Here is a 144,179-nt window from a genome sequence, read left to right as displayed (position 1 = left end):
AAAATACCTTAATTTTATGTAACTAGGATTGTGCATAAATTCTGAAATGCTTTACCGTGCATTCACGGATAATTGATACTCCTAATACATTTTAAAATTCTTTCCAAAATGCACTATCAAGTTCAAATATATTGTCGATTATTTTTAAATATACAATTATATTTATAGAAATACCACTCTTGACCATCTTATAATTACGGATAAAATTAGTCTGCATAATACTCTCTCTCTCTCTCTCTCTCTCTCTCTCTCTATATATATATATATATATATATATATATATATATATATATATATATATATGGAAGGAATCAGGTGCATTTGTTGCTTCCCGTGCTGTTGTGCGGTGGATTAATGTGCGTGAGGTTTATACTTAATGTGCGTGAGTGTTGTTCTTAATGTGCGTGAGCTTTGTGCTTAATGTGCGTGATGTTAATATGCGTGAGTTTTGTACTTAATGTGCCTGAGTGTTGTGCTTAATATGCCTGAGATTTGTGCTTAATGTGCGTGAGTAGTTCAGAATTACGAACTCAGAAAGAAGCAGAACAGAAAATCACCATATAACTATGCTACTAAAAAGAGAAGCACCCATATAGTCATGATAAAATGTTTGCACCAGCACCCTTTTCGCACCTTCATTCTTAAGAATCTGAGCTATGCTACTGAAAAGAGAAGCACCCATATAGTCATGATAAAATGTTTGCACCAGCACCCTTTTCACACCTTCATTCTTAAGAATCTGAGCAAAAGCATCAAGAGAGCTCTTGTACTTGACGGCTTCACCGGATGTCATCATCATTGGGTAAGAAGCAATACCAGCACCATTTGTGATAACCCATCCGAGAACAAAGCTAGCGAAGAAATTATACTGTAGGTCTCCACTTTTCTGCTGCATTTTACACATTCACGCACATTAAGTACAAATCTCAGGCACATTAGATACAACACTCACGCACATTGAGTACAAATCTCACGCACATTAATAACCGCACAACCGCACGGGAAGTATTCACCCGCACGGGAACCTGAGTCTATATATATATATATATATATATATATATATATATATATATATATATATATATATATATATATATATAATAATAATAATAATAATAATAGTAATAAGAAGAGCTAGAAACATCGAGAAACCCTCTAACTAGGAAGTAAACGCCAGCAAGAACAATCCATTTCTCTTACTCAGCTCTCTCATTACATCACTACTGAATATGATTGATGATATCGAGTATATTTACATTATCTAATCCTTCCTTTGTCAACCGTCGACCAGTATTATATATATTTAAAGTGAAAAGTAGATGTTTCTGGTTTCCTGAGCTGCCACGTTCCACTTCTATCTAACTTTTATGCAAGCTAAGCTAAGCTATCTTTCTTATTATTTCTTAAAATGGGCATTTCTTGGGATTGTGAACGCTGGCTGGCGGTCATGCATGCATGAGGATGAGGGTGAGGCATGGCTATATATGATGCCAATTAAGAATTGAATACATATATATATATTCTTGAAGCTAGGTAGATACATGCTGATGTGGATGTTTATTCTCAGTGATCAATTGCAGGATCGATGACACTACAAACAGGGGGAATTAAAAAGCTCTCTTAATCATAATTTTTTAAAATCATAACACTTTTAACATATCATATACTCATATTATAAAACTTGAAGCATACATGTCCAATAAAAACAAAGTAATAAATCACTGTCAAGATACTTAAAAACACAAACTTATAATCACAATGTCAAGAGTTTGAATTTCAGTCTTTTTCTTGGCTTGAGTCAGTCGGATCGCCATAGACATTTTTAGGCTGATTTTGTCTTTTGCCGGGTATTAGGACCATAAAACTGAATTTATCCAATACACACCTTGAAATAATAATTGCGAATTCCTCTCATCACAAAAAAAAAAAAAAAAAAAAAAAAAAAAAAAAAAAAAAGTAATAAATAGGTCAATTTTAATTCTGCTGGTTGAAATGTTTGATTTGATATATTATTAACTCAAAACTGATAATGAATAAAGTAAATTTGTAGAATTTTTTGCACTTTTGGTCCCACAACTATGGTGTCACTAACAATTTTGATTCACGACTTTCAAAACTTGCAGAATTGGTCTATGATTATTACTTTCTTAGCGAATTTGGTCATTCCGGTGGGTAATATTGTCGTGGACCAATTCTGCAAGTTTTGAAAATCGTGGGTCAAAGTTGTTCGTGATACTATAATCATGGGACCAAAAGTGCAAAAAATTCTAAATTTGTATTAGTATATATAAATACATTTCAACTTTTTAAAGAATTTGAAATTTCTGGGTGAATAAGTTTTATTCTGTCCTATTTATCGCTCATTTAATTTGTTCCGTAAACACTGCCAACTTCTCTCTAAAAAACACCCCAGGAATTCATCTTAGCTTTAATTATGGTTTGCTTATGATTTATTTGAGCAGCTTTTGAGGAATCTCCTCACCCAAAAAAAAAAAAGCTTTTGATTTTCGAGTAAAAAAATCCCAGGAATGTTCTAGACCTTTGCACACAAATTATGGTATATTTCTACCTTCTTCTATGATCTTTATTTAAATAATAATTAATTAAAAAAATGGTGAATCAGAATTCAGAACCCTCAGCCTCTACTGTACGACGTACGTGTGTTTCTTTGTGACGCAGGTTTTACGCGTAACCATGAGTTGTGAGAGCAAAAATCCATTTCCCATGCATGCACCAATAAACAAAACCATTACACATACACATATATTCAAAATTAGAGGATCAGATCAGATATGATGCTGCTGGCCTGCCAAACGTCTTCAGCTCATTCTTCTTCACTTACTAACTTTTTTGTATCTTTCGAGAATCATACTCCGTATTTAATTATAATATATATTTGAGTAAAAAAAATTAATTTAATTGTCTTGAAATAAAGTTCTACTTCATTTGTGGTCCAAACAATAATTTAATTTGCCATTTGAACTAGCCTGGACGAATCTCGTCCAAACAATAATGTCCTTCAATTTAACAAATTTCAATGATTTTGTTGATAAATGATCAAAATTGGTCATGTTACCATAATATTAGGATCAAAAGATGATGTTTTGATAAAAAAAATAAAAGATTAAAAGTGGACTGTATTTATAAATCTAGGATCAAAAATGAAATTAACTCATATATTAAATGTTTGTTCTTTGTGTTATTTTTGTTGTTTCTTTATACTTTATTTTCAATTTTACCATTCACATTTTTTATAATCTTGCTTTATTTTAGCATTAATCCTTAACTGAAATTAAAACGCTATTATATTATAGTAATATAAGTGCCATTAAACAATGTTTCTGATGTTTTTAATTTTGTACTCTTTGTATTGTACATTTATAATTCAATTCCTTACAAAATTTATCCACAATAATTTTTTTTTTTCTTTTACCGGTTCTACACATAGAAAGTAAAATAAAACTCATGCATACATGTGTGAATATGTAGTTTCAATAGATGTAGTTTTTTTTTTAAATAATAATTTTTAATTAATGAATAATGTTTATATATTTTAGTATGATTTTCTTATCTGAAAATTTAACAATAAATTGGGAAAAAATAAATTGAACTCGGGATTTTTATTTTTATTTTTTAACGTGAAAACTGTAAGTGAAAATCACTAGTTTTTTTAGCAGTGTCAAACCAAATTCGTCACTATATTTAAAGAATTTTGTACATGTACATTTTGTATAGAGAGTTATCGGGCTTGGAATATGTAAGAAATTTTGGGGGAAGATATATAGGATATATTTTGGTAGAATTTGAGTCTGATCTTGATGAAAATATAGATAGATCCTCTCATGCTCTTGTATTTCATATTTTCACCATGATCATTCATAGTAGAGTAGGTGGTGCATATGGTAATGACGTGTGATTAATGGGATGAGGACCTTGATTGGTGAGATGTCATAATTAGTGGAACGAGAAAGTAATGCTGAGATTATGGCAATAAAGATTGCATTGGCAAGATGATGTGAAAATTCAAAAAAAAAAAAAAACATTGTTTATTTTGGTGGGTTGTTTATGTGACTAGCAAATTTGATAGACAACTTTTTGATGTTAAAAAGGCAATAAAAGTTGCCGCCACCGTACTTTTAAAAAAAATTCTTTGATTATTATTATATTTATACTTCCTCCGACTCAATTTATGTGTTTGGTTCGGTTAACGAGGTTTGACTGAAATTATTTTTAATTTTATTTTTCATAATATTAAGTTTAGTATTAGTATACAAAATTTATATATTTAGAAATTACACTAAAAATACTATTAAACACAAAAATTAAATTAAAAATAAGTAAAATGGAATAATAAGAAAAATAAACAAAGAAGAAAGAGTTGATTTGACCAATGAATAGTGATAAAATGGGACAAAGGCAGTAATATAATATGAAATTGTGACTCATTTTTGAAAATGAGAGAGATTTACAGTGATGTAGAACAAATATTGAAGAATTTACAAATTTAATTTGATGATGTGAAAGTGAGACCCATTTTTTAAATTGAGATGGATTTGTAGAAACAATAATAGCCTAATTATATTGAAGAATAATATTGATTGGTGAGAGGAGGAGATAATTGAGGCGGAACGATTGACTTTCCATAATTGCAAGATCGTCATTGTTGAGCATATAGCTATTAATGTGCAATCTAACTATTAGTTTAGGTTTTTAGTTGAGATGGAGGACATGCTTCAATTTGGTATCAAAGCTTTTAGTTGAGATGTAGCACATGCTTCAATTATTTTGGGGCTAGCTATTCTTTTTGTAAGGCAATAATTTATTTCCAAGAATACTATACTCATAAAAAAAATTTTTTTAAAAATACAATTTTAGTTCCTCAATTATTTATTGTTAGCTATTTTAGTTTCTAACTTTTTCCTTGATAATATATACCTTTAACTCTTTAAAAAAGTTGTATTTTTAACTCATAGAACAACAAAAGTATTAAACTCTATTTAAAATTTTACTTTTTTTTTTTTTAAAACCAAAAGCGATACTTTATTAAATTTTACTTAGTATATAGATATTTTAAAAATTTATTATCTCCGTTATTACAAAAACTTGTATGAGACCGTCTCATGAGTTTCAATCCGTGAGACGGATCGATTTTTTTTTTTTTTTAAAAAAAATTAATGAGGTCAAAGATTCGACCATTAATTAAAGATTTGACTCATTGGTCAAATATCAGACTCGCGAGACGGTCTTACACAAGTATTACCCTTATAAAATTTTCAGTTTTGATATTTCATGTGCAAAATAGGAATTTGACAGCATTCTTCTCTAAATTTTACCTTTTCAATTGAGGCACATCGTCCATATTTTTCCTACATGATCCTATTAAAATCATGTTTAAAAAAAAAGTTGCAATTGAAATATTGAGACTAAACAAGATTATAATTAAAGATGAAACATTAAAAAGTAATAAAATACCTATGTTCTAAGTAAAATTTTAATAGAGTTCAATAGTTTTGTTGCTCCAAGTTAAGAGTTAAAACTATAATTTTTTAGAAGAATTAGGGGTGTATATTGTAACAACAAAATGTTAGGGACTAAAATCTTTAGCAAAGAACAATTGAAGAACTAAAATTATATTTTTCCCAGAATAAAATGACTTACTTTATAACATAGAAGAAATATTTACAAAAAGAGCAAATACCAATTTTGGTCCTACGAGTATTAGCAAAATGACAGTTTTGGTCCACATGTTTAATTCCTACCAATTTTCGTTCACGACTATTGTTTTAGTACCAATTTTCATCCACAACTATTGTTTTAGTGTCAAAATTCATTACGGCGGTCACTCATTCGTTTAAGACACGTCGAAATATGAAATTATTAAGGGTAGTTTCGTGCTTTTCAAATTAGGATCCCTATTTGAGCATGAATAAAGGGATTTAAACTCTAAAATCTATCCCAATTCGCAGTTTTCTTCCTCAAATTAAGGTAGGATGAGGAGGAGAACTGCGAAGTGAGATCGATCTTAGGGCTTAAATTCATTTATTTATGCTCTTTACAAAAATGTTGTTTCATTCTAAATTATTCTGTAAATCAAATATACTGTTAGAGCTTTGTGAATTCAATTTTTAAAAATCAAGTCAATCTTCAAATTTCGATTATTCAAATTCAATTAAACTTGATTACGCGTCTAATCTAGCCTAAGTATAAAAAAGTCACAAGTATTCATTTTCCTGCTTAATGCTTTATCCACCTCCTCTACAAATTTCTCATGATCACTTGATGGAAATAAACATCTTTACTCATAAAATTCTAAGTTCGACTCAATGAGAAAATTGTTTATTAATCTTTTTGCTTGACGCAATCATTTATGGTCAACCTAAATTGATTTACCTCATTATAGTCTTTTGTCAACTAAAACATGAAACAAACTTTACTCAAAACACATCACACTTTCAAATAATTGCTGCTCACTTTTTCATAAACCAAAGGAAATAGACTTTTAGCCATTTTCTAAGAAAAGGATGTGTAACGTCTTTCGTTTTGACCAAAACTGTATAGTATTCACCCGTATCTATGTGTATTCTTCAGGCTAACTGTCCCACCTAAAAGAAGTGCCTACAATCTAGCGACGGGATTAATTACTATGTCGAAAATCTTGGATATATCCAAAAATAATCTATTTGTATTCTTCTTCTCTCCAAAAGGTCTTACTAGGAGCCCTCCTCCCTTTGAAACTCAATTGAACATGAACCACAGAGACTAGACCTCCTCACTTTGAACCACAAAGGCTAGACCTTTGCTTACTGGGAGCCCCCTCACTTTGAAATTCAATTGAACATGAACCACAGAGCCTAGACCTTTGCTTACTGGGAGCCCCCTCACTTTGAGAGGTTGCTCCTGCACTGCCGCTGGTAAGACTCGATCCCTGGACATTCTTTCCAACTTTCACCCCTAGTTGAGCTGTCCATGCAGACATCTATTTGTATTATTGGTTTGAACTGATAAGGTGATCAGCTATGACAATTTAGATTAATTTTACTTTCTTGTGATGGTTTGATAACTAAAGTTACAATACAAAATTTATCAAATTTATATATTCGAGTAGTGAATATTGACAACTAATTTCTCTAGTCATTTCACCTTAGGGGGTCGTTTGGTTCACGGAATGTCAGATTACCTTAGGGAATGTTAGATTGCTGGGAATGTTAGATTACCGGGAATGTTAGATTCCTGTGTTTGGTTAAAATTGGGGTATGTAATATAATCATGTTTGGTTTAGGGTTATCTTTTATTCACACACTATAATATCCTTAACATATTTTTATATATTTTAATAAATTTAAAAATTAAAATAAATAAATAAACAGTATCATATATAATTACATGATTTTAAAATATTAACTAAAATATTGAACTTGAGAAACAAAATTTTTTTTATATGCTAACCTAAAATAAAAAATATATAATTACAAAAATAATTATATATATATATATATATATATATATATATAATATATATATATATATATATATATATATATATATATATGTGTGTGTGTGTGTGTGTGTGTGTGTGTGTGTGTGTGTGTGTGTGTGTGTGATAAACTAAAATAACCAAGGTTATCTTACATAACCTTATAAATTGAAGGGAATCACATTCCCTTCAAAATCGTATGTGGAGGGAATGTGACATTCCTGGGGAATGTTAGATTCCCTGAGATAATGTGAACCAAACATAGGAATGTGAGCTTTGGAATGTCACATTCCCTTGGTTATGTTATATAACCTGAACCAAACGCCCCCTAGGTGTTATGTCAGACCTTGCACATATGGTGAAGAAGCAGAAGCATATGTAACAACCAGCTGAGCTCTAATCCTAATTATATCCAATAAGCTGCAAGCTGGTACCTATTAAAACAAAACAAAACAAAACAAAAAATCTAAATTATACAACTCCCAAAAAAAAGGAGATTCCGGGCCGGATTGTTCACCGATCTTCGCTCTAAGCTTGGGAGGACAGGTCGTCGGCGTTGATGAATGTGCCATGGAAGCCATAGGGAACTCTTGAAGGCAACTTAACAGAGGCCTCAAGCTCTAATGTCTGTGCGTTCACAATTTGAAGCTCTGATTTCCCTGCCTTTTCGTCGTGCACAAAGGCTAAGATATACCCATCATCTTCTTCTTCATCTTCTTGGGAATTCACATTTCTGGGTAAAAACAGGGGCTCTCCGCCGTACTTTTCATCTCCATAGATGAACTTCTTGACTTCGCCGGTAAAAAGGTCCACTTTTGCAAAGCCGGAAACTTTCGGCCACGGCTCTGCTATTGCCAAATATGCGTATTGTGTTTTTCTCCCTAATTTGTTTCTGTTCACCATTCCGGCCTCCAAATTGACCTGATTTTCTGGGTTTTGTATGATCGGCTTTCTGGTAGACTCTCCGGTGACCGGATTTAGTCGGATTTCGGATAGAGTGCTCTTTAGCCCCTCGTCGCATTCGTTGAAAATGGAGTCCGGCGGGGTCATGCAGGACCCGATCACCACAATTTCATTGGTCTCTGTGTCTTCCCAGGCGTTCCAGAGATGGAAGCAGAAGCAGTCGGGGACTGGGACCCAGTTTATCTCCGAGGAATCTTCGGCGTATTTGTTTAGGATTCCGAATCTTGAAACCTTGTTCTTGTCGTAGACCACCGGCGAGCCGCCGTGGATCATCTGGGACATCTTGAACACCACTTGCTGGTCTGGGACGATCACGAATCTGTCCGTGATTGCGAAGTCGTGGATCATTGTCGGCTCCGGGACTGGGATTTCGATGTCTCGAGATTTCTCGCCGGTTTTGGAGAATCGGAAGAATTTGAGGTACGGCTTTTGTATGACGTCGTAGCTGAGCGCGAAGAGCTCGCCGGAGACTGGGTCGAGCTTGGGGTGAGCGATCATGGTGGATTTCAATTGCCCGCCAAAATCGTATCTTCCCGCCGTTTTCAGGTCGCCGGAGGGCGTTATGCGGACGTGGTACGGTAAATCGTCTTCCGACATGGCTAAGAGGCGGTTGTTGAAGTAGACCAGACCGGCGTTGGCTACTCCGGTGCCGGAGCTCTGATCGACGAGCCCGAAAAGCCCGCGGGCGTAGAAAAGCAGCAGCCTTGCAATCCCCGAGTGGCCGTGAAGTTCCCCAATGGCCTTGGGAAAAACCGGGCGGCCCAAGGCCCGTTCTTGGACGAACCGTTGGGTCTCCGTGAACCGGCAGGCGTAGCTCGCCTCGCCGTTCTTGAACTGCACGGCGTGGATCATCCCGTCGCCGTCGAAGAAGTGGTGTCCGGCCACCGGCTCGAAGAGCGGGTTGGCCCCGTTGCGGACGTAAACCCCCCGAACGCATTCCGGTATCCTTCCGACCACCGGAAGCGAGTGCCGGACGGGCTGCTCCGGCACCGGAGCAAAATTCCCGGCAATCTGAACGCGAGGGTCGGCCGTTTTCGGCAAAGGGTGCTCGAGTTCGCGCGCAGTTATCTTATCCTCCACCGCGTCCAAGGCCATTGCCGCCGCTCTTTGCAGTAAATTCCATTTCGGAGCCGCCGGGGACGACGACGAGGGTACAACTGCGGTTGTTTCTTGATTCGGCGGTGAAATGGCAGTGGATATTGAAGTGGGAATAGTCGATTGCTTTGGAAAATGGAGAATGGATGGAGTTTGCAGAGAACAATGAATGCGCAACTCTTGTCTACTAGATTTGTAATGAAGGTTATTAACCAAAGAAGTAGAAATGGTGTTGGCCATGGGTATGTAGATACCAATTCAAGATTGGAGCTTTAGGTAGTTTAAGCAATTTTTGGGAGGATTTTGGCTATGGGTAGATTCCAAGATTGGAACTTTAGGTAGTTTAAGCACTTTTTGGGAGGATTTTGGCTATGGGTAGATACCAAGATTGGAGCTTTATGTAGTTTAAGCACTTTTTGGGAGGATTTTGGTTATAGGATGGAGTGTGTATGTGACTATGTGTGGGTTTAGGGGTTAGGTGTGGAGGGAGTAAGGAGAGTGAAGTGTGTGGGTTTGTGGGAGAAGGGGTTTGGGGAAAGTATATATAGAGGAGATGGTGAGGGAGAAGAGCACTTGTAAGGAAATGGGAGAAGACTACGTGTACGGTAAATTAGAAAAAGAGAGTGAGCGTTGAAGGTGGGATCAATGGATCATCCTTCCTCGCATCAAACTTTGTCACAGCACATACATCCACTCCCATATCTCACCTTTTTTTCAATAATTTTTTTAAAAATAATATTTTATCACTATGTCATTCACATGTGTGGACTGATTACTTTTGTTTTTTTATTAGGTGATATATGTTTGGCTACATGTAATATATAGTTCATTTTTATTGGGTGGTATATCTTTTGCTACATGCAACACGTGAATATATAGTCATTTTTATTAGGTGATGTGAAGTTTCAGACCTTTAATTTGTATGAGTTTGGTGATATCAAATTAAAATAGGTAGTATGTTTTTTCCCTAACTCTTTTACTAAAATGCTAAACTAATAGTTATATTATATTACATACATTTATATTTTATGTATTATATTATTATATATCGAACGACGGATATAAACATTATATTATTGATCCTTCAATATTTTATAATAATAAGGTGACAACTATAGTTGCTCGACAACATAAGGGGATTTTGATAAGACTTTCCAGGTGGGGGCGGGGGGAGGGGGATTTTGATAAGACTTTCCAGGTACTTATTAAACATTTTTATAGTACATATTGAGTACATAAATGTGCAATCTATTTATCTTAGATTTTTAAATAACATAAAACATATCATTTAATTTGATATAAAAAAATTAATAAAATTCTGAAACAACCCTAACCAAGTTATTTAAACTGTTAACTTGATAATCACAATATTACAAGTTCATTTTCAATAGCGGACACCCTAATCTTGTTTTCCTACCCTCGAGTAACATTCTCATAAATAAATTATAAAAAATTCCAAGCCGTATCCTCTCACATAATTTATTATTGTGATAATAAATTCCAAATTGTTTAAAAAAAATAAAATTCCAAATTGTTGTATTTGGGATATGTAGGTCAGACCTGGCAAAGAAATAAGTTGATGATATATCTTGGTAACACATTTACCAAACAAATTTAATTGGATCTTTTTTTTTTTTTTTTTTTTTTTTTTAAACCACGAGGTGTTCTGAGCAAACCTTAATTGTAGGAGACACCTTCTGAGCTAACCCAATTAAGGGACAACGTGCTTACCAGATTGATTTTTCCATACAAGTGTGAGTTCGAACTCTTAACCTCTCTTAAGGGACAAGAGTAGACGGCCACTCACACCAACAAAACTGCTTTATTTGGATCTTGTTATTAGTTAATAATAAAATGGATATCGGTATTACATCAATATAATTGTAGCCAAAGAGAAAATTATCATTTATGCCCCTCACAAATTATCAATGTCACCCCTGAATTATTAGTGGTGTAAATGTTGCCTCTTAATTTTCAAAACGTGACATATATTGTCACTTTCCTGAATTATTAGTGGTTTGAATGTAGTTACTTATCATTTTCCCTGTTTGAATACTATATTTTTTCCTCCATTTATTTTTCTTCATTTGTTCTTCTTCCGCGGACAACAATGTTTCTCCTTCTTACTATTAGGGGAGGGACAATATATATAACATTTTGAAAATTGATAGACAACATTTAAACTACCAATAATTCAAAGGTGACATTGATTATTGACATATTTGTAAGGAGTATAAATTACAATTTTTCCTATACCAAAATAGTACTCAATTTTAAGAGGGGTGTAAAGACGTTAAAATCAACAATTAGCAATGTTGGTATTATTTAATTTTTTTTATTATTATTTAATGCTTCCAAGGATTAAGGTTTTTGAGACACGCAGGACGCATGTGCTGATACCGGTTGAAATTAGTTGGTCTAAATTTATATTATATTATATTTTATATTATATTATATTCTTCCTTCCCATGAATGTAAAATAAGAAATAAAAATAAAGAACAAAAAAAAGTAGACCTTCAAGTTGGAAGTAAAAATGCCAAAATAACTAAAAATAAAAATCATGACTGCAGCTTGTGCAGAAAAAATGCAGTGAGTTTTAAAAGAAGCAATTATAACAGATTGCATGAAACAGCTAAAGGAACCAACCCAATATAATTCTCCCTCGGATTAAAAAAAAAAATTAACACCACGTTAAAATTCGCAGTCGAAATCATGTACAGAACAAATTAAAAATTGAAGTCAAATACAAAATATTAAATACCAAATGCACCAATAATTAATACAATTAAAAATTTTATGAAGAAGACGTTCTCCTATTTATCAGTATTTGAATTATTTGCTCAACCAAATAGTTCCCAACCTCTCAATTATCATTATTGGAATGTTCAAGGGTCATTGAACATTTTGAGTTGAGAGAGATTTAGAGGAAGTGCAATTTGAGAATAAAAATTAGTGCGATATTTTGAGTTGAGAGATTTATTTAAAATTATTTTTAAAAAATTATTTTTAAATCTGGTAATCACCATGTCAGCATATGTTCAGGTAAACAAGTATTTTGGGTCGAATTGTATGAGTTTGTGTTGTTCAGGGATTCAATTGCATTTTTTTTTTTTTTTTTGGAGTTTGATGGCTTAATTGAAGTTTGGTGTGCAGTTGAGTGGTTTATTTGACCATTATTCTTAAATTTTAATATGTAAACAAAATTATTTAAATTTAAAACTATTTAATTTTTATGAAGATGTCATTTTTAGTATTTTTTACATTTATCAGTTTATCAAAAAAACTAATTTTACCAAATACTTTTAAGCATAGTGAATTAACTTAACAACTCTTCAGTTTTCAGCTTCAACTACTTTTCAGCTAGGTTTGCCAAACATAGCCAGTAACGATAGCAAATTATGAGCATGCACTCAATAAATATAATTAGACTCACCTTTTATTTTAATTCCTAGTTTTTCATTCCATATTCTCTATATTCAAATTGGAGAATTGTACAAGTACATTTTTTTATATTTACCTTTCTTAAAAAAAGGAATGTTTTCATTTAATAAGCACGCCCAATATGTTTTATTTTGACATTAGAAGATAAATCCAGTGAAAATAACCTTATACAAGGTTTTCAAAAAAAAAAAAAAAAAAAACCTTATACAAGAAAATTGTTATCATGTATGTTACATTCTCCTACTAAAATTATTTCATAATATTCACTGTTAAAATGCAATTTTTATACTGAATTCTTGATGTATTTGATTATTGCGTAGACTCTATCAATTATTGATGGCATCGTGGTGAGATGTACCAATTTATGAATATCAATAAAAGTAAAGATTTTTTCTTGTGTTACACCGAAATTGAATATGAAAATGCAATTTTAAAATAATTAAATATAGACTAACATTATTTTCAAAAAAAAAAAAAAATATAGACTAACATTTTTTGTAACGAATGTGAATGTCATTAAATTAAAAAAAAAAAAATCACTCTATAATATTTGTTTTGTTTTGTTTTTTTGTTTTGTTTTGTTTGTTTGTTTGTTTTTTTTTTTTTTTTTTGTTTTTTTTTGTTTTTTTTTTGTTTTTTTGGGATTGAAAATGAATAATTAGCTGAGCAACTCGGCATGAGATAGTTTACGTAGCCAAGCCCCAGTCTATGGGTGGGGTTTACCCAAATTTCTTCCGTGGAGGAAAGCAATATAATTAATTATGCAAAGCATGCAGAATTGAAGTTTTGATGAGTTATGTATAGAACTCGCAAATTATTTTGTGAAGTGACCGGGTTTAAATATTCACAATTTATCTTTTAAAAATTTACAATTTGTATATTACAAATACAGAATGTTGATATATATGTAATTGATTATCTTATTTTGTATTCACAAATTCCTTTCAAATACTGCAGTCACAATCAAGTGGCTTGTGGTCCACTGATATCCGGTTGGTCCCTTATGTGGGAGGTCTGAGGTTTAAGCCTCATGGTAGGCGTAGATTGTATATGTGTGTATCCCTTTCCTTTGTAATAAAAAAATACTGCTTCCACACATGTTGTAGGCGTAGATTGTATATGTGTGTATCCCTTTCCTTTGTAATAAAAAAATACTGCTTCCACACATGTTGTTTTGACTTAGAAACACAATTTATATTCTAAAAGTTTACAATTTCAATACTAAAAATATAAAATTTATACATTCTTTAGGACTAGGGTTACCTTGCAATGTGGACCCTGGTCCATGGTATATATAACAACTCTATATAGAACTTCTAATAACTTCAAATTAAATAGAAAAATGTTATGTGTACTCTCATTTTCTACCCTCAACTTTTACTCCCACACACAAAACTTTGATGTAGACACTTGTATTGGATCCCACATGATAAAACTAGCTTATCAGAACCCACTACATCAAAGAGGCCGACAAATTATATCGTGCACCGCGGTGCATAATTGATTGTGCATAATTGATTATGCACCGCGCGTCAGACACTACAATGTGTCTAAACCGACACTGTCAAAACGACGTTGTTTTATTTAATGAAAAGAAACAGAATCTTCGCAAAAAATAACTCTGTTCTTCAGTTTCATTTTGTATACACTGCAGTTTCAGTTCAACACAACTACAGTTTTATTTCGATATAACTACAGTTTCATTCAATATTTATACACTCAAATATGTGAAAATGTTATTTAATTTTATTTTATATACACTATAATTTCATTAAAACACAACTACATGATCATTTAAATATAATTACAGCTTCATTGTATAATATGCACTCAAATATGTGAAATGTTATTCAGTTTCATTTTATGTATACTGTAGTTTCATTTCACCACAACTATAGTATCATTTTGATATAACTATAGTTTCATTTGATAATATAAAAATAATACGTGAGGCAATGTCGGTTTAGACACACTGTAGTGTTTAACGGGCGATGCACGAACGATCCATCAAAGAGTAAAATTGAAAAAGTAATATTTGAGAATAGATGTAATAAAACTCAATTAAATATTACTCCCCAAAAAAAGAACTCAATTAAATATTCATTCAATTTTTGTTGGACCAAAATGGTAAGTTTTGTCGGCGGGGCAAATTGACGGTAAAGGAAAGAAACCAAAACATTTGTTAAAGGGAAAATGACACTTTTTCCCCCTGAGTTATATACCTATAGCATTTTTTCCCCCTAAGTTATTGAAGTGGCTGTTTTTCCCCCTGAAATGTTAAATGGACATATTTACCCTTAAACTAAATATTTAATTTATTTTTTTCTCCAACAAATTATGAACATAATTTGGTTCAAACTAAACAAACACTATAGCAACCAAACCGAAATATTCCAATTACAATTTAGAATCAAAATTTGATATTTAGAGTTTATTAAAATCGTGAACCGGAACGGACGGTTCATGTTCCGAAAAAAAATAAAATACATTTATTGTTGAATTTAGACTATTTTAAAATAAAAAATAAAATTTTAAAATAAAGACGGTTCAAAACCGCGAATCAGATCCGGAACCACAGGTTCACGGTTCAAGATTCAATTTTTTGATACATAATTTTAATAAATTGACATTTAAATATTGGGTTCTAGATATGAATTATAACCGTAAACTATTAATTCGATTGCTTTAGTATCCGGTTCAATTCAAATCGAACCGTAATCATCCCTACATATACGCAATAATTTGTTGGAGTAGTAAAATAAATAAAATGTTTACTTTAAGGGTATAAATGTCAATTTAATATATCAGGGGGGAAAAAGCACAACTTTTAGAATAATTGAGGGGGCTAATGTGCTTACCTAAATAATTGAGGGGGAAAAAGTGCTATAAGTATATAACTCAGGGGTAAAAAGTGTCATTTTCCCTTTGTTAAAAGCATGTGATTGACCCATTTTTTGTTTTTTTACTTGGTCGGTTAAAACCCGCGTTCGGCGGGTCACTGCTCAGTAGCCCTCCACGTGCAACATATTTAAACCTAACCTACGTCATTGTCAATTACCCCATACCTTTACTTTCCATGAACCCTGATTTGGGTTAATTGCTTTACAACCACAACGTGTTGTTGCGGTGGTTGATAATATTGTTTTCATGTAATTCTCTCATTTAGCGTATTTTCTTTAGTCTTTTTTGAATGTTACTGGCTCTAATTCAGCGTATTTTCTTTAGTGTGATCACAAATTTTTTGATTAATATATTAAAATTATACACTGAAATTAAAACTTTATTCACTTATTCTACAAAGGACTAATATAGTTCTAAAATTAAGGGGTACGGTGCTAACCTGACATTGGCTGATGTTGAGGATGAGGACCACGCTGTAAGTGTTCCTTACGTACCGGACGAGAACGAGCCGGCGGAGACGGGGTTTCTTGCGGTGGGAAGGGTGCTCACAAACCGGGCTGTTCGCTTTGCATACTTTCAGGACACTATGGCGGGGGTGTGGCAGGCAGCCATGGGTGTGAATATGCGTGAGCTTCAACCGCGACGTTTTCTTTTTCGGTTTTATCATGAAGCTGATCTTCTGCGTATATTAAGTGAGGGTCCGTGGGCATATGAGCAGAGTTTGTTGGTGATGAAGAGGCTGGAGTTGGGGGAGGATCCGGAAACTGTTCAATTGGATCATGCGGAATTCTGGGTTCAAATACATGCGTTGCCGGTTGGTTTCCATTCGGAGTCGGTCGTTAATGCAATCGGCTCGTTTTTGGGGAGGGTGGTGCAGGCTGATGAGAGGAACTTTGACGGGTCCTTGAGAACGTATTACCGTATTCGGGTGTTGCTGGACATCACCAAGGCACTCAAGAAGCAGATGAAGTTAAAACAGGGTGTCGGGAGTTGGACTGTTATTGATTTCAGGTATGAACGTTTACCTACCTTTTGTTTTTTGTGCGGGTTGATTGGGCATGGGGACAGGCATTGCAGGCTCGCGTTGGAACGACATGATCCAAAAGCTAAGAAACCATATGGGGCTTGGTTGCGGGCGGCGTCTCGTCGGGGAGACCGCCATTGGTGAATTTGGGGTGGATTCCTCCAGAAAATGCTGCTGACCGGAAAGCTTGGAAATCACCTGCTATGGGGGGGGGGGGGGGGAACTGTGTCCAGTGGTAATGTTGGGGGAGTTTTGGGCAGTGAGGGGGTTACGGGAAAGGGCAGTGGGGGTGGTGTGGGATGTGGCAGAGAGGGTGACGTGAGGATGTGTGGAGGGGGTGTTGTGAGGCATGGCAGTGAGGGTGTGGAGGGGGTTTGCGTTGGGGGAAATATGGGTTTGTGTTGTGAGAGGGTGGAAGGGGTAGAGAGGGAAGTGGGTGTTTTGCCGAGAGTTGTTGTGGGGGAACAAAAAAGAAGGAGGGTGGAGGAGGATGGTGTGGAGGAGAGTGTGGATGGAGGGGAGATGGAGTGTGATGTGGCAATCTCAAAAAACGGATTGGGGGCGGGTCTTGCGGAGCAAGCCCGCCGAGAATTATGAGTTTAATTTCTTAGAATTGCCGGGGGCTTGGCAACCAGACGGCAGTTCGTGTGTTAGCGGACCTGGTTCGCACTAAGAGGCCGAGTGTGGTGTTTTTGATTGAGACTTTTGTTGGCAAGCAGCGTATGGAAGATATTAGAGTACAATTGGGTTTTGATAGTGTTTTTACTGTGGAGGCGGATGGACGGAGTGGGGGTTTAGCGATGTTATGGATGAACAGTGTGGACTTGACAGTTTCGGGGTTCTCTGCTAATCATGTTGATTGTGAGCTACGTATGGATGTTGGTGCTCCCCTATGGCGTTTTACTGGTTTTTATGGGTATCCAGAGAGGAACTGAAGGCGGGAGGTATGACAGTTGTTGCGCACCTTGTCATCTCGGTCATCTCTACCGTGGGTAGTGATGGGGGATTTTAATGACCTCCTTGATCAGTCAGAAAAGAATGGACGGGCCCCACATCCTCCTTGGTGTATAAATGGTTTAAGGGAGGCTATTGCGGACTGTGATTTGCAGGATTTACCGTTTGATGGGCCACAGTATACTTGGGTAAAGTCACAGGGCACGAGCGGTATGATCGAGGAGAAATTGGATCGCATTTTAGCTAATGAGGAGTGGTTGAGTTTGTTTCAAGGCGCACGGGCACAGTCTCTGGTTGTGCCCTATAGTGATCATTTACCCCTGGTTCTTATACCGGTTATTCTCCCACAAGTACGCAAGCATGCCAGGTTCTGTTTTGATAATTTGTGGTTGCGGGAAGATTCATGTAGAGAAATTGTTGCGCAAAGTTGGGATAGAACGGTTGGCCTGGATACGTTAGCAAGGGTGGAGGCATGTGCTCTTGACTTGAAGAGGTGGGGGCGGAGTTATAATAGAGATTTCCAACGTAAGATTGAGTTCAATAAGCAACGCCTAGAATGGTTGAGGGGGCGTCGTGATGAGCCTGGAATGAGAGAATATGTGGCGGTAGAGAGAGAGTTGCTTTTCTTGTTGGAGCAACAACATTATTTCTGGAAACAGCGTGCTAAGGAGTTTTGGTATCAAGGTGGGGATGTCAATAGCAAGTTTTTTCACAATTCTGTGAAAGCAAGACGCCGACGCAATACTATTAGACGTCTCCAGGACGAGAATGGGAATTGGGTGGAGGATTCACAGGGGTTGGATAATGTTATGTTGAATTATTATACTGGACTGTTTTTCCCGGATTATGGAGAGATGCAGGAGGTGATTGATGCAATTCCTTCGAAGGTGACTGAGGTTGATAATGCTATGCTGTTGCGCCCGTTGAGTATGGAGGAGGTTCGTGTTGCGGTGTTTTAGATGCACCCGGATAAGACCCCGGGTCCTGATGGTTTTGGGCCGGGATTTTTCCAGTATTTCTGGGACATTGTAGGGGGGGGGGGGCGATAACGGATTTTTGTAGAAGTTTCTTGGATACGGCCAAGCTCCCAAGTGGGGCTAATGATATCCTTGTTGTTTTGGTCCCGAAGAAGGCCAGGTCGGAATCAATGAAGGATTTACGGCCGATTGCTTTGTGTAACGTCATCTATAAGGTGGCGGCAAAGGTATGTGCAAATCGTCTAAAGCCCTTGTTGCATAAGTTAATTTCATGTGCTCAGAGTGCCTTTGTCCCGGGGCGTTTAATTACTGATAATATCATGCTTGCCTATGAGGTTCACCACTTTTTGAAGCGCAAGTCCCAGGGGTGTGAGGGGGTCGTTGCGTTGAAGCTTGACATGTCGAAGGCCTATGATCGGGTGGAGTGGGAGTTTCTACGGGCGGTGATGCTTAAGATGGGGTTTGGTAGTGGATGGGTGGATATTTTGCTAGAATCTGTAACCTCGGTACGGTATCATATTTTGCATGATCAGCGGCATTTGGGGCCAGTTATTCCAGGAAGAGGCCTACGCCAGGGGGACCCACTATCCCCGTATTTGTTCCTTTTTGTGGCTGAGGGGTTGAGTGCTATGATTAAGAGAAGCATGTCTGCGGGCCGGTTGCATGGGGTTTCTGTTGCCAGAGGGGCACCATCCATATCTCATCTCCTTTTTGCAGATGACTCCTTCCTTTTTTTACGGGCTAATGAGGGCGAGAGCATTCAAATGAGGTACATTCTCGATACCTATGCAAGGGCATCTGGACAATATATAAATTATGTTAAGTCTGCTGCATGTTTTAGTGCTAATGTCCCACAGAGTAGAAGAAATGAGGTTGTTGATATACTGGGAGTGGAGGAGGGTGATACGAGTGGGAAATACTTGGGTTTACCATCCCTAGTGGGGAGGAAGAAGAAGGCTATACTGGGTTTCCTGAAGGACCGAATACTCACCAGGGTCCGTTCTTGGAATTCCAAGTTTTTGTCTAGAGCTGGGAGAGAGGTGCTTTTGAAGAATGTTCTGCAGGCAATGCCAGCTTATGCTATGATGGTGTTCTTGCTCCCCATAGGCCTGTGTCGGGAAGTGGAGGTAATTCTGAATCAATACTGGTGAACTGGCAGGGTGGGATGTGAACGTGGGATCAGATGGCGATCATGGGAGGGGTTATCAAAGCCGAAAGCATGTGGTGGAATGGGCTTCCGCCGTCTACATGAGATGAATAAGGCATTGTTAGGAAAGCAGGCGTGGAGGTTAGTTTCCAATCCCACAAGTCTAGTGGCCCGTGTGTTTAAAGCAAGGTATTATCCTGATTGTGACTATTTTGATGCCAGGGAAGGTAGTAACCCATCCTATATTTGGCGGGGTATGCTGGAGGTTAAAGGCTGTTTGAAGGAGGGGTGCAGAAGGGTCATAGGCGATGGCAAAGGGACTATAATTGGTAGGGATCCTTGGCTTCCTGAGGATGGGAATCCGTTTGTGGAAACGGAGTTGCATCAAGCAGTTTATGAGGCGCCGGTGGCTTCTCTGATGGATCAGCATGGTAAGGGTTGGGATGTGGACTGTGTGAAGGATATTTTCAATACCCGTGATGCTGATTTAATTTTGAATATTCCTGTCAGTTACCGGGGACCTCATGATCAGTGGTTTTGGCATTGGGAGCAGAAGGGTGTGTACTCGGTCAAATCATGTTACAGGCAACTTACGAGAGTGGATGCGAGTCACCACCCATGGGAAAGTATTTGGAACTTGCAGGTACCCCCTAAGGTGAAGAGCTTTTGTTGGCAGCTTGCGTCCCTCTATCTTCCTACACGTGATATTTTGTTATCTAAGAATGTTGCTTGCCTCGTGGATTGTCATATGTGCAGGCAGGTACAGGAATCGGCCATGCATCTTTTTGTTCAGTGCGGGGAGGCGGTCCGCCTTTGGAACTTGTTGGGGATGCCACATGTGTGCAGCTATGATAGTAATCATCTTGGTGACTGGTTCTTTTGGGCTCTGGGCACTTTAGATTTGATTGCTAAGCCTAGGTTTGTGATGGCATGTTGGGGTGTGTGGTGCGCTAGAAACGAGAGTGTATGGAGGGGTGCTGTTTTTGACTTATCTACTATGCTGCGTAGGTCTTTGGCTTTTCTGGATTGTTGGGGAGATGCTAATGAAAAGCTGCAGGTTGGTGTTGGCCACAGACACACACATGCCGTGGCCTCTTGGGCAAAACCTGTGCTTGGGAGGCTCAAACTCAATACTGATGCTGCGCTAAGGGAGGCGGATAATGCAATGGGGTTTGGATGGGTCTTGCGGGATGATGGTGGTAATTTCCTTGCTGCTAAAAATGTCAGAGTGCCCGGGTTGTATACTGTTAGGGAGGCAGAGGTGCTTTCTATACGAGAGGCGATGAGTTGGGAGCTGTAGATGTGGAAACTGATTGTAAGACTGTTTATGATGCTTTAACTTCAGATTCTTTTATTTCTGTTTTTGGCTATTTAGTTGATGATGTAAAGAGCTTGGCATCTGAGATTGAGGATGTGCAGTTCTGTCATGTTAAGCGATCTGTTAATTGTGCTGCCCACGTTGTTGCTAGGGAGGCCTTTTCTGTGTCAGGTTGCAGTGAGTGGTTGGATGAGCCACCTGCTTTTCTTGTTGACATTCTTGCTACCGATTTAATGAATTAATCTTTCTCTTTCAAAAAAAAATATTTATAGACTTTAAATAAATTTATGTATCGTAAATTTAAAAAAAATCAAATTTAGTTTCCATATAAATTTTCACTAAAAACATAATGTTACAAGAAAAATAATAATACATAACATTCCAAAAAACAAAAACAAAAAAACACAACAAAACAAAAGAATATTACTTCAAACTTTGGCATCTAGCTTGAAGGAAATGGCTTTACATATTAGAGTCAAAGGAGAAGTTTGTAAAGTTTAGGTAACAAGAAAATATTCGTAAAGTTTAGAAGAAAAAGTTTGTGGGTGTAGAAAGAGAGAAAAAAGTTTGCGGGTGTGGATAGAGAGAAAAAAAGTTTGTTAGAGTATAGTGAAGAAAAGATATAAGGTTAGTGGGTCTAATTAGTTGATATCATTAGCTGATTGTACAAAAGTGTTTGATAAATTAGTCGTTAGCTGATTATATGTAAAATGATTTTCTAAAAAAGATGATCTAAAAAACTACTTTGAACAGCTTTAATTTTTTAATTTTAACATTTTGGAGCAATAAGTTGTTACAAAAAACTAATTAATCAAACATTCATATTAATTTTTTAACCAAATCAAACATCTAATGATGATCAAATAAGTTAAAATTGACAAATAAACTAATTATGTTACCAAACTAGTTCATATAATGTTTAAGTAGAAGAAAAAGTTTGTATAGAAAGTCTATGGAGCTAGTAGGGGAAAAGCTTTAAAGTCTAGCAGTTGAGAAATGAATTTCAAATGTGTGTGTATGTGTTTGTGTGTGTGTATATATATATATATATATATATATATATATATATATATATATATAAAATTCAGTTTCCGTGCAGTTGGGTGTCTCCTGTGCAATTGTGCGGTTAAATAGGAGTCATTGATCTTGCTTAAATCAACATGCAGGATTAACAAAATTAAAAAAAAAAAAAAGCGAATGGCAATTTGGTAATTTTTGCATTTATGTCAAATTTAAGGTGCGGGGTTTTTTTGCTTAAGGTGCGTGGATTGTGTGCTTAATGTGAGTAGTTGTTGAAACTTAAGGTGCGTGGTTTTTGTGCTTAAGGTGCGTGGTTTTGTGCTTAAGGTAAGTGGTTTTTGTGCTTAAGGTACGTGGTTTGTGTGCTTAATGTGAGTAATTGTTGAAACTTAAGTTACGTCAACCTGAAGCTTAATGTGCGTGAGTTGTTGAAACTTAAGATGTGCCATTTTAAAACTTTAGGCGCGTGGTTTGTATACTTAAGGTGTGCGATTTGTGTATTGAAGGTACGCAATTTTCATGTTTAAGGTTAAATTGCTTGGTTCCTTCTAGAGGCATGCTATATATATATATATATATATATATATATATATATATATATATATATATATATATATATATATATATATGGGTGCATTCACATGCAAACACCCTTAAAATACAAATATTTGGACATATACCGTGCACACACCTAAATGCAGGTGTGCACACATCCATGGACGACAATGCACACATCCAACATAGTATGCATGTGTGAATCCAAAATATTTGGGCCGGCGTACACATGTCCACGAACGACAGTGCACACAGGCGGGCAACACACATAATCATAAAACTAATCACAATCTTAGATACCCAAAATCTAACGATCCAGAAATATCCATACGTTTGTATTTTAAGCCTTGTTTTTACATGAATGTAATTTTATATATATATATATATATATATATATATATATATATATATATATATATATACACACGTCTATTCTAAGCTATTCAATTTGTTAGATGGTTAGCAATTTCTCACATTTTGTTAATTTAACCAATTTTTATTTAATCTTGTCAAATAAATAATGATTATTACCTAGAGAGGAGTAATTAAGGGTAACCACCTTAATAGAATTAGTCGGACAATTGATTTGGTAACCATAAGAATCTCAATCATTTAATTGATAACACAATAAAAAATAAAAGAAATTATAAATTATGTTTTAATATTAAATGTGAAAGTGTTGGACCGCAATATAAATGTGAATGTGTTGACCGCAATATCTGTCATGGAATTTCCTTTGAGAGAGCAATATTTTTATTTTTAATTTTTGGATTAAGAGGAAGGGGACACCCTGAGAGCAATATTTTAATTGGAAAATGTTAAGAGGTTAACAAAATGGGAAAAACGTTGGAACCACGAAATTTTTTTCAAAGCGCAATAAGGAAGTTTTAATTTCCTTTCCGAAAAAAGGAAGTTTTAATGTCATATTACTCATAATGAATCGTTCTAATCCTTTTTAATAAGTAATAACACTGGGGGCCGGTGAAAATGAGTGCTCTAATAATATGATAATTATATTTAGATTAAAATTTTAAAATAGATAAAACTAAAAATTGTTAAACTTAATAATATATATATACTTCTTTATTCTCATTTTATATTTTTAATTTGATTTACGAGATTTGACTGAAGTTGTTTATAATTTATTTTTATAATAATAAGTTTAATATCAGTATACAAAATGTATATATTTCGAAACTATATTAAAATTATTATTAAACACACAAAAAGTTATGTTTAAAAATTATACAAACAATTATTAAAAAAAATAAGTAAAAGAAAAAGAATTAATTTGACCAATAAATAGTAAATAAAACATGTAAAATGAAAATTAGATATTAATATATAATATATACTTTGCCAAAGGTTTCAATAGAACGAATAGATTTTGATTACAAAGGGTGTGTTTGGTTCGCACATGCAAATCAGAATGTGAATCAAATAAACGATATTAGTAATGGATTTGGTGAAAGTATTTTGCATGTTTGGTAGTGACAAATTATGCATGGTGTATCCTAGTACATTGTAGTATCTGTTTAAACATACTTTCTCAACCTAATAAAGCACAAAGAGTCAACAACGCCTCCACGGAGGCTCGATCTCATAACCTCCCACATGAAAGAGGTCACTACATGCCATTTGAGCACAATGTGCTTGGACAATTGCCGTTAATTAGTTACGTAAACATATGTTCATAATTTTATAATTTCACATTCTGAATGTATAGTTATGAAGTTATGTATGTGTAGTTATGCAATTCTGAATGTATAGTTATGAAGTTATGGATGTATAGTACGTTATGCATGCAATTCTGAATGTATAGTTATGAAGTTAAGGATGTGTAGTTATGCAATTCTGAATGTATAGTTATGAAGTTATGGATGTATAGTTTTGAAGTTATGGATGTGTAGTTATGCAATTCTGAATGTATAGTTATGAAGTTAATGGATGTGTAGTTATGCAATTATGAATGTATAATTATGAAGTTATGGATGTGTAGTTATGCAATTCTGAATTATATTTATGAAGTTATGGATGTATAGTTCAAATTATGCACAACATAACGCCGTTAACGACAATCGAAACTGATTTATTTATTTATTTTTAAAGTTGAACGTCAAAACGACGTTGTTTTTGCAACCGTGTACACCATGCATGGTGCACACGGTTGCACAGCATAACGCTCCTTTGGTAGCTAGCTAGTAGGGTGGGATTGGAATGATGACCAATATTGTTGTTTGGTTATGTATGACCCTATAGTGGGAATAAAGGTTTTAAAAATATAAAAAAAAAAAATCAAGACAATTTATTATTATAATATAAAGACAGCCAAAGCACCAATATAAACAAACAAATAAAAATAAAAATCTAAAAGCACTAATCCAAACTTAAAAATCAAATTACCAATTAGGAGGGAGAATAATGGAATGAAACCCTTATTTTATTAGGGAGTGTGTTTTCTAGTAATCAAATCAGTAGTACTCTAAAAACTTGTCAACCAAACAATAACAATGACTTTGATTCCCATTCCTAATAGCTAAACTCATGAACCAAACACATCCTAAGATTTGATAGATTTTTTTTTTTTTAATCTTCCTTTTTTTTTGAGAAGAAACGGCGAAATATATTAACGGGAGTCAAACTCCAAAGCATCAACAACAAAAGGGAAAGGGACCGAAAAACAGTCCACACGATCAGTCTTAAATAAGGCCTCCCTAGCTAACAAGTGGGCGACCATATTCGCGGATCGTTTAACAAACAAAAAGCTGAGATTACAAAAGTCTCTAGCTATGTCTCTAATATCCTGCATAATAAGATCAAAATAAGTGATAGTAGAACTTGTTGGCACACTATTTATAACCTTTATGCAATCACACTCCAGCTGAATAAAGTTCAAGATATTCTGGGACTTTAACCACTTCAAGGCTTCACGCACTGCCATTGCTTCAGCTTCATCAGGTCTACATAAACTGTTATAGGGAACCTGGACTGCTGCTTTAAATTCTCCACTTGAGTCCCTTAGAACAAAGCCAAATCCCATCTTTAAGTTGTTTGAGTCCAAAGCTGCATCTGTATTCAGTTTTAGCCATCCTGATGGTGGTCTGGACCATTGAGTAGGAAGGCCAGCTTTGTTAATCAATTGCTCATCTCCATAATTAGCCTGGTACCACTCAGTAAAGTAAGATTGAGCCTCATTGAAAATTACCTGCCAGGAGGTTACCGCTTGATTCCACACTTTGTTATTTCTAGCCTCCCAAAGCTTCCAGCAGATAGATATGAATAAACAGAGCTGGTTATCAGAAAGACTGCAGAAATTAGACTCCAACCATTCCAACAAAGTAGAGAAACCCTAATAAGAAACTTATAATTTTGTATAGTTATAGAGGTTGGCGTGAGTGGTTGTGCACTCTTTCCCCTTAAGAGAGGTTGTGAGTTTGAATCCCCTCCCGTATCGAAAAACCAATATGGCCAGCACTTTTGGGCCGGCCCGTTGCGAACGGATTAGTATTTTTTTATGCGCGATGCAGAAAAATAGGTGCCCAATATTAGTATTTTATATTAAAATTTTATATTTATTTCGATTTTAAATATTTAAATTATTTTAAATAATAATAATAATGTAAAACATTTTTATAATTTTTTTAGTACTACATTTTTATAAATTTGATATTTATATTTTAGGAAATAACTAAATATATAACTCCAATATATAATGTGTATATATTATTATTACTATTGATAGGGATATATGCCCGTGCTGTTGTACGGTCGGTACCTCTCAGCCATACGGTCGAAGCCGGACGGTCTTCTAGCCCTGCGCCTTCAGCACCGACTGCTAGACCGGCCGATTGTTCTCCCCGAGCGTTCCTACCCGGTTCTCGGCCCTTTCCGGAGGTTCTTTGGCGCGCCCGAGGCGCCTTCATGTGCCCGATCTCCTACGATCGGGCCCGACCGGTGCTCTCCAAATTCCGCCCCTGGAGGGCCTCAGAGTATCATCGCCGCGTGGCGTGACGATACCCGGCCCTGGCCGCAGCCCGTGCATGTCCGCCACGTGCTGCTCATGAACCCGGGGGCTGTCCCCGCTCTCTCCTATAAATAGCGCATTAAATGCTACTAGGAGGCAACATTTGGCATTCAGTTGAACCGGAGCTTCCCGACCCACTGTTAGGAATCCGAGCTTCAACTCTCACCTGTATACACGCATTTCTGTAAGTATACCCGTATTTACTATATCAACTATTATTGAAGAAGATAAGAAAAATATGGTGGATGCATATGCATGATAACAATAGTAGAAAAGATAATGAAAGTTATAAGGGTAATGGTATCTTTGTCCAAAATATTGTATAGTAGTATAACTTTTATAATATAATGTATAAAAAAAAACTTATTATGTTTTTAGATTTTAGATATATTTTGATTAATAAGATTTCAAATAAAATTGTTTGCATTTGATTTTTATTTTGAAATGTAGAAAGCAGGACATGTTATTTTAAAACCTAGAACTTGCATATAAACATGTTTTAGTGAATCTATATCCTTGTTTTTATCTATAAACATATTTGCATATACATTTAATATGTAAATTGTGAACATTTAATATATAAAATTGTGATCATTCAATATATAAAAATTATGAACATTCAGTATATAAATTGTAAACATATAGTATATAAATTGTGTATTTTAAAACCTAAGTTCATCTTGCTAGGTGGACCCAGGTCCACAGAATAATTTGCCGGCAATGTGCTCCCAAGCCTTTTGAGTGAAAAATGGGAACCCACAGAATATCTGGGGCTGCGTTCCATGTTCATGCATTTTCAACATACATTCACTACATACCCTCAATGCCATCATTTCATTAGTTTAATTTCAATGGTTATATATAGTTTGACCATTACATCTACTTGTATTATTAGTGCATTCAATTCAAGTATTTATGTTTATATATATATATATATATATATATATATATATATATATGTTCAACACGTCTCCTCACGTGTGCAAGCCGATTATTTTTTGATGGACTCCAAGCAACACATAGACCATAAAGTTTATTTTTATTTTTATTTTTATTTTTATGACTTCTGACATAACTCTGATACTAAATTGAAGCATTTATGTATATATATATATATATATATATATATATATATATATATATATATATATATGCTCAACACATTTATCTCATTGAATATGATCTAATAAGTCATGCTAAAAATGGAACTCCAACAGAAAACATATTAGTGCACATAAAATTAGTCAGTGGCAACGGGACGACTTTATAATTTACCTTTTTTAGCGACTTTTGATAGAAGTTTTAAGGATTTAAATTAGTATAATTATATTAAGTTGAGAAATTTAAGTTATATTAGAAAAAAATTGTGCATGAATTTCACGAGGGATAATTAGTGGAAAACTTGAAACAAAACCAAAATTGGCATGCGGCATGTCCCAGAAATTTCTTAAACGCGGCATGCATCAACACGTACCCGTAACGCGTGTCGTTAAAATATCTAGGATTTACCAAATACATTAAAATTAACGAATGGGATGTTCGCTGGCCCTCCCAGAGGCTGCCACGTGTAAAACCTAAACTTCTGCGAAAGCTGAAAAAGTGAAAATAGCGAGTGATAATGCAGAAAATGATACGGGTATTATTGGATTGCAAAATGATTGTGAGTCGGAAATTAAGAGAGAATGAAAGTGTGGAAGAATGTCCAGTCCACCCCCCATGAAGAAGTGGCCTGGCCCCTTGGGATTGAGCCATCTGGACCGTACGAGTTGGCCACGTCATCTCTCATCCCAAACAGCATTCCCTGCCCCTTACGTGGCCAAGAAATTTGAATTGTTGGTGGCATGTCATGTTTGTTGAATTGGGCTATCTTTTTTGACAAAAACACGGACTCTTATTAATTAAGTTAGGTAGGTAAAGATGAATGAATATAATCAGGTGGGATGAGATTCCAATTTTGAGGGCCAATTGCTCGAGCTAAAGTGTGAGTGATTTGATTCACTGATCTTCGTACATAAACACAGATTACTGAATCAAATATGGCTATAAGAGCATTCACACTAGTGGATAATATAGGGTTAATGTAAGAAGAAATAACTTGGGTGGAGTTATTTATAAATGTGGGGTGGGATTAATGTTAGAATTATTTCTCCTGCAAATGATAAAATATTTCTCTTCTCAAGGGAAGAGAAATATCAGGAAAGATAAGCTGTTGTGCGCGTTTCATGCACAGCAGCCAGCCACACGGGCGCGTGAAATGCACGCGCCAACAGGCGCGCTTGACCATGTTTTTTTTTTTTTCTCCCTTTCTCACATTCTCTTTCCTAATCACTCTTACATTATCTTCCAATTCTCCCCAACCATTGTGGATGCTCTAAGACTAGTGCATGAGTGTATAATAGTACATTAGTACGCAGAGGAGACCTGTTGATAGTGGAGTCCTTTAACTTGTTAAATTGTGTTATTCTTTTAATATCAATTCTAAATGTTATAATTTTTAATAAAATAATATAAAAATTTCATATGTATAACCTTTAGATGTACATAAAATTATGTCTTATAGAAGAAACAAAAGTATAAATGACTCTGTAGAATTAAGTATAGCAACATCTGATTTCAAAAAAAAAAAAAAAAAAAAGTATAACAACATCTAGTCAAGTCACATTTAAAATGTGATAATAGATATTATCAATGGATAGATCATGACCACATAAAAAAATATAAAATTGTAAAAAATTAAAATTTGAAAGTGTATATAAGAGAGTAAACACAATATAATGTACAAGTTATTATATTTAGTGATTGTATAGTACTTAACAATGTTAGCTTGTAAAATGAGGAAAAAAAAGAAAATAAAATCCGAAAGAATATAAAGTGTATAAGAAAGTAATCACAATATACAAGTTAACAATGCCATACCAATACATTTATTATATATTCTTATTAAAACTTTATCGTTATTGACTTTTATATAAATTTTAGTACTAAGAGTATTTAATTATTCATAATTAATTCAAGGTAAATACAAACGCTTCTTACTGAATTTCAATTACTTTAATATGCTGAAGGTTCATTTTTAGGTAATATATTAAAAATATTTTTTTTAAAAAAAATTATAATGTATTAAAAATGAATATTTATTATACAGAAAATAAATTTGTATGTCAGTGATCACCCAAGCTGAATATAAATTTGTATGTCATCATGATATAATGATTGAGAAACATGAGTTGCAATACATTATAGGGAATTCAAAAGAATTTAACTTGAACTGAAAGCTTTAATTTTTTTTTTTTTTTTTGAAAATGAAAGCTTTAATTAATATTAATATATATTAAGAAATTATGTGTTCAGTACCACTTTTATTTTCGTATATAATTATTTTGATAATTAATTTTATTAAAATTTAGCTGAAGTTTGAAAATTCTACGTTTAACATTTTTTTTTTTCAAAAAAATTGACATTAAGAAACTATACACGGATTAAGTGTTAAATATTTTAAGAATGAATCACATTTTAAAATTTGGAAAATAAATTTTGTTACGTTTTGGATTATTAAAGAATTTATTATTACAAAATGATATCATGTAATTAAATTAATTGAACAAATGGAAACTCGATTTATTATTATCTTGGAGATTTATATAATTTATTAGAATGATCGGAGATTCCACAATAGGAACTCAACATCAAGTTGCTTCATGCATTACCTAGGAATGGCACGTTAAGACAGTCCAAATTAGCGACAGCAAAAAGTTTGCTTACGCAACAACTGGATAATTGATTTGAGATCAGATCTAAAAGGTCATGAATTTGATCTCTTGAAACTATACAAGAAAGATGTTGCATCTAAGAGACCTACAACAACACTAATTGGGAATGAGGCCTTAAAGTCAAGATTTTTCAGAAGATCCTCAATGTCCAAAAATTAGGAAACGAAAAAAGAAATGGTATTGTTGATATAGAAATTTAAAGCTATATAAGGGTTCCAAAAGAAATGGTATTGTTGTACTGTTAGAAGCTTAAAGCTATATAAGGGTTCCGGCCAAATCCTAATAATTAATTTGTGTTCGCGATTGGTGTTTTGTATGTCCAAATTTATCAAAATGGCATGCATGCCTTTCAAGAAATTTACACCATATATTGTTATATGATAAAGAAACTAACCTATAGGGTCTGTTTGGAAACTCGGGTGTTTGGGTAGGCTGAAAATGAAGTGGTCAAGGAAAATGCTAGTTAGTCAACGAAAAATGGAGGCTAATTTCTGGAAAATGACTTCCCCTTTTTTTGGAGGGAAGTCATTTTCCATATTCTAAAGCACACATTGCTTTCAGTGCTTCTTCTCCCAGACTTCACCTCCTCCTTCAACATTCAGCAGAGAAACTCTAGCAACACTTTCTCCTCCAACAATCCACAACCACAAAAACCCACAGCTGAAAAATATTATGGGCCTCTTCACTAGTTTCCCCAGCCGAAAACCAGTTCTGGTTTTCGGCTGGGGAAACCAGTGAAATGTTGTGTTTATGGATTGTTTATTGATGATTTTGCTTGGTTGCTGCTTATTTTGATTATTGATTATATTCTACAAACAATAATAAAAATATATTTTTTGGTATATAATAATTAAAATGTTTAAGTATACCATTCTGTTCATTTTCTGGAAAATGAACCAAACACTAAAAGACAGTTTTCCATTGTGCAACCAAACACATGAAAGGAAATTGACTTCTGGAAAATGAATCATTTTCCAGAAGTCGTTTTTCTGCTTTTCAAACGGACCCTTAATGGAAGTACTATAGTTGGCAATGTCTCTCTCACATCAACTCAAAGAAATTGTTGATTGCTAGCTGGTAAGTCGTTCAAGAGACAAGATTGTACATTTGTACTTCAATCCCTTACTGCCTCAGCTCATGTCTAAATGACACGTCACCAAGTGGTTTGCATACTTATCCACATACATATTACATCTATCTAAAATAATATCCATAACTCGTTCTTCTTTAAATCAAACTCTCTTATGAGCATGGTTGCAGTAGACGCTAGGCGCTAATTGGGCGCCCGGACAACGCCTAGCGCCTAGACGGTTTAGGCGGCGCCTAGGCAGGCGTCAAAAAAACCGTGCTAGATTTGCAGTTTGACAATTTTAATGAGGTTGTTTTCAACATTTAATCAAATAACACATCCAAATAAATGAATTAATGATAATTCATAAGTCATAACATCAAAACAATAGTTTTCAAAAAAAAAAAAAACATTAAAACAATATTAAAAATTAAAAATACTCAAATATGAAATACTCAAATACTTCAATCATCCAAAGATTCAAAGTATCAAACTAGTCTACGAGTGTATATATGTCATATTATATATATGTATGCGCGCGCGCACACACACACATATATATAATAAAAAAATAGGCCGAGCTGATCGGGCTAACTCGACTGAAATTGACGAATTAACTCGACTAACTTAGACGCTAGGCGGTCAAATCGGCCGAGTTAGGCGCTAGGTGGACGCCTAGGCGGCCGGTAACCTAGGCGGGCACCTAGGGAGAAATCACCATGGTCTAGAGGCGCCTAGGTGGGCGCCTAGACCAATTTTTACAACCCTGCTTATGAGATCATTTCATCGATTTTCATTCGTGAAACAGGTAAGATTTTTTATAAGAATTATAATATATATTCTTTATATAAGTATTACAATATTCAATATTCAATATAAATAACTTTTCATATCTTAATATTACATTTCGATTTAAAAGTATTACATTTTTCATCAAGAGTATCACATTTTTCTTTATAAGTAACAATTGAACAATTTATCTATAATGTTCATAGATCCATTTTCAATGTTCATATATATTAGCCATGTAAAACAATTACAAAAGTATATACAATATAAACACATATAAAAATATATTACAAATAATATAAATATTTGTAATAAATATATTATTTTGTTTTTCCAATTTTTGTTAAATTCAAATGAAATGATATTTCAAATTGAGACATCTTGTTTCTATATATATATATATATATCCGGTATTGTCAATTAGGATTACAAAACAGGGTGACGGTAATAACGTTACCGGTAATAATAATATAATAATGCTATAAGAGAGTAACAATAGTTGTATTGCCTTTTGTCTCAGTATAGAAAGTACAGTGTGTCCCCTGCTCAGCTGAGGGAAGTTCTATTTATGCTAGGTCCTAACGGTAACAACATGAAGAGACATCCTTGGGGAGCTGACGGTGACAGGATAATAGGGCTGGCACCCGACCCGGATCACAAATGAGCATCTGACTCAGCATCACATGGGAACCCAACGGGCAGAACTCCAACGGTTAGAATCCAACAGGTGTCACATTTATTGTCATTGAAGCCACCTTTGATGTCACCATTGATGAGAGAGAGTTAAAGCCTCAACGCCTCATTCATGACTATTCATATTCTTGCCGTTAGCTCAGCTCCCCAAGGATGTCTCTTCATGTTGTTACCGTTAGGACCTAGCATAAATAGAACTTCCCTCAGCTGAGCAGGGGACACACTGTACTTTCTATACTGAGACAAAAGGCAATACAACTATTGTTACTCTCTTATAGCATTATTATATTATTATTACCAGTAACGTTATTACCGTCACAGGGTTTAGTCAATAGTCAGTACACAACTTCAAATAATGACAGCAATTTCTATTGTGTAACTCAAAATAAAATATATGATCTTTAGTTTATCAGATACTTCCTAAAGAAATTACAAGTGCAAACTCTAGCATTACTTTGTATAGTGTTAACTCATTGTTTATTGGTTACAATTCTAACTTGTTTGGATCATAGTCGATTAATTAGGTAAATGAATATTATGGGCATATAAGTTGGTTTGGCAAGGGATAGTACGAAGGATAAGATTATTACCGGACATGGAATGCCATTAAGGAATACAAGGGTCCCAACTTGAAGAGGATTGGGAAAATGGGAAGCTTTATCATTTTATCCTCTAGTGCTACATTTATTATTTCCACATTTACCGCCCCCCCCCCCCCCCCCCCCCCCCCCTCCCCTTCTTTTGTATTTTCTATTAATTTCACTTTTTTCCCCTTCTTCCTCTCATCACTACTACTATTAAGCTTAAGAAAATAAATTATTTTCACTACTAAGCTTTTTGAAAAAAAAAAAAATAAAAAATTCTCCAAAACACCCCCAATTATTAAATTTTCCAAAACACCCCCAATTATTATTGTAGGTTATAGTAACATAATACATAAAGTAACATAATACACACAACCCTTAAAGGTCATTTTATATGTAACCAACTACCAGTTGGTCAAACCCGCTAACTCAATATGCTAATAGCTATCGGCTATGTCAATTAGCTATTAGTTAACATGTATTTGCCAAACAGTCCATGATATACTTTAATCGATTTAAATAAATAAATACAAAAGGAATATATTATAGTTTTAATTCTTTAACCTTTTTCACTCAATAAATTTTAAATTAAACATGTAGCGGGAGTTATACTCTATGAAATTACATCTAGCATACTATATTTCCAATAATTAATATACTAATATAAACTCACATTTATTCCGATATGACAAAGGCTACTTTAACGGTCCGTTTGGTTAATTTATGAATAATAATTGAGAATAAATTGAATTTGAATTTAAATTCAATGTAAAAAAATTAGTTGAAATATTTATCTCCCTTGTTTAGTTGGTGAAAATAAATTTTTAAAAATAATTAGTATGAAAATTCAAAATGCCCTTGCATAAAAAACTCATTCACCTATTATCCGTTTAATTAAGGTGTACATATACAAAATGTTTCTTTTCAACTAGAAAGATTTAAATCAATTTTCACCGGATTCAAATTAAATGTAGACCTTGCTCATAATATTAACTTTAAAAAATATATATAATTTCTCTAAGAGCATTACCATCCGTGGTTTTATTAGAGTTTTTTTTCTTTCCTTTTTTTTTTTTTTTCTTTCTTTCTATTCTCATCCTTGTTGGCCTGCAAAGAAAAATAATAATAATACTAATAATAAAATCCATTCTTAGGGTTACTCTAACAATTCATTCTAACAAACATTTAGGTTATTTGGCAGTGAGTTGCTTGACAGACGACCAGATTAGAACTCCCCATGCATCCAGTGAAAGCTGTGTGCGTAGTCGACAAGACATCCCTAGACGACCATAGTACTTGTAAGAGAAGACAACATAAATATGTAGTGGATGGTTACTTAATTGGCAATATAATGCAAGGATGAGACAAATTCCCCCTGGCTGGCCTGGCCTGGGCACAAACTTGCGACGGAGAATGGCTGAGCTCTGAGGTGGTTGGTGGTTGCTGCATGCATGCATGCAGCTTTTGGAGTGACCTGCATGCCATTAATGCATGCATGCATGATTTCTTTTGAGCAGTGCAGTTTGAAAAGATTGTTGCTTTTGTTTTTGTAGCCTTTGATTGATGGGATTAATTGGATGTATTATCCTTTATCTTTGAGGCCCTGCTCTTCTGCATGTGCTTACGCTGTCATGGATACCCCAAGTATGGTACCTAGTCAGGTTTGTGCTTCGGCAGTCGGGGTTTACAGTTTGACTACGTTCTTGGCAGACGGGCAGACTTCGGTAGTCTAGCCTTAGTCCAGGAGCATGGTCTACACGATTTGCCGGCCTGACTGGATCACCAGTGTAGGTAGCCAATTGGGGCAAATTATGCTGTGCATCCATGCACCATGCATGGTGCACACGGATGCAAAAACAGCGTCGTTTTACTTAAATAAAAAAAAATATTTTCGATTGCCGTTTGTTACGTAAACATATGTTCATAATTTTATAATTTCACATTCTAGATTTATAATTATGAAATTATGGATGTGTAGTTATGCAATTCTGGATTTATAGTTATGAAATTATGGATGTGTACTTATGCAATTCTGGATTTATAGTTATGAAATTATGGATGTGTAGTTATGCAATTCTGGATTTATAGTTATGAAGTTATGGATGTGTAATTATGCATGCAATTCTGAATGTATAATTATGAAGTTATAATTTCACATTCTGAATGTATAGTTATGAAGTTATGGATGTGTAATTATGCATGCAATTCTGAATGTATAGTTATGAAGTTATATTTTCACATTCTGAATGTATAGTTATGACGTTATGAATGTGTAATTATGCAATTCTGAATGTATAGTTATGAAGTTATGTATGTGTAGTTATGCATGCAATTCTGAATGTATAGTTATGAAGTTATGGATGTGTAGTTATGCATGCAATTTTGAATGTATAGTTATGAAGTTATGAATGTGTAGTTATGCAATTCTGAATGTATAGTTACGAAGTTATTAATGTGTAGTTATGCATGCAATTCTGAATGTATAGTTATGAAGTTATGAATGTGTAGTTATGCATGCAATTCTGAATGTATAGTTATGAAGTTATGGATGTGTAGTTATGCAATTCTGGATGTATAGTCATGAAATTATGGATGTGTAGTTTTACAATTCTGATTTTTTTTTTAAAGTCGGACGTCAAAACGACGTCGTTTTTGCAACTGTGTGCACCATTGCACAGCATAACACTCTGCCAATTGGGGTTCCGGACCGGGTGCAGAGATGGTTAGAAGGAATTGGCAGAGATTTTTTCTAGATTTGGCACGGAATTTCCTTTTCTAACATTAGGAAAGAGGCAAATAGAAGTTTGGAAGTTTTCCTAAGTTCAAATTTATTAATTTCTTATTTCTTTTCTTACCAAGCCCATAAATCTTGTAAAAATACCCAATGGGGTCGCATTGGGCAAATTATGCTGTGGAACTGTGTTCACCTTACAAGGTGGACACGGTTTCAAACTGTCATAATTATGAATATATAGTTCAAAAATTATTAACATATAGTTCTATAATTATGAACATAGAGTTCTATAATTATGAACATAGAGTTATGTAATTGTGAATATAGAGTTCAATAACTGTGAATATGAAATTAAAAAACTATGAAGATAGAGTTTTATAATTATGAACATAGAGTTCAGTAATTATGAACATAGAGTTTTGTAATTGTGAATATAGAGTTCAATAATTGTGAGTATGATGTTCAAAAATTATGAACATAAAGTTTTATAGTTATGAACATAGAGTTCAGTAATTATGAACATAGAACCGTGTCCACCTTACAGGGTGGGCACGATTCCACGGCATAACAATTGGTCACATTGTAAGAGATTCTGAACTCAATCTTAAAGCAATTACTCTATCAACTTTCTTTCTCAAATTTTCTTTATTATTTTACGATTGTGTTAGCCCGGCCGTCCAGTTATCCCGTGTCCATAAAACGAACAGGCTGCGTCGATATTGGCTAACTTCGCCATTGTATTGTTTGTTCATCATTAATAATTATTTTTCAAGAAAAAAAAATGTTGATAATTTTCATGCAGAATGCACAACATCATATTCATTTTAATTAATGACAGAGTAATGGTGCCAACACCCGACCCGGGTTGTCAAACGGGTACCTGACCCGGCACCACATGAAAACCCAACGGGCAGATTACTAATGGATGGAACGTTACCACAGAGTCATTTACTACACCACCATTGAAGAGAGAGGAATGAATGCTCAGCTCTTCATTATGCCTCATTATGATGTTACCGTTAGGAGCTTGATATAAGTAGGACATCTCCTCAGCCAGAGGGGACACGTTCAATACTCTGGACAAAGACACACTGTACTTTCCATACTGAAACTAAAGCAATACAACTATTGTCACTTTCTTATTCGTTACTTTATAATATATTTCCGGTAACATATTTACCGTCATTGATGCTTTCATTGAGAGCCTGAGTCCAACACTCAAGCAGGCGACAACACAACTCACTCCTATTTCAACAACAAGTTTGAAAGAATGGTGTCCCACAGCTCCCACGGTTCCCGCAACGTGAACAATGGCAATGCGTCAGGTGACCTCCAGGACCAACTCACCAACAATCGCGGAGGGGACCTTCGAGAACAGCTCAACAACGGGAGGCCCGGGGACCTTCGAGACCAACTCAACAGTGGAGGGGCGAACCAAGCCGTGAACCTCCAGGCGACCGCCAATGTCATTCAGCAAGCAGTGACGGCGGCGCTAAATCAGGTGGCGGTGGGACTGCAAGGCCAAGTGCCCACGCCGCGGCCCCAGCAAATAGGGGTAGAGACCCAAAGAAGTGGACCGGCCAGACGACAACCAGGCCCTTCCCAATCTGCACCAGAACGATTGGGACAGAGGGCGCTCGTGTGGCAAAGATTAGGTTCACGGGCCGAGGGGTCCTCTACCAGAGGCCCTCGCCAACGCGAAAACAGAGAAACCGAGAGATCACCCACAGAGGAGGTGGGCGAGTCTCGGGAGCCGACCCCACGCCGACACGTTGATGAGTCGGCCCTACGTCGACACTTGGAGGAGCGACGCGTCGATGAGCCGGCTTTGCGTCGGCACTCGGCGGAGAAGCGACGCACTGATGAGCGGGTCCCACACCGACACTTGGATGGACGGAACGTCGAGGAACACGCTCCGCGTCGACACTCAGATAGACAGCACGTCGATGAACTAGCTCCACGCCGACACATGGAGGAGCGGCAGCCGGCCCCGCGTCGGCACCCTGACGAGTCGGCCCTGGTCGAGAGGCTGCAGAGAAGAATCGAGGAGTTAGCAAGAATGGTGGAGGCATGGGAGCAGTCGCCAGAACCTGAGGTACGGATGGCAGCACCATTCTCCCCGAGAATCATGGACGTACCTTTGCCGAGGGACTTTAGGTTGCCCGCCATCAAGGAGTACACGGGGGCCACTGACCCACGTGTCCACATGACGAGGTACAAGGCTGCTATGGTAATGATCGGACAGGGGACGCCATCATGTGCCGAGCGTTCTTGTCCACACTGGATGGAGCGGCCCAAGACTGGTTCAACACCATCCCAGATGGGTCGATCCAAAACTTTGGGGAGTTGTCCAAGAGCTTCCTAACATACTTCTCCGGTAGCATACATCGCAAGAAACCCTTCTCTCACCTCTGTGTAGTGAAGCAAGATAGAGGTGAGAGCCTCAAAGACTTCCTGATCAAATGGAAAAAGGAAGTCAATAATGTCTACGACTTCGACTCCAGGGCGGCGATTCTGATATTTATCCATGCCTTAAGATCAGGGTATTTCCACAAGCAGCTGAACGCTCACCACCCCCGCTCTTACGAAGATCTTATGAGGACGGCTAGCCGCTATGCCGAAGCAGAGGACGTCGACAGGAAGAAGAAGGACGAAGAGGATGGTAGGAAAGGTGGGAAGCCTGGGAAAGCTGGTCCGCCCAGCCAGGCACCACTCTCAAACCACCCGACCGTAGGGAAAGGCCGAGACCACGAACGACCTCGCCTGGTCCCCTTGTGTAATTTAACTCCTCTTACCCATCCCGTCAGTGTCATTCTAAAGCAAGCCGAGGAAATAGGAATGGTATAATTCCCCGAGGAGTGCATGAAGGTCTCCCCACAGGCAGACCAAACAAAGTACTGCAGTTTTCATAGGCAAGTCGGCCACGATACGGATGAGTGTCACGTTTTGAAGAGACAAATAGAAGAACTCATCCAGCAGGGATATTTTCGACATTTCGTCAAGCGATCCAAGCAGTAACAACAGCCGCAACACAATCCACCAAAAAACGTCTGGAGGAATGAAGATGGCACCGAGCCGTCCACCTCGAACGCCAAAAAAAGAGAACACGACCAAATATCTGAGCAGAATGATAGCGAGAAAGAAACCGAGGTGGCGCCCAGACGACAAAAAAAAGCACACCATACACTTTATCTATGGTGGACCTGCAGGGGGCGACACGCCCGCGGAAAGAAAGAAGTGGAGCCGGCAACTATACGTGGGAGAAGTGGTGAGTCTTCCCAAAGAAAAGAAACAGAGACAGGAGGCCATCACCTTCTCTTATGATGACCTTCCAGAGGGCCCGTTGCCCCATCGTGACGCCCTGGTGATTGAGATAGACGTCAACGATGTCATTGTACGCCGCATCTTAGTCGATACGGGAAGCTCAGTCAATGTGATGTATTACGATGCCTTCACCAAGTTAGGGATACCTAGGCACCAGCTCAAAGATGTACGTACCCCACTCTCTGGATTTACAGGTGATTCAGTGGAGACGGAGGGGTCAGTGGTCTTACCAGTGGAGATAGGCACGAGCCCTAACATTCGCAAACTCGACGTGGAATTCATCGTGGTAAGACTCACTTGTGCGCACAACATCATTTTAGGGAGGCCGGCACTGGAGGACCTCAAGGACATAGCGTCGGTGGAACACTTGTGTATGAAGTTCCCTACACCGAATGGGATAGGAGTCGTCAGAGGAGACCAGCGAGCAGCCCGCAGTTGTTACATAAAAGCATGCAAAAAGATTGGCGGAAAGAATCTACAAGTCCACACCATCTGCAAGGATGATCGATCGGGTACGGAACTCAGAACTTTTAATTAGATATTATCAGTAATACTTTGTAGTCGTGGTCCGCCCAGACCTGAAAATAGTATTTAGTAATCATGGTCCGCCTAGGTTACTTCGCTCAAATAAAAAGGTTCTCAATACCACCTTCGATCAACCACGGCCGTCGCAGCACTCTACAAAAAAAAAAAAAAAAAAAAAAAAAAAAAAAAAAAAAAAAAAAAACAAGGTCGAGGCGCACGCCTCGGGCAATTGGCTGAGGCGATGCCTCAGCCACAGGCCGAGGCACACGCCTCAGCCATCTGGCCGAGACGCACGCCTCAGCCATCTGGCCGAGACGCACGCCTCAGCCATCTGGCCGAGACAAACGCCTCGGCCAAGGGGCTGAGGCGACGCCTCAGACCATCTGGCCGAGGCGCACGCCTCGTCTGTGGCCGAAGCGCGGTGCCTCGGCAAGGTTGTGGCGACGCCCCAGCCCGAAGCCGGCCCACGCCTCGGCCAAGGGGCTGAGGCGACGCCTCAGACCATCTGGCCGAGGCACACGCCTCGGCTGTAGCCGAAGCGCGGTGCCTCGGCCAGGCTGTGGCGGCGCCCGAGCCCAAAGCCGGCCCACGCCGCAAAGCTAAAAAAAAAAAAAAAAAAAAAAAAAACAAGGTCGAGGCGCACGCCTCGACCAATTGGCTGAGGCGACGCCTCAGACCATCTGGCCGAGGCGCACGCCTCGGCTGTGGCCGAAGCGCGGTGCCTCGGCCAGGCTGTGGCGGCGCCCCAGCCCGAAGCCGGCCCACGCCGCAAAGCTAAAAAAAAAAAAGAAAAAAAAAAAAAAAGGTCGAGGCGCACGCCTCGGCCAATTGGCTGAGGCGACGCCTCAGACCATCTGGCCGAGGCGCACGCCTCGGCTGTGGCCGAAGCGCGGTGCCTCGGCCAGGCTGCGGCGGCGCCCTAGCCCGAAGGCGGCCCACGCCGCAAAGCTAAAAAAAAAAAAAAAAATCAATAGGCTGGAGCCCGCCTCGGCCACGATCGGCTGAGGTGTACGCCTCGGCCACGACGGCTGAGGCGCACGCCTTGGCCACGATCGGTCGAGGCGCACGCCTCGACCACGATCGGTCGAGGCGACGCCTCGACGTGCGCCTCGGCCACGAGCGATCGGCCGAGGTGCACGCCTCGGCCACGATCGGTCGAGGCGACGCCTCGGCCGTGATCGACCGGAGGCACGCACCTCGGCTAGCCTAGGCCGCAGCCAGTCTCGGTCAGCATACAAAAAGAAAAAAAAAAAAAAAGATCATATGTGATTTGGAAAATAAAATCGCATACTCGGGATCAGTCAGGATTCTGCACAGTATCAAGATAGATTCAGCCTTACTCCCAAGTCAACTCAAACACATCCGTAGACTCAGGAGTAGGGGGGACTGGTGACAGAGTAATGGTGCCAGCACCCGACCCGGGTTGTCAAACGGGTACCTGACCCGGCACCACATGAAAACCCAACGGGCAGATTACTAATGGATGGAACGTTACCACAGAGTCATTTACTACACCACCATTGAAGAGAGAGGAATGAATGCTCAGCTCTTCATTATGCCTCATTATGATGTTACCGTTAGGAGCTTGATATAAGTAGGACATCTCCTCAGCCAGAGGGGACACGTTCAATACTCTGGACAAAGACACACTGTACTTTCCATACTGAAACTAAGGCAATACAACTATTGTCACTTTCTTATTCGTTACTTTATAATATATTTCCGGTAACATATTTACCGTCAATTAAATTTGATGGAGAATGTCACTAAAATCGAGGATTAAATTTAAAATTAATTTAATTTTGTGTGAACTAATTACAATATCACAAACAAAAATAAATTTTTTTTTGAAAGCTACTGGCTCTATTACACTGAGGCTCGAACTCATAATCTTCCAAATGAAAGTCTAACCTAGATACCATTAGACCACATAGTCCTAGTAAACAAAAATAATCTAGAATCTTAATAAAAACCAATAATGTTATACCCTTAACGAGAACTAAAAAAAAATATTGGTGTAATAGTAAGTTATAAAAGATTGTACTTTATGTTATTCTTGTTGTAGAACGTTCGATTAAATTCCTAATCTATCATCATTCTTTTTAGGTAAAAGGGTCAAATAGGCCCCTAAACTTTACACCAAAAGTCAATTAGGCACATGAACTTTTAAAACGTGCAATTAAGCCCCCAAACATGTCAAATTGAAGCAATGAGGCCCAAAAACAGATAAATAACCTGTAATAATAGGTTACCTCAATCTGGTGAAATATTCAAGCGAAATTCTGGCGACCGACGACGGTTTAGGCGAGTCGTCGCCGGATTTTCGCCGAATCTGAGGTGACCTGTTATTATAGGTTATGTACTTGCTCTTGGGCCTTATTGCCTCAATTTGACATGTTTGAGGGTTTAATTGCACCTTTTAAAACTTCAGGTGCCTAATTGACTTTTGGTGTAAAGTTTAGGTGCCTATTTGACTCTTTTCTCTTCTTTTTAATTTTACCAAATTTTAACTGTCAAATTAAACAGAGACGTTAAGTTGAAGTGGCGGTGGTAATTTTGTAATTTAGGTGAAATTAGATGGCAAAGAAATTAGGGCAGCATATAGGGGAAAATCTCTGCGTCGTTTTGATCCAGCCTACGAGGACTGAAAATCTCGGGCGAGCACTGAAGGTCAATCAAATAGGGGAAAATCTCGGCGGCCTGCGACGCGTCAGCAGACAGTAAGACATTCTTAGAGCATCCATAGTAGTTGATTCCCGGTGCAATTTTTTAGGGATTTTTGTAAGTGTGATTAGGAAAGAGAAGATGAGAGAGGAGAGAAAAAAAGAAAAAAAAAACAAAATTGATTTTAAAAAAAATAATAATATAAAAAGCATTGTCCGGCGCGCTTGGGCGTCTGCATTGCACGCGCCCGTGTGGCCTACTGCTGTGCGCGAAACGTGCACAGTTGCTCCAACTTTCTCTGACATGCACTGTTCCATTATGCGGGTCTTTGCAAAAGAGTTTTTTTTTTTTTTTTTTTTCCTCTCACCTCCAAATAGGATGCAATACTTTAAAATTCGTGAAAGATCCCCTCATTAACTCCTGATATGGATGCTTTTAGTCTACTTCAAAGACAAAGCTTGACATCCAAATCGTCGTGGTTGTTTTTTCTTTCTTTTATTTTCCTCATAAATATTGTATCAATGCATGTGCAATTTTATTTATTTTTTTAATTCACAATTTCATATATTACCATCACAATCTTGTGATCTGTCCCATAAATTATTATAGTATACATGTATACGGTTTCAGTTTGGTTGCTGAAAGTTATTTTATGGTTTTAGATCAGTTAGAATTCGACTATGACATTATATTGTTCAGATGCATTTCATGAATATGTAGAATGAAATCGGAGGAGTTACCATGGTGGATAGAAATGAAAACTTTGTTCATCACTGCAGTGTTATTATTGAGGCAATTAAGGTGGACAGTCTGGAGCCAATTTTTCGGAGTGTTGTAAGATTATGTCTTTTTTTATGAAATCTCTTCGTTCATTGCTTGCTTAAGTACATTTCCCATGGCAACTTTCAGTCAGTATTCAAGACCAAATAAGCTTACTATAGATAAGCTTTCAGTCGGATTGGGTCCCACGACTCCAGTGAGACTTTGATAAGCACTTTTTCGGCGGTGAATTTCGGACGGTTACAGCGAAAGACCTCTTGTATTAATTGTTTCATTTCTAGGGAAGAAAACGCAATCGAATTTCGTTGGGTTCCGGTTGATACCTTGACAGTTGTTGACGCCCTTCACGAACAAAACGACGTCGTCCTCCGTCATGATAGAGTCGTATGCCAGAAAATTCCAACGGAATAGAGACGGTTGTGAATTTTCCGGGATAGAAGTAAAATTGATCAGAGAAGACAAGAGAGTCAAAATCTGTTGCTTTGTCAGCTTCCTCCGGCGAGAGCTTCTCGGATATTCGCACTTAAACAGTGACCGATCAGGAAACGGAAACACTCTGATGGGGATCCCCGACGAGGTTTCTCCCTACTCGAAGAGGCAGATATGTAGGGTGATCTTTATCCCAAGACATTGGATCAGAATAAGAGGTCAACAACGGTCCGAGATTGCAAGGGCAATGTAAATGTCTATTTTATTCTTGCTTGAAATGGTGAATTTTTTCTCCGGTGAAAATTGATGAAAAATTGGCCGGAAGGACCATTTTTGCAACAAAAATAATAGTCATTGATCAAAATTGCAAGGTTTAAAAGTCGCGGATCAATCTTGATAGTGCCATTATAGTCGTGGGATCAAAAGTGCAAACAAACTCTTTTAAAAATTATGAGATTTTGAGGATGTTTTTGCATTTTAAGCCTAATCTGTTGTATGCATGCTACTGAGTACTGAGTGTGGTAGTACTTGGCAGGCACCATATAGAACCAGTGATTCTCTTGAGTTGCTTAATGAAATTGAAACGCAAAAGAAGCGTACAAACTTATGAAATATAAATGTGTGTTTGTATTCTTAAAAAAGTTATGTATTCTTGTGCAATATAAATGTGTGTTTGTATTCTTAAAAAAGTTATGTATTCTTGTGCATCAGTGTGCAAGTAATATGTATACTATTTATAATTTCTTTATTTAAATAAAACATAATATTGATTGATTAAAAATATAAAATAGAACAAGTTCTAAGGAAGCCAACCACATTATGTTCAGTTGGCACATCTGTAACCTTTTTTTGAGAGAAGATTTCAGGATCAAACCTCAGTGGTTAGTATTGACTCTTTAGGCTACAACAGAGTTGATAGTGCTTAAAGAAAGTTTGAGTTTTTTCCACTTTTCGTCATATGACTTTAGTGTTTCTGTCAACTTAGGTTCACAACTTTCATTCCTGACATAAGTAGTGCTTGACTTTTTTTTTTTTTTTTTTTTTTTCATTTTTAGTCCTTCCGGCTATCTGAGCAGCGAGTTTCAATCGGAATTAATAAATTGCTTTGTATATTTAGATTTTAGAAGGGTAAATAAGTCTTTCACCATCAATTAAACAATAAACAAAAGAAACAAAAATTAAAGTCATCATCTCATCTCCTTCTCACTGTATCTGCATCCTCTCATCTCCTTCTCACCTTCTCACTGTATCTGCATCCTCTCATCTCCTTCTCACTGTATATGCATCCTCTCATTGTAAGTAACAAAACCTCTACAAACCCTAACTCAAATCAAGTTGATCTGATTGCTCTGAAATTCCACATTCTGTATCCCAACCGTCCCCTGCTCCAGTTTATCTTCCTCAAATGACTCCACCAGTACCATCTTTTCTGCCTCAAACCTATGGAAGCTTCTAATTTGGCTCACCTCAAACGGCGGAGAAACGGCTCTTTAGCCCAGAGTTCCTGGCGATGCTACAGGATGTGATAAGGAAAGAAGTGAGGGACTACATGTCCTGGATTGAACATGGCCGCCTCTATTTTCAGACTAAGGCAGTCCAAAATGCCATTGTTAATCGAATTGGCATCACCAAGATTGATGGCTAATTTGTTTAGTAGCGTTGGTGATTAGGAGATGAAAAAAAATTTGCAGGCATTTTAAGTTGGGAAGAACTGGAAAATATGGCATGTTCAGGAGAAAACGCATTAAAAAAAAATCAAGAAGCAACAAGCAAGCATAGTCTATAAATTCAAGGACCTAAAAATTACAAGCCAAATTTTTTATTCTAAAAAACGAACGTTTAAAATTACGGGAGCGTTTATATTGTTCGTTTACTGGGTTACTATGAACACAACTTAGGGCAGCCAGTAAAGCAGAGAATTTCATGACCGATTGTTACTCATCTAAACTGGATAACCAGCGATTAGTAGGAAAAATGAGTCTTTGTAGAGGTTTTGTTGCTTACAGTGTGAGGATGCAAATACGGTGAGAAGGAGATGAGATGATAGACTTTAATTTTTGTTTTTTTTTTTTCTTTTGTTTATTGTTTAATTGATGGTGAAAGATTTATTTACCCTTCTAAAATCTAAATATACAAAGCAATTCATTAATTCTGGTTGAAACTCTGCTCAGATGGCCGGAAGGACTAAAAATGGAAAAAAAAAACAAAGTCAAGCATTACTTATGTCAGAAATGAAAGTTGTGAACCTAAGTTGACGGAGACAGTAAAGTCATAGGACCAAAAGTGGAAAAAACTCAAAAAAGTTTGAAAGGATATATATATAGACAATCCCTGGAAGTAGATATTTTCATGGTTTGAGTTAGGCAACCTCTTTTTAGAAGGCATAGACAAAATAGTACCCATTTTTTAAGCCACTTAATCTAAATATCCTTTACTTATTTACTTTACTATTAAATATGTGTAGTTGTATGAAGTAGTTTGCTATTTAATATCTTATTCTTCCCATACTACTCGGTCCAATAATATGTGTAGCTGTGTGGAGTCGTTTGCTATTTAATATCTTATTGAATATACTACTCGGTGCTATAGAATTACACCGTAACCATTTAATTATTGGACTATTCCAATGGAAAAAAAATGTGAAGTAAAATAAAAAATAAATGGTTGGGGATTGGTCAATGTTAGTCGGTCCTTGCCGTGTAAAATTTCAAAAGTGTTTCAATAATTTTACAATTTAAGTCTCACACCTACACTGCCCTACTATGATATGAACTGCAAAATTTGGAGTATTTCATATTATATTATATTTTATCTCTCTCATTATTATATGAATATTTAAGTGCCACATTGCATCCACGCTACCTTACTATAATTTGAATTGCAAAATTTGAAACCTATTACAGATTTTATCATATTTATCTCTCTCTTTATTATATGAATACTTTGAACAATTATGGAACACTAATTTAAAAATACACATTAAGCATTGGTTTAATCGCGCAAAGTGCATGTGGTAACTAGTGTTTATTAAAAATATGAAAAATGTTTTTTTTTTACAACTTGAGTTGTGAAATAATAGACAGCTCAATTAGTTAATTATAAGTGTAGCCTTATTTAGTTCATGTCATATATCTCTCATGTCAATAATGTGGTGACCATTTTCGACCCTCATGTCATATATCTCTTAAAACTTAACATTAATGTCTTTGATAGCTTAAATTGTAAGGGCAATTCTAAAAATTCTTTTACTTTTCCCTCCAAAAAACAAGTCAGTCACAATCATTAAGAGCCAAAACATAACTTTTTCAATTTGCCATGAAAACCCTAATTCCTTAACTTTTTTTTTTTTTTTTTAAGTCAATATAATACTAGTGCCTTTGTAATTGGAGAACGACAACAATAGGATGAAGTAAAAGGTCAATAGTTATGCTGTGCAACCATGTGCACCACGCAAAATGATGTCATTTTGACTAAAAAATGCGCGTCTTATTTTAAAAAAAAAGTTTCAGTTTCGATTCCCCTCAACAGCATTATTGTGGATATATAGTTATGAATTTGTGGATATATAGTTATGAATTTGTGGATATATAGTTACGAATTTGTGGATATTTAGTTCATTCATTGTGGATATTTAGTTCATTCATTCTGGATTTTGTGTTATTCATTCACTGTGGATATATAGTTATGAATTTGTGAATATATAGTTATTATGAATTTGTGGATATATAATTCAAATTATGCATAAAAAAAATATTATTGTTGGGAATCGAACCTGAATTTTTTTAAAAAGTGGGACGCACGTTTTTAGTTAAAACAACGTCGTTTTTGCAACCGATGGTGCATATGGTTGCACAGCATAATTTGCGGTAAAAGGTTGCTAGAGATTGAGCCACTCCAAATTGTAAGTAATATTCGCTATTTTTAAACCTCGAAATTAAAGATGAGTTATACTATAAAAATCAAATTGGCCTGGGTGGCAATGGTTATAATCTTTAATGAAATCAAAGATACAGTTCATTTTCAATTTCTACCCTAATTTGATTATTGTTAAACAAAAAAATAACAACGCAAGAAAAGGAAGAAGGAATAGACAGAGTGGAGAGGAAAGGCCAGGATCTTCTCATTCATCATTACACTATTCTTATACAAAGGTATCACTGTATACAAGGTAATTGATGTGAGCCTAATTGTGCACATTTTTAGTATCGATTTATCTATATTTATTAGGCTTAGGGTCATGATTTTGGTGATTTAATTGCATAATCCTTCGTTTTATTATTTAGTTATGGTTCACACTTGTTTTGAATGTTTTACGGTGTTTGTTAGTGTTTTTGAACCATTATAGGTCAAAGTTATGAGCAAGGGAAATTCTAGGATGAGTTTGTAGCCAAAACAAAGTCAAGGTGAAGCTAAGGAGGTGGCTAAAATGCTTGAAAGAGAGCCACAGAGTGGTGTTTTCAATGGATTTGATCACAAGAACCAAACAAGGAAAAAGTGAAGCAAAAGAGCACAGAGTTGTTATTCCGGCTGAATTCGGCAACAACTTAGTATTTTGATCATATCTCATGCTAGAAATGTCCGATTGAGGTGATTCTTGCGCCATGGGAAAGAAGACTCGAAGGGTTACAATCTGGTATGCACAGATTGGCGACAGTTTGGTTTTTGGACCATATCTCAGCATAGGAATGTCCGATTCAGGTGATTCTTGCTCCTTTGGAAAGAAGACTCGAAGGGCTACAACTCTTATCAAGACATTGAAGTCCAAATAAGACGGAAAAACGGTCAAAATAAGCTTGCAAATCGGACCTATGTCCTGGGCGAGAATTTAAGCTGCGGATTTTTCTATTTTATCCCTATTGGGTTCCTACTATAAAAAGTTCATCTTCCCTCAACCCTAGGTGGATTCTTATTCTCTCCGGGTTTGGTTCCAACTATAAAATCACACCTTCCTCAACCCTAAAATTATTCAGAGATCTTTGGAGACAAGAACGAGAGAAATCAAGAGCCACAAGTTATCTTGGGAAGCAAGAAGAAGACTGGGGAGATTTGAGAGAATCGTCTGGTTCATTCTTGTACTCTTTCGATAATTTGTATTTATTATTATTTGCTATGTATAATTTAGATATGCTTGACTAAATTCTTTAGAGATTCTTGGGTAAAAGTGTTTATGAACCTATGTGCCTGAGCTCTCAGATTCTTTAATATATTAAATTATTATTTGGGTTTAATACTTGTGTTGCAATTATGATTTTATTGTTTGATGCTTGTAATTAGTGGCCATAGTTACTTGCTTCGTTTGCTTTCTTTGTGTCACAACGAGAGTTGGACATAATTTAGGGCACACATAATTCCACCTAATTGTTGCACCTTGAGAAATGGTAATTTATTTAGGGAGTTTAATTCTTAATTATTGCCTGTTCGAGAGATGGTAGTAGTTAGGAATTTATGATGCTTGTTCTTGTTTTATTGGGTGATTATAGTACGAGAGTGGATATTCACCAGTGTTAGTGACTGCGAGAGTAGCTCTATACCACCTTGCATTCTCACACTCGTATGAACCCAGATTTAATATTACATTAGGTTAGGCACTAGGGGGTTAAACACTTGAATCCCAGGAATCTCAATCTGTCTATTTTGTTTTCAATACCCTGAATCACTGATCTATTTTATTTATTTAATGAAACCATCCAAGTCTATCGTTAGGATTAACTTTAATGAATAAATTAGTAACTAGTGCTTAATACAACCACTTTCCTGTGGATCGATTACGCGATATATACTCCGGGTATTATTTGTTTGCAAATATACTACAATCAGTAATAATGAATACATATAAAAGATAATAACTATATTAGTTACAACTGTTACCATATAGATAATAATGTCCACAATAATCATATTTATAACAATTATAATCTTAAAATATATTTAGTAGCTTGGCCAGAATATTCTTTGTCCATGGCTCCATGCTCCTCTCTTGTGTATTTCTTTATCTGCTTAGTTCTATGCATACAATGTCCTTGTTTGATAAATGGCTGTTAGCTGATAGCTATTAGTTGATTGAGTTAATTAGACGGTATAATTATTTGATAGCATTAGCTAATTGTAGAAAAATGTTTGATAAATTAGTTGTTAGCTGGTAACTGTTTGGTATAATTTCTTTTCTAAAAAAGCTAATGAAAAAATTGGTTTGAGCAGCTTTTTCAATTTTAGCATTTTGAAGTAACAAAAATCTAATTAGTCAAACACTTATATTGATTTTTAACCAAGTCAAACAATTAATAGTGGCCAAATAACTAAATAAGCCAACATTGACTGATTGGCTAACTCTTTTACCAAACCGAGCCAATATATATGTAGTTTGTGTGGGTAGCTATCCTTACCATCTAAAATAAGAGATAAGTAAAATCTTACATTACTACCCTTTTAATGTATCAATTATTACAAACTAATAGAGGTTTTAACTTTTAGATATGTGATGTGAAGGACGAAATACAATCATTATTGTGTGGACCATTGGTCCACACATGTTGTATGGATCATATTTTGTATATTGTAAAATAATGTATATTTAATACAAAAATAATGTATATTCAGTATAAAAATAATATACATTGTATTCAGAGGATATACATTATTTTTGTATTGAGTGTACATTATATTATATAATGTACATACAGTATAAAAATAAAATACATTTAGTATATTAAAAATGTATTTTTTATTATGATCCATATAACATTAATTTGCCGACGACCTGGCCACCACACAAGCAATTAGGAGCTAATTAGATGGGCTATAATGATATTTAAGGGATTGAGTTGTTCTTTATACCACGATTCAATGACTACAAATGTCATTTTTCCTTTAAAAAATATAAATTAGTTGAAGTACTATTCTAATAATTTGAAAGGTTTAACTAAACAAGTGGCCAATATGTGTAACTTTTTATTTTTTAATATAATAGACATCATATTTACTCAAAGTATTGGAGAATTGTACAGTTAGTTGAGTTGATTAGCCCCTCAATTTTTTGCAATAATTGTAAATTTAGTCTCTAATTTTCAATTCGAACAAATGTGATCATCGAATTGTTTTAATTTTAGTCAATTAAGTTCCCTTGGCACTAGTCTGTAAATCAACCGTTAATTGCCATTATTTGAGAGGGCATTTTAGACTATTCTCATTATTCTCTTTTATATCACCTTCATCGTTTATCATGGAAACGGCGTTGTAGCATAAGACTCGGTTGAGCAGATAATTCTTTAGTAGGACTCCAAAGTGTCAGAAGATGCTAGAGAGAAGATGATCTTCATCAGAGACCGACAGGAGATTAACCTGTACTTGAGCGTCGTCGATGAAATCCAGCAGGCTCCATGGAGTTGGTCTCGCTGTCAATAACCATACCAGGGCTAATAGCGCAATCCAGATCGCCATGGCTCAACTCGAGGATGAGTTCCGTAGCATCCTCATAGCTCACACCAGCCCGATCGAAGTTGAGTCACTATTTGAGTCGAGCTCTTCCTCTTCTAGAATCGGTTACAGCCCCAGGACTAGCAGCATCGAGATGACCTTGGGAGAGCAAGAGTCCAAGAACTTTGACTTTGAGGAAGAAAGCTCGTTGACCAAGGAGCTAGAGCTTGAGGAGAGCCAGAGAAGGAGCAACAACAACTACTGATCTATGAGTAGCTTTCAAGAAATCGACCTCATTTTCGACAGATATCTGTGCGAGTGTATTCAGGTGCACGACAACGATCGGAAATCGGCGGTTGACGTGAGCTTCAGGAAGCTTGGGATAGAGAAGTTGATCATCAGAGATATCTACTCTTTGTTGTTGAATGACATAAAAGGGGTAACAAAAAAACCAAAATATAAAGACTATATAAAGTTATATTGAAATGAACATGTAATGTAATGAAAATTAACATTAAGTTTTTTAAAAGTTAAAAAAAAAAAAAAAAGAAGCAAGAAATACACTATGAAATACAAAATCTCAATAGTACTGATATATATCTTCTGCATCTTTATCAGAGTCAACATCATGGCCATGACAACAAGTGAAAGTTAAAAACTTGTGCATACTACGAGAGCACTCATGGCATGTTTCATTTTCAGGAATTTTGTCCAAGTTCATTGGATATTCCAGTGTACAACAAGAATGCATGTTCATGAAAATCATCTCATGGTGGTCTTTGAATGCTTGTCCAAAACCTTTGGGGGCTATGTTCTCCTCCCATATTTGATATTCATTCATGACTCGCAACATTTTAGTCCCATGTCCACATACAATCACTTTTGCTCCTTTGCTCAACAAGGCCCATCCTTCAATTGTTGTATTCGTGCTTTCGTAGGCCAATAATTTTTTAAACCCTTGTAAAATTTCATCATTGTTGTATTCTTTAACAGGGCAATTAATCGCATCTAAATAATAAATTCTAGACAAAAACATACTTCGAAGACGAGTCCAAAACCACCATACACTTTGTGAATTTTGCAATGAAGAATTACTCATTCTGTTTTTATCTATGATTCCTCTTATTTTCTTGTTTCTTCCAACATAGACCAACTCTATGTGTAACTGGGTTTTGGAACCAATTTCGCGTACCTTGGAAGTGAATTCTTGAACCCATTTTATGTCATTTCCTCCATACAAGAAAATATATTTCTCCTCTTGAATCTGAAAAAAAAAAAAAAAAAAAAAAAACACATAACTACATGATGATTGTACAATTTGTAATATAGAATTTAAAAAATGAAAACAGAATGATTTAAAGGTGAGCATACCCAATCATTTATCAGTTTGCCAATTGGTTGATAGGATTGAAATTTTGGTGCCAGGAGATGAAGACTCCAAGTTGTTTCTTGTTGCCACAAATCTTTCTCCCGATCGCTGTAATACGGAGTAGATTTTTCTATCTGTTTAAGAATTAATTAACGCGTGTTATAAAATGATACAGTACAATTTTGAATTGAAAATTAATAATAATTGAAACAAAAAGTACTATACAACGTAGGTACCGTACCACTTTTTGTATCCTGCTGTCAACCAAGTCTGCCCAAGCATTTATCTTACCACCAATTTCCCTTAAAAAATCATTAATCATTTTACCAATTTCAGGCAAAACACGATTAACGCCAGAAGTCCCTTCTTTCACCTCCTTTTCCACCAAGGGAGCTATATTATATAATCTCTGTACTCCTATTGTATTTTTTTCAATATACTCATAATTCCAAGTGAGTATCATATGCATGACATTTGGATGAACAATTCTTCCTTTCTGATCTATTGAAACAAGGATAGCCTCATCTCCCCATCCCATCTTAAACTTTAGAAATAGCTCCTCTTTAACAAATCTAGTGAAGTGTGGCAACAGTCTTTTCTGTGGATCATTCAACCAGAATAACATATGCATTTTCTCTTTTAATTTTTCAAATTGCTGTTCATCTTTAATGGTCCATGATGCATCCTTCTCTGTGATTGGAATCCAAATAATATATGGTTCTGAGTTGTGATAAAACCAATTTAAAAAATGTATGCGTCCATTAGAAATGTCAAAGCTTGATGTTAATAGCAGAATCACTGTCCTACGATCTTTTCCAAGATTTAATCCCTAGCATACATATACACAAAATAGTTATGTATTAGTATCGACTCATTATATGAATAACGCTACATTAAATTGAACATCGTTAAATTAATTATATATAAATGAATCACGATATTTAATTTTTGGCACTTATAACTTTATGAGTGCCAAAAATTATGATACTAGTTTTTTTTTTGGTAGTCGTAACTTTATGCTATGGCCAATGACCTTATGATCTAATAATATTAAGTTACTTTCCCATATGGGATGTTGTGGATTTGAGCCTCAGCGTGAGGTGATATTGTCTCTTTGTGCTTTAATAGGTTGAGAAAGTAATTATGAACAGATACTACATTATAACAGAATCAATATTACTAGAAACAAAAAAAAAAAATTTATCCTATGATATCATGTCCTTAATTATATGCTATGGACAAAAGTAGCCAACCACGACAAGAACAATTAAATTGAGGATCATATATATACATGTCAATTTAATTGGAATTGTTTAAATTTAAATGCTCACCCAAACATCATTGGAATTACGGAATATCTTCTCATCATCATTCTTCGCATTGAACATTAATTTAAAAACTTCTGCCCTATTAGAAGAACTGTGATGCAATGCATGTCGCAATGTTTGATAAGATTCTTCTTCCCTTTTCTTTTCTGCATATATATTCATATGAAAAAATTATGACCCTGTTTGGTAAAATAGTTAGCTTATCAGTCAATTTTGATTTATTTGACTATTATTAGTTGTTTGACTTGATTAAAAAGTCAATATAAGTGTTTGATTAATCAGTTTTTTGTAATTCCAAAATATTAAAATTCAAAAAGTTGCTTAAAGCAACTTTTTCAATTAGCTTTTTGAGAAAAGAAGTTATACCAAACAACTATCAGCTAACAGTTAATTTACCGAATACCTTTCTACAATCAGCTAATGTTATCAACTAGTCATATCCTCTAACCCAATCAGCTAACAACCATTTACCAAACAGGGTCTATGTATATATTAACATCATCAATCTTCAATAAATTAAATAAATTAAATGTGTAAATATTAGATGACAACTATATATATATATATATATATATATATATATATATATATATATATATACATATATATGGAAAAATTATAATTTATGTCCCTCACAAATATCCCAATTATCAATGTCACCCATGAATTATTAGTGGTGTAAATGTTACCCCGTAATTTTTAAAACGTGACATATATTACCCCTACCCTAATAGGAAGAAGGAAAAACATTATTGTCGGTTGAAGGAAAACAAATGAAGAAAGAAAAATGGAGGGAAAAAAATGTGGTTTTCGAACAGAGAAAACGGCTAGTAACCACATTTATACCACTAATAATTTAAGGGAAGGACAATATATGTCATGTTTTGAAAATTGAGGGACAACATTTACACTACTAATAATTCAGTGGTGATGTTAATAATTGACATATTTGTGAGGGGTATAAATTACAATTTTTCTTATATAAAACTAACCTAGTTCCGGAGAGAAAGTAGCCAATATTTTAGCCGTTAAAGCAGTTAGCTCCCCAAGTTCATTTTGGTAGACCCTGGAAAATTTGAGGTCATATATATTCAAATAAGAAATAATCTCAACAAGCAATTAAGCCAATTATGTGTATACTACTTAAGAAACTTTTACAATTAATACAATTTCGTAATGAATAATTAATAAATGAGGCATTATATTAAATCTTACTTGAAGTGCGCATCACAGACACATGCTCCACTAACGTCAATAAGAATTGTGGCTATCCAATAGGTAGTCATTGGTAAGGCCAAAATTATTGATTGCGAGGGAGAGTAATGTGGGCATTGCTTGAGCTCAACCACGCATTTGGTGAGTTCTAACACTGAATTCAAGCAATCCACAACTACTTTTTGAAGGTAGGAGGGTGGTGTTTTAGCTAGATTATTTTGTCTCAGAGATCCCAACTTTTTAGCCAATCCTCTTAATTTGTGGCCGCCTTTGCATAATCGGGAATCAAGAAGGATATATTCTCCATAGATAATGGAGAAAGCAGCAAATAAACAAAATTTTGTCACAAGCATATATATAAGTTTTTATCCTAAATAGAGTACCGAAGTTTACAAATAATTAGAATAGTTCTAAGATATCATGAATTGAAGTCGAAAGTAGAAGTAGAATGACAAACCATTCTGAGACGAAGAATCTTTTCCGCATCGTTCAAAATGAAATTGGTATTGAAGTGTCTACCGTCATAATTGTCAGTGGACAAAACTTGCTCTCTGATTATACTCTCGTCAATAGGCTGACTGCTTAGTGGTGAGAGCGTCATTGTTTGTTGTGAAATTATGGTCTTAGATAGCAATAGAATTGAAGTTGGGTTGCAATATTGAATGGAGAAATTGGGGGACGAGAGTAATAATAATTCAATAGAGGGGGGAAATGAGCTGAGGATGTAACAGTGTATATTTGTGTTCAGTCACCACAACACTAGGCCACTTATATAGTAACATTATATGTATATTTAATTTGAAGATGAAATGGATGAGAAGAATGAAGATATATGTCACGATATCATCAGATAATCAAAAAGTTGAAAAGCAAACTATACTTATCCTCCCATGCACTCCAACTATTATATTCATTGCTTTTGACAGCTTCTTATAAAATACTCCCATTTGATCCTTGTATTGAACACCAAGCTAGTCATACAAAGAAATTAAAGGAGCTTAGCTTACCTTGTATGTTAGTTCCATCTTTTTTAATTGAGTTAATTCCAGGAAAGGTTCCTTGTCTTTTGTGGCAATTCCACATATAGTTTCAGACTATTGTTTTTGTCACTTAACATCAGACTATCATATTTCGGAGTCTTTTGGTTATTCTGTTAACCTTTCCAGTGAAACTTCATTTTAGGCAAGGATATTTTCATCACATACTTTTAATTTTTTTTTTTAATTATCTTCCGATTTTTCGGCTAATAATCAGACTACTTTCAATTTCAAAGGATCAGAAACATGCCAACACATAGTTCCTTGTATTAGTTCATCATCAACTAGTGGAAGTTGCAATGACTGAAATCCAGTGGCTATATATATTTATTTGTGTGAACAACAGAAGATGAAAAAGCAACAAAATTGAGAAACATTTCAAGAAAATTACTATTAATGATCACAATTCGTTGACAAAATAATTAAAAGAAAATTTACCAACGTTCACCAATTTTTGCTCTATCATACTCGCCATCAACATACCAAAACTGTTGTCGTCAACAGCGAGCAGGATGACCTCAGCGGCTGAAGCAGGTGGTGGTTCTTGTTGTCCCGCGGTGTTGCAAGATGCGTAGAATTAAAAAAAAAAAAAAAAAAAAGTGATGTGACAAAAATACCTTTGTCTAAAACGGAGTTTCGCCAAAAAAATTATCAGAATTATCAAAAGTGTCTAAAATATGATAGTTTAAATGACGAAAACGATAGTCTGTGACTAAATATGAAATTACCACAAAAGACAAGAGACGTTTCTGGAATTGACTCTTTTTAATTTGTCATTTAAATTTGTATATCATTATTGCTTTTTGAGTTACGCCCAGTGAGACAAGAACCTTGGGACCATTCTTCTTTTTCTACACTATACTCTTGAGATTCTAATATCACCTTTAAGCCTCACTACAAGAATTTGATATTATTGTTTGCATTTTATTACAAACAATTAATTTTTAAAACAGACTGATTAATTCATTCACTGATAGAGAAAAGCACAAATTAAGACAGACTGCAACATTAAATGCACAAAGCACATTGAATTTGGGGCAAAGGCTAATAACAAGCCTTCCCAAATATTATTTTCCCAATTAACTTCAATATGAGAATTAATTTCTAATTCATTTATTATCCATTTTGAACTTATAAGCCAAGCACCTTGTGCACAGATGGCACCCAGGTTGGACTCCCAAATGGGAGGTTGTGAGTTTGAGTCTCAGTGAATTTCAAATATATATATATTTTGTTAAATTTGATCATTTTGTCGTTACAACCAATAATGAGTATATCATCCACGTATAAACATATAACCATAATATCATCTATATATCGTGTCCACTTGTCACTATCTTTTATCTTAAACTCATTGGTAACCATTGCGCGGTCAAATTTTTGTGTCATTATTTAAGGATGAGTTTTAAATGGTACAATGCTTTAACCAATTTACAAACTTTATTCTTTTGGCTTGGAACTATAAATCCCTCAGATTATTCGATACAGATTTCTTCATCTAACTCACTATTTAAGAAATTACTTTTCATATTCACTTGATGAACTTCCATGTTTCGCAATGCGACAATGATAAGTATCATCTTAATGTAATTTATCTCGTAGAATAAGCTAATGCATGTAGAAATAATCATGACCTCCCATTGCTTGTAACCTATAATTACAAGTCTTGACCGTATACTTCCCAATATATATCTGGTTTCATCTTCCTTCAAAAGACCTATTTAGATCCTTAGGGTTTATTAAAAAAAAAAAAAAAAAAAAAAAACACATACACACACACACACATTTAGATCCTAAAGGGTTTGCAAGTTGGAGGAAGATCAACTAGTTCCCAAGTATAATTTTGTAAAATAAAATCTACTTCACTTTTTATAGCATATTTTCACATTGATCTTTCAGTAGTAGAAGTAGTGACTTCTATGTAAGTTCGAGGCTCATTTTCTAACAAAACAAGTTTGAAAATTTTGGTTCATTTTCTAATAAATAGTTAGAGTATTTAACTATACTCTAACAAATATTTTAGAAAATCTGGACCAAAGGATTTTGCAATCTTTATGCGTTTGTTGTGCTTAGGCTCAGGCTCAGGCTCGGATTTATTTCCTTACCCCCACTCATTATCCATAGTTCAGATTATGTACCTACAGACTACAGTTAATATGTTATGTACTGGCAACAAGCTGTCTTGTGCTACGGGCTGATGTTTGCTACTGGGCGGGTTTTGTGCTGCCGGTGGGGCCGCCCCAGAGGGGCGAGCGGGACGGGTATCCACCCTGGGCCTAACGTTGGGAGGAACCCTTAGTTTGGCTTTTATTTTTTGATGAAGTTAAAAAAAATACTTACATATATAAAGATTTGAATCAATGACTTCAAAATTATTTATTAATTTTAAATATATTTAAAAATTACAACTATTTGATATACTTATTTAGGTTAATAGATATAATGTAGAAACTGACTCTCAATTAGTTTGTAATGCTTTACTCGCACAACCTTTTATTTCGCCTTTGGTTTCCTGATTAGTGATGTAAAAGAAATAGCATCATACACTCATGATGTTAGCTTATGTTTTTTCAAGCGATCTGCGAACCGGGCTGCCCATACTTTAGCTAGGGAGGCCGTTTCTATGCCAGATTGCAGGGAGTGGTTTCATGATCCTCCCTTGTTCCTTGTGGACTGTCTTTTATCTGGTTTAATGAATTAAGTCATTTTCTTCAAAAAAAAAAAAAGATATATATTTGTGAACATTGAATTAATTTATAATTACACTTCATATAGGGCCTAAAGTTTGAATGGGTACTACTCCAAAGTTATTCTAAAATGTTTATTTAATAAAAATAATTATATATTTATAAAAATTCAAAATTATCATTTAATTATTTTCAATTAACTCGTACAATCTTTTAAGTTCATATAGAGCCCTTGTAATTTCGTGGCTGCCAAAAATGGCCCGAGTCGTTGTTTAAATGATGTGAACTTGGCAGAAGCAATTGCGATTAAGGAGGCGTTATCCTGGGCTTATGATCGAAGGCTGATGAAGGTGGTTGTCCTTACAGATTGTCAAACGGTATGTAATGCGATCAATGGCTCGGCTTTGGACTATTCTAGTACGGGTTGTGTTATAAGTCAATGTCGTTCTTTAAAACGATACTTTGAAGTAGTATCCATTAATTTTATTCCTAGATCAGTGAATAGGTTGGCACATACTATAGCTAGAGCTACTGATTCATCTAGTGGTCCAAGTATTTGGGATGATTCTGTTCCTTCTTGTATTGAACCTTTAATTTAATATTATTGTTAAAGCTTTGGTTTTCTAAAAAAAATAATAGGGCCCTTGTTTTAATTTTGTCCGAACCTATAAAATGATTGGACCGGCTCTGGCTGTCTTGATCAAGTGAAGACTCAGGTAGAACACCTGAGGTGGAACGATCATTATATTACTACCTATATCTTCCAAGTTATTATAATCATCTGAAAAGGAAACCATTGGCAGAGAGGGATTGAAAAATTCATATGCATCAGTTTCTACAGTATGTTTAGCTTCATTTAATTTGTGTTGAAAGAAAACACCTGCTCATAAAATTGTTCATCTCTAGATATGAAGACTGAACCACTTTGTACATCCATCATATAAAATGCATGTATCCTGTTATAATAATATTATTATTAATATTATTAGTAATTAAACCAAGTCAAAGAATTTAATAAAAACAAACATGGGTGAGTCATGTATGTTAAAGTGGAATATGCCTAGATTATAGGAGTAGTACATGGAGCATTAGCTTCTTATTTATTAGCTTTCTCTTAGTATAAATATGTGGTGTATTTTCATTTGTTAAATCATCCCAGTGAATAAACATTATTCATTATAATCTTTCTCTCTCTCTCTTCCTATTTATATATTATTATATATAAATACATAGATATATTATATATAACTAGTAATTCACTCGAGCGATGCACGGGGAAAAATTATGTTATTATAAATATAAATAAAAAATAGAAAAAATAAAAATATTTTAAATTGTTTAATATAATAATATTTTTGAGCTTCCATTGGTCAAGTATTTATTATTTTTATAGAATATAAAATTATAATTAAAATTTTGTATGGTTAATATAATCTCTATTCTCTAATTATGTACATATTCAAATAAACTTATAGAGAGAATTTACATAATTACATTGATTTATTCTTAATTGTATTTCATCTATATTATAATTTTCACAATACGAATAATAACTAAGATAATTACATTTAGAAAGCAAATTTCAAATTTTGTATGAGTAAATTTAAACTCTAATTGAACACATTTTTTTTATATGGTTATATAATATATTCTTTATGCACATGGCATTCCATAAACTCAAATGTAATTTTATAAGTCCAAGACCACTTTTTGTGGAGATAATTCAAATATTTTTTTTTTTTGTTTTAAAAGTCCTAAGTTTAGACATCCAGAAAAACATTAAAGACCCATACGATATATATATATATATTTTTTTTGAATGCGACCCATACGATATATACATTTATATATATTTAAATTTTTATTTATGGCTTAAATGATTTTTTTTTTTTATTCTGAAGTCCAATAATTGACCCTCGGTCCGCAATATTTGCTTTCTTCATCCCTTCTCGCTTCTGCCATTTCTTTGAAGCATTTGAGATGGAGAAAAATTATATGTAGAGGCTTGCATTAATTGCACTGTTTCAGATATCGAATAAGCTTTCATCAAAAATTTAATTAATATTGTAATCCCAAGAACCACCATAAATAACAAAAGCATATCAAATAGACTTTCATTGTAAAGTCAAAGATTTAATTAATATTGCACCGTTTCATATTTTCTATTAATCGGAATCGGAATCCTTAATCCTAATATCATAACATTTAATAACTCCATTAATTCAACAAATGTAATCCTTTATTATGGGCGAGAAAAAAAAAATAGCTATTTTATTTTTCAAATGTTGTGTTTTTTTTTTTTTTTTTTTTTTTAGTAAAAGATGTTGTGACTAATTTAATTTATAGCTAGTAATAATAATAATGTTGGTAATTATTGTAAAATTAATTACTTCCCAACCATATAGCTTTATTATATGTAAGATATATATATTATATTTAATATATCTTACATTTGGTATCAGATCGAGCCAGTCAACCTTTCAACCCCGAAATATTTCCCGTAGTGAAATATGACAACAAATTTCAATATTGTATGGTCGGATCCCAAATTGGACGGGAAACTCGATTACAATTATTGGCAAATTATGATGTCCACACATTTGCAAGCTCAAAATCTTTGGAGCTTTGTTGATCCCGGTCTACCCGAAGGAGCTGATGCAGCCGCTATACGACGAGATAAATTGGCCTTGGGTCATATTCACCAAGGTGTTCAGTATTCCATTTTTGGGCATTAGCTCGTGCTCAAACAGCAAAACAGGCTTGGGACATCTTAAAGGTGTTACACAAAGGAGTCGATCGGGCCCAGAAGTCTAAGTTGCAGTCGTTGAGAAGGTTGTACGATAATTGTGAGATGACCTCTACAGAAACAGTAGATGTGTATTTCACTCGTCTTATTGATATGGTGAATAAGATGAGGCTATATGGAGATACGATTGAAGATGGTGCAGTGGTTGAAAAAGTTCTTCGAACTATGCTGATGAAGTATGACCATGTGGTGGCTTCAATAACAGAGTCACACAAAACCGAGCTCTTATCAATTGCAGAGCTGAAAGGTATGGTAGAAAGTCATATTGACAGGATTGCGTCAAAATCGAAACCACTAGCAGAAAAAGCTTTGAAGAGTCAAGTCACCCTTAATGTGACTGGCACTAATCAAAGAGGTGGGGGATCTGGTAGAGGTCGTAGAAGAGGAAGAGGAGGTTCTAGTGGAAGAGGTCGTGGTAACTCCAACCAAGGAAGAGGTAGAAGTAATACCAAACAAGGTAAATTTCCATTTCATTGCTACAATTGTGGCAAGTATGGGCACAAGATTGCAGATTGTTGGTATAATGAGGACAATCGTGGAAATCAAGTAAATATTGCTAAAAACACTACTGAAAAGTCTGGTGAGAGTTCTGAAACCTTACTTTTTGCCAACAATAGTTTTTCTGTAGATAAGAACATATGGTTCTTGGATACTCGGTGTAGTAACCATATGTGTGGGAAGAAAGAATTGTTTTCTGAACTGGATGAATCAGTCCGGTCTGAAGTGACATTTGGCAATAAGTCAAGAGTGCCAATTTTGGGAAAAGGTAAAATCTCTATTCAGTTGAAGGATGATACTCACAATTTTATATCCGATGTGTTCTATGTTCCTGAACTACACCAAAATTTGTTGAGTATGGGTCAGTTGTCATAAAAAGGATATAAGATACATATTGCTCAGGGGTGTTGTACCATTGCAGATGCTAAAGGAGTTTTGATTGCAAAGGTAAATATGTCCCAAAATCGACTATTTCCTTTGAAAATTAAGCATACTCTCCTTGCTTGCTTTAATTCTGAAGTTTGTGATGATAATTGGTTATGGCATATGCGATTTGGGCATTTTCATTTCTCTGGATTACACTATCTTGCGAGAAAGGAACTTGTTTATGATTTACCTGTTGTGAATGTCCCTGATCGTATATGTGAGATTTGTGTGATTGGGAAGAAGCATAGAGATCCCTTCCTTGTGGGCAAGTCAAGGAGAACTACAAAACAGTTGGAGATTGTTCACTCAGACCTGTGTTCGTTGGAGGTTCCCTCACATGGAGGTTGTAAGTATTTTATTACTTTCATTGATGATTTCAGTAGAAAAACATGGGTTTACTTTCTGAAGCAAAAGTCTGAAGCATGTGATGTTTTCAAACAATTTAAGGCTTTTGTTGAGAAGCAAAGTGGTTATGAGGTTAAAATCTTGAGAACTGATAGAGGTACAGAATATATTGCCTGTGATAATTTTCTGAAAGAGAAGGATATCCAACACCAGATGACAGCTAGATACACTCCACAACAAAACGGAGTGGCTGAGAGGAAGAATAGGTCTATCATGGATATGGTAAGGTGCATGTTGAAATCCAAGAATCTGCCTAAGCCTTTTTGGGCAGAAGCTGTTGCTTGTGCTGTCTATGTGTTGAATAGGTGTCCAACTAAAAGTGTCCGTGATAAGACACCCGAAGAAGCTTGGAGTGAGAGAAAACCCTCTATCAAATATCTCAAGTTTTTGGATGTATGGCATATGCACATGTGCCAGATCCATTGAGAAAGAAGTTGGATGATAAAGGTGAGAAGTGCATATTCATTGGTTATAGTGACGCTTCAAAGGCTTATAAACTATACAATCCTGAAACTAAAAAGGTTGTTATAAGTCGTGATGTCACTTTTGATGAATATGGTGCCCGGGATTGGTTAGCTAAAGATGAAAGTTCAGTTGTTATTCCTGTTGTTGAAAATATTGTTGATAAGCAACCGATTCCAGATAATGTCCAGTCTCCTACACAGCAGCCAGAGCCGTCAGTTCGACGATCTCAGCGCGAGCGTCACTTACCAGCTCGCTTGCAGGATTATGTGTTGGGTCATGATAATGACCTGTCTGATGAAGAGATTATTCAATTTGCTCTCTTTGCAGATTGTGATACTTTAACTTTTGAGGAGGCTGCTACGGAAACTCATTGGCTTAAGGCGATGGATGAGGAGATACGTGCCATTGAAAAGAATGGTACCTGGGAGTTAACAGATTTACCTCCTGGGAAGAAGCCAATTGGAGTCAAGTGGGTTTACAAAACGAAATACAAGTCAATATATCCAACTTGAAGACGGAGACATTTTTCAAATTGAAGAAGGAAATTTGGATGACCAATATATCCAACTTGGTTTAAAGGAGACAATGTTATAATAATAATATTATTAGTAATTAAACTAAGTCAAAGAATTTAATAAAAACAAACATGGGTGAGTCATGTATGTTAATGTGGAACATGCCTAGATTATAGGAGTTGTACATTTTTTGAATACCTACTGAAACACAAAGAGCTAATAACGCCTCCACTGAGGCTCGAACTTACAACCTTCCAAATGGAAGTCCAACCCGGGTACCATTAGACCACATAGTCCTGGTAAACATTATTCATTCTAATCTTTCTCTCTCTCTTCCTATTTATATAGGAATAAGGGTCAAATAGGCCACTCAACTGCACACCAAAGTGCAATTAGGCCATCGAAGTCAAAAAAAAAATGCAATTGAGTCCTTAAACAACACAAATTAATGCAATTAGGTCTAAAATGACCTGTTGACCTGCTGTGGAGGTTTTGGGTTTTAAAATAATTTTTAATAAAATAATTAATTAAAAAATCAAAAAAAAAAAAAAAAAAAACAGCACGGCCGGAGACGGTTCGTCTCCGGCCGGCGAACTTCGTCTCTGGCATGGCCGGAGAGACCATGGAGACGAATCGGCTTCTTCTCCATGGCAGGAGACGAATCGGCTTCTTCTCCATGGCAGGAGACGAAGCCCTTCGTCTCCTGCCATGGAGACGGAGACAAACTTCGTCTCCTTGATGGCCGGAGACGTCTCTAGCCCAGGGACGATTCGTCTCCACGGCCGGAGACGTCTCAGGCCATGGAGGAGACGAAGGTCTCCTGGCCATGGAGACCTTCGTCTCCTAGCCAGGGATCGTGTTTTTTTTTTTTTTTTTTTTTTTTAATTAATTATTTTATTTAAAATTATTTTAAAAATTATTTTTTAAATTCACAACCGCCACGTCAGCAAAGTTTAAGTTAAACAGGTCATTTTGGACCTAATTGCATTAATTTGTGTTGTTTAGGGACTCAATTGCATTTTTTTTTAGTTCGATGGCCTAATTGCACTTTGGTGTGCAGTTGAGTGACCTATTTGACCCTTATTCCATTTATATATTATTATATATAAATACATAGATATATTATATATAATATATATATTATATTTAATATATCTTACATATCCCTTTACATTAACAGGATACCCAATGAAAATACTATACACTTCCTCTTGCTGCCATTTTTTGTCTTGACTACTGCGGTAATGTGGATGCATAACATAAACAACCAAATACCTTCAAATGAGTATAACCAGCAGGCTTACCATATAATCTTTCAAAAGGAGTTTTCCAGTCAATAATTTGAGAAGGCTTGGCTGATTTACTGGCCGGCTGAGACAATATTGAAAGTAAAAGTGGGGATATACAAAACATTTTTAATTTAATTTAAATGTAATCTGAATTGAAGTATGGCATGTGCTCCATCTCAACTAAAAGCCTAAGCTGATAGTTGGATTGCACATTAATGGTTATATGCTCACACGCCCCCTTACGTGTGCGGTAGGTTCCAAGCAACACGTGGACCGGTTAATGTAGTCGCTTTTCGAACCCATGACCTTTGGCCTGGTTCTGATACCAAATTGAAGCATGTGCTCCATCTCAACTAAAAGCCTAAGCTGATAGTTGAATTGCACATTAATTGCTATATGCTCACAATCTGGAACCAAAACTAGAGCAGGAGGGCTAAGTGAAACTGCTGCATGCAGCAGTGGATAAACTCTGTCCAATTTGAGGCTGAAAGAGTGCGACTAATTTCTGCAAATGCTCACATTCCTATATATGTCACCAATTTGGTTTGCATTTGCAGGAGATGCTAGTTGATTAACTAGACCATGAACTTGTGTTTGTTTCCCTTTGGACTTATAACCTGAAATCCATCCCGGTGGGTATCCGTGTTTTTTTATAACATTTGTATATAGTGTGACCATTCATTCCACAGAATTGTGCATTTTGCAGCAGACTTGTTCTCATTGTTAGTGTTGAACTTCATTTATTGCTGAAATTATTTGTATTATTTGACCAGGAGGTTACAATGACTGGCATATTAACTTGCACTATATCATTCCCACTTTGTCCAATACTTATGCCATTGATTTTCCTTCTAGCTTTACTGCCATTCCAAAAACCTTATAAACATCTGGCATAGAATCTAAAATCAGAACTCCTGATTTAATTAATACTAGTAAAATCATCATTAACTCCCTTCAAAAAAAGGATTACCTTTTTTTTTTCTTGCTAAAAATCAAGGAAATGCATGTGGGATTCTAATTCTGTGAAAATGGGAGAATTGCAATTCTTTCTGACTAAACAAAGAAATTTTCTTGTTTTTGTAATTAGGTGGGAGTGAAATTCTAATTCCCTCCAACCAAACGAGCGGTTGGTAGAGAAAGATGTGTAAATATATCTGAAGATGGTGGGGTGAACTTACATATATCAAACTCAAAATCAACTGAATTGAAGCATGTTCTTCATCAGGATAAGCTGATAATTGTATTGCACATTTATGTTTATATATTATATATACGCGGGCCACAATCCCTTGTTATTGGATGACGCGAGAATAAGTTTGGCTAGCTATGATATAAAATTAAAGGGCGTGTTTGATATCAATTAAAAGATTAAACTGATACTTAGATTGATGATTTATATTTATATTTATATATGATATGCTCAACAAAATCCACAGTACACATACACAAGATGCCAAAGATGATTCTTATTATTGCAGGGATACTTCTTCCAGTGTCAAATTTTTAGAAAGCTGAAGGTGCAGGATTTGCAGATACCATACCATCATAGTAAAGACTTTGAGTCCGGGCAGATGTATATACATAGTAATCGTGTGGTAGCTGAAGTAGTCTTTTCCACTCAAATTAAAATCTTTTAGTATGATGATATCTGCAACTATATATAGCTTTAATTTTTCAAACCCAACTAATTAACTGGAAATATCAACTACTGCAAGATCGAATAATCATGTTTGGCATCTTAGGTAATAAGTCTGATCAAATCAGACCCAAACTAAAAAGGGCAACAATAATAAGTGGATTTAGGACTATTTCAAAAAAAGTTGGATTTAGGACACATGACGATAGGAAGTAGCTAGTAGCATATTGGCAAGAAAATGAAATATCAATCATTGATTGAGATAATTCGTCATCCTCATGGCTGTTTCCTTGCTTCGCTTCATATGCACCGCACAGTATGTGAAAGAGAACCTCTATGCTATACAATTCAATGTCTTTAAAAGGCTCTTGTATATATATAGTGGTACAAATCCATTTTCCAAATGGACAAAGGCTACTTTACAGCCTTTTCACCACTATTTTCCAACTTTAATGGGTCTATACTTTGAGAATAAATTTTTCATTCACCCATTATCCGTTTTAAGTGTACAATATATCAATATCTTCATCTCATAATAAAGAACCCAAATCCACATTAACTCGACTCAAATTGGAAGTAGACCGTACCACATATATATTTGTACCACAAAATAACCATTTACAATACCATTTTATGCTATTTTTCGAACGCTTAGTGTTGAGATCAGATCGTCATTATATTGTTGGTTGTGAAATTATGGTCTTAGATAGCAATATTGAATGGAGAAATTTGGATAAGAGAACAATAATTCAATTAAGTTAGTGGTGCTTGAATTGAGTGGAAAAGTGAGGTGAGAGAATGCTTAAGATTGATATATATATATATATATATATATATATATATATATATATATATATATATACTAGTTTTTTCTACGCGCTTTGCGCGAAAATTTGTGCCCAATACTTCAACTCGATTAGTAAATCATTTTGAAATAGATAAAATGCATCTGTAATGTTTTTTCTTTCTTGAGTTGACGAAGTTTCATAAATATTCACGTAAAGTTTATTTTGTTGATGTAATTGAAAATTACACAAGAAATACAAATTCACTGTGATGAATATATAAATTTGTAATTTTAAGTAAAGGTATTGAACATTATATTACAACTATATCATGCTTGTATTATTTAGTTAGCATGTATCTTTCATATGTATCACTGCAGCACTTCGTCGGCAAGTCCATCTTGCCTTAGTTCTGGATATTTGTCTAGTACGATTGATATTGCTTGCTGAACTGACATGTCTTGACTATGTTCATCCCGCACTTTCTCAGTGTATAAGAGCCAAAAAATGGATTATCACAATTAATTAAGAAAGCAGCTCAGGGAAGATTATAAAAGTAAAAAATAGAAATAATAATTCAAGGAAAGCATACCTCTTTGAGAATTTTTCTAAATGCATCTCCAAGTTCAACAAGTGTATGTTGAGGAAGCTTGTCATCAATACCAAAGAGCATAAAACTGCAAATATAATTATATATATCTGGCATTGGATTATATTTGTAGCAGACTAAAATAGTGGCGCAAATAACCCAAGAGGTAAAAATTAAGTTAAACCAAATCACTCTGAATCTGTTCTGGACCTAAACCAAATCTAAGCTCATAGAGCTACTGTATCAATCTGTTATGCTTAAGCCACCTTATGGGTATAGCAACTAAATAGTACTTTCTCAGGTAAGAAAACTGATACTGAATCACCAAAAAAGTAAATAATAATAATAATAATAATAATAATAATAATAATAATAATTAAATGCCAATGAAACTTTGACTGAGATGATCCACAAGTGCATAAGTGATGCATTGATACCATAGCGCAGTAATAATATATTAATCTAGATTTTTAGATGATCTGGTGAAAGGTAAGTTCTCACTCAAGATCATGGTCATACAGTACAGAGTTGTCACCACTAGTACTATATAAGTTGAGGCTCAAGCGCCTTATCATTGGAGCCAAAGGATTCTCATTACAAACACCATGTAGCCTGAAACAAAATATGCTTTCTTAAGGTAGTGATCTATAGTATAATAAAATATTGTGGCCAACAATTATAAAAAGGAGCGCACTATTAGATAAATGTTTGATGATATTATTCAGCACAAGAACATGAAAACAATATAAAGGGAAATAACAACTAACGTAAGAGACTCCTATCTAAGAGGGATGACTAAGGACTTATTCTCCTGTTACAATATTGACTAAACATATATAACAAGACTAATAAATAATATATGACTAACACTCCCCCTCAAGGACAAGGTCGGTGAGTCACCACATTGAGCTTGTCACGTAGAGTAGCAAAACGTGGACCAGCCAAGGGTTTGGTGAAGATATATGCAATCTGGTCCTTTGTTGAGACGAAATTAACCACTAAGTCCCCTGAGGCAACTTTGTCTCGTACAAAATGGAAATCAATTTCCACGTGTTTGGTTCTGGCGTGGAACACGGGATTAGCACAGAGATAGGTGGCCCCAAGATTATCACACCACAGAGTAGTCGGCTCGCCAGTATGTAGACCCAACTCGCGAAGCAACGAAACAACCCAAGTGACCTCAGCAGATACATCTGCTAGAGCCTTGTATTCAGCCTCAGTAGAGGAGCGTGCTACAGTGCGCTGTTTCCGAGACAACCAGGAGACGAGATTAGTCCCCAAGAATACAGCATAGCCACTCGTGCTCTTCCTATCTAACGGACAGCCGGCCCAATCGGAGTCAGAGAAGGCATGAATAGCCGAGGAAGCAGAGACTGTAATACGTAAACCATACTCAAGAGTACCCTTGACATACCGAACAACACGTTTCAAGAGACCCCAGTGATTAACGGACGGTGAGTGCATGAACTGACAGAGTCGATTGACAGCATAAGAGAGGTCGGGTCTAGTAATGGTGAGATATTGCAGGGCACCTACAATGCGCCTATACTGCGTCGGATTATCATGAAGCTGGTCCGACGGTGTAACAGACTGTGTAACAGCAGCCGGGGTTGCTAAAGGTTTGCAGTCCGACATACCAGCCCGGTTTAGAATATCCTTCATGTAGCGCCGCTGGGATAGCATGATTCCCCCTTCAACTTGTAACATTTCAATCCCAAGAAAGAACCCTGGGGTGCCTAGATCCCGAATTTTGAATGCAGTAGATAACCGGTGCAGCAAAGTAGTAATAAGAGGTGGGTCATTCCCCATCATGATTATATCGTCAACATACACAAGTAGATATACTCTGGATGATCCGGTAGAGTAATGAAAAAGAGAAACGTCGGTTTTAGATGGCACAAAACCTGCGGATATCAAGAAATAGTGTAGCCTTTTGAACCAGGCCCGTGGGGCCTGTTTAAGACCATATAAGGACCGCTGTAGATGGCATACATGATCAGGATGAACAGGATCCTCATAGCCAGGCGGTTGCTTCATGTATACTGTTTCAGCTAGATGCCCATTCAGAAATGCATTATGAACATCTAACTGCCGCATGGTCCAGCTATTGGACACTGCTAGGGAGAAAAGTAGCCGGACTGTAGTCGGTTTGACCACAGGGCTAAATGTGTCAAAGAAATCTTCCCCAGCAACCTGGTTGAACCCCTTCGCAACGAGGCGTGCTTTATAACGCTCAATAGAGCCATCAGCCTGTCGTTTGGTGCGGAATACCCACTTACAACCAATCACATTCATGTGTGGTTTAGCAGGCACTAGAACCCATGTGCTATTATGTAGGAGTGCATTGAACTCCTGATCCATGGCTTCACGCCATTCTGGGTGCCCAACTGCCTGTGAGTAGCAGGTTGGATCTATAACTGCACTAAGAGCCTGAAATTGATCATTCGTGCCTCGTGTCATGCGTCGTAGCCTCATAGCATGATCCCGTACCTGTGGTGCTGTTCGAGTGGCACGTTTCCGTGCGACCCGTTTTGGCCCCTCCAAAGCCAAAGGTGGTGTGTCCCGAGCCAAGGGCGTCGGACTCCCTGATGGTATGGGGTCCGATGATGGAATAGTGGGTGCCACAATTGGCTCCACATGTGAACATTCGGTTAAAACCGGGCTGGTGGCCCATGGTAGATTGAGAGGCACTTGTGTTGTAGTTGATTGACTTCCTGTGTCTGAAAAGGGATAATTAGTTTCATCAAAACGTACGTGACGACAGATGTAGATTTTTCCATTAGTTAGATTCATGCATCTGTACCCCCTAAAGGACGACGGGTAACCTAAGAAGACACAGGGTGCCGACCGGAACTCGATCTTGTGGCGATTATAAGGCCTCAGATACGGGTAACAGCGACACCCGAAGACACGTAGAAAAGTGTATGGGGGTGAGTGTTTATGTAGACGACTGTATGGGCTTTCATACTGTAATGTAGGTGTTGGTAAATAGTTGATTAGACACGTAGCCGTTTCGAAAGCATAGTCCCAATATTGAAGCGGGACGGAGCCTTCGGCTAATAGTGCCAATCCGGTTTCAACTATATGCCTATTTTTGCGTTCAACGCGCCCGTTTTGTTCATGTGTGTAGGCACAGGATTGGCGGTGAATAATTCCAAGTTTGCTAAAAGTATGGTGCAGCTTGCGATATTCACCGCCGAGATCGGACTGGACGGACTTGATAGAACGCGAAAATTGGCGTTCTACCATGACACGGAACAACTCAAAACATTTATATATATCAGATTTCACCCGTAAGGGGTAAAACCAGCAGAAGCGCGAGTAATCATCTACAAATAGCAGAAAATACCTATAACCACTACTAGAGATTACAGGAGACGGGCCCCATATATCGGTATAAATTAAATCCAATACATTTTGACTAGAATGAAAGACCCTATCTATTGGAAATCTGGATGATTTGCTTAGCTGACAAGGCGTACACGACCCCGCTTTATTGGTTTTGTCTGGCGCAACTGGACAAGACTGCAGAATTTTATTTTGGACGTGCGCATGCGGGTGGCCCAATCTACGGTGCCAAACCACAGGAGTTGCCCGGGAAGTCAAAAATGCAAACGGAGACTGCGGAACAGAAAGCTTGTAAAGACCACCGGATGTTGGACCTTTAAGCAGAACCTCCCGAGTTATGGAATCCTTCACAACAAAGTAATTTTTATGAAACTCAAAAAATACGTTATTGTCGTTAGTGAAGCGATTAACGGACAATAAAGGCACAGATAAATCCGGAACACATAAAACATTAGACAAACGCAACATTTGTGACTTAGATGGGATCGATGCATGACCAACGTGAGAAATATCCAAACCTGCGCCGTTACCAACGCGAAACACATCCCCGCCGGTGTACTCATCCGCCTGAGACATCATGGACACGTCGGGAGTTGCATGTGCCGACGCGCCTGTATCCGGAAACCATCCCGAAGCCGACGAGGGAGGCGCTGATTCATCCGCGGCAGTCACCATATTGGCTTGGGCAGGAGGCTGTGTATTATATCTCTTAAAGCAGTAAACTGCAGTATGGGCCCTGGGCTTTACAAATCTGACACCGAGGAGCGTTGTTCCGTCCTCCCCGGCCTCTGTACTGGCCTCCTCTACCGCCACGGCCGCGGTTCTGGCCTTGTCTACCACCATCGTTGCCGCCTCGTCCATCATTGTTCCGGCCTCCACGACCGACATACAAGGCAGAAGGGGCCGCCGTGTATCCGCCATCTGATCCGGCCGGGTAGTCATCAGCGTGTATGAAATCTTGGGCTTACAGATAGTCGGATATTTGTGGAATCGTCACCGGAATCCCTGCTGCCGTGAGCGATGACGCCATGGCGCGATACTCCGGTCGGAGACCGCGGAAGACGAACAGGTTTTGTTCGTCAAGGGAGACGGGCCTGCCGGCGAGCGCAAGCTGTTCCACTAGCAGCTGCGCACGTCCGAGATACTCCACCGCACTGCCACTCCCTTGCCGGAGAGAATGGAACTGCCCGAGGAGGCTGAGACACCTGGCTCGGGTGGTGCTGCCTAACGCCGCCATGATTGACTCCCAGACCTCTCTTGATGTGGCCTTGCCGACGGCGAGGTGCATCACTTCATCCGAGAGGGATGAAATGATCAGAGATAAGATCAGTTGATCTTGCTTAATCCACGCTTTGTACGCGGGATTGGGAATCGGACCAGTGGTGGTAGCTGCGGAATTTGAACCGCCGGAAGCGGGTGGTGATTCGACTGTGGGCGGCGGACACGGCGTATCGCCATCAACGAACCCCAACAGCTCTTGGCCGCGAAGAAAAGGGATTATTTGAGTTCTCCAGAAGAGAAAATTACGATGGGTGAGTTTGATAGAAACATGGTGGTTCGCACCGGCGAGAGGATTGGAGGCAGTCGCCGGTGGGTTTGATGCGCGGGCAGTGACTGTTCTTTCAGAGGAGTTCGTGGACATGGTGGGGGATTGAGTGATTGCCGGCGATAAAGATCGACAAAGGAGGTGAGAGAGAGAGAACCCGGTCTATCTAATACCAGATTAGATAAATGTTTGATGATATTATTCAGCACAAGAACAGGAAAACAATATAAAGGGAAATAACAACTAACGTAAGAGACTCCTATCTAAGAGGGATGACTAAGGACTTATTCTCCTGTTACAATATTGACTAAACATATATAACAAGACTAATAAATAATATATGACTAACACGCACAAGAACACAAAATATCCAATATTTATTGTTTCTAACTAAATCAAATAGTAGTTATATAACCAAGCTCATTGAACCTACATGTAAAAATGCAGAAAAGTGCATTCTGGATAAAATTTCTGAAATAGAAACACTTACCATGCACGATGCTTCCATGTCAACAGGGCAACCAAACGAGTAGTCAGTTTGAATACGTCCACCAATTCTATCTCTTGATTCCAGCAATATCACCTAGTACAATACCATACAGCCTTTGTTACAGTGAAATTGGTCCTAAAAAAAGTAAGTTTCCAGCCAATAAGGGTAAGAATGTAAGATAAATGAATTCAATCTACCTTGGAAGATGCATTCTGGAGGACACGTGCAACCGCTAAGCCAGAAATACCTCCACCAATTACAATTACAGATGGAGAATAATTATATTGCCTGCCAATGTGGGAGGTAAATGTACCTATCAACCAAACAATAAAACATCAGGAAAAAAGAATGAAACTCTTTACAAAATGGATGTAAAAGCACAGCAGACCATAAGCAACCTTCCCAACAAGTTGGGTATTAACGAGTAACGTCATACATTTGGTCTTCCATGATTTATCTCTAAAAGCATAGATCACTCAACCATGAACATAAATATAAATATATTATAATACATCAGACATGTAGATAAAAAGGAAACTTTGCACACATAAGAAAGACAAAAGTTGATTAGTTGTGAAACAAACAGGTAGGATTTCATGGCTGGTTATACACTTCAAAACAGAATGCAAAGATTATTGTATTTCTCATGTTTCTCAGTCAATACCAGAAAGACACATGCCGCGGTAGAATATAATCAAGTACCAGCATCAATTTTAGACATTAAGATGCTATGATCAAAATTTGTGATGATCATCGTTTATAATGAGAACTATGACCCCCTCCCAGGACCATGCAATTAGACACCCATGAAATAGCTTTGCAACTAAACACACACACAGAATTCTTTTTTCCCCACCTTTGCAAACATTACAAAATACAACCAGTAAATTGTATCAGTCATCTTAATCTGCATGCACTTTTATTTGGCAGGCATTATCTGGACAATTGTGATTTTTCAAATAAAGCATAAAGGTAAATCAAACACCTAGTAATTCCTTCCATTTATAACATTCAAAAATTCTGAAATTTATATGTGCTTTCTAAGCAATCACAGTAGAACAAATATGTGCGAATTCCAAATAATTGGATTTTATTAAACATATACTATTTCGACTAACAATTACGATAATTATAACCAGTAGTATATAACAAATGCATCTAATTTCCAACCAATAACAATGATTCAGAACGTCCACTTAAAAATTAGGCTTTAATCAATAAATTTACCTTTGATAAATAAAATTAGAAAAAACCATAGCCGCGATCAACGATCAAACCCATTGAATCCCTTTCATTGCTTCAATCTTACACATCTCTGCTTCGAATATCTTGTTTTTCCTTTTGATTGCTTAAATCCTTGATAGGAATTTGTGCTTACTATTAGGGTGAAACTGAAGGAAGTGAAGGAGAAACTTATCCTGTTGGTTATGATAGTAAATTGAGCCTCAGATTCTTAGGCGATGAAGGAGGATGAAGGAAGAAACGTCTGTGAGTATTGGGCGATGAAGGTGGAAATCTCATATTCTTACGCGATAAATGAGAAGATGAAGGAGGAAACGTGGTTGCAAATGATAGTTAACAGTAACAGAATATTCTGGGACATTTTTGTCTTTAAAGAATTTTGTACAATATTAACAACACAATGTACAAACAGATCAGCAATAATAACACGGACAAAAACCAAGGATATAACCTGTATTAACACTTATTTTGTTTATATATATATATATATATATATATATATATATATATATATATATATATATATATATATATATATAGGATCATATGAGAACACTTAGATGAAAATGTGAGAACAAATCGTGTGCATTCATCTAATATTTTGTAATGATCTAGATTAGATTAAGTGTGTGCTAACGTGAATTAAATGTGTGCAAACGCGATGAAATGTATATTTGTGGTCTCTCACTATAACACCAGGTCACTTATATATATAGTAATATTATATTTGAATTGAATTGAAACTGAAATGGATGAGAAGAATGAAGATGAATGTCCAGATCACATAATCAAAAGGTTTAAAAATAAATTATTCTTATCGTCCCATGCACTCCAACAAATTCAAATCATAAAAAACAAAAAGAGTGACGTGCACACATTATTTTTAAGCTAGACTTCGTTGGTGTGCTTTTTTCTATTTTCATTGTTTGTGACAACTTCTTGTAAAATACTCCCATCCAATCCGATCCTTGTATTGAACGCCAAACTAAGACATGGAAAGAAAGGAGCTTATATTAGTAGTTTCGTAGATCTAGCTTAGTTGGTTCAATCGCTGACCTTAAAGCTCTGCTGTAACAACAATTCCGCGATATGAATCCAATTCAATTGGAAACTTAGGGTTCATTAGAAGACCTAATGTATTTTTTTTTTTAAAAAAAAAAAAATTTAAAAGAGCTTAGCTTGTTAGTTCCATCTTTTCTGTCCTTAACGTTTATCTGTCTTTGTTACTTTTTTTAGGTACGCCCAGTGAGACAAGAACTAATTGGGGTCATTCTTCTTTTACGCTACACTCTTGAGATTCTAATATCACCTTTAAGCCTCACTACAAGAATTTGATATTATTGTTTGCATTTTATTACAACCAATTAATTTTCAAAACAAACTAGTTAGATCCTTCACTGATAGAGAAAAAGAACAAATTAAGACAGTGCAACATTCAATGCACAAAACACATTGAATTTGGGGCAAAGGCTAACTACAAGCTTTACCAAACATCATTTTCCCAACTACAATAGATACACTTTAAAAATTAATCTATAATTCACTCATTATCTGTTTTGAAAGTAAATTAAATCTCTTACTTGGTAGAATTTGAATCCACTTTGATTCGACCCAACCCGTAAGTAGACTGCATTCACTTAAAATTATAACATAAATTGATTACTTTAAGGGCGTGTTTGGTTCATGGGTTTATACATTAGGAATGAGAATTAAAATCATTGTTAGTGTTTGGTTGACAACTTTTTAAAATATAACTATGAGTTTTGATTACCCTTTCAATTAAAAATCACATTCCCTAATTTAATAAAAGGGTATCATTCCATCTTATTGGTAATCTAATTTTTAATTTTGGATTAGTGCTTTTAGATTTTTATTTTGATTGTTTTTTGTTCATATTGATGTTTTGGATGACATTATATTAGGATCAATTGTCTTGATTTTTTATTTTTGTATTTTTAAAACATTTATTCCTATTATAGTTATTTATAGGTCATACACAACCAAACATCAATATTGGTAATCACTTCAATTCCACCCTACCACCAAACATGCGAAAAGTTTTTTTTTTTTTTTTTTTTTACCAAAACTCATTACCAAGTATTTGATTCCGATTTCGATTCTCATATGCGGACCAAACACACCCTAAATATTATTTTTAGCTAATTTTTCTAACACAATGGATAATTAAAATTCCCTTCTACTCATATTATTGGGTTTAAATTTTGATTATATGTCCTGATGAGTGCAAATTCAGATGGGTTTTAAATTTTAATGTGTAGTTAGCGACCTTGAGTATATCTATATATCGTTCCTGCTCATGCAATCGGTTTTGGGACACAACTCCTACGAGCCAATTACAATTTTGAAACTCATAAAATTTGTTTACCCTTTGATCTTTGTGTGCCACCCTATAAGTTTTTGTAACATTAGCACAAATAATATTAATCTCTTTAGCATAACAAATAACATTAGCTCCTTCACTGATATATTGAGAACAGCACAAATTAAGACATAAATTTGAGAAGTCATATATATGATTACAGCAACCTGAGTGTAAGAACCAAGAATTACCTGGAGTACGTGATCGATAAGGCAGTAGAATGTAATTAATTAGAGCCATCCAAAAACAGTACCGATAGGATGATCGAGGAATTTCAGATTTGCTCATATATATCTAGGAACCCAGAGAATGAATCATTCATGGAGAAGAAGAAAAAAAAAATCTGGAGAAAGAAAAAAAGAATTCTAAGAATCTCTGGCTCTAATACCATGTCAGAAAATTTGCTATTATATTAACTTGTCTGCTTTTCTGTACAAGAGAGACAACCTAATTAAAAAATAGCGTCGTTTACATTTTTTTTTTTTTGAAAGTAAATTGCTGCATGTATTAATTGATCAAAGTCGAAACGAAAGTAGGAGGATCATCCTCCCACACCATAGAGTTCGCCTGCAACGAGGCTGACTGAGCTAACGAATGAGCTAAAACATTCAAAGTACGAGGAATGTAAATAACAGAACAGGAAACTAAACAATTCATCAAGTCCCGACATGCTGAAACAGCTAAACCATCGTATGTGCGAAACTCCGTCGTTGAATTACCAAGGGCATGACACAGGTTCAAACAATCTGACCGTAGCACCACCTCCATGACTCCGCGATCCCTAAGCCAGGAAAGGGCCTCCTTACAAGCATAAGCCTCTGCCATAAAGGGTCCCTGACATAACGGTAAAGGGCCGTTCTTGGCTGCAATAAAGTTCCCGGTTGCGTCTTGTAATACAATGCCAAACGCCCCATCCCTTGTAGACGCCGTGTACGCTGCGTCAAAGGAGCAGCACTGCCACGCAGTAGGCTGCCCAGCAGCGGCCGTAGGTGCGGGAATCTGCTGCTGCCTCTCCGTCCGGACCGTAGCCGCGCGCCACGCGGACAGCGACGCCATCGCCCTCTCATACACGGGCCGTGGTCTATCCACCTTATGCTCCCACACCGCCGAATTCCGTTGTAACCAAATATTGTACATAATGGCCACCATAGAAGTAAATTGACTTTCATCAATATTCTGTAGTAATAATTCCAGCCATACACCAAAGTCATCCTCCACCGAACTCTGCACAATAAAGCCCGAAATATTCCACACACATTTAGAATAGTCACATTGAACCAAAGAGTGTAAAATATTTTCAGGACAAAGAGCACACAATGGGCATGCTAGTGGAACTTCTACCCTCCTACTATATAAATTCATGGTTGTGGGTAGCACTCCTCTCACCGCTCTCCACAAAAAAACCTTCCACTTAGGGGGTGCCTTAAGGTTCCAAATTCTATTCCAAGATGAGAAACCATTTGGGGGTACAATAACAGTTCCCATTAAATTACGGTAAGCGGCTTTTACTGTATAAACTCCTTTTGGGTCCCCATGCCAATACCACATATCATCATAGGCAGGACTAATTGGAATTGCAGAAATACGCTCCACATCCTCCGCAGAAAAAAGCTCATTTAGCAAAGGGATGTCCCAGGTAGAGGATGCCGGGTCTATCAACCCCGAAACTTTCACCTCTCCTAGGTGAGGTGGTTTTTCAGCCATAATTCTTGGTTCAGTGTCACTAAGCAACCACGGGTCCCCCCAAACCAAAGTGGAGTCACCATTTCCAATCCTCCGCCTAATATTTCGAATAATTAGTCCCTGGGCTGCCATTATACTCCTCCAGGAGAAACTCGGGTTATTTCCAACTGAGGCACTCAAAAAATCTGTATTTGGGTAATACCTGGCCTTATATACCCTTGCCACCAAAGAACCTCCACCCCTGCTTGCCTAGCATAGCTATATTGAAGGCTCTCAAGTCCTTGAAACCTAGCCCACCATACTTCTTTGGTAAACTCATTTTATCCCAGGCAAGCCAATGTATTCCTCCCCCATCTCTCCCATTACGCCACCAGAATCTATTCATCACACGCTCCTGATTCTTGCATAGCGAGTCAGGTAACAAAAACACACTCATAGTAAAAGTAGGCATTGCCTGCGCAACCGATTTCAGTAATATTTCCTTACATGCTCGGGACAAAAGTTTCTTATTCCAGGAGCCAATTCTCTGCCTCACCTTATCCTCCACATAAGCAAACACCGCACGCTTATTCCTCCCCACAAACGCCGGTAGGCCCAAATATTTTCCAAAATTTACTGCCTGGTGAACCCCAAATTCCACCGCCACCAAATCTCTTACTGCTTGCTGAGTGTTCCTACTAAAACAAATATTTGATTTGTGATAGTTAATGGTCTGGCCAGATAGCTCCTCATAAAATGTAAGACACCGTTTTACTGCCTGTGCCTCACCCACATTTGCCTTAAAAAACAGAAGGCTGTCGTCCGCAAAAAAGAGGTGTGAGAGAGCAGGAGCCCCTCTCGCCACCCTTATTCCATGCACATCTCCTCTATCCTGAGCCTGTTGCAATAACAATGATAACCCCTCTGCACAGATAATAAACAAATATAGGGACAAAGGATCCCCTGGCGGAGCCCACGAGATGGAGTTATTTGGCCTCCAGACACACCATTAATCATAACATTATATGAAACTGTAGTGACACATTCCATAATTAAATTCACCCACCCCGCCTGGAAGCCTAAGGCCAACATCATTTTCCTCAAAAACGACCACTCCATCTTATCATAGGCCTTTGCCATATCCAACTTCAAATCCCCCCATCCCACCTTACCCAACTGCCTCCTATTCAGAAAATGTCCTACCTCAGCACCAATCAAGATATTATCAGTAATCAACCTGCCAGGAATAAACGCACTCTGCGAAACAGAAATAACATCCCCCAATAGAGGCTTCATACGATTAGCAATAACTTTTGCAACAATCTTATAAACAACATTACTCAGGGCAATCAGGCGAAGATCAGTTACCACCTCAGGGGACTGCGTTTTTGGAATAAGCACTATATTTGACTCATTAAGACCAGCAGGCAAAGTCCCCGTATTTAAACATTCAAGCACACAGCTAGTCACATCTGTGCCAACAATGTCCCAAAACTTCTGATAAAAGCCCGGATTCATTCCATCCGGTCCCGGAGCCTTATCTGGAAACATAGCAAATAAAGCATCTCTCACCTCTCCCGGGTCATACGGCCGATTCAACCAATCATTATGGGACTTGGGTAACACGAACAGGGATAGAGGCAAAAAAGTTCGACCCATCATTCACAACCGGACTAGCAGTAAAAATATCATTGAAATAATTCATTACAACTGCTTTCATAGAATCACCATCTACCCACCCCCCAACTCATCTTTAAGGCGTAAAATAGTATTCTTACGTTTTCGAGCAGAAGCATACCTGTGATAGAAACGAGTATTTGCATCCGCCCCACGAAGCCAATGCTACTTTGCTCTTTGCCTCCAAAATACATTCTCCTGCTTCTCCAACCTTACTAACTCAGTTTCCAGACGGCGAAAGTCGGCTAACGCCTGGGGGTTGGAACGACCACGGCAACTCAACTGCTGCTTCTTGAGACTAGCAATCCGTTCCCCAAACTTATGGAAACGGTCACCACCCCACTTCTGAAGCTTTAAACCACATCTCTCCAACGGGGCCTGTAAATCCTCCACCTCACTACCCCATGCCTCCTCCACCACCTCCCTACAACCCTCATCCAGCAACCAGGCCATCTAAAATCGAAAATGTCGCGGCCCAACCCGGGACCCCCCACCTGGCCGTACATCCAGGAAGAGAGCCGAATGGTCCGATCTCCTCGTCAGTATATTATAGACCCGAGCTCCCCCCACCACCTCTCGCCACCCATCACTCGCCACAACTCTATCCAACTTCTCCTCCACCCAATTCTCCGTGCCTTCTCCTTTCTCCCAGGTAAACTGATACCCAATCATCGGGATCTGTGCCAATCCACAGTCCTCCAGTGTTTCCCCAAAACCCCTCAACAACGACTCAGGGTGACTGCACTGACCCCTCTTCTCATACTGGAAAAGCAAGTCATTGAAATCCCCCAAGACCACCCAAGGCAGCGTAGAGCGAGACCTTAAATGTCTTAAAAGATTCCATGACTCCTGTCTACTATCACGATCCGAGAAACCATAAAAACCAGTCATTCTCCAGGGCTCAAAACCATCAATCCGTACCACTACATGGTTTCTTGAGTAACTCAACAGACTCAGCGTATCATTCGTTTTCCATAATAGGGCCAAACCTCCACTACGCCTCACATTATCCACATAAAACAACCCCTGGAACCCCAATTTCACACGTAACCGCTCAGCATGATCTCTAGCAACTTTTGTTTCCATTAAAAAAATAAAGTCGGGCTTCTTTCTGGACGCCATGTCCAACACCTCCCGAACTGTCCGTGGATCACCCAAGCCACGACAGTTCCAGCTCAATGTACTCATAATGATGGGTGGGTCTGAGAACCAGAACCCGCCATGAACAAGTTTTTTGAAATATCTGTCATTGCCACATCCTCACCAACCCTCTCCACGACTCCCTCACTAGCCCCCTCCTCCCTTCGCCTTTTTGGACCACACACCACCCCCTCCCCAACCGCCGGCTGCCCTTCCAACAAAACCCCCACCGTAACCCCCCCCCCCCCACCCAAGGCACACGGCCTACCCCCCTTCTCGGCCACCTCCTCCCTCTTCCCCCCTACGGGAATTAGCCACGAACTGCCCACCGGCCTAGGACCACGTGGCAACCCCGCCTTCATCTCCACCCCATACGGATACTGATCCAAAGTGAGTCGAATTTCGTGCCTGTAAACAGAACTTGTATGAATGGCCTAGTAAGCCACAAAAGAAGCAAAAGGTGTGCAGTCTTTCATACTTGAAGGTCACCCAACACCAAGATTTATCCCGCTTTGCAAATTTCATCCTCCGGCGCAAAGGTTTTGCAACCGGAATACTAACGCGGATCCGGTAAAACGCCTTCCACGGGCGATCATCAAACCTCTCATCCCCCTTCACAAAGCCTCCCAAAAAATTACCAACCTGCTCCTGTATGACCGTGGATGTATAGCCCATTGGGAGTCCATAGACCTGGACCCATATATCAACCGTATCAAGCACCACATCACTCGGCAGTATCCCATCCTCCACCGGCCTACACACCAAGGTATGGTTATCAAACGACCACGGCCCCTCATCTAACACATGATGAACGATGAAGGTGAGATAAAACGGGTAATGATAAAAGTCTAAAATGCCCTCTCAAATAATGGTAACTAACGGTTGACGAAATAGTGTCAAAGCTAAGGGATTTAATTGACGAATATTAAAATAATACAAAGATCACATTAATTCACATTGAAAGTTAAGAACTAAATTGACAGTTGTAAAACAATTTAGGACCAAAATAGTGATTTCTCCATATTAAAATTTAGTAGTTTTTTAATATTTATTTTAATAATGTAATTTGACCAATTTTCTTAATCATTGAGCATTTATTACATTACACGACTGCACTACATTTAACTAGTTGATTAAAACAAAGTTTTAAAAGAACAAAAAATCCAAAATATAATGACTAAAGTTAAAATGAAATGAACATGTAATTTAATGAAAATTAACATTAAGTTTTTATAAAAGATAAGCAAAAATTATAAAAAAAAAAAAAAAAAAAAAAACAAATACACTATATGAAATACAAAATCTCAATAGTAATCTTATTTATCATAGTCAACATCATGACCATGGCAACAAGTGAAAGTTAAAAATTTGTGCATACTACGAGAGCACTCATGACATGTTTCATTTTCAGGAATTTTGTCCAAGTTAATTGGATATTCCAGAGTACAACAAGAATGCCTATTCATAGAAATCATCTCATGGTGGTCTTTGAATGCTTGTCCAAAACCTTTGGGGGCTATGTTCTCCTTCCATATTTGATATTCATTCATGATTTGCAACATTTTAGTTCCATGTCCACATACAATCACTTTTGCTCCTTTGCTTAACAAGGCCCATCCTTCAATTGTTGTATTCGTGCTTTCGTAGGCCAATAATTTTTTCAATCCTTGCAAAATTTCATCATTGTTGTATTCTTCAAGAGGACAGCTAGTCACATCTAAATAATGAATTCTTGACAAAAACATACTTCGAAGACGAGTCCAAAACCACCATACACTTGCAGAATTGCGCAAAGGAGAATGACTCATTCTTTTTTCATCAATAATTCCTCTTATTTTCTTGTTTCTTCCAACATAGACCAACTCTATGTTTAATTGGGTTTTGGAGCCAACTTTGCGTACCTTGGAAGTGAATTCTTGAACCCATTTCATGTCATTTCCTCCGTACAAAAATATATATTTTTCCTCTTGAATCTGAAAAAAAAAAAAAAACATAACTGTATAATAAACGTACAATTTGTAATATAAAATTTAAAAAATGAAAATAGAAATATTTAAAGGTGAGCATACCCAATCATTTATCAGTTCGCCAATTGCTTGATAGAATTGATATTTTGGTACCAGGAGATGAAGACTCCAACTTGTTTCTTGTTGCCACAAATCTTTCTCCCTGTCGCTGTGATACGGAGTAGATTCGTCCAGCTGAATAAGGATTAATGTGTTATAAAATGGTACACTACAATTTTGAATTGAAAAATGATAATATGATAAAAATGTACTGTACCACTTTTTCTATCTTGCGTTTAACCAAGTGTGCCCAATCATTTATCCTACCTCCAATGTCACCTAATAACTCACTTATCATTTCATCAATTTCAGGTACAACACGATTAACACCAGAAGTCCCTTCTTTCACCTCCTTTGCCACCAAAGAAGTTATATTATATAATCTTTGTACTTCTATTGTATTTTTTTGAATATAACCAGGAGCCCAAGTGAGTATCATATGCATGACATTTGGATGATCAATTCTTCCCTTCTTATCTGTTGAAACAAGGATAGCTTCTTCTCCCCATCTCATCTTAAACTTTGGAAATAGCTCCTCTTTAACAAATCTAATGAATTGTGGCAACAATCTTTTTTGTGGATCATTCAACCAACGTGAATTATACATCCTCTCTTTTACTTTTTCAAAGTGATGTTCATCCTCAGTAGTCCATGCTGCATTGTACGGCATGATTGGGATCCAAATAATATATGGGCTTGAGTTGCCGTAAAACCAATTTAGAAAATCAATTTGTTCATTAGAGATGTCAAAGCCTGAAGTTAATAGTAGAAGAATTGTTTGGTCGTTTCTCCAATAATTTGCAGATGTCTGACATACAAAAATACAAAAAAATCATGCATTACTACCGACTCTATATATAAATAATATTATACTGAATTGGACGACATTAAATTATATATATATTACTCATTGTATTTAAATTTTAGATCCTTGTATCTGTATAATATAATACGATATCATGATACAAAAACTAACCAACTACGTACTAGAACAATTAAGTTCATATATATATGTCAATGCAAGCATGCACTATTTAATTGAAGAATAAAAGATTTAAAACAAATTTATATTTAAAATATAATATTATAATATAACCTGGTTCCAAAAATAATAATAATAATAATAATAATAATAATAATAATAATAATAATAATAATAATAAAAGGAAAAAAAAAAAAAAAACAAACCAGTAGTGAAAGTAAGCATATGATTAATTTAAAGCCTCACCGAAAAATAATTGCGCCTTTGAAATATCTTTTCATCATCATCCTTGACATTAAACATTAATCTGAAAAGTTCTACCCTATTAGAAGAAGAATTGTGATACCATGCGTGTCGCAACATTTGAAAAGATTCCTCTGCCTTTTTCTTTTCTGCATATATTGATACGAAAAACAATTGATATATTAACATCATATCATATATAGTGAATCTTCAATAAATAAATTAAATGTGTAAATATTAAATGAAAACTTTATATATAAAACTAACCTAGTTCGGGAGAGAAAGTAGTAAGGATTTTGGCAATTAAAGCAGTTAGCTCCTCAAGTTCATTTTGATGGATACTGACAATTTTAAAGCCATATGTGGTCAAATAAGAACTAATCCAACATGCAACTCAATAAGCTAGTTATGTGTATAGTAACTAAGAAACTTTTACAATTAAATCTTACTTGAAGTGAGAACCACAGGCACAGACTGCACTAACATTAATAATAGTTGTGGCTATCCAATAGGCAGTCATTGGTAAGGCCAAAATTACTGATGGTGGGGGAGAGTAATATGGGCATTGCTTGAGCTCAACCACGCATTTGGTGAGTTCTAACACCGAACTCAAGCAATCCACTACTACTTTTTGGGTGTGGGAGGATGGTGTCTCAACTAGATTATTTTGTCTCAAAGATCCCAACTTCTTAACCAATCCTCCTAATTTGGAGCCGCCTTTGTATAGTCGGGAATCAAGAAGAATGTATTCTCCATAGATAATGGAGAAACCAGCAAGCATGAGGACCATCTTATCTTCCCAAGAATACCAACATAGTTTCCTCAGTACACCAATAGTGGTGGAGTGTTGTTGATTTGCAGTCTTAGCGTTCAAACCGGACACTATCTGAAAATTTAATGTATGATTGGAAATTATATTGAAAATATAACAGAATCATCTATCACATCAAATTAAATATAATATATGGTTAAGAATTGAGTCACACCTCAATCGAAACTTGTCTGATATGATATGGAAGTTGTTCGTAAATATTATTGAGCTCTACAACTTGATTCAACTTCTCGGCCACCATGACTTCTTCAGTAGTACCCTAACCCCCGGCCAGAATACATACATACATAATTTAATTAAATATAAGTTAAAACTAATTACCCAAAGCCTTCATCAAGCCACTGCCATACATATTTGCATTATTAGCATCTAAATTAATTAAATTTAAATAAACAATATTATATTTAGTCACAATTTGAAAAAAAAAAAAAAAAAAAAAAAATATATATATATATATATATATATATATATATATATATATATATATATATATATAAGTTTTTATCTTCAATAGAGCCCCACAGATGAAGTTTACAAATAATTAAACTACTTAAAATAGTTTAAGATATCATGATTTGAATTAAAAAGAAGAAGTTGAATGACAAACCATTCCGAGATGAAGAATTTTTTCCACATCGCTCAAAATGAAATTGGTATTGATGTGTCTACCATCATAATTGTATGTGGACAAAACCTGCTCTCTAATTATACTCTCATCAATAGATTGGTTGCTTAGTGGTGAGAGCGCCATTGTCGGTTTTAATTGAGGGTAAAAATGAGCTGAGGATGTATGAGTGTATATTTGTGTTCACTCACCACAACACCAGACCACTTATATAGTAACATTATATGTATATTTGAAGATGAGAAGAATGAAGATATATGTCACGATATCAGATAATCAAAAAGTTGAAAAGCAAATTATTCTTATCCTCCCATGCACTCCAACAATTATATTCATTGCTTTTGACAGCTTCTTATAAAATACTCCCATTTAATCCTTGTATTCAACACCAAGCTTTTTTTTTTTTTTGAATGCGTATTCAACACCAAGCTAATTGTCATTATATTGAATGAAAGAAATTTAAGGAGCTTAGCTTAACTTACCTTAGCTTGTATGTTAGTTCCATCTTTTTTAATTTGTCTGTCTTTGTTGCTGTTTTGAGGTACTTCCAGTGAGACAAGAACCTTGGGACCATTCTTCATCTTCTTCATCTACACTACACTCTTGTGACTCTAATTTCACCTTTAAGCCTCACTAACAACAAGAATTTGATATTATTGTTAGCATTTTATTACAAACAATTAATTTTAAAAACAGACTGATTAATTCATTCACTGATTAAATTTTTCAATACTGAGATTTGCTTAGCAAAAGATCATCTAGTTTGCTAAGCAAAAGATTAAGTCCGCCAAACTCATATTCTTCATGACAAATTTCAAATTTAATATTTTTTGGTTAGATATGATCATTTCATCTGACTAATGATGAGTACGTATAGAATCCACATAACATACATATAACCATATTATAATTTATCGTGTCCACTTATCACTATCTTTTGTCTTAAACCATATTATCATGCGGCGTATATATAAGTTGAGCTGAGAGGATGCTTATGATTGATAGTGTATATTTGTGTTCACTCACCACAACACCAGGTCACTTATATATATAGTAATATTATATTTGAATTGAAACTGAAATGGATGAGAAAAATGAAGATGAATGTCCAGATCACATAATCAAAAGGTTTAAAAATAAATTATTCTTATCCTCCCATGCACTCCAACAATTATATTCAAATCATAAAAACAAAAAGAGTGACGTGCACACATTATTTTTAAGCTAGACTTCGTTGGTGTGCTTTTTTCTATTTTCATTGTTTGTGACAACTTCTTGTAAAATACTCCCATCCAACACCTTAGTAGTTTATATTAGTAGTTTCGTAGGTCTAACTTAGTTGATTCAATCGATCACCTTAAAGCTCTACTCTAACAATAGTTTTGCGATATGAATCCAATTCAATTGGAAACTTAGGGTTCATTAGAAGACCTAATGTATTTTAAAAAATATATATTAAAAAAAAGAGCTTAGCTTGTTAGTTCCATCTTTTCTGTCCTTTACATTTATCTGTCTTTGTTGCTTTTTTTAGGTAGGCCCAGTGAGACAAGAACTAATTGGGGTCATTCTTCTTTTACACTACACTCTTGAGATTCTAAAATCACCTTTAAGCTAGCCTCACTACAATAATTTGATATTATTGTGCATTTTATTACAAACAATTCATTTTCAAAACAGACTAGTTAGATCCTTCACTGATAGAGAAAAAGCACAAATTAAGACAGTGCAACATTCAATGCACAAAACACATTGAATTTGGGGCAAAGGCTAACTACAAGCTTTTCCAAACACCATTTTCCCAACTACAATGGATACACTTTAAAAATTAATTTATAATTCACCCATTATCTATTTTGAGAGTAAATTAAATCTCTTACTTGGTAGAATTTGAATCCACTTTGATTCGACCGACCCCGTAAGTAGACTGCATTCACTTAAAATTATAACATAAATTGATTACTTTAAGGGCATGTTTGGTTCATAGGTTTACACATTAGGAATGAGAATCAAAATCATAGTTTGTGTTTGGTTGACAACTTTTTAAAACATAACTATGGATTTTGATTACCCCTTCAATTAAAAATTACATTCCCTAATTAAAAGGGGGTGTCATTCCATCTTATTGGTAATCTAATTTTTAAGTTTGCATTAGTACTTTTAGATTTTTATTTTGATTGTTTTTTGTTCATATTGATGCTTTGGAAGACATTATATTAGGATCAATAATTGTCTTGACGTTTTGTTTTTGTATTTTTAAAACATTTATTCTTATTATACTTATAAACAACCAAACATCAATATTTATAATCATTTCAATTCCACCATATATACTACCAACATGCAAAATATTTTCACCAAAACACATTATCATTACCAAGTATTTGATTCTTATTCCAATTTTGATTCCCCATGTGTAAACCAAACACCCTAAATATTATTTTCGCTCCCATTATATATAGAGAGAGAGGAGGAGGAGGAGGGGTAAATTCTATCTTGATTACCGTAAAAGTATACATGTGTCATTAGCCATATATTCTATTTTCATTGTCTGTGACAGCTTCTTGTAAAATACTCTCATCTAATCCGATCCTTAGCTTGTATTGAACACCAAGCTAAGGCATAGAAAGGAAAGAGCTTAGCTTGTTAGTTCCATCTTTTTTAATTTGTTCTTTACATTCGTCTGTCTTTGTTGCTCTTTTGATCTGAGATACGCCCAGTGATCAGACAAGCAATCTCGGACCATTCTTCTTCTTTTACGCCACACATACTCTTGGGATTCTACTATCACCTTTAAGCCTCACAACAAGAATTTGATATTGTTAGCATTTTATTACGAACTGTGAATAATGTTATTATTAGTGTTACTTTATTATTGTTATATTGTAAAGTATACTTGTGTGGCTTATATTTGATTGACTAGGTAAGTCTATTAGATAGGAACAGTTAGAGTTGTATTACGTTATTATCTTTTGTAATCGCTTTCTGTTCAAACTGAATGAAAGACTTTCTCTAATCTGGTATCAGACAAGGTCGATCATCTTCTCTCTCCCTCCACCGCAAACGTACCACCTCTTTTCCCCTCACTCTTCACGCCATGTCTACGAATTCGTCGAAGCGAACGGTGTCCGCCGCCGGCTCACCGTCGGCCACCGCCCGAACCCCCTCGCCGGTGCTCATCACTATATATCGATGAAGCTGACGAACAGGAAGTTTTTGTTTTGGAGAGCCCAATTAGTTCCGTTCCTGCGAGGCCAAGATTTGTTGGGGTATGTCGACGGCACCTTCCAGTGTCCTCCGGAGGTCATTCCCGTTGCTCCAGCTTCCGGCGAGTCGTCGACGAGTCTAACTGCCGTCTCTCAACCGAACCCTGCGTATAAGACATGGGTGCAGCAAGACCAAGCCCTCTTGTCGCTGCTCATCTCCTCCATGGCTGACGAGGTCATGCACTTGGCGCTCGGATGGGAGACATCTGCGCAGGTTTGGGCGTCCATCTCCACTGCCCTCGGATCGTCCAGCCATGCCCGGTGATTAAATTTATTAGGCCAGTTCCAGGCTTTGCGGCAAGGGAATTCTACCACTGCAGAGTACTTGGGCCGTGCAGAGTTTCTGGTAGAGTCCTTAGCGCAAGCTGGCAGACCGCTCTCGCTAACAGAACAGAGCCTGTATGTCCTCCGGGGCCTTCGAACGGAACTCAAGGCCATGGCGACGTCCCTCACAGCCTCCGGCACACCGGTCACGCTCTCTCATCTCTGTGATTTTCTGCAGGCGAATGAATTTATTCTGGTTGATGATTACCCCACGGCGGAGATGATGGCGTCTCCGACAGCCATGTATGCAGGCAGAGGACGCGGATCGCAGTCGGATGGTGGCCGGCAGCCTCACGGCCAGAACTGGCGTGGTGGACACAACGGGCGAGGTGGCCAGAATCGTGGCGGACGTGGTGGTCGTGGCAACCCGCGGTGTCAAATTTGTCGCTCCTACGGCCACACGGCCGTATATTGCTTTAAAAGGTACAATACACAACCGTCGGCGCAGGCTCACGTGGCAGTCTCCGGTGAAGCGCCGTCGGCGTCTACGACTGCACCAATGGATGGATGGTACCCGAATACCGGGGCTACCGCACATGCCACACCCGATCCCACCATGATGGTTCAATCTGAGGAATATACCGGGCCAGATGTGCTACGAGTTGGTAATGGCGCAGGTTTGGTGATTTCACGCATTGGTCACGCATCAATCCCATCCAAATCTCACCCTTTAAATTTATCCAATATATTACATGTGCCTAATCTGTCAGTTCCGTTATTGTCTGTGCACAAATTTACCAATGAGAATAAATTATTTTTTGAATTTCACAATAATTGTTTTTTTGTGAAGGACTCCCGAACCAAAGCAGTTCTCATTAAGGGGTGCACGGCGGGTGGCTTGTACAAACTCCCCGTGGGTCAGTCTCATTTTGCGTTCGTCAGTTCCCGGGCCACTCCCACTATCTGGCACAACAGGCTGGGCCACCCGCATAATCTCGTCCTGAATAATGTGTTGCAGACATGTCCAGTCACGTCAAATAAAACCGAGTCTAAAAAGTCATGTGTCGCATGCCACCTTGGAAAGTCATCTCGCTTTAAGTTAGATAGGGTACCAAATTTGAGTTCAAATGTACTAGATTTACTGTTTACAGATATTTGGGGACCTGCACCTGTAATCTCTAGTACTTGTTATCGCTATTTTCTATTATTTGTAGATGATTATTCCAGGTTCTACTGGTTTTATCCATTACGGGTAAAATCAGACATCTATAAAATATTCGAATCGTTTCGTGTGTTGGTGGAACGTCAATTTGGACGTTCTATCAAATCTATCCAATCGGATCTAGGGGGTGAATACCGTAAGTTACATAATATATTCCAAACACTGGTATAAACCATCGTCAATCCTGTGCGTACACATATGAACAAAACGGACGAGTAGAGCGGCGCAATCGGCATATTGTTGAAACCGAGCTCGCTTTACTCGCCCAAGGCAACGTACCCCTCCAATATTGGGACTACGCCTTAGAAACGGCAACTTGCCTAATTAATTACCTATCATCATCAGCTATCAACTTTGAAAGTCCTTACTCTCATGTCTACAAAACACATCCTCCATACACGTTTCTACGCGTCTTCGGCTGCCGGTGCTATCCCTATCTACGCCCTTATAATCGGCACAAGATAGAGTACCGATCAGCACCGTGTGTCTTCTTAGGTTACCCGTTGTCCTTTAGGGGATACAGATGTGTTGATCCAATAAGTGGAAAAACCTATATCTGCCGTCATGTCCAATTTGACGAGTCTGTTTTTCCTTTTTCTATAGGAACACCGACTACCTTACCTACATCAGCACCTGTACCTTGGGCTGCTGGGCCGGTTATACCACGGCTATCTCCGTCAGCGCCTGTTCCAAGCCCAAGGCCACCTGAACCCAGGCCTGAGCCCACACCCCTAGCCCGTGAAACACCACCCTTGGCTATTGAGCACCAACCCGCAGTCAGGGCAGCCAGGGGTCGTCCTAGAAGAGTCCGTGTTCGACCTCAAGAGCGGGGGCATGTCATGCGTCTTCGCCACATGACACGGGGCACTAATGAGCACTTGCAAGCCCTAACTGTGACTACTGATCCAACGTGCTATTCCGAAGCAGTGGGGCACCCTCAGTGGCGAGAAGCCATGGATCAGGAGTTCAATGCTTTGTTACATAATCACACCTGGCGCTTAGTTCCCCCACAACCTCACATGAACATCATAGGGTGCAAGTGGGTCTTTCGGACCAAGCGCACAGCTGATGGCTCAGTTGAAAGATACAAAGCACGGCTAGTCATCAAGGGGTTCAATCAGGTAGCAGGGGAAGACTTCTTTGACACATTCAGTCCAGTTGTGAAACCCACCACCGTCCGGTTGCTTTTATCTCTTGCAGTATCCAACGGGTGGACGTTGCGACAGTTAGATGTGCACAATGCCTTCCTAAATGGTAACCTGGAAGAAACTGTGTATATGAAGCAACCTCCGGGGTATGAAGACCCCACTTATCCAGATCACGTCTGTCAGCTGCAACGCTCATTGTATGGTCTGAAACAGGCTCCACGCGCCTGGTTTAAACGACTCCATGACTTCTTGCTGTCTGTCGGGTTCTGTGCCTCGAAAACAGATGTCTCACTCTTCTATTATTCTTCAGGTGGCTCACGAATCTTTATGCTAGTCTATGTGGATGATATCATCATGATGGGTACAGATTCAGTGTTAGTTAACTCTATGATGCAACGTCTATCCACTGCCTTCAAAATTCGTGATCTAGGAACGCCGAGTTTTTGCTTAGGCATTGAGACTATTCCGGCTGGAACGAGTATTGTGCTATCTCAGAAGCGGTATATGGCCAATCTACTTGGACGCTCTGGGATGGTGGATTGCAAGCCGCTTACTACGCCCGCTGCTGTCACACAGTCAGTCACTCCGTCTGATGAGTTATTTGACAATCCGACACAATACCGACGCATTATTGGGGCCCTTCAATATTTGACTATTACACGGCCAGATATATCTTATGCGGTGAACCGCTTATGTCAGTTTATGCATGCACCTACTGTGGAGCACTGGGGTCTAGTCAAGCGAGTGCTACGCTACATCAAGGGTACCATCGACTATGGCTTACGATTGGAACCATCATCTTCTGCTGCTATTCATGCCTTCTTGGACTCTGACTAGGCTGGTTGTCCTATTGACAGGAAGAGTACTAGTGGTTATGCTGTTTATTTAGGTTCGAACCTGGTATCTTGGCTCTCCAGGAAGCAACGTACTGTGGCTAGGTCGTCTACTGAAGCCGAGTACAAAGCCCTAGCCGATGTGTCTGCTGAAGTAACGTGGGTCGTCTCTCTGCTTCGCGAGTTTGGGTTACATTCGGGGGAGCCCGCGACGTTATGGTGTGACAATCTTGGCGCAACCTATCTATGTGCGAACCCAGTCTTTCATGCTCGGACGAAGCACGTAGAAATTGATATTCACTTTGTCCGCGACAAGGCTGCCGGGGATTTTATCGTCAACTTTGTTTCTACTAAAGATCAGCTAGCGGATATCTTCACCAAGCCACTACCGGGACCGAGGTTTGTTCTGCTGCGGAACAAGCTCAATGTTGTAACGCATCAACCTTGTGCTTGAGGGGGTGTGTGAATAATGTTATTATTAGTGTTACTTTATTATTGTTATATTGTAAAGTATACTTGTGTGGCTTATATTTGATTGACTAGGTATGTCTATTAGATAGGAACAGTTAGAGTTGTATTACGTTATTATCTTTTGTAATCGTTTTTTGTTCAAACTGAATGAAAGACTTTCTCTAATCCAAACAAATAATTTTCAATACAGACTAATTAGCTTCTTCACTGATTGAGAACAGTACAAATTAAGACATAAATTTGAGAAGTCATATATATGATTACTGATGTTGTGAGCCAAACTGTACATGTTTTTAGTGTTGGCATTAAGTTCATGAATTTGTTACATTAATTGCATATTCCCTTGTTTTATCATTTAGATATGGTTTACACTTGCTTTGAATGTTTTATGGTGTTTGTTAGTGTTTTGGAACCAGTATAGGTCAAGTGCAAGAGCAAGGAAAGTTTTAGGATGATTTTGGGTCCAAAATGGACCGAAAGTGTGCGCGACTCAGGGAACTCGACGCCTCCAGTTTGGACATAATGTTACGGCTCGATTATCAGCGGACTCGACGTGTCGAGTCGTTCCAGAATGATGGCCTGCGAAAATATGCCAAGTTTGATGCATCGAGCTTGTTCTCGACGCGTCGAACTGGCGAGAAGTTGTTGTTTTGGAAATTTCTAAATTTTGCAGGAAAATTCATATTTTGTCCCGGTTTGACTCCCGTTATAAAAGGACGCCTTCCTCAACCCTAGATCAGATTGATGCTCAGTTTTGGAGACAAGAAAGAAGAGAATTGAGAGCCACAAATTGTCTTGGGAAGCAAGGAGCAAGCTAAGGAGATTTAGGAGAATCGTTTGGTTTATTTCTTGTACTCATTTTGATTATTTGTAAACTCCTAATTATTGTTATGTATTGAATCTTAGCCATGTGTGGCTAAGATTTCTTAGAGATTCTTGGGTAAAAAAATTTATGAATCTATGTGCCTAATTCTTTAATGCTTTAATATATTATTATTTGGGCTTATATTTGTGTTGCAATTGTGATTTATATTGTAGTTGCTTGTAGTTTAGGGCCCAAATTACTTGCTTCATAGCTTTGTTTGTGTCACAACGGAAATTTGGCATAATTTAGGGCACACACATTTGCACTTAACGGTTGCACCTTGGGAGATGGCAAATATGTTATGGATTTTAATTCTTGATTGTTGCACATCAGGAGATGGTAGTAATTAGGGATTTATTATTATGAATGCTCGTTCTTTTATTATTGGGTGTTTATATCATGGGAGTGAATATTCACTAGGGTTAAAGATTACGGGAGTAACTCTATACCACCTTTGCATTCTCACACTTGTTAAACCCAGATTTTACTATTGTTCTTTAGATTGGCACTAGGTGATTATTGTTTTCACAAACCGGCATACTTTGTTTTACTTAGTTTTTATCATTGCTAAATCATCTCTTTCTTTAAGATTAGCTTCTTGTGAATAAATTAGTAGCTAGTGCTTAATACCTCATTTTCCTATGGATCGATAACCCGATACTTTGGGTAATTATTTGTTTGAAAAATATACTGCAACCAATTACAGCAACCTGAGTGTAGGAGTCAAAAATTACCTGGAGTACTACGTGACTGATAAGTCAGTAGAAGATGAAGAAGTAGAGGATATCATCCAAAAAGAATATCCTTAACAACAACATCCAAAGTCGGCAATGGATCACGATGTAATAGAGCGGCATGTACTGATTCATATTCAGGGCGAAGAGCCAGAAGAACTTAGCTTGGATAAGATGGAGATGATCATCGCAATCGCTGATTTTAGCTTCTGCTAATTGATGCCATATAGGAGACCAAAGAATGTAATTAGAGTCATCCATAACAGTACCGATAGGACAAGTAATTTCAAAATTTTGTCCATATCAAGAAACGCAGAGCATGAATCATTCGTGGAGAAAAAAAATCTAATAAGAATCTGACTCTAATACCATGTAAGGAAATTGAATTGCTATTATATTAACTTGTCTCTTTTCTGTACAAGGGAGGCAACCTTAAAAAATAGCGTCCTTTTCATTCTTCCAAAAGGCTGAACCCCAACCCTAATGGTCCCACACCTCGATGTGACAGAGCATTTGAGAAGAAATAACGTCCTTTTCATGATGAACGATGAAGGTGATATAAAAGGAAGTAATGAGAAAAGTCGTTTAAATGTCCTCTCAAATAATGGTGACTAACTGGTGATTGACGGAAAAGTGTCAAAGTTACTTAATTAACGAAAATTAAAACAATTCAAGGATTATATTAGTCCATATTGAAAGTTAGGGACTAAATAGACATTTGAAAACAATTTAGGATCGAAATATTGATTTTCCCTATATTAAAATATAGTAGTTTTTTAATATTTATTTTAATAATGTAATTTAACAAATTTTCTAAATCATTGATGAGCATTTATTAAATTACGCAAGGCATTACATTTAACTTGTAGAACAAAACAACCAAAATATAATGACTATAAAGTTAAATTTAAATGAACATGTAATGCAATGAAAATTAACATTAAGTTTTATAAAAGTGTTTTTTAAGCAAATTAATACACTATATGAAATACAAAATCTCAACAATACTCTTATTTATCAGAGTCAACATCATGGCCATAACAACAAATGAAAGTTAAAAATTTGTGCATAGTGCAAGAGCACTTATGACATGTTTCATTTTTAAGATTTTTGTCCAAGCTAATCGGATATTTCAAAGTACAATTAGACCCCAATAGGCAATTATAAACACCATTGAAGGCATTTAATATTCATAATTAGACCCGATAGATTTCCCAAAAGTCTAGAAACCAACACTAATTTCCATCAAAAGGTCTTCAAGCAACTTATATCCATTTGTCTCTTGGATAGAGCTGAGCTATATGTGTCAGAATTGGAAGTTGTGTCTAATAGCTATTTTATACCTTAGCAAACTCCAGAATGACTATAAAGTTAAATTGAAATAAACACAGAACACAGAACACGTAATGTAATGTGTTGGTTTTTGGGTTTTCGGGCCCAAGGAGGTCCAACACAACCTGTGGTTGGTGGATTCACCTTTCATCTTTTCGGCTCTATCCGCCATCTCGGGAGTTGGTTCAGCCGCTTCGTCGGAGCTGGAGGAGTCGTAGTCGTACGGACCTGCGAAGAGGGGAGAAAAACCATGAGGTATTCCGAGTCGGAATGCGGCAAGATAAGAAAAGAAGAGGAACGAGGGGTAACGAAGACTACCTACGGTGGCCGCACCCTCCGGTAGCAAGCCACGCTTAGCCATGGCCCGGACTCGGGACCAGTACTTGACGGAGTACGGCCCAAAGCCCTTCAAGAACTCGCCGCCCAGGACCGCATCATCGGAAGGAACGGCACGTCGAGAGCAAGGCTTGAATAGAGCGGCCAGCCACAAGGTCGGAAAGGTGAAGGAAGAAAAAGCAGGGCGGACGAAGAAATAGAGGAGCTTCCAGTCCTTAATGGAATCGGACAGCCCCTCGAAAAGCTGCCGCCCCGGGCGAGCGGCGACTTGAACGAAGCCCGACGAGTGCGAGCCGACCTTGTTCACGGTGAAAAGATACCGGAACAGGTCTAGGTCTGGCTCGCACAACCACCAATGACAGAGGTTGACGAAGCAAGTGAGGAGTCGGTGAGAATTGGGCACTAGTTGGCCCGGAACTAAGTTGTAATGGCGGTAAAAAAGGGAAAGAAAAGGACACGGAGGAACCCGGAAGCCAAAGGCAACCGAGTGTAAATGAATGCCGACACAACCCTCGGGGGGGTCGTAAATTTGCCGGCCCTCCGGGGCGAGGACTACGGCAGAAGGCCCAAGAAGGTATCGGGCCATTTCCAGGTCCACCGCATTGACAATGGACGGTGACCCGGAAGGGCGGACGATGGAATCGAACTTGCCCCGCGGCCGTCCGACGCCACCCGGCAGAGCCGCCACCGTCGTTAGAGGAGCGGGGCTCAGCGGAGTAACCGCCCCCGAGGAAGAGGGGGTCGGTGGAAGGGAAGATGTCGATGGAACGTCCGCCAGAAGTTCCATACGACGAAGAGAGGACGTCGATGGAATGTCCGCCGGAAGTTCCATACGACGGGGAGGAGAAGAAGAAGACGAAGAAGGAGAAGAAGAAGAGGGAGAGGTCGTCTCAAGGTTATCAACCGAGTAACGACGAGAAGAAGAAGAATGTGAGGAAGAAGACATTACCTAAGTCAGGAGAGAGATCGGAGGAAGTACAGAGTGGCCGGAGAAGCTCGAAGTTGAAGCTGAGAAGAAAGACCGGAGAAGAGAATGGAAAGAGAGACGAAATGGCCATTTAAAGGGGAGGAATTTCAAAGGACGGCCACGTGCCACCTTCTCGTTGGAGGAAGTGGAGGTGACGAGACGTGAAGGGACGCCGCATTTAATGCCTCAAAAGGCGGGGCGACGGTTCAGGCCTAGGGTTAGCCCACAGACGGCACGTCTGTCCTAGGCTAAGGTCGAACGTCAAGTGACCCGGCCTGCTAAGCCGGAAGCCCGTAGTGGGCCATGGCCTCTAGGCCCATGAGATACGAGCTGGAAGCTTCTAGAATGACCCGGTAGAACCCGGCTCATCGAATGATATCAGCCGAGTTCACGAAGAGACTCCGGTAACCAGGTCGGCAATCAGGCTCGGCGACTCCCTCACCAGGAGGGTCTCGTCATAACGAGACTGGGAATCAGTCCCGTAGACCAGAGGTCGGACGACAAAATACTAAGAAGATGTGGGGTCGGACAGAAAAACACACAATTTATTTAATTAGTACGAAGATTACAAGGCCCAGCACTCGGCCGATGCAAATTACAAGAGAAAAAACGAGTCAAGGCTTGGCTTCTTTCTCTGTCGACAGGCGAGCGGTCGGAGGGCCTTCCAGGAGGTACTGAGAGCGGAAAGGCAGAGGACTCAGCTCAGGCTCAGGCATTTCGTCCAGATACACGGCGGGCTTCCCGTCATCGATCATTTGCAAGGGCCTCTCCAGAGCGCTCGGCGACATGGCCACACCGAAGAGGGGAGGAGCCTCCCACTTCTCTTCCGCCATTGGTTCGGGATCCTCCACCACAGACTCCATCTCCACCCCAGGTTCCGTCTCCACGTCGATGGGCTCCCTACACATCAGGTCCAGCATGTCTGGAAGCACCACGATGGGGTCTGAGGCCGAGTCGCCCACCAAACGACCTCCATTAGCCAACCTCTTCTGCCTCAGCTGCTCCAGACGAGCATGCTCCTTGTTGCGAATGGACCAGCGGCGATCACCGTCCCTATAACTCATAGCGTCGTACCTTCGCAAAGTGGAGAATGTTGCGATTTGCGTCAACTGTAAAGGGCCTTTATATAGCCCAGCGAAGGCAAATACCTAGGCGATAATCGCGGAGGAGATTATAACTGACATAACTGAGCCGGATTAGACGGATGACGCGAATCTCTGTCAGAGATTAGTTCCATCAGATCCGCTCGAGAAGAGCGAGATTCGCACGCCAACGCAGAAAAAAGTGGATTCGCCCGGGATATGGGGAATCTTGCAGGTGTCAGGACGAAAAGATTTTGATGACGTGACCGACCCCTTGACCAGTCGTCCAGATGAGTACGTAATAGAACACGACAAAACATAAAGCAAGGATAGCATTTATTATTATTGCAAAAGGAGGATACAAATGGCAAGGAGCTTATTACAATAAGGAAAATGAAAATGCTCCTAAAAGAAATTCCTCCGAACTATGGCCGACTCCGGTACATACGATCACTCGCCAGGCGAGGAGGAGTCGCCCCCAAAGAACTCCCCCCGATGGTCCAGGCGGGGATGGACAGAACGAGTCCCAGAAAGCTGGCATGAGTGGTGGCGCAATTGGCTCCTCGTCATCCGGATACACCTCCAGGTAACGGGCGTAATCCTCATCATTCATCAGGCTCGTAACCAGCCCGTCCAGGTCGTCCAGCGGAATGGAGAAGGTCATTCTGAAAGTAAGTTGCTCTGGAACCGCCACCTCAACAAAGGACCCATCTTGAGAAGTCACTCGGGCAGTCGTGGGAGTAGGCAGATGGCGTGACGGCGGAGTGACCTCGCGTCGAGAAGGAGTCGGCGGCTGAGAAGCTGAGGACATAGCGCCGGCAGGAGACCTCTGAGGGGCTGGGCGAGGAGTCTTCTTCCTGTGTTCCCGTTCAGGCCGAGTCCGCTTGGAGGGCAGCGGACGCCAAGGAGACCCGAAGTCAATCCGTTTTCCTTTCAGAGGAGAACGACCCATGATAGACTTGAGAAAGTGAAAGAGAAGGAAGGACGCCATTTATAGGTGCCAAGTTTAGACGGAAGAATCCAAACGGCCCCGCGAGATCCGGAGGAAATAGCTGAGGATCCGGACGTTACCAAAAGATATTTAAGACGAAGATACGATGATTGAGGGGGATGAACAGTTGCTACTTTTCCAAACCCAGGCTAGCGGACCGGGTATGGAAAAGTGAGGGACTAGTTGATGGGGTGAGGACCCCGGCCCAAGAGATAGGGGCCCAAAGAAAATAGATAGGAGAAGTGGGCCAGCGTCGAGAGGAGCCCGAAGAGCAATTGGGCCGAGTCCGGGAGTCGGCCCAGGCCCAAGCACGGGGCCCAGTTCCGAGCTGCTAAGAGGAGTCCAGTAGGAGCTTAGGCCGAGACAAGGAGTCGACCGAGGCCCAAGCCCAGGAAAGGACTCGGCTCAAGGAGCCGTTGAAAGCATTGAAGAGGTTCGTTTAAAAGGGAGCCGTTAAGACATTGAAAGCCGGACACGGTCGGGCCGTTACAGGCCTGGGAGAGCCGTTGGTCGACCGAGTAATGGCGTCCAACGGCTCCGTATCTTAATTAGCCATGAAGTCAGCCATTAAAGGCCTTCAAGTCGGTAGAGGAGGAGCTACTATATAAAGGCCCCTCCATTCTTGTAAAAAGGGGAGACAGTTGAACACCCAAAAGGGGGGAGAACACCAAAAGTTCTGAGTATTAGCTTAATCTCAGAAATAGACACACATTCCATTACAAGGTGTATCCTCCAGCTAAAGGTTGTGTTGGACCTCCTTGGGCCCGAAAACCCTAAAACCATCATAATGAAAATTAACATTATTAAGTTTAATTAAAGTTGAAAAAAAAAAAAAAGAAGGAAATACACAATGAAATACAAATACTCAATAGTACATACTAATCTTTATCAGAGTCAACATCATGGCCATGACAACAAGTGAAAGTTAAAAACTTGTGCATACTGCGAGAGCACTCATGACATGTTTCATTTTCAGGAATTTTGTCCAACTTAATTGGATATTCCAGAGTACAACAAGAATGCCTATTCATGAAAATCATCTCATGGTGGTCTTTGAATGCTTGTCCAAAACCTTTGGGGGCTATGTTCTCCTTCCATATTTGATATTCATTCATGACTCGCAACATTTTAGTTCCATGTCCACATACAATCACTTTTGCTCCTTTGCTTAACAAGGCCCATCCTTCAATTGTTGTATTCGTGCTTTCGTAGGCCAATAATTTTTTAAGCCCTTGCAAAATTTCATCATTGTTGTAGTCTTTAACAGGGCAATTAGTCACATCTAAATAATGAATTCTTGACAAAAACATACTTCGAAGACGAGTCCAAAACCACCATACACTTGCAGAGTTGTGCAAAGGAGAATGACTCATTCTTTTTTTATCAATGATTCCTCTTATTTTCTTGTTTCTTCCAACATAGACCAATTCTATGTTTAATTGGGTTTTGGAGCCAACTTCGCGTACCTTAGAAGTGAATTCTTGAACCCATTTCATGTCATTTCCTCCATATAAAAAAATATATTTTTCCTCTTGAATCTAAAAAACATATAAATAAATAAATAAATAAATAAATAAATAAATAAATATATATATATATATATATATATATATATATATATATATATATATATATATAACTGCATGATAAACATACAATTTGTAATATAAAATTAAAAAAATGAAAACAGAATTATTTAAAGGTCAGCATACCCAATCAATTATAAGCTCGCCAATTGGTTGATAGGATTCAAATTTTGGTGCCAGGAGATGAAGACTCCAAGTTGTTTCTTGTTGCCACAAATCTTTCTCCCTGTCGTTGTGATACGGAGTAGATTGGGCCAGCTGAATAAGAATTAATTTGTTATAAAATGGTACACTTTTGAATTGAAAATTAATAATAATGGAAACAAAAAGTACAAGTATAGTAGGTACAGTACCACTTTTCGTATCCTGCGGTCAACCAAGTCTGCCCAAGCATTTATCTTACCACCAATTTCACTTAAAAAATCGTTAATCATTTCATCAATTTCAGGCACAACACGATTAACGCCAGAAGTTCCTTCTTTCACCTCCTTTGTTACCCAGGGAATTATATTATATAATCTTTGTACTCCTATGGTATTTTTTTGAATATAATGAGGAGCCCAAGTGAGTATCATATGCACGACATTTAGATGAACAATTCTTCCCTTCAAATCTATTGAAACAAGGATAGCGTCTTCTCCCCATCTCATCTTACACTTTGGAAATAGCTCTTTTTTAACAAATCTAATGAATTGCGGCAACAATCTTTTTTGTGGGTCATTCAACAAACGTAAATTATACATCCTCTCTTTTACTTTTTCAAAGTGATGTTCATCCTCAGTGGTCCATGCTGCATTGTACGACATGATTGGGATCCAAATAATATATGGGCTTGAGTTGTCGAAAAACCAATTTAGAAAATCAATTTGTTCATTAGAGATGTCAAAGCCAGATGTTATTAATAGAAGAACTGACTGGTCGTTTCTCCAATAATTTAATCCCTCCTAACATACATAAACACAAAAAAAAAAATCACGCATTACTACCGACTCTATATATGAATAATATTATACTGAATTGGACGACATTAAAATTTTTATATATATTAATCATTCTATTTAAATTTTAGATCCTTGTATCTGTATAATAGGATATCATGTTACAAAACTAACCAACTACGTACAACAAGAACATTCATATATATATATATATATATATATATATATATATATATATATATATATATATATATATGTCAATGCAAGCATGCACTATTTAATTGAGGAATAAAATATTTTTAAAAAAATGTATATATGGAAAGCCTAGGCTCAACCAGCAAACCCAATCGCAATAGTAATATTCGCTTCCCAATCCTTTAATTGTATGCACACACACCGTAATAGCAATTAGGGCGTGAAAATCAAAGCTTATGAATGCTTAAACTAGCAAGAATCTACACATTTTATTGGGAATAAAACATACGCTATAATTTAATTTCGAAGCAGGTAAATAATATAAATTCAGAAAAAGTAAACCAATACAAATTCAAAAAAAAAAAACATACATTTCACCGTAGAAAGTTAGATGAAATAGCATGCAGCTTGTGCACCCAAATATAATATTATAATATAACCCAGTTCAAAAAAAAAAAAAAAAAAAAAAAAAAAAAAACAGTAGTAAAAGTAAGCATATGATTAATTTAAAGCCTCACCAGTAGAAAATTGTGCCTTTCAAATATCCCCTCATAATCATTCTTGACATTAAATATTAACCTGAAAAGTTCTACCCTATTAGAAAAAGAATTGTGATACCATGCATGCCGCAATATTTGAAAAGATTCCTCTGCCTTTTTCTTTGCTGCATATATTCATACGAAAAAAAATTGATACATTAACATCATATCATATATAGTTAATCTTCAATAAATTAATTAAATGTGTAAATATTAAATGATAACTTTATATGTAAAACGAACCTAGTTCGGGAGAGAAAGTAGCTCGGGTTTTGAAAATTAAAGCAGTTAGCTCCACAAGTTCATTTTGATGAACCCTGAAAATTTTGAGACCATATGTGTTTAAATAAAAACTAATCTCAACAAGCAACTACTCCAACTATATGTATTTAAGAAACTTTTACAATTAAATCTTACTTGAAGTGAGCACCACAGACACATGCTGCACTGACATTAATAAGAGTTGTGGCTATCCAATAGGTAGCCATTGGTAAAGCCAAAATTACTGATGGTGGGGGAGAGTAATATGGGCATGGCTTGAGCTCAACCACGCATTTGGTGAGTTCTAACACATAACTCAAGCAATCTACTATTACTTTTTGGGTATAGGAGGGTAGTGTCTCAGCTAGATTATTTTGTGTCAGAGATTCCAACTTCTTAGCCAATCCTCCTAATTTGGAGCCCCCTTTGCATAGTCGGGAATCAAGAAGAATGTATTCTCCATAGATAATGGAGAAACCAGCAAGCATTAGGACCATCTTATCTTCCCAAGAATACCAACACAGCTTCCTCAGTACACCAATAGTGGTGGAGTGTTGTTGATTTGCAGTCTTAGCGTTCAAATCGGACACTATCTGAGAATTTAATGTATAATTAGTCGGAAATTGGAATTATAACAGAATCATCCTTCAGATGGATCAAATTACATATAATGGTTGAGAATTGAATCTCACCTCAATCGAAACTTGTCTGATATGATATGAAAGTTGTTCGTAAATATTATTGAGCTCTACTACTTGATTCAACTTCTCCACCGTGACTTCTTCAGTAGTACCCTAACCCCCGGCCAGAATACATACATACATAATTTAATTAAACATAAGTTAAAACTAACCCAATGCCTTCATCAAGCCACTGCCATACATATTTGCATTATTAGCATATAAATTAATTATATTTAAATAAACAACATTGTATTTACTCACAATTAGAATATATATAAGTTTTTATCCTAAATAGAGCACCATAGATGAAGTAGTTTACAAATAATTAAACTACTTAAAAAAATAGTTTTAATATATCATGAATTGAAGTGAAAAGTAGAAGTAGAATGACAAACCATTCCAAGACGAAGAATCTTTTCAGCATCGCTCAAAATGAAATTGGTATTGAAGTGTCTACCGTCATGATTGTCAGTTGACAAAACCTGCTCTCTAAGTATACTACTCTCGTCAATAGGCTGGCTGCTTAGTGATGGGAGTGTCATTGTTGGTTGTGAAATTATATATGGTCTTAGATAGCAATTGAGGTTGGGTTGCAATAATATTGAACGGAGAAATTGGGGGACGAGAGTAATAATATATAATTCAAGTTGGTACGTCGATAGAGGGGAAAATGAGCTGAGGATGTGAGAGTGTATATTTGTGTTCACTCACCACATCACCAGGCCACTTATATAGTAACATTATATGTATATTTGAAGATGAAATGGATGAGAAGAATGAAGATATATATGTCAAGATATCAGATAATCAAAAAGTTGAAAAGCAAATTATTCTTATCCTCCCATGTACTCCAACAATTATATTCATTGCTTTTGACACCTTCTTATAAAATACTCCCATCTGATCCTAATATTGAACACCAAGCTAAGTCATAGAAAGAAATTAAAGGAGCTTAGCTTACCTTGTATGTTAGTTCCATCTTTATTAATTTGTCTATATTTGTTACTTTTTTGAGGTACGCCCAGTGAGACAAGAACCTTGGGACCATTCTTCTTCTTCTTCTACACTACACCCTTAGATTCTAATTTCACATTTAAGCCTCACTACAAGAATTTGATATTATTGTTAGCATTTTATTACAAACAATTAATTTTCAAAACAGATTGATTGTTTCATTCACTGATAGAGAAAAGCACAAATTAAGACAGACTGCAACATTAAATGCACAAAGCACAGTGAATTTGGGGCAAAGGCTAATAACAAGCCTTCCCAAATATTATTTTACCAACTCCATTACATACACTTTGAGAATTAATTTCTGATTTATTTATTATCCATTTTGAACATGTAATATATTGGCCTATTTTGAACTTCTTATGTTTTACCAGGGCCGATTCTAAGCATGTCTAACATGTGCGATCGCACAGGGCCCTATATTTTTTTTAAAAAAAATTTATATATATATATATATATATATACGATTTCAGGCTAAGTGCATGGAGATTGGGCCGATTTATGATAGGGTGAAATTGAGCTCAATTGGCAATCCTTTATATAATAAAGCTATATGGTTTGGGAAATAATTAATGTTACAATTAATGCCACAACATCTTTTATTATATAAAAAAAAAAAAAAGCACAACATTTAAAAAATAAAATAGCTATATATTATATAATCATATAAAAAATATACTTTTGAAAAATAAAATATCTATATATTATATAATCATATAAAAAATGTGTTCAATTAGAGTTTAAATTTACACACATAAAATTTGAAATTTACTTTCCAAATGTAATTATCTTAGTTATTATTCGTATTGTGAAAATTATAATATAGATGAAATACAATTAAATATAAATCAATGTAATTATGTAAATTCTCTCTATATGTTTATTTGAATATGCACATAATTAGAGATTATATTAACCATACAAAATTATAATTATAATTTTAATTTTAATTTTAATTGTAATTTTGTATTCTATAAAAATAATAAATACTTGATCAATGGAAGCTCAAAAATATTATTACATTAAATAATTTAAAATATTTTAATTTTTCTATTTTTTATTTATATTTATAATAACATAATTTTTTTCCGCGCATCGCGCGGGTGAATTACTATTTGATTTAAAACCCCAATGGATTAGCTTTAAGCAACAGTTATGCCATGGACCCGGGTCCACTTTGCGAGGTGAACCGCATCAAAATACACAATTTATATACTGAATGCTCACAATTTACATACTCAATGTTCACAATTTGAATTTTGAACATTCAGTATGTAAATTGTAAACATTTAGTATATAAAATTATGAACATTCGGTATTGACGGTAATAACGTTACCGGTAATAATAATATAATAATGCTATAAGAGAGTAACAATAGTTGTATTGCTTTTTGTCTCAGTATAGAAAGTACAGTCCCCCCTGCTCAGCTGAGGGAAGTTCTATTTATGCTAGGTCCTAACGGTAACAACATGAAGAGACATCCTTGGGGAGCTGAGCTAACGACAAGAATATGAAGAGTTATGAATGAGGCGTTGAGGCTTTAACTCTCTCTCATCAATGGTGGCTTCAATGACAATAAATGTGACACCTGTTGGAATTCTAACCGTTGGAGCATCCATGCGGTGTCGAGTCAAATATGGTGCCGGGTCAGATGCACACTTATGATCCGGGTCGGGTGCCAGCCCTATTATCCTGTCAGGTATGTTAATTGTGAACATTTAGTATATAAAAATTGTGAACATTGAATATGTAAATTGTGATTATTAAATATATAAATTGCGTATTTTTTGACACGAGTCTACCTTGCAAGGTGGACCGAGTCCATAAATTAATTTGCCAGCTTTAATCTCTAATGAAAATGAGCTTTTAGAAGAAGTTGATATCAAAAGTTTGGTAGATAATTTTGCATCTAAATGTACACGGCGCACGTCCCTTCTTAAATAAAATTTTAGATGTATTTTTTATACAATATTTATATTTTGATACAACTTTTTGAACAACTGTTAGGAATCTTGTATTAGGATTTTGATGATACCAATGTAATGTAGAAAGTAGACCCCTAACTATTAGCTTTTTCAATCGCTACTTTCGTCCTAGACGAGAGTTGCCATAACTCCCTTGTAATTCGTGTTAAGCTAGACAAACACACGAAAATGAGTTATGTCTAGTTGATAGGGTCTCCAAGACGAAAGAAGACACAAGACATGATAAACAGCAACGAGAATTAATCAGGAGTTGTCAACTACCTCGAAAGGACAGATTTATTAAAGACGAATCTCACCAAGCATTCTTTCTCCTCAACAATGGGAAGAATGTTTTGACTGTCTGATTTGACAACATCCTAAGAAAATAAGGTTGTCCTTATCCCAGCCAAACTCTCCTTTGCAAAGTGATGTGGCAAAGCCACATATACATTTTTTATTTTTATTTTTTTAATGAAATGGGTTTGCAAATTTGCACTGCAAGCAAATTTGCAAACCCTGAAAAAGCTGCCGCGGCAGCTTTTGTATATATATATATTTTTTAATTTTATTTGATTTTTGTACTTTTTAATATTTTAATATAATTAATAATGTTATTTTAATATATTGGGCCCACTTTAGAAGATTGATTAGATTTGTAGGGATGTAGTGTGAATAGTAGATGATTTGCAAATGGGATGATGTGGAAGTGAGACCCATTTTTGAGAGTGGAAGATGTTTGCAGGGATAAGGACCAATCGTTATGCCTTGGACCCGTGTCCAGCATGCTTGCTGGACACGGGTAACAGTGCCGTTAGGCACTGTTATCTCTTTTTTTTTTTTTTTTTTTTTTTTTAAATTTCAGATAACTTTGTTATAGAAGTATATGTTCATAATTTTATTACTATATGTTAATAACTATACATTCATAACTCCATAACTGTACGTTCATAACTCTATAACTGTACATTCATAACTCTATAACTGTACATTCATAACTTCATAACTGTACATTCATAACTCCATAATTGTACATTCATAATTTTCGAAGCTCTATGTTCACAATTTTAGAGCTCTATGTTCATAATTTTATCACTATATGTTCATAATTGTAAGTTCATAATGTTAGAGCTCTTTGTTTATAATTCGATCAATAACTGTACATTCATAATTCCATAACTGTAGATTCATAATCTCATAACTGTAGATTCATAACTCCATAACTGTAGATTCATAACTCTATAACTGTACATTCATAATCTTCGAAGCTCTATATTCACAATTTTAATGCTCCATGGTCATAATTTTATCACTATATATGTTCATAATTGTAAGTTCATAATGTTAGAGCTCTGTGTTCATAATTTCATAATTGCATAACTGTACATTCATAACGGCATAACTGTACATTCATAACGGCATAACTGTACATTCATAATCAAAAAAAAAATAACGCCGTTAACGCCGTTAACGGCAAAACACGCGCGATTTTTTTTTTTAAACTAAATGACGCATTTTTTTAAAAAAACGACGTCGTTTTGGGCCCGTGTCCACAATTCAATGTGGACACGGGTCCAGAGCATAATTTGCCGATAAGGACAGCCTAAGGACCTCAACTTGTGGGACACGTTTACCAAGGAGCATTAAATGAAGATGTACCATCTCTTGGAGCTGAAGTTGGGTTGCAATATTGAACGGAGAAATTGAGGATGTGACAGTGTATATTTGTGTTCACTAACCACAACACCAGGCCACTTAACATTATATGTATATTTGAAGAGAAATGGATGAGAATAATGGAGATATATGTCACGATATCAGATAATCAAAAAGTTGAAAAGCAAATTATTCTTATCCTTCCATACACTCCAACAATCATATTCATTGCTTTTGACAGCTTCTTATAAAATACTTCCATTTCATCCTTGTATTCAACACCAAGCTAAGTCATAGAAAGAAAGAAATTAAAGGAGCTTAGCTTAGCTTACCTTGTATGTTAGTTCCATCTTTTTTAATTTGTCCATTAAATTTGTATGTCTTTGTTGCATTTTTGAGGTACGCCCAGTTAGACAAGAGCCTTGGGACCATTCTTCTTCTTCTTCTTCTTCTTCTTCTTCTTCTTCTTCTTCTTCTTCTTCTTCTTCTTCTTCTACACTACACTCTTGAGATTCTAATATCACCTTTAAGCCTCATTACAAGAATTTGATATTAAACCCAATGGTAATCATTGCGGCGTGGTCAAATTTTTTGTGTCATTGTTTAGGGATGGGTTTTAAACCTTACAAACTTTATTCTTTTGGCTTGGAACTATAAATCCCTCAAGTTATAGACTTATAGATACTGATTTCTTTATCTAACTCACCATTTAAGAAATCATTTTTCATATTCACTTGATGAACTTTCAAGTTTCGCAATAAAGCAATGACAAGTAGCATCTTAATGTAATTTATTCTAGTAGAATAAGTGTAAAAGAATCATGGTCTCGCATTGCTTGTAACCTATAATTATAAGTCGAGACTTATACTTCTCAATATGGTTTCATCTTCCTTCAAAAGACCTATATTTAAATCCTTAAGGTTAAAAAATAAAAATAAAAAAATACACGCACACATTTAGATCCTCTTATTTTCTTGTTTCTTCCAACATAGACCAACTCGATGATTATATCGTTCAGTAGTAGAAGTCACGGCTTCTACGTAAGTTTGATGCTCATTTTCTAACCAAATAAGTTTAAAAATTTTGGTTCATTTTCTAATAAATCAATTATAGTATTTAACTGTACATACTCTAACAAATATTTTAAAAAATCTAGACCAAAAGATGGCAATTTATATCGTGCACCAGGGCACACATTGCATTATGCGCCCTGGTGTAAAACGACGTCGTTTTGAACTCTTTTTTTTTTTTTTTTGGAAATTTCGCTTTCCGTGTTGGCGGTTAACTTCTTAAAAAAAATAAAAAATCTCATGTTTCAAAACTGTACATAATTGTATAATAGAATGTACATAATTGTATACCAGAATGTACATAATTGTATAACAGAATACACATACTCTTTTTTGAAAAGATAATACACATAATCTAACATAATACATAATACACATAAACTCTTAATATAATACACATAAACTTTTAACTCTTTAAAAAATCGATATTTCGGGTGTACATAATTGTATAAAAGAATGTACATAATGGTATAAAAAAATGTAAATAATTGTATATAAAAATGTACATAATTGTATAACATAATGTACATAATTATATAACAAAATACACATACATATACTCTGTCGCGTCAACTCCCCACACAACTTAACAAAACGACATCGAATTGAGAGGCGCGGGGCGCTGCATATTGCTATGTGCGCTATGGTGGGTATAACGATTGCCAAAAGATTTTACAATCCTTATGTGTTTGTTGGGCCTACTAGGATCAGGATTGCCAAAAGATTTTACAATCCTTATGTGTTTGTTGGGCCTACTAGGATCATGCTTGTGTCTATTTTTATACCCCACTCTCATTATCTATAGTTCAGATTATGTATCTATAGTTAACATGTTATGTACTAGCAAAAAGTTGTCTTGTGCTGCCGGCGACAAGCTGCATGTCTTGATCAAGTGAAGACTCAGGTAGAACACCGTACCTGAGGTGGAACGTGATGAAGAACTCAGAGCATCAAACTAGCTAGATAATTGGAAAGAAGAAAAAGTATATTGTTCATGGTGGTTACTGTTTCATTGAGAGCAGAAGAAGAATGAAAAATGTACAATGCTACATGAGACCAAGCTTATTTATATCTAAGGGCTGGGAGGTAGTTATAACAGAATGTAGTTATAACAGAATCATCCAGCTAGGCTACAACTAAGCTTAAAGCTAGGCAGACCAGACAGCTCAGCAGCTCATCAGAGATCAGCATTATCAGCATAGACCAGCGTCCAGCTTATTTGTTTACAGATTTCATCACCCACCCCCCCCCCCCCCCCCCCCCCCATAAGCTGGAGCATGAAGGTCCTGAAGGCCCAGCTTAGAATGAAAGACATCAAAAGATTGTTTTGGCAAAGCTTTGGTGAAACCATCAGCTATCTGTTTGTGTGAAGGAATAAGCAGCAGCTTAACTATTTTCTCATTAACCTTTTGCTTGACCACATGGCAATCTATTTCAATATGCTTGGTCCTCTCATGAAAAATATGGTTCTCTCCAATGGCAATAGTAGATAGATTATCACAAAACAAAGCAGTTGGACTATTTGATTTTACCCTTAGGTCTTGCAGCAAATACAAGAGCCATTGGATTTCACATACTGTGGATGCAAGGGCTCTATACTATGCCTCAGAAGATGACCTTGACACAGTCACTTGTTTCTTTGTTTTCCAAGAAATTAATGATTGTCCAATGAAGATGCAATAGCCAGTGACTGATCTCCTAGTTTCTGCACAAGTAGCCAGTCAGAGTCAGAAAACCCATGCAGCTTAACCAGAGAATCAGCAGGATAAAACAAGCCCTTTCCAGGTGATCCTTTAATGCATCTCAAGACTCTATGAGCAGCCATGAGGTGAGTGTCTAGGGGCTTGTCAACAAATTGACTTAGTTGTTGGACAGCATAGGTGATGTCTGGCCTTGTGTTGGTTAAATAGAGCAGTTTCCCCACCAACCTTCTAAATATCTCAGGCTCAGCAAGAACTGTTTCATCCTCATTGGTAAGCTTCTGTCCAGCAGTGGCTGGAGTTGATACAGGCTTAGCATTCAAGAAACCATTTTCCATTAAGATATCCAGTGCATATTTCCTTTGACACAGGTTAAGACCAGCAGGTGTCCTAAAAGCTTCAATACCCAAAGAATAGTTTAAAGGACCAAGATCCTTTATCTTGAACCTTCTGTCCAAATACTCCTTCAGGTCTTGTATTTGGTTGGAATTTGTACCTGTTACTATTATATCATCAACATAGATGAGTAGAGCAATATAGGAAGTGCCTGTAGCCTTGATAAACAAGGAAGGATCAGCAATGGATTGACAGAAACCACTATCTTGTAGAGCTTTGGTGAGTTTTACATACCATTGTCTGCTGGCCTGCTTCAAACCATACAAAGACCTCAACAATTTACACACTTGGTTAGGCTTTTCACTCTGAAAACCAGGAGGCAACAGCATGTAAACTTCTTCTTCAAGATCTCCATGTAAAAAGGCATTACTGATATCTAATTGTTGAATGTCCCATCCCTTAGCTACTGCCACAGCCAAGAGAGCTCTTATGGTTGACATTCTTGCCACAGGAGAAAAGGTTTCAATGTAATCCACTCCCAACTGTTGAGTGTAACCTCTGGCCACAAGCCTTGCTTTATGTCTCTCTATTGATCCATCAGCCTTATGCTTAACTTTATACACCCACTTACATCCAATAGGTGTTTTCCCAGCAGGTAGATCAGTTAGGATACAAGTTTTATTCTCAAGTAAAGCTGCTATCTCAGAGTCCATAGCTTTCCTCCATGGCTCATGCTTTACTGCCTCAGAGTATGACTGGGGTTCTTGTGTGGTCATAATGGATGAGGCACAAGTTTTATGCATGGGATGTAATCCTTCATAGGATATGACTTTATCAATGGTGTGTGGTGACTGTGACTTGCTTGAATGACAGTAATAATCATTCAATCTTGTGGGAGCACTTCTCACTCTTTCTGATCTTCTAACAGGAAGACCATGACTGTTGTCAGCTGTGAATGCTTCATCTGCCAATTGGGCATGAATGTTGGGATCAGTAGACAGCTCTTCAGTGGTGCTATGCTCATTATTTTCAGCAACATAAGAAGGCCTGTCATTGGAACTAGAGTTGGATCCAGTACCAATCTCATCATGGAAGATGGTCCTGTTACTGGAATTGGAATCAGTACCCCTTTCACCAAGGTTGACCTCCAAGGGGATTGTTATCTCTGTTGATATAGGAATCAAAGGCAAAGTAGGATTGAAATACTCAACTTCTTCAGTTTCTGGAGACTGATTTTGTGCAAAAGGGTAGATGTGCTCATGGAATTGAACATCCCTGGAAACAAAAACATGATGATTAGCCATGTCATAGAGAATGTATCCCTTAATGTTGGTAGGAACCCCTAAGAAAATGCACTTCCTAGCTCTGGCTCCCATTTTGTTTCTTCCTTTTGCCACAGTGGGGCCATAGCATAAGCACCCAAAGGTCTTGATTTGATCATAATCCACTGATTTTCTCATGATCATTTCAAAGGGAGTCTTATCACCTATTTTAGAAGTAAGCAGCCTATTAATTAGATATGTGGCATGCAACACACAATGCCCCCAAAACTCCATAGGCAAACCAGACTGAAACCTTAAGGCCCTAGCCACATTCAAAATATGCTGATGTTTTCTCTCTACAACACCATTCTGCTGTGGTGTATAAGCACATGACTTTTGATGCACTATCCCCTTTTCATTATAGAAACTGTCCATTAGGAATTCACTGCCATTATCAGTTCTAATCATCTTGATTTTGGAAGAAAACTGTGTATTCACATAGCTGTAAAACTTTTGAAATAGTCCCTTAACTTCTGACTTGCTACTCATTAAATGTACCCAAGTGAATCTGCTGTGATCATCCACTATGGTCAAAAAATAGTGCTCTCCCTTCAAAGAGGCAACTGCAAAGGGTCCCCATACATCCAAATGTAACAAATCAAAACATTTATCAGCTCTAGACTCACTGAGAGAAAACTTGGATCTTTTATGCTTAGCAAATTGACAGATATCACAAACAAAATCAGAAGCTTTGCATATAACATGATTTATTCCTTTCAAGGATTGTATTTTATTCAAGGGGTAGTGTCCTAGTCTATGATGCCAGACTTCTAGAGACACACTATTACATTCAGCAAGCTTATTAACTTGAGACTTCTTTCTTCCAACAGGAGGGTCAGTAAGCAAATACAAGCCACCTCTTTCCTTAGCAAAACCAGTCACTGTCCCATGAGGCCCCTGAATATTGCAGAAGTTAGAACTTATGACAATATTGCATGAACTATGTCTGGTTAATTTGCTAGCAGATATGATATTGAAGGTAAATGAAGGAATGCATAACACATTTCTTAGCAACACATTTGAATGCAGTCTGATTTCCCCTATGTGTGTTACATCCACAGCTTCTCCATTGGGCAATTTGACAGAAGTACCTTGCACTTTGTAATAATTTTCAAGGTATTCTAATGAACAAGTTATGTGATCTGTAGCTCCTGAATCAAGTATCCACACAGCATGAGAATGTAAATCATCATTGATATGCAAGTTAGAAATAAACCTGCCTTCATTCAACTCCTCAGAGTGACTTCTGAAATCTGATCTCATCCCTGGCTTGGTTACTGTGATGGCAGCATTTCTAGATGATTGGCTATCAGCTTGATTCCCTTGGTTTTGACCTTGCAAAAGTGTCAACAATTTTTGAAGCTGATCTGTTGATATTCCTATATCACCAATTTGATTAACAGAATTTGGAGTATCAACACTGTTCTTGTTTCTAGTTTTATATCCTGGAATCCAGCCTGGGGGGTAGCCATGCTTTTTGTAACATTTTTCCACAGTGTGTCCACTCATGTTGCAATAGGTACACTTAGGTATGTTCTTCCCCCCATTATTCCCATACCTCTTTTTGTTATTCATGCTTGAGGCTGCCACCAGGTTTTGATCATCTGTAGACTGACTCTGAATGGCATTAGACTGAATCAGATCAGTGTTCCTTTGATTAATGGTGCCTTTGATCTTCCTTTCTAATTTCAAGGCCATGTGAAGGACCTTTTCCACAGAAGGAATTGGATCCATGACCAAGACACTTGTCTTAATAGACTCATATTCATCAGTTAGGCCCTCTAGGAACCTGATGACTTTGTCATCCTCCCTCTCTTTCTGAATTTTGCTAAGTATAGTGCATGAGCATCTAGGTCGACATTCACAAACAGGCAAAGGCCTCATAGAATTTAGCTGTTCCCATAGACCATTACACTTAGTAAAATACTCGTTTATAGATTTGTTACCTTGCAGATTTCTGAAGATTTCATTCTGCAACTCAGCTATCTTGTGAGGATCCGATTGTGAGTATCTCTTCTTAAGAGCACTCCAAATATCTGCTGCCATTTCATAGTACAAGACACTCTCGGCTATGGTTGAATTCAGTGATTTCAGAATCCAGGAGCAAACTATATTATTGCACCTCTTCCAAACTGGATATCTCGGATCTGACTCTCCTGGATTAGGAATTGTTCCATCAACGAAGCTGTACTTGTTCTTAACTTCCAGAGCTATCTTCATGGACCTGCTCCATGAAGCATAGTTGAGCTCAGAGAGGGGAGGAGACACCAAAACTAAGTTTGGATTTTCTGTGATGTGAAGATAATACGGCGGGTCATCGAACTCATCATTCCTTTGGTTCAAAGTTGCTGGATTCTGATTCGCCGGAGGTGATGGATTGCCGGTTGAGGTTCCTTCTCCGGTTGCATCGCCTGTCACCACAGCAGCAGCATAGCTCCGATTTCGCTCTGATACCATGATGAAGAACTCAGAGCATCAAACTAGCTAGATAATTGGAAAGAAGAAAAGTATATTGTTCATGGTGGTTACTGTTTCATTGAGAGCAGAAGAAGAATGAAAAATGTACAATGCTACATGAGACCAAGCTTATTTATATCTAAGGGCTGGGAGGTAGTTATAACAGAATCATCCAGCTAGGCTACAACTAAGCTTACAGCTAGGCAGACCAGACAGCTCAGCAGAGATCAACATAGGAGATTAGCATGATCAGCATAGACCAGCTTCCAGCTTATTTGTTTACAGATTTCATCAGAACGATCATTACTACCTATATATATTTCCCAAGTTATATATAATCATACCATTGGCAGAGAGGGGTTAAAAAATTCATATGCATCAGTTTCTACAGTATGTTCAGCTTCATTTAATTTGTGTTGAAAGGAAACACATGCTCATAAAATTGTTCATCTCTAGATATGAAGACTAAACCACTTTGTACATCATATAAAATGTATCCCTTTATATTAGCAGGATACCCAATGAAAATAAACTTCATTCCTCTTGCTGTCATTTTGTGTCTTGAATTGACTGTGGTAATGTGGATGCATGCATGCATAACATAAACAACCAAATACCTTCAATTATGTATAACCAGCAGGCTTACCATATAATCTTTCAAAAGGAGTTTTCCGGTCAATAATTTGAGAAGGCAACCTGTTAATCAGATAGAATTAATATGAGCTATGGATCATGAGTAATATGGCGTGTTGCACCTATGTCTAATATCCATGTAGGAGAACACTTTAAGATAGAATTAGTATGAGCTATAGAAGTAAACTTTGTTGGGCGTTGGCCGAGTTCAGCCCCTGCTCGATTCGAGATGTAGCGCTGTGGCTTACCCGGGAGACATGTGGTTAAATGTTTAATGTCCACCTACCTATCACCAATTGGTTTTAAGTAGGATATGGCAACCAGGTACCCTAGAATTCTGTGGTTAAGCGTGCTTGACTTCAGGCAATCTCGGGATGGGTGACCCCTGGAAAGTAAGCATAGTGCAGAGCTAATATATTAACTGTACTTGACCATGAATTTGAATTTGTGTTTGTTTCCCTTTGGACTTATAACTGCAATCCATTATCCTGGGGATATCCGTGTTTTTTATAAGATTTGTCTATACTCTATAGCGTGACCATTCGTTCCACAAAATGTGCATTTTGCAGCAGACTTAGCTTGTTCTCATTGTTAGTGTTGAACCTTCTTTTGTTGCAGAAATTATTTGAACCAGGAATATATAGCAGCCACAATTTCTACATTCAATTCACTGGCTCTGGGAGGATACCTTGCACTATAACCAGGAATAGCAGCCACAATACTTATGCCAAAAGCCTTATAAATTAAACATCTGGCATATATAGGATCTAAAACCAGAACTCCTGATTTAATACTAGTAAAATCATCATTTAATTTAGTCCCTTCAAAAAACGGATTACCTTTTTTTCTTGCTAAAAAAACTATGAATTGAAAATATCAAGGGAATGCATGGGATTTTAGTTCTGTGAAAATGGAAGAATATAATTGCAATTCTCTCTGACTAAACAAAGGAATTTTCCTGCCTTAAGAATTAAGTGGGAGTGAAATTCTAATTCCTTCCAACCAAACGAGCTGATCGAGAAAGATGTGTAGATATATCTGAAGACGGTGGGGTGAACTTACATATATCAAACTCAAAATCAAATGAATTGAAATATGTCCTCCATCAGGATAAGCTGATAATTGCATTGCACATTTATGTTTATATATACGCGGGCCACAATTTCTTTTTATTGGATGACGCGAGAATAAGTTTGGCTATGATATAAAATTAAAGGCCATGTTTGATATCAATAAAAGATTAAATTGATACTTAGATTGATGATTTATATTTATATATATGATGATATGCTAAACAAAACCCATAGTACACACATACAAGATGCCAAAGATGATTCTTATTATTGCAGTGGATACTTCTTCCAGTGTCAGATTTTAAGAAAGCTGAAGGTGCAGGATTTGCAGATACCATACCATCATAGTAAAGACTTTTGATGGTATGTCAGATACTTCTTCCTATATGACGATAGGAAGTAGTACGTAGCATATTGGCAAGAAAATGAAATATAATATAGCAATCATTGATTTCACAATAAAATTTAAAGTTCCGAAGTTATTTTATGAGCTGAGGTACGTACGCCCAGTGAGACAAGCAACTTGGGACCATTCTTCTTCTTCTTCTACACTACACTCTTTACATTCTAATATCACCTTTAAGCCGCACTACAAGAACTTGATATTGTTAGCAATTTATTACAAACAAAGTGTTGACTCAAAGATTTTGTCAAAGTTATGTGCAAAAAGGATTTCAAGTCTGTGAAGGAATATCAGTCCTAAGAGGAATAAGCTATTGAAGAATACTAGCTCTAAGAGGAATTGTTATTAAAGATTTCCTACTTCTAGTGTGATTATGAATAGCTTTGTTTTTCAAGCATCAATTAGAAGTAGCTACTATAATAAGGGTTGTTCTTTATTTCTAGGGGTGGAAATAGGTCAGCCTAAGCCAGGTTTTAGAAAATTAGGGTTGGGCCTATTAGGAAAATCTAAAGTCTGGACCTGTATGTAAACTTTCTTTAGGCTCAAGCCTGAACCTACATTTGGCCAGGCTGGCCTGAAACCTTTTTAGAAGCCTATTTAATAAATAGACTTTTAAAAAGCCTTCAAAGTAGGTCCTAAATATGCTTTGAGCCTATTTAAATAGGCTCAAAACCTATTTAAGACCTACATTTTTAAAGCCTACATTTTAAAGCCTTAGTATATGCCTGCAAAAATTAATCATATTATTAAATTACAATCAACCAATAACCATATTATTAAATTACAATCAACCAATAGCAGTTTTTTAATATTTATTTTAATAATGTAATTTGACAAATTTCCTTAACCATTGAGCATTTTAGTGTGAAAAAGTATAGAACAGATACTACTATACCTAGTAATAGAGTCAATAGTACTAAAAAAAAAAAAAGACAAAAAATCAAAAATATATTGACTATAAAGTTATATTGAAATGAACATGAAGTGAAAATTAACATTAAGTTTTATAGAAGTATTTAATAAAAAAAAAAAGAAAAAAAAAAGCAAATATATACTATGAAATACAAAATCTCAATAGTACTAATCTTTATCAGAGTCAATATCATGGTCATGACAACAAGTGAAAGTTAAAAACTTGTGCATACTGCGAGAGCACTCATGACATGTTTCATTTTCAGGAATATTGTCCAACTTAATTGGATATTCCAAAGTACAACAAGAATGCCTATTCATGAAAATCATCTCATGGTGGTCTTTGAATGCTTGTCCAAAACCTTTGGGGGTTATGTTCTCCTTCCATATTTGATATTCATTCATGACTCGCAACATTTTAGTTCCATGTCCACATACAATCACTTTTGCTCCTTTGCTTAACAAGGTCCATCCTTCAATTCTTGTATTCGTGCTTTCGTAGGCCAATAATTTTTTAAGTCCTTGTAAAATTTCATCATTGTTGTATTCTTCAAGAGGACAACTAGTCACATCTAAATAATGAATTCTTGACAAAAACATACTTCGAAGGCGAGTCCAAAACCACCATACACTTCTAGAATTGTGCAAAGGAGAATGAATCATTCTTTTTTCATCAATGATTCCTCTTATTTTCTTGTTTCTTCCAACATAGACCAACTCGATGTTTATTTGGGTTTTGGAACCAACTTCGCGTACCTTGAAAGTGAATTCTTGAACCCATTTCATGTCATTTCCTCCAAACAAAAAAATATATTTTTCTTCCTGAATCTGAAAAAAAAAAAAAAAAAAAAAAAAAAAAAAAAAAAAAAAACATAACTGCATGATAAACGTTCGATTTGTAATATAAAATTTACAAGCAAGGTGGCTGTTCCCCTTGTCATCCATCTACACGGATATATGGTGTGCTGTGGCCCTGATGAGCTACGTTTGATTTACATCCTTTCGAGCAGCTGTGCAGTTTACTTTTTACGTAGTAGCTTTTATTAGTATTTTTATCCTAGCCTATGGTCTAGTGTTAGCTATATGGCTAGCATGGGACTTGGGGCCACGCATGTTATAGCCCCGGGGGCCTTCGTTTGTAATTTTTATTTACTTGTTGTTTTTGGGGGTTTAGGCCATGTAGGGCCTAACTCTCCTGGACCTTGTAATGGCTTTATGTATTTGCTTATCAATAAAGTTATCTTTGCTTTAAAAAAAAAATTAATAAATGAAAACATAATTATTTAAAGGTCAGCATACCCAATCATTTATCAGGTTGCCAATTCTTGGACAAAATTGAAATTTTGCTTGCCAAGAGATGAAGACTCCAAGTTGTTTCTTTTTGCCATAAATCTTTTTCCCTGTCGCCGTGATACGGAGTAGATTCGTCCAGCTGAATAAGAATTAATGTGTTATAAAATGGTACAGTACAATTTTGAATTCAAAATTAATAATAATTGAAACAAAAAGTACAACGTAGGTAACGTACCACTTTTCGTATCCTGCTCTCAACCAAGTTTGCCCAAGCATTTATCTTATAACCAATTTCACTTAAAAAATCAATCATTTCACCAATTTCAGGCACAACACGATTAACGCCTGAAGTCCCTTCTTTCACCTCCTTTGCCACCAATGGAGTTATATTATATAATCTTTGTACTCCTATTGTATTTTTTTGAATATAATAATAATCCCAAATAAGTATCGTATGCATGACATTTGGATGAACAATTCTTCCCTTCCGATCTATTGAAACAAGGACAGCCTCTTCTCCCCATCTCATCTTAAGCTTTGGAAATAGTTCCTCTTTAACAAATCTAGTGAATTGTGGTAATAGTCTTTTTTGTGGATCATTCAACCAAAATATCTCATACATCTAAGGATTTTCTCTCTCTAAGGATTTTCTCTCTCTAAGCAACCTCTCTAAGGATTTTACTGACCATTAGAATCCTACTAAATGTTCATTTAGATTAAAATTCCCCAAACTCATACGTTTCATAACAAAAAAGCCAAAAATACACAATTCTCGCTTTTCCGGCCAAATGGCCGATGGATAAGAGGGAGGTGCAGTCTGCACCACTGGCGGAGCTGCTGTCGGCTCCGCCGTCTGCCGGCGACCCGCCGCCGTCTGGCGGTGGTCCGGCGACGGTCACATCGCCGGAGACTGAAGAAAATGGGCGATCTACTCGCCCAAGCGAGGACTCCTCGAATCTGAAAGCTGGGCCTCAATCTGAAGATAGGTTGGAGAGAAATCAGATCTCCAAAAATCTGGAAACTGGCGAATCGTCGGGGAAGCTCAGCGAAGACTCTCTGGATCCAAAATTGAAAGGGGATACTGGAGGCGAATCTTCACCAAACGCCAGAACTCTGAGTACTTGGAAGAAATTAATGGAGTGCTATGGTCTAAATTTAGATGTCGACACCAATCGGAAATCCCTCATGGCTCTTAATCGCCAAATGGAGGATATAATGCGCAGAGTTAATGCCGAAGGTCTTCCAAGTGAAAGCGAGAGCTCGGATGAGTCAGTGAGCAAATCATCACAATCGGACAAAATTCTGATTAGAATTGGAAAAGTGGAGATGCAAATCAAAGAGAAAGAGATGGAGACACTACGGAAAAAATCTGGAAATGATCCACTTAAATTGGTGGAGGTGGTAGCAGATTATTTGGTGCAAGATGTAACTGAGGCCTTTGGTTTGGAAGGAAGGGCCGTAGATGTGGGAGAAAACCTCTGCTCGTTGGAGACTGTATTTTGTCAAAAATTGAAGGGCAAATTAATGAACTGTGCTCCCATTCTAGGGAAATCGGTCTCGTTTGCAGAATCTCCAGAAGTCTTGATTGATAAGCCGGGGAGAAGGGAGGAGAGAACACGAAAGGAAGCTCAGATTCCGGTTATGGAGGCAGCTCAAAGGAGGACTGATGTCTCACCGGGCATTGAGGAATTCCCTGAGCTGGCTAAGAAGAAGAACAAAGAAGGGGACAGTAAGCAGAGCTTATCACAATCAGGTATGGAAGGTGTTTGTGAAAATGTCACAATGGCTGCCTTAAGGGATAGAGGTGTAGGATGCCTAAAACCTATTTGTGAAAATGCCCCAGTGGTATTGCAAAAAGGTTCAAAGGCACCCTATATCTCATCCCTTAATGGCCCAGAACCTGCTTGTCAAAATGCCACAAAGATGGCTCTGTTGCATAATCAGGAAAAGAAAGCAGCTGGGAACACTGCCTGGGTGGGAAATGCTAAAAACATCAACCAACCAAGCAGTGTTCCTGGCCCTAGTGCTGGGGATCAAGTGCAAAGTTATGCCTCCCTATTTTCCAAGGACATGAGCAAAGCAGGAGGTAACATTTTTCACAACTTGCCTCAGCCAAAGATAGGTGACTGGGAGGCAGAATCTCATAGAGGCCTTCCAGCCATAAAACTGGATGAAACTGAGGTTAATCAACTGAATGAAATTGAGAAACACCTCCTGATTGGAAAAAGCTCAAAGGGCAGGCCCCCTCTGGAAGAAATTAGAAGGTATTTTGCCTCTAAATTCATTCTAAAAGGGACCCTTATGGTGGGATGGATGGATTCTAGGCATGTGACTTTAGCTTTTTCACAAGAGGAGGATTGCATCAAAATTTTAATGCTGGATCAAATCTTCTTTAATGGGAAATTCCCAATGAGGTTATTTAGATGGGCTCCTGGATTTTCAACTGAAAAAGAAACAAGTTTAGCTCCAGTTTGGGTCAAGTTGCCTATGTTGAGTGCTAACTTGTTTAATGTAGATGTGCTTAGAAAAATTTGCAAACCAGTGGGGAAATTTCTGGCTGCAGATTATGCAACCTTAAACTTCACTAGACCAAGCTATGCAAGAGTCAATCTTGAAATAGATTTGTTAGAACTTAGAACCACTGGTTAGTGAATTTTTCATAGGCTTCTCCAGGAGCCCAGGGAAGAAGGATGTGGGGTATGTACAAAAGGTGGAATATGAAAGAGTACCACATTATTGCACTAACTGCTTCAAGCAGGGTCATCCTGCTGAAGTGTGTAGACTAGGGAAATCTTCTGTGAATGCAGGTCTTGCAGGGAATGATTCTAGGCTTTGGCCTAAGGAAAGGGGAAGAAGCATAACAAGAAAGGGCTCAGACATGGCTAGAAAAAGATCCTTCAGTAAGGATGAGAAGAGACAGCCTCCTCAAGCAAGGGGGAAAAGTGCAGATGCAGAAGGAAAACAGAAACAAAAGCAGGCAGAAAGGCCTGAGCAACCAGTAGAACAAGGCTCTAAAATTGATCAGCCGGAGTCAAGTACGCAAGCTGAAGAGAGGGGGTGGAGGAGGGATGGTGATAGGCAGAGGGAGGAAAGGCAAAAGCAAAAGTTAGAAGAGAAAGAAAGGCAGAAACAGAAACAAGATGAGAAGGAAAAAGCCTTAGAAAAAAAAAAAGACAAAAGGCAGGAACAAGGGGAAAATGGAAAAAAAGGATCTTTGAGAGGTGGGATGGGAAAACAAGGGTTAAAAGAGGGGGTGGCAACACACAATTCATTCCACACCCTCAGAAACAAAAATGGGAATAGTGACTTTGGTGAGGAGGAAGATGACCCAGGGCCAGAGAAAGACCCTGACTATGTGGCCTCTGAAGAGATAAGTGAGGAGCTAGAAACAGAGGAGGGGGAAATAAGGATGGAAGAAATTGAAATGGAAAATCAGAAAAGATTTAAAGAGATGAACTGGTCACCTGGAAGGAAATTGACCAAATCTGAGAAGAAAGCCTTGGCTAAGGGGCTGTTGGTCCCCAATATGACTGGGAAGAGTGACTGTTCCTCCCTCAAAAAAACACCATGAAGATCATTTGCTGGAATGTGAGGGGAGTGGCCTCCCAAGGCTCCCTTCACAGACTGAAAAACTTGGTGAGAATGCATAAGCCTAAGGTGGTTTGCATTTTGGAACCATTCAGAGAAGCTGGAAAAATAAAAGAGTTGGCCTTTAAGCTGGGTGGGGAGGGAAAAACTTCATAGGAAATGAGAAAATTTGGATTTTGTGGGAAACCGGAACAGATGTGCAGGTGATAGATGTTTCTGAACAGATAATAACAATCAGAATGGAAATGAATGAAATTGGCGCAAAGGCCATGATATCCTTTGTCTATGCCAGTTGCAATAGGAGAATAAGGCAGGAGCTATGGAGAAAAATTGAAACCATTGCTGAAGATCATGAGGGAAACATGTGGGCAGTCATGGGAGATTTGAATTGCATTTTAAAACCAGAAGAGAAAAGGGGTGGGAATGAATATGACATTAACAAGAGCAGAGAGTTTCAAAGCTGTCTGGACCAAGCTGAATTAAGAGAGGTGACCTTCTATGGCAACATCTTCACTTGGTGGAATGGAAGGGCTGCAGACCAAGCCATCTGGATGAGATTGGATAGGTGTATAGTAAATGAGAAATGGGAGTCTGCCATACAAACACATGTGCACCACCTGTCGAAGACTACATCTGATCATTCTCCCTTATTGATCACCACTGAGCCACACATAAGGATAGGGAGAAAACCTTTCACTTTCTTGAATGTGTGGTGTGAGCATGAGCAATTTCTGGGCATTGTTAAAAAGGCTTGGGAGGAAGAGGTAGCTGGCAACTCCATGTACAGATTTGTAACAAAGTTGAAAAATGTGAGAAGAACTTTGAAAAGCTGGAATTGGGAGATCTTTGGCAACATATTTGAGAAGGTGAAAGCCTTGGAGGACAAGGTCAAAGATTGTGAGATTGAGTTGCAGAATTGCCCAAACAATGACACCTTAACTGCCTATAAGAAGGCACATGCTGAACTTCAAAAACAAACAAGAATGGAAGAAAGATTTTGGCAACAGAAGGCCCACTCTCACTGGGTGGTGGAAGGGGAAAAAAACTCTAAATAATTTCATGGCATTGTAAGGGAAAGGAGAAGGAGACAATTCATACACAAGATAAAAGGGGAGGGGGGGGGGGGGGGCAGTGGGTGATCAACCAGAATGAGATTGCTGAAATGGCAGTCCAATATTTTCAGAAACTGTACACTGAGGAGGAGATTCAAACTGACCCTCGAGTCTTTGAAGGGTTACAGAGCTTAGTGACTGATTAGGAGAATGCTAATCTCACTGCCATACCTTCAGAAGAAGAAATAAGGGGCAGTGTTTTTAGTATGAAAATCACAAGTGCAGCTGGGCCAGATGGGTTTGGTGGGGGATTCTATCAACATTGCTGGACATCATCAAGGCAGACCTCTGTAAGTTGATCCAAGACTTTTTTAATGGCAAAACCTTGACTAAGGCTATAACTCACACTGCAATAATTCTCATCCCTAAGGTCTCTAATCCAGCATTCTTTGCAGAATTTAGACCAATTAGTTTGAGTAATTATTGCAGTAAGATCATCACAAAAATAATGGTGGTAAGAATGGCTAATGTGCTTGCAAAAGTCATATCTCCTTGGCAGGCAGGATTTGTAAAGGATAGAAGTATCACTGACAACATCCTACTTGCACAGGAGATATGCCATGGAATCTCAGCTAAAAACAATGATGTGGTGTTGAAACTTGACATGACAAAGGCCTATGACAGAATGTCATGGGCATGTGTCATGTCTGTTCTTAGAAAGCTGGGATTCTGTGAGGCTTGGGTTAATTTGATTGAAAAAACCATCAACAACATTTGGTATTCTGTGGTAATTAATGGTGAGCAAAGAGGCTTTTTCCATGCCACAAGGGGGCTGAGGCAGGGTGACCCTTTGTCACCCAGCTTATTCATCATTGCAGCTGAGCTGCTATCTAAGCTTCTGGCTGCAAATGGGGTATCCTTTACTCAGCCAAAGGAGGGCCCTCAAATTCATCACTTGGCTTTTGCTGATGACATGGTTATTTTCACCAATGGAAGGAAAAATGTGTTAGAAAAAACCATGGAAGCAATTAAGACATATGAGGATTATTCTGGGCAGTTAGTTAGCAAGGAAAAAAGTGCTTTTTTTATGCACCCTAAGGCTACAATTGAAGCTGTGAATAGAGTGAGTGGGGTAACCAGTTTTCAAAAGAAGGAATTCCCCTTTAATTACCTTGGCTGCCCCATTTACATAGGAAGGAAGAGAGTTGACCTCTTTAACACCCTGATTTCTAAATTTTCTGCCAAATGTAAAGGGTGGCTAAACAGGCATTTGTCCCAAGGGGGCAAAGCTGTGCTAATCAAAACTGTCTTGCAGGCCATGCCTTCTCATGTGTTTTTTGCAGTAAATCCTCCAAAGACTGTGATTGCAAAGCTGGAATGGATCTTGGCTGACTTTTTTTGGGGAAGAATTGATGGAAAGGCAAAGTACCATTGGAGCTCCTGGGCTAAGCTAGCAATACCAATAGAGGAAGGGGGAGTGGGGTTCACCAGTCTGGGGGAAATTGTAGAGGCTGCAGGGTTTAAACTCTGGTGGAGATTCAGATCCACCAAAACAATATGGGGGGATTTCTTGAAAGCCAAATACTGTGCAAAAGCACATCCAGTAGCCAAGGCCTGGCACTATGGGGACTCTCACCCATGGAGAAGAATGTTGGAGGCCAGGGACAAAGTGGAAAAAGAAATTGGTTGGCAGATTGGGAAAGGGTGTGTGAATCTATGGTGGGATAACTGGAGTGGGAAGGGGGCCATGGCAACCTTGTACAATATAAGGGGAAAGACTCAATCAAGGGATAAACTCAGTGATTTCTGGGAGAATGGAGCTTGGAACTTGGGAAACCTGGAGGTGCATGTGCAAAGAGAGCTGAGAAATCTGTCTTTAAGACCAGGAGAGGAGGATGTAGCAGTCTGGAATCCTGGGAGGGATAAGGTATTTTCCTTGGCCTCAGCAAAAAAACTCATCAGAGAGCAAAATGTAGGAGGGGATGGCAGGCAGTTCTGGCACAAAAAGATTTGGCTGAAGCATGTGCCATGGAAGGCTTCATTCCTGGCCTGGAGGGTGTTCAAGGGAAATGTCCCAACAGATGATAGATTAGCCATTTTCGGATTCCAATTTGCATTTAGGTGCTCTTGTTGCATACAGCCTGGCAGAGGTGACTTGCAGCATGTGTTCTGTAAGGGAAACACTGCAAGCAGAATTTGGGCATACTTTGCCAAGTCCTTAGGCCTAGGGATCCAAATCAGAGGGGTGAGACAAGTTTGCTTTGACTGGTGGGGAAGAGGGCCTAGAAATAGGTTGTTGAAATTTATGGCTGATAGGCTCCCAGTCATTATCCTTTGGGAGCTATGGGTGCATATGAATCAGTGTAAGTATGGAGGTGAACAAGTGTCTGAGGCCAGAATAAGGTTTAGGGTGGCAAAGGGCATAGCTGATTGCATCATGAGAAGATGGCCAAATTGGGAGGCCTTCCCTCCAAATTGGGAATTCATGTTGAAAAGAGCAAAAGGGTTTGGCTGTACTAGAATAATAAGAAAGCTGTGCTGGAACAAGCCCCCTTTGGGGTGGATTAAGATCAATTTTGCAGAAGACGGTGAGGGATGTGCCTTTTTTGTGAGGAATTCACAAGGTGAATTTATGCGTACAGGAGTTTACTCAGGGCCTGAGTTGAAGGGCCAGATGCTAAAAGACTGCTGGGAATGGTGCAGAAGAGGGAGGATAACTCAGGTCCAAGTGGAGACTGATCAAAGCCTAGAGGGAAGAAGGCAGCCTGACCTGATAAAAGTGATGTGGTTGAAATGTAATAGAAAAGTGAACTGCATTGCCCATAGCCTATTGTACTGCTGCAGGGGACAGAATGTGGTCTTTATGAGGGCTAATGGTCTCCCAAGGGGTTTTGTGAGAATTTTGGCCTTAGAAGGCTTGCCCCACTTTATCATCCTCCCAGGTTTGGACATCATTGGGCCTCCAGCCAGAAGGACATGGGACCCTGGGATTGGGTAGGGCTCCAGTATTGGATGGCTTGGCTAAGGAAATCTGAGGATGCTTTGGCTTGCAGAGGCTCAAGGATGCATAACATAAATCATAGTCCTTCTGTCCTGTCAAGGGAAAGGGTTGGGAGGAAGAACAATGAAGCTAATCATCAGATTCACAAGGTCCACAACCTGATAGAGCTTGCAGAGGGCAAACCAGAAGAGCACATCAGAGCTGATGCTGGAGCTAAGGGCTGGATCTGTTCTGATCTACTGGGTAAGAATAGCTTATCCTCTTTAGAATGTTTGGTTGTTTTACTTGGCTTGCAGGTTGATCACTTGGCTTATCTTGATATCTATTGCATAGTCTTGAAGGCAAAATAGTCTCCTTATGCATGTACTCGTACTAGTAAGGGGTTCTATCTTCAAGGCTGTGAATAGTTCCTGGGAGGGTTGCTGGTGGGAAGATTGCGAACTGGAAATTCTTCAATGCCTTGGGATGTGATCTATGGAGGGAGACTGCCTGTCTAGGAAGAAAGGAAAACAGATAGAAAAGAAAGAGCAAAAACAAAAAATGAGAAAAAAGCAAAGTAGAAAAAGAGAAGATGAAGATGGTTTGAGGCCAAAGTGGCCCTGGCAGTAATAGAATATGAGGTTGGGGCTGGTTGGGCTCTTTTGTTGCTTGCCTCATGAGAGGAAATGGTCTCCCTATGCATGTACATGGTACTAGTAGGGGGTACCATCTTGTGGGGCAAGAACAAAGACTTTAAGTTACCATTGCTTGACACATGAGGTACAATGATCTTTTTGTGCAAGTACTATGTACCAACAAGGAGTATCATCTTGTGTGTCCAAGGGTGGGTCTCATTGCCTTGAGTGGGGGCATATGTGGCTTCCCCGGTTAAAACACAGGGCTCTGTGCGGGGAAGTTGACCTCGCGCTCTAGGGGTGAGGGCTTAGGGTTCCTCCGTAGTGAACCATTCAAGGGCATTGGTGGGTTTTCTGTGAGCATGAGGGCTTGATGGCAGAACGGGGGTTGGATTGTGATAAGCCAAGTGTGCGGCCATGCGAGCAAGTAGATGGCTTGAGGCAAGAAAGGGGAGTAAGGGGATGGCTATTCCTAAATGGTGGCTCAAGATAGATCAAATCCTTAGCTTGGGTACAGGTTTGGTGTGCTAGTCTGGTTTGGCAGCTGATTTGGCATCAAAGGGGTGTAGGCCGAGTGGTTTGATTTTCTTCCTTGTATAATGACTTCTGATTCTTTGTAAGGCCTTGTTGGCCCCTAGTTAGGTAGACTTTCTGCCTTTATTGTGTAGGGCTTCTTTGGAGGACTTTAGTTGGTCCCTTGTGTTTAGATTGGTCACTTTTGGGCCAAGTGATTCTTTGTAAGACCGTTTGGGTTCTTTTGATGATATAAAGCATTCTCTTTTGAAAAAAAAAAAAATCTCATACATCCTCTCTTTTACTTTTTCAAAGAGATGTTCATCCCCAGTGGTCCATGCCGTATTATACTGCATGATTGGGATCCAAATAATATATGGCCTCGAGTTCACATAGAACCAATTTAGAAAATGAATTTGTTCATTAGAGATGTCAAAGCCTGATGTTATTAGTAGAAGGGGTGTCTCTCCAATGATTTAATCCCACCTAACATACATAAACATAAAAAATTCCCGTAATTACTATCGACTCTATATATGAATAATATTATACTGAACTGGACGAGATTAAATTATATATATATATATATATATATATATATATATATATATATATATATATATTAATCATTGTATTTAAATTTTAGATCCTTGTATCTGTATAATACGATATAATGATACAAAACTAACCACGTAATGAACAATTAAGTTCATATCTATGTCAATGCAAGCATGCACTATTTAATTGAAGAATAAAAGATTTAAAACAAATTTATATTTAAAAAATGTATATATGGAAAGGCTAATATGATGGCTCAACCAGCAAACCCAATCGCAATAGTAATAAACACTTCCTCATCCTTTAATTGTATGCATAAACACCGTAATAGCAATTAGGGCGGGAAAATCAAAGCTTATGAATGCTTCAACTAGCAAGAATCTACACATTTTAATCAATATAAAGCATACGGTATAATTTAATTTCGAAGCAGGAAAATAATATTAATTCAGAAAAAGTGGACCAATACAAATTCAATATATATATATATATATATATATATATATATATATATATATATATATATTTCACCGTAGAAAGTTAGATGAAATAGTTGCAGGCTTGCATGCAGCTTGTGCACCCAAATATAATATAATATTATAATATAACCCAGTTCAAAAAAAAAAAAATCAATAGTAAAAGTAAGCATATGATTCATTTAAAGCCTCACCGGTAAATGATATTGCTTGGGCTTTTCAAATATCTTTTCATCATCATCCTTGACATTAAACATTAATCTAAAAAGTTCTACCCTATTAGAAGAAGAATTGTGATACCATGCATGCCGCAACATTTGAAAAGATTCCTGTCTTTTTCTTTTCTGCATATATTGATACGAAAAACAATTGAAATATTAACATCATATCATATATAGTGAATCTTCAATAAATAAATTAAATGTGTAAATATTAAATGAAAACTTTATATATAAAACTAACCTAGTTCAGGAGAGAAAGTAGCCAGGATTTTGGCAATTAAAGCAGTTAGCTCCTCAAGTTCATTTTGATGGATACTGACAATTTTAAGGCCATATGTGCTCAAATAAGAACTAATCCAACATGCAACTCAATAAGCTAGTTATGTGTATAGTAACTAAGAAACTTTTACAATTAAATCTTACTTGAAGTGAGAACCACATGCAGAGACTGCACTGACATTAATAATAGTTGTGGCTATCCAATAGGCAGCCATTGGTAAGGCCAAAATTACTGATGGCGGGGGAGAGTAATATGGGCATTGCTTGAGCTCAACCACGCATTTGGTGAGTTCTAACACAGAACTCAAGCAATCCACTACTACTTTTTGGGTGAAGGAGGGTGGTGTCTCAACTAGATTATTTTGTCTCAGAGATCCCAACTTCTTAGCCAATCCTTCTAATTTGGAGCTGTCTTTGCATAGTCGGGAATCAAGAAGAATGTATTCTCCATAGATAATGGAGAAACCAGCAAGCATGAGGACCATCTTATCTTCCCAAGAATATCAACACAGCTTCCTCAGTACACCAATAGTGGTGGTGTGTTGTTGATTTTCCGTCTTAGCGTTCAAACCGGACACTATCTGAAAATTTAATGTATTATTAGAAATTATATTAGTAAATATAACAGAATCATCATCACATCAAATTAAATATAATGGTTAAGAATTGAATCACACCTCAATCGAAACTTGTCTGATATGATATGGAAGTTGTTCGTAAATATTATTGAGCTCTACTACTTGATTCAACGGCTCCACCATGACTTCATTAGTAGTACCCTAACCCCCGGCCAGAATACATACATACATAATTTAATTAAATATATGTTAAAACTAACCCAAAGCCTTAGCTTCATCAAGCCACTGCCATACATATTTGTATTATTAGCATATAAATTAATTAATTGAATTTAATAAACAACATTGTCTTTAGTCACAATTAGAATATATATAAGTTTTTATTCTAAATAGAGCACCATAGATGAAGTTTACAAATAATTAAACTACTTAAAATATTAGTTTTAAAATATCATGACTTGAAGTGAAAAGTAGAAGTAGAATGACAAACCATTCCGAGACGAAGAATCTTTTTCGCATCGCTTAAAATGAAATTGGTATTGAAGTGTCTACCGTCATGATTGTCTGTGGACAAAACCTGCTCTCTGATTATACTCTCCTCAATAGGCTGGCTGCTTAGTAGTGAGAGTGTCATTGTTGGTTGTGAAATTATGGTCTCAGATAGCAATAGAATTGAAGTTGGGTTGCAATATTGAACGGAGAAATTGGGGGATCCACGAGAGTGAGAGTAATAATAATTCAAATTGGTAGTTCAATAGAGGGGGGAAATGAGCTGAGGATGTGACAGTAGTGTATATTTGTGTTCACTCACCACAACACCAGGCCACTTATATAGTAACATTATATTATGTATATTTGAAGATGAAATGGATGAGAAGAAGATATATGTCACGATATCATATAATCAAAAAGTTGAAAAGCAAACTATTCTTATCCTTCCATGCACTCCAACAATATAATTATATTCATTGCTTTTGACAGCTTCTTATAAAATACTCCCATTTGATCCTTGTATATATTGAACACCAAGCTAATTATCATTGAATGAAAGAAATTAAAGGAGCTTAGCTTAGCTTACCTTGTATGTTAGCTCCATCTTTTTTAATTTGTATGTCTTTGTTGCATTTTTGAGGTACACCCAGTGATCGGACAAAAACCTTGGGACCATTCTTCTTCTTCTTCTACACTACACTCTTGAGATTCTAAAATCACATTTAAGCCTCACTAAAAGAATTTGATATTATTGTTAGCATTTTATTACAAACAATTAATTAATTTTCAAAACAGACTGATTAATTCATTCACTGATATAGAAAAGCATAAATTAAAGCACATTGAGTTTGGGGCAAAGGCTAATAACAAGTAAGCTTTCCCAAATATTATTTTCCCAACTTCATAACTACATACACTTTGAGGTAGGTAGAATTAATTTCTAATCCATTTATTATCTATTTTGACCATATAACATATTGCATTAAACATTTTACTAAGAGAACTTGAATCCAATTTAATTGGACCCAAATTGTAAGTGGATCCTACTTAAAATTAAACCATAAATTGATTACTTTAAATGTTAACTTAGCAAATTTTTCCAACACAGCGGTGCCATATCCAATCGATTATCATCCTTATTAAATTTATCAAGAATTTTATCAAACATTCTGAAAGTTGCTTAACAAACGATCATATAGTTTGCTAATCCAAGAGATTAAATCCGTCAAATATGACAAATTTAAAATTTAATACTTTTTGGTTAGATTTGATCATTTCATCGTTATGACCCATGAGTATAACATCCACGTATAAACATATAACCATATTATCATCTATCATGCATGTCCAATTGTCACTATCTTTTATCTTAAACCCATCGTTAATCATTGTGTGGTCAAATTTTTAGTGTCATTGTTTAGGGATAGGTTTTAAACTGTACAATGACTAAACCAATTTACAAACATTATTCTTTTGGCTAGCTTGGAACTATAAATCCCTCAGTTTATTCGATACAAATTTGTTCACACTAGTACAAAATTGAACATAGAAGATTGACCATAGGCCACCATTGTTAAAAGAATGGTTACCTAATCTTAGCCCAAAAATTCGCGGTGACAATTTTGTAAATAAGTGATCAATAATCTACCACCGTTGTTAGTTGTAATGGTTGCCCATTGTATTTTTTATATATTTAAAAAAACATTGATTTATAATAGACAATCCTTTCTAATAGAAATGGTTGCCTTAAAATAGAAATTGCTTTATAAGAGGCAACCATTTCTATTAGAGACGATTGTCTAATATTAACCCTAGATCTAATAAAGATCCCGGCCACGCACAGATCTAAAATCGATGAGAGGAATGAAGAAATATATAGTAACATTATATATTTTTTATGCTGAAATGGATGAGAGGAATGAAAAAATATGTCTAGATCACATAATTACAAAGTTGAAAAAACAAATTATTCTTATCCTCCCATGCATGTACTCATTGCTTTTGACTGCTTCTTGTAAAATACTCCCATTCGATCTTTGTATTGAACACCAAGCTAAGGCATATATACAAAGAAATTAAAGGAGCTTAGCTTAGCTTGTTAGTTCCATCTTTTTTGTCCTTTACATTTGTCTGTCTTTGTTGCTTTTATTTTATGACGACGAAAATTAAAACAATTTGAGGATTACATTAATTTATATTAAAAGTTAGAAACTAAATTGACAGTTGTAAAACAATTTAAGATAAAAATAGTATTTTTTTTTCCTATATTAAAATATAGTAGTATAGTTTTTTAATATTTATTTTAATAATAATGTAAGGCAAATTTTCTTAATCATTGAGCATTTATTAAATTAATTACACAACGCACTACATTTAACTAGTTGATTAAAACAAAGTTTTTAAAGAACAAAAGATTCAAAATATAATGACTATAAAGTTAAATTGAAATGAACATGTAATGTAATGAAAATTAGCATTAAGTTTTATAAAAGGTTTTTTTTTTTTTTTTTAAAGAAAAGCAAACACACTATAAAATACAAAATCTCAATAGTACTAATCTTTATTAGAGTCAACATCATGGCCATGACAACAAGTGAAAGTTAAAAACTTGTGCATACTACGAGAGCACTCATAACATGTTTCATTTTCAGGAATTTTGTCCAAGTTAATTGGATATTCGAGAGTACAACAAGAATGCCTATTCATGAAAATCATATCATCATGGTGGTCTTTGAATGCTTGTCCAAAACCTTTGGGGGCTATGTTCTCCTTCCATATTTGATATTCATTCATGACTCGCAACATTTTAGTTCCATGTCCACATACAATCACTTTTGCACCTTTGCATAACAAGGCCCATCCTTCAATTGTTGTATTGGTGCTTTCGTAGCCCAATAATTTTTTAAGCCCTTGCAAAATCTCATCATTGTTGTATTCTTTAACAGGACAATCAGTCACATCTAAATAATGAATTCTTGACAAAAACATATTTCGAAGACGAGTCCAAAACCACCATACACTTGCAGAATTGTGCAAAGGAGAATGACTCATTCTCTTTTCATCAATGATTCCTCTTATTTTCTTGTTTCTTCCAACATAGACCAACTCTATGTTTAATTGAGTTTTGGAGCCAACTTTGCCTACCTTAGAAGTGAATTCTTGAACCCATTTTATGTCATTTCCTCCATACAAAAAAATATATTTTTCCTCTTGAATCTGAAAAAAAAAAACAAACAAACAAAAAAAAACAAAAAAATAATAATAATAATAATAAACGAAAAAACAAAAAAACAAAAAAAAAAAACAAAACAAAACAAAAAAAAAAAAACAAAGAAAGAAAAAAAACATAACCGCATGATTAACGTGCAATTTCTAATATAAATTTTAAAAAATAAAAACAGAATTATTTAAAGGTGAGCATACCCAATCCTTTATCAGTTCGCCAATTGCTTGATAGGATTGAAATTTTGGTGCCAAGAGATTAAGACTCCAAGTTGTTTCTTGTTGCCACAAATCTTTCTCCCTGTCACTGCGATACGGAGTAGATTCCTCCAACTGAATAAGAATTAATGTGTGTTATAAAATGGTACATGCAGTACAATATTGAATTGAAAATTAATAATAATTGAAACAAAAAAGTACAACGTAGGTATCGTACCACTTTTCGTATCCTGCTGTCAACCAAGTCTGCCCAAGCATTTATCTTATCACCAATTTCACTTAAAAAATCATTAATCATTTCATCAATTTCAGGCAGAACACGATTAACGCCAATTGTCCCTTCTTTCACCTCCTTTGCCACCAAGCGAGTTATATTATATAATCTTTGTACTTCTATTGTATTTTCTTGAATATAATGAGGAGCCCAAGTGAGTATCATATGCATGACATTTGAATGAACAATTCTTCCCTTCCGATCTATTGAAACAAGGATAGCCTCTTCTCCCCATCGTCTCATCTTAAACTTTGAAAATAGCTCCTCTTTAATAAATCTAGTGAATTGTGGCAACAATCTTTTTGGTGGATCATTCAACAAATGTAAATTATGCATCCTCTTTTTTACTTTTTCAAAGTGATGTTCATCCTCAGTGGTCCATGCTACATTGTACTGCATGATTGGGATCCAAATAATATATGGGCTTGAGTTGTTGTAAAACCAATTTAGAAAATCAATTTGTTCATTAGAGATGTCAAACCCTGATGTTATTAGTAGAAGATCTGTCTGGTCGTTTCTCCAATAATTTAATCTCTAACATCATAAACACAAACAATATTTGCATTACTACCGACTCTATATATGAATAATATTATATTGAATTGGACGACATTAAATTTAATATATATATATATATATATATATATATATATATATATATATATATTAATCATTGTATTTAAATAGATCCTTGTATCTGTATAATACGATATCATGATACAAAACTTACTACGAACAATTAAGTTAATATATATATATCAATGCAAGCGTGCACTATTTAATTAATTTATTTTTTTAAAAGGGCATGCACTATTTAATTGAAGAATAAAAGATTTAAAAAAAATTATATTTGAAATATAATATAACCTGGTTCCAAAAAAAAAAAAAAAAAAAAAAAAAAAAACTAGTAGTAAAAGTAAGCCTATGATTAATTTAAAGCCTCACCCAGAAATTATTGCGCCATTGAAATATCTTTTCTTCATCCTCCTTGACATTAAACATTAACTTGAAAAGTTCTATCCTATTAGAGAAAGAATTGTGATACCATGCATGCCGCAATATTTGAAAAGATTCCTCTGCCTTTTTCTTTGCTGCATATATTGATAAGAAAAAAAAATTAGATATATTAACACCATATCATATATAGTTATCTTCAATAAATAAATTAAATGTGTAAATATTAAATGAAAACTTTATATATAAAACTAACATAGTTCGGGAGAGAAAGTAGCCTGGATTTTGGCAATTAAGGCAGTTAGCTCCTCAAGTTCATTTTGATGAACCCTGAAAAAAATTGAGGTCATATGTGTTTAAATAAGAACTAATCTCCTTTCAAAAAAAATAAGAACAAATCTCAACAAGCAACTAAGCGAATTATGTGTATCTAAGGAACTTTTACAATTATATTAAATCTTACTTGAAGTGAGCAACACAGGCACAGGCTGCACTGAGGTTAATGAGAGTTGTTACTATCCAATAGGTAGTCATTGGTAAGGCCAAAATTATTGATGGTGGGGGGAAGTAATATGGGCATTTCTTGAGCTCAACCACGGATTTGGTGAGTTCTAACACAGAACTCAAGCAATCCACTATAACTTTTTCGGTGTAAGAGGGTGGTATCTCAACTAGATTATTTTGTCTTAGAGATCCCAACTTCTTAACCAATCCTCTTAATTTGGTGTCGCCTTTGCATAGTCGGGAATCAAGAATGATGTATTCTCCATAGATAACGGAGAAACCAGCAAGCATGAGAACCATCTTATCTTCCCAAGAATACCAACACAGCTTCCTCAGTACACCAAGAATGGTGGAGTGTTGTTGAATTGCAGTCTTAGCATTTAAGCCGGACACTATCTAAAAAGTTAATGTATGATTAGAAATTATATTGAAAATATAACAGAATCATCTATCACATCAAATTAAATATAATGGTTAAAAATTGAATCGCACCTCAATCGAAACTTGTCTGATATGATATGGAAGTTGTTCGTAAATATTATTGAGCTCTACTACTTGATTCAATTTCTCCACCATGACTTCTTCAGTAGTACCCTAACCCCCGACCAAAATACATACATAATTTAATTAAATATAAGTTAAAACTAACCCAAAGCCTTAGCTTCATCAAGCCACTGCCATACATATTTGCATTATTAGCATATAAATTAATTAATTAAAGCGAAAATAGCACTTTTTTCGTTGAGTTATATATTTATAGCATTTTTTTCCATGAATTATTCAAGTGGCAATTATTTGACGGATTTTTGGGGAGAGGAGAGAGAGAAACTACCCGGTCTAACTGATATCAGATGAGATAATTATTTCTGATTATTCAACCCAATAGGACAGGAGTTACAATATAAAGCAAATAACAACTAACGTAATACTATCCTATCTAAGAGGGAGACTATAACAAAATGATCCTATTACAAGACTAGTCAAATACAATAATAATAATAACTTATAATATGGTTAACAATATTTACCCTTAAAATAAATATATCATTTATTTTTCTTCTCCAACAAATTATGACCACGATTTGGTTCAAACAGACACTATAGCAACCAAACTGAAATATTCCGATTTCAATTTAGAATCGAAATTTGATATTCAGTTTATTAAAATTGTGAACCGGAACGGCGAATTAATGTTCCGAACTGAAAAAATTAAATACATTTATTGTTGAATTTATACTATTTTTAAAATAAAGTTTGAACCGCCAGTTCCAACTGGATTCGGAACCGTGAATCAGCGATTCAAAATCAAAACCAAATCGCAGTCATATATACTTATATGTGAGAATCAGAATAAATGTAAAAAAGAACATATACTATTTGTAAATATTATAATTCTAATTTTAAGCTAATGCTAGTAGTTGTTCCAATTCGAACCGCCGGCTCGCGGTTCAGGATTCAGTTTTTTCGATTTATGATTTTAATAAATTGAAATCCAAATATTGGGTTATGAATCTGAATCATAACCGGAAACTTTCAATTTGATTGCTATAGTGTTCGGTTCAGTTAGAACCGAACCCGTAGTCATCCCTACGTATAAGTAATCATTTGTTGAGAGAAAAAAAATAAATTAAATATTTACTTTAAGGGTAGAAATGTCAATTTAATATATCATGGGGGAAAAATCACCACTTTTAGAATAATTGAGGGGACTAATGTGTTTACGTGAATAATTCAGAAAAAAAAATGTGCTATAAACATATAATTCAGGAAGAAAAATTGTCATTTTCCCTTAATTAAATTTAAATAAACAACATTGTATTTAGTCACAATTAGAATATATATAAGTTTTTATCCTAAATAGAGCACCATAGATGAAGTTTACAAATAATTAAACTACTTAAAATAGTTTTAAGATATCATGAATATAATTTAAGTGAAAAGTAAAAGTAGAATGACAAACCATTCCGAGACGAAGAATCTTTTCCGCATCGCTCAAAATAAAATTGGTATTGAAGTGTCTACCGTCATGATTGTCAGTGGACAAAACCTGCTCTCTGATTATACTCTCGTCAATAGGCTGGCTTCTTAGTGATGAGAGCGTCATTGTTGGTTGTGAAATTATGGTCTTAAATAGCAACAGAATTGAAGTTGGGTTGCAATATTGAACAGAGAAATGAGCTGAGGATGTGAGAGTGTATATTTGTGTTCACTCACCACGTACAACACCAGGCCATGCCACTTATATAGTAACATTATATGTATATTTGGAGAATTGGAGATGAAATAGATGAGAAGAATTGAATGAAGATATATGTCACGATATCAGATAATATTCAAAAAGTTGAAAAGCAAATTATTCGTATCCTTCCATGCACTCAAACAATTATATTCATTGCTTTTGAGAGCTTCTTATAAAATACTCCCATTTGATCCTTGTATTGAACACCAAGCTATATATGTAGTTCCATCTTTTTTAATTTGTCTGTCTTTGTTGCTATTATTTTATGAGGTGCGTACGCCCTGTGAGACAAGAACATTGGGACCATTCTTCTTCTTCTACACTACACTCTTTGATCGAGATTCTAATTTCACATTTAAGCGTCATTACAAGAATTTAATAGGGTGTTGTTATTTGCACCACCGTTTGACCAAAAGTGGGTATAAAATATCTTGAAATTGCAAAAAGTGAAAGCTTTTAATAATTACATAGGTGGTGTAAATAACCAAATGCGAGGTTCATTTTGCTATTTGCACCACCTTGGTCAAATTTGTAATTAATAATTTTTAAATTCAAAATTTAATTAATTAAAATATTTAAAAAAAAAAACAAAAAAAAAAACAAAAACCCTCGCCTTCTCCCGTGAGAAGGCCCGGGCGACCCAGGTAGCTTTCTATCTGGGTTGCCTTCTCCGGTGAGAAGGCAACCCAGGTGGCCAGGTAGAAAGCTACCTGGGTAGCCTTCTCCAGTGAGAAAGCGACCCACTGGGCTGCCTTCTCGTTGTCTTCTCCGGTGAGAAGGCAGCCCCTCGCCTTCTCACCGGAGAAGGTGAAGGGAATTTTTTTTTTTTTTTTTTAACTGGGCTGCCTTCTCCCGTGAGAAGGCAGCCTAGTGAGTCGCCTTCTCACCGAAGAAGGTGACGGATTCATCTTCTTTTTCTTTTTCTTTTTCTTTTTTTTTTTTAAATTAATATTTTGATTGTTAAAAAAATGAATAATAGATATTAATATTTGACCACATTTAATGATGGTGGAATTTTTTATTTGCACCACCTATACAGCTATTATACCTATTAAAGGGATGGTGTAAATAGCAAATTGAGTGGTACAAATAGAATTACCCAGGGTGTTGCTATTTGTACCACTCTCTAGTCAAAGTAGGTGTAAATCACATTAGAATTATAAAAATGACAAAAAATTAAACAATCTTATAGGTGGTGTAAATAATCATAGAGGTGTTTATATTGTTATTTACACCACTTGGTCAAATGTGATTTACTAGATTGTATTAATAATTTTTAATTAAAATTTTAATTAACTAAAGTATTAAAAAAAAAAAACCGCCTTCTCCCGTGAGAACGCGAGGGAGGTTTTTTTTTTTTTTTTTTAATTAATATTTTGATTTTTAAGTAAAAATAAATAATAAATATTTTTTTAAAATATATAATATTTGACTAAATTTAATGAAGGTGGTGCAAATTACAATTTTCTATTTACACCACCTATAAAGTTATCACGCATATCAAAGGGTGGTGTAAATAACAAATAGGATGGTACAAATAGAATTTCCCATAGAAAATCAATTCGATCGTTAGAAATGTCCACTGCTGGAATTCTGCATTTTTCCGACCACCAAAACGTGGTCGGAAAAGGGAGATTTCCGGTCAGAAATGTAGTTTCCGACCAACTTACCGACCATTTTATGGATTCGGAAAAATAATCCACGCTATTACCGATAACTAGTCAATGTGGTCGGAAATACCGATTTCTTTTTTAGGAGGTCGAGAAACTATTAGTTGTCGGATAAAAAGAGCGTATTTCCAACCATTGGTAGTCGATAATTGGTCGGAATATCATCCACCGGTAAAATTTACAAAGAAAAATTAAAAATTTTGAATTACCGGCCACTAGGTGGTCGGTAAGATTTACTAATTAAAAAAAATAAAATTTAAAATTCTACAAATACCAATGGCAATTTGGCTCAATTAAAATTTGATTACATGATCGATTAAAATACTAATCTCTTTGAGCTCAATTGGGTAATAAGGATAGATAACCTTATCGTCAATGTATGTTCAACCTTTGCAACCTCTGCAAGGAGCCGAGCTTCATCAATGAAAGGCAATTTGGCAAGCCCTTGACATCAAGAAATATTTTAATTCAATTGCATGATAAACATCACAGAAGATATCCTTTCTCAGAAAGCAAATTATAAATGTTTTAATCAATACCTGCCAAGAAAACCTCTTGCCATTCATGTCCACTTCAAAATCTACAAGCATAACAACCATATAAACACAATTCCATTACGTTTTAAAAAAAAAAATGAATACATTAAGCGATAAAAAATACTAGTGGGATAAAAATCAATAGTAGGCGAGTTTGGGTCTGTGATCAATCTCCTATAATGCTCGGGAAGCGCATGTGAACTCAGTTAGAACTCCAAAAACACCATAGCGTGAAAAGAAATAAAGAAGAAAGATACTGGTACAAACCTTGCTGCAGGGAACACACCAAAAAAAAAAAAAAAAAAAAAAAAAAAAAAAAAAAAAAAAAAAAACAGAATATGATATGAAAAACAATTAACAAGACAAAATCTCTAAATTAGTAGACCTTCTTTAATACAAATTGAATACCTTGCTGCCATCCGTCAAATACCCTCCTATCAACCTAAACTCCTTGTAAACAGCCGTGAGCAAGTTAAAAAAATTCATGTATCCTGAAACATAAAAACCTCTACAACAAAGTGCAAGTGAATAAGTACATTAAGATGATAGAAATATTAGTTTCAAGTGCCTGTTAACATCTGAAACTCATTGAACTATGTGCTACTTATGAGAAGCATATGAATATATATAGTGCCAAAAAAGTTGGTCTGAGCAACACATCAACTTAAGATCCATCTGGGAGAGCAATGCGATTCAGATAAACCAAGCTGAAACATGGGTGTCAAATATAAATTTGAAATTTTAAACCATTCACGAACACAAATTCAAAGTAGCCAAGCAGAGAAATACAAATGCGGTACATAAAGGAACTGGATTTGTAATCAAACCCAAAACTTAACCTGATAAGGCTTTTTTGCCACCACTTCAGTATCACCTTCTTCATCAAACTCCCCAACCTTTCTCTTCGCCTTCCCTTCGCAATCTGTTGCTAAGTGGCCCATTTGACCACATCCCTGAAAACCGCAAAGTCAAGTCGTTGGATAAAGCAAGGATATTTCCTGGTTTAAATATATGCCAGGAAATAATAAACCAATATCATTAAAAGTATCAAGAGGGTGAGTATAAATAGGCCATCAGATTTTATAAACTGGGTTGATACCCAATAAGTGGAAGCACTTCCTCATCACAACTGTGGTTGCTTCACAAAGCAAGAGCCTACTTGTTTCCTGGGTCGAGCCAACCACCTGAAAACCGCAAAGTCAAGTCATTGGATAATGTATAAGTACATTTTCACCGATAAAACATGGCATAACATAGCATTTTTATCCCGCTTCACCCAGTAAGAATAATCCATGACTGCTGTTTCAGCTGTGAACATGGGAATAATATGTAATCAAGAACAATCCCACAAAATGATTAATCCACCTCAGAAAATGGGAACAAAATGTTGAGGGTAATGCAGCAAGACATGTAATTTGATGGTTTACACCATGGAAGTACGTATCACTTTATATTCAAAACCAAATTTACTTGTTTTTTTTTTTTTTACAAAAGGATAACACAGTCAACTAAAGAGTTATATTGAAAATTGGTAAATGCAATCATGATACTAGTTTCATATAATTATCCATAGAGAGCTTGCATACCTGACAGTTTGTGTAGAATCTTGTGAAATCCTCGGATAAGTTATAGAGATACTCGCACAATAAATTTGGTAGAAGATTCGTACAAGCTTCTTCAACAACCTACAAGAGTAAGAGGAAAAGAAAATGCAAAATTGATACTCTCATAGCTAAGATTGATGCCAAGCAGATGAGATTAGGGATTATTAATTTACCTCAGGAAATTGAAGTAAATGGAGTCCCAACATTCGCTCATCGTGATGAGCTAAATCTAGTGTCCCAGTCTGTTCAATAACCATAACATCAGTCTAAAAAATTAACTAAAAGATTGGAGAATTCTAGTTTGGAGATTGTAAGTCTGCAACCATTCACAGGCACTACATCATTGCCATGGTCTGTGCTTTTTTACAAGGATACTTGGGCAATCAATAAAAAAAAATCCCTAAAGCCAAGCTTAGCTCATCTGAATTGCCATAAAGTGGGTGGGTTGTTAAAGTGGAGGTGAAAATTGAGCTGAAATAAGATAAAGGATATTAAACAGTGAATGTTATAGGATCAACTTTCCTTTGTTGCTTCAGTACGTTTCTTTGGGAGGTTGGGAGGAGTGATAAGACACATCAGGTATGATATTGATTAAAAAAAAAAAACTGAACTCAACTCAATTACTTCACATGTTTTTTTCCAAATGGAAATCTAAACCCCCTGATGATGACTTAACAGCGGAACAGTTTCCCCTATTTGTACTGTACACCTTCTGCAGATTCCTGATCTGTATACATCTGCAAATCATGAAGATAGGCGTAATTGTACAACTCAATACTTGTACAGAATGCATGCACAACTAAGTTAAGGAAATTCACTTGGAGATGATATGTAAACATTACCTCACATCAATTTCTTGTTGTTTCATTTCCAAACTGATAGTTTCCATGACCGATTTGTATATCTCTTCTCCAAATAAATTTGCACTCTCTTTATATCTGAGTTGTTAATTAAATTAACTTCTGAGGTTGAAGCATAATGTTCTCTAGTATTTTTTCTCCTCCAAAAGGATTTCCATAATGTGGAATTCCATGGGAAGTGCAATCCATTCTCCCTACTAAGGAACTGATTGTATGTATAAACTCCTGGGTTA

The 144,179-nt window shown here is 36.8% G+C and overlaps 8 protein-coding genes and 3 long non-coding RNA genes across 15 annotated transcripts; 1 reads left to right on the top strand and 10 right to left on the bottom strand.

Annotated features, from left to right (window-relative positions):
* Positions 1 to 7,809: 7,809 nt before the first annotated feature.
* LOC109150339 (9-cis-epoxycarotenoid dioxygenase NCED1, chloroplastic-like) lies at positions 7,810 to 10,016 on the bottom strand. The gene is made up of 2 exons (XM_019298235.1): positions 9,933 to 10,016; positions 7,810 to 9,808 (listed from the first exon to the last, which is right to left on the bottom strand). The coding sequence occupies exon 2, from the start codon at positions 9,770 to 9,772 to the stop codon at positions 8,003 to 8,005; it is 1,770 nt and encodes a 589-aa protein (XP_019153780.1). The 5' UTR covers positions 9,773 to 9,808; positions 9,933 to 10,016; the 3' UTR covers positions 7,810 to 8,002.
* A 7,881-nt stretch (positions 10,017 to 17,897) lies between these two features.
* LOC109150438 lies at positions 17,898 to 18,812 on the top strand. The gene has a single exon (XM_019298349.1). It carries the CDS (start codon positions 17,898 to 17,900, stop codon positions 18,810 to 18,812), a length of 915 nt encoding a protein of 304 aa, XP_019153894.1.
* A 6,684-nt stretch (positions 18,813 to 25,496) lies between these two features.
* On the bottom strand, positions 25,497 to 51,692 carry LOC109150437. Its single transcript, XM_019298347.1, has 2 exons — positions 51,594 to 51,692; positions 25,497 to 26,075 (listed from the first exon to the last, which is right to left on the bottom strand). Exons 1-2 carry the CDS (start codon positions 51,690 to 51,692, stop codon positions 25,497 to 25,499), a joined length of 678 nt encoding a protein of 225 aa, XP_019153892.1.
* A 535-nt stretch (positions 51,693 to 52,227) lies between these two features.
* Positions 52,228 to 55,902, bottom strand: LOC109150458. Its single transcript, XM_019298370.1, has 6 exons — positions 55,581 to 55,902; positions 55,358 to 55,431; positions 54,369 to 54,511; positions 53,279 to 53,866; positions 53,040 to 53,171; positions 52,228 to 52,932 (listed from the first exon to the last, which is right to left on the bottom strand). The coding sequence occupies exons 1-6, from the start codon at positions 55,649 to 55,651 to the stop codon at positions 52,249 to 52,251; spliced, it is 1,692 nt and encodes a 563-aa protein (XP_019153915.1). The 5' UTR covers positions 55,652 to 55,902; the 3' UTR covers positions 52,228 to 52,248.
* An 18,205-nt stretch (positions 55,903 to 74,107) lies between these two features.
* LOC109150531 lies at positions 74,108 to 75,381 on the bottom strand. The gene is made up of 3 exons (XR_002049162.1): positions 75,330 to 75,381; positions 74,300 to 74,415; positions 74,108 to 74,195 (listed from the first exon to the last, which is right to left on the bottom strand). It is a non-coding gene; the product is annotated as an uncharacterized LOC109150531 (long non-coding RNA).
* Positions 75,382 to 83,493: 8,112 nt separating this feature from the next.
* LOC109150527 (protein SIEVE ELEMENT OCCLUSION B-like) lies at positions 83,494 to 87,130 on the bottom strand. Its single transcript, XM_019298458.1, has 8 exons — positions 86,934 to 87,130; positions 86,481 to 86,585; positions 85,944 to 86,380; positions 85,762 to 85,835; positions 85,498 to 85,643; positions 84,487 to 85,077; positions 84,273 to 84,404; positions 83,494 to 84,176 (listed from the first exon to the last, which is right to left on the bottom strand). The coding sequence occupies exons 1-8, from the start codon at positions 87,075 to 87,077 to the stop codon at positions 83,520 to 83,522; spliced, it is 2,286 nt and encodes a 761-aa protein (XP_019154003.1). The 5' UTR covers positions 87,078 to 87,130; the 3' UTR covers positions 83,494 to 83,519.
* Positions 87,131 to 101,287: 14,157 nt separating this feature from the next.
* Positions 101,288 to 105,215, bottom strand: LOC109150525 (protein SIEVE ELEMENT OCCLUSION B-like). 3 transcript variants are annotated; one of them, XM_019298454.1, is made up of 8 exons: positions 105,057 to 105,215; positions 104,671 to 104,772; positions 104,135 to 104,571; positions 103,961 to 104,034; positions 103,697 to 103,842; positions 102,399 to 102,989; positions 102,172 to 102,303; positions 101,288 to 101,997 (listed from the first exon to the last, which is right to left on the bottom strand). In XM_019298454.1, the coding sequence occupies exons 1-8, from the start codon at positions 105,201 to 105,203 to the stop codon at positions 101,338 to 101,340; spliced, it is 2,289 nt and encodes a 762-aa protein (XP_019153999.1). In that variant the 5' UTR covers positions 105,204 to 105,215; the 3' UTR covers positions 101,288 to 101,337. The 3 variants fall into 3 exon arrangements, with proteins under 3 accessions (XP_019153999.1, XP_019154000.1, XP_019154001.1); XM_019298455.1 differs by having other exon boundaries at positions 102,399 to 102,986; XM_019298456.1 differs by lacking the exon at positions 103,961 to 104,034 and having other exon boundaries at positions 103,797 to 103,842.
* Positions 105,216 to 130,454: 25,239 nt separating this feature from the next.
* On the bottom strand, positions 130,455 to 131,021 carry LOC109150532. Its single transcript, XR_002049163.1, has 2 exons — positions 130,757 to 131,021; positions 130,455 to 130,638 (listed from the first exon to the last, which is right to left on the bottom strand). It is a non-coding gene; the product is annotated as an uncharacterized LOC109150532 (long non-coding RNA).
* Positions 131,022 to 134,399: 3,378 nt separating this feature from the next.
* LOC109150526 lies at positions 134,400 to 139,224 on the bottom strand. Its single transcript, XM_019298457.1, has 8 exons — positions 138,998 to 139,224; positions 137,530 to 137,631; positions 136,997 to 137,433; positions 136,790 to 136,863; positions 136,525 to 136,670; positions 135,523 to 136,113; positions 135,288 to 135,419; positions 134,400 to 135,080 (listed from the first exon to the last, which is right to left on the bottom strand). Exons 1-8 carry the CDS (start codon positions 139,139 to 139,141, stop codon positions 134,418 to 134,420), a joined length of 2,289 nt encoding a protein of 762 aa, XP_019154002.1. The 5' UTR covers positions 139,142 to 139,224; the 3' UTR covers positions 134,400 to 134,417.
* Positions 139,225 to 141,237: 2,013 nt separating this feature from the next.
* LOC109150533 lies at positions 141,238 to 141,922 on the bottom strand. 2 transcript variants are annotated; one of them, XR_002049164.1, is made up of 3 exons: positions 141,891 to 141,922; positions 141,486 to 141,526; positions 141,238 to 141,390 (listed from the first exon to the last, which is right to left on the bottom strand). It is a non-coding gene; the product is annotated as an uncharacterized LOC109150533 (long non-coding RNA). The 2 variants fall into 2 exon arrangements; XR_002049165.1 differs by lacking the exon at positions 141,891 to 141,922 and adding an exon at positions 141,607 to 141,685.
* A 620-nt stretch (positions 141,923 to 142,542) lies between these two features.
* LOC109150530 (arginine--tRNA ligase, chloroplastic/mitochondrial-like) lies at positions 142,543 to 143,525 on the bottom strand. Of its 2 annotated transcripts, none has more exons than XM_019298462.1 (3): positions 143,260 to 143,525; positions 143,069 to 143,167; positions 142,543 to 142,666 (listed from the first exon to the last, which is right to left on the bottom strand). In XM_019298462.1, exons 1-3 carry the CDS (start codon positions 143,341 to 143,343, stop codon positions 142,556 to 142,558), a joined length of 294 nt encoding a protein of 97 aa, XP_019154007.1. In that variant the 5' UTR covers positions 143,344 to 143,525; the 3' UTR covers positions 142,543 to 142,555. The 2 variants fall into 2 exon arrangements, 1 of the variants encoding a protein (XP_019154007.1); XR_002049161.1 differs by lacking the exon at positions 142,543 to 142,666 and adding an exon at positions 142,710 to 142,790.
* Between the last annotated feature and the right edge of the window lie 654 nt (positions 143,526 to 144,179).

This window comes from Ipomoea nil, unplaced genomic scaffold (assembly GCF_001879475.1).
Source record: "Ipomoea nil cultivar Tokyo-kokei standard unplaced genomic scaffold, Asagao_1.1 scaffold2279, whole genome shotgun sequence".
NCBI lineage: Eukaryota > Viridiplantae > Streptophyta > Magnoliopsida > Solanales > Convolvulaceae > Ipomoea > Ipomoea nil.
Note: the sequence above shows the minus strand (reverse complement) of the source record. Positions and strands in the feature narration are given on the sequence as shown.

Bases quoted from the DNA above. Each gene is read 5' to 3' on its own strand.
- LOC109150339 (XM_019298235.1), bottom strand. From the start codon at position 9,772: ATGGCCAACACCATTTCTACTTCTTTGGTTAATAACCTTCATTACAAA.
- LOC109150438 (XM_019298349.1), top strand. From the start codon at position 17,898: ATGGGGGATTTTAATGACCTCCTTGATCAGTCAGAAAAGAATGGACGG.
- LOC109150437 (XM_019298347.1), bottom strand. From the start codon at position 51,692: ATGGCGATCTGGATTGCGCTATTAGCCCTGGTATGGTTATTGACAGCG. The intron at 26,076-51,593 runs GTTAATCTCCTG...ACCTCCTGGCAG, and splicing joins TCGACGACGCTCAAGTACAG to GTAATTTTCAATGAGGCTCA.
- LOC109150458 (XM_019298370.1), bottom strand. From the start codon at position 55,651: ATGACTACCTATTGGATAGCCACAATTCTTATTGACGTTAGTGGAGCA. The intron at 53,867-54,368 runs GTGAGCATTTAA...TATGTATGCTAG, and splicing joins GTAATTCCAATGATGTTTGG to GGATTAAATCTTGGAAAAGA. The intron at 53,172-53,278 runs GTACGGTACCTA...ATTCTTAAACAG, and splicing joins ACAGCAGGATACAAAAAGTG to ATAGAAAAATCTACTCCGTA.
- LOC109150527 (XM_019298458.1), bottom strand. From the start codon at position 87,077: ATGGCGCTCTCACCACTAAGCAACCAATCTATTGATGAGAGTATAATT. The intron at 86,381-86,480 runs GTGTGACTCAAT...TTAAATTTTCAG, and splicing joins TCAGACAAGTTTCGATTGAG to ATAGTGTCCGGTTTGAACGC. The intron at 84,177-84,272 runs GTATGCTCACCT...TTTTTTTTTCAG, and splicing joins GCGAACTGATAAATGATTGG to ATTCAAGAGGAAAAATATAT.
- LOC109150525 (XM_019298454.1), bottom strand. From the start codon at position 105,203: ATGACACTCCCATCACTAAGCAGCCAGCCTATTGACGAGAGTAGTATA. The intron at 102,990-103,696 runs GTGAGGCTTTAA...TATGTATGTTAG, and splicing joins AAAGGCACAATTTTCTACTG to GAGGGATTAAATTATTGGAG. The intron at 102,304-102,398 runs GTACTGTACCTA...ATTCTTATTCAG, and splicing joins ACCGCAGGATACGAAAAGTG to CTGGCCCAATCTACTCCGTA.
- LOC109150526 (XM_019298457.1), bottom strand. From the start codon at position 139,141: ATGACGCTCTCATCACTAAGAAGCCAGCCTATTGACGAGAGTATAATC. The intron at 137,632-138,997 runs GTTTGTCATTCT...GTCGGGGGTTAG, and splicing joins AGATTCTTCGTCTCGGAATG to GGTACTACTGAAGAAGTCAT. The intron at 137,434-137,529 runs GTGCGATTCAAT...TTAACTTTTTAG, and splicing joins TCAGACAAGTTTCGATTGAG to ATAGTGTCCGGCTTAAATGC.
- LOC109150530 (XM_019298462.1), bottom strand. From the start codon at position 143,343: ATGGTTATTGAACAGACTGGGACACTAGATTTAGCTCATCACGATGAG. The intron at 143,168-143,259 runs GTAAATTAATAA...TTACTCTTGTAG, and splicing joins ATTTACTTCAATTTCCTGAG to GTTGTTGAAGAAGCTTGTAC. The intron at 142,667-143,068 runs GTATGCAAGCTC...TGCGGTTTTCAG, and splicing joins GATTCTACACAAACTGTCAG to GTGGTTGGCTCGACCCAGGA.